General features: G+C 41.3%; 1 protein-coding gene across 1 annotated transcript; it reads right to left on the bottom strand.

Moving 5' to 3' along the window:
- Nucleotides 1-15,211: 15,211 nt before the first annotated feature.
- On the bottom strand, nucleotides 15,212-109,383 carry CD44 (CD44 molecule (Indian blood group)). The gene is made up of 18 exons (XM_056135462.1): nucleotides 109,199-109,383; nucleotides 72,925-73,090; nucleotides 68,352-68,485; nucleotides 60,770-60,838; nucleotides 57,580-57,810; nucleotides 50,453-50,581; nucleotides 48,759-48,884; nucleotides 46,181-46,294; nucleotides 45,587-45,703; nucleotides 42,720-42,845; nucleotides 41,168-41,299; nucleotides 39,540-39,641; nucleotides 37,655-37,744; nucleotides 36,574-36,780; nucleotides 33,546-33,620; nucleotides 29,479-29,550; nucleotides 26,387-26,465; nucleotides 15,212-16,132 (listed from the first exon to the last, which is right to left on the bottom strand). The coding sequence occupies exons 1-18, from the start codon at nucleotides 109,263-109,265 to the stop codon at nucleotides 15,928-15,930; spliced, it is 2,241 nt and encodes a 746-aa protein (XP_055991437.1). The 5' UTR covers nucleotides 109,266-109,383; the 3' UTR covers nucleotides 15,212-15,927.
- Nucleotides 109,384-144,179: the final 34,796 nt, after the last annotated feature.

Below are 144,179 nucleotides of genomic sequence, written 5' to 3' on the forward strand. Positions count from 1 at the left end.
CCGAAAGTGCAAAAAAGCAGAGTAGTAATGACATCTGCACCTTTACATTCATTGCAGCACTGTTCACAACAACCAGAATCTGGAAACAACTCGAGTGCCCGAGAACAGAGGACTGGTTAAAGAAAATTTGGTACATCTACACAATGGAATACTATGCAGCTGTTAGGAAAGATGAAGTCATAAAATTTGCTTATAAGTGGATCAACATGAAGAGTATCATGCTAAGTGAAATGAGTCAGAAAGAGAGGGAGAATGACTGCACTCATTTGTAGAATACAAAATAATTTGAGACTAACACTCAAGAAATGTAGAGACAAGGGCCAGGAAGATTACTCAATGGATTGAAACCTGCCTTATGAGCTGGGGGAGAAGGTAGCTAGGATAGAGAAGGGATCACTAAGTCAATGATGGTTAGAGGGATCTCTTGGGATGGGAGATGTACGCTGAAAGTAAAGGACCAAACATGATGGCCTCTCATTATCTGTATTGCAAACCATAATACCTAGAAGTAGAGAGAAAGAGAGAGAGTAAGAGGGAAATTATCTGCCATAGAGGCAGGGGGAGGGATATGAGAGGAGAGTGTAAGGATATTGGGGACATTGGTGGTGGAAAATGTATACTGGTGGAGGGATGGGTTTCGATCAGTGTATGACTGAAACTCAAACATGAAAGTTTTATAACAATAACTCACGATGATTCAATTTTAAAAAAAAAGGTGGTGACATTTTCTAACTTTAGCAGTTGCCATGAAATACCTATCAATAGGCAGTTGAATTTTTGCTTATGACTTGGATTATGACTAGATCCGATTCAATACATGGAAAACTTTCAAAACACAGCTCATTAAGAAAATCAATTAATGCCTGTCCCAAAATAAATAAGACCATACTCATCAGAGCTTATAGGCCACTAGGGTTATACCCATGGTGCTTGAGGGATCATCCATTGCTGACATCAGATTTACAATCTTGCACATGATATGTGCTCTACTACTTGAACTATCTCTCTCTCCTACCCTAGGTTCCATCATTATAGATGCATCTGATGTGTACCTTGCTGTTTCATTGGGGCATTTATCCAATACATATGGTTGAGCACCTACAGTTTTCAGGACTTCATATAGATTTCAGAGGACACTGAATATCAAACAAGTGTCCTCTGTCTGAAGGTTATGAGGGTTAAATTAAATAGCTACTAATTATTTTAAAATCTTGTATAATTGTGAGAATAAGGAGGGGAGAAGGAGAACAGGTAGTGTGGACTTGATGTTATCCATGAACCAGACAAGCTGGTGGTTTGTGTTTGTGTGTGAGGTCAGATGTTTCCTCAGAGTTATTTCAGCTCCCTATCATTTTTGTTTTATTTGGGATTAGGGTAGGGATCACTCCCATCATTCCCACTGATTATCAGCCAGTAAAACCATACAGTTGATACCCAAAGTCTGAGAACATCATGCTTCTTGTACGTATCTCCCTGGATCCTCCATAGCACTGTAGCACTGTCCTCCTGTTGTGTATTGGTTTGTTCGAGCCGGCACCAGTAACATCTCCATTGTGAGACTTGTTCCTGTTTTTGGCATATCGAACACACCACGGAGAGCTTGTCAGGCTCTGCTGTGTGGGCGGGATACTCTCGTTAGCTTTCTGGGCTCTCGGAGAGGAATGGAGGAATCCAACCCGGTTTCGCTGCGTGCAAGGCAAACGCCCGACCCGTTGTGCTATTGCTCGGTCCGGGTCCTCTATAACACCTTTTAATTGTTCTCCCTCACCTCTCATCTCTCCACTATAAACCACACTCATATCTAGTGTTTACCCATCCATCCTGGTTTTTCCCTAACATCTACCATTGTTTTTCCTCATATAAATAATCAAATCTCTGGGCCAATGCAATAGTACAGATGGTAGAAAGCCTGTCTTGCACTGTTGCTGACCTGGACTTTATCCTCTGTACCCCATATCCTGCCGGGGTGATTCCTGAGCACAGAGCCAGGAGTGAGTCCTGGGCACAATTGGGTGTGCCCCCCCCAAACAAAACAAAACACAAAAAAAATTAATTACATCTCTGTTCTTGTCAACTCTTTCTGCTTTTCTCAGCTTTCCCTTCTAGGTGTCAATTGCTTTATTCCTTCAATTGCTCAGCAGACAACTGTGGTTTCTTTGTCTTCTTGATTCCCCTGGGGTAAGCACTTATCTTGGGATCTGAAGGGTAGGAGGAAAACTGTTGAGAGACTGCTACCAGAGTGGTGGCTGGATTTCCCCTGAATACCTAAAGTCAATCTTATCACCACCTCCAGGGTTAATTTCTTCAGAAATCCCCTGTCCTGATCTAAATAACAAAAATAGTTTCTCCCCCCACCCCTTGCATCTTAATACTCCTCCTGGTAGAAAAAGTCCTGTATTGCTTTGCTGAAAAAGCATCACTTAACCCACTGCCTCTGAGATAACCTTTCTGTTAATAGCAGTAAAAGAGATCTTGTCCAAATCACATTTCCCTTAACCCTAGAGACAGAATGAGCCTTTCTTCATTCAATATGAAGTAAATTTGTGCCTGCAGTCAGGCTAGGGTGGTGGCTGTGATACTAGAGACAGTAGTGGAGGGAAGGTCATATGGATGGTGGGAGTGGTGTTGGAACATTTCATTTCTGAAACAACTGTATTATGAACGGTCACGGTCACGGTCATCCCGTTGTTCATCGATTTGCTTGAGCGGGCCCAGTAACGTCTCCATCATGAGACTTGTTACTGTGTTTGGCATATCGAATACATCACGGGTAGCTTGCTAGGCTTTGCCGTGCGGGCGAGATACTCTCAGTAGCTTGCCAGGCTCTCTGAGAGGGGTGGAGGAATCGAACCCAGCTCGGCTGGGTTGGCTGCGCGCAAAGCAAATGCCCTACCTCTGTGCTATCTCTTCAGCCCTGTATTATGAAAAACTTGGTAAATCATGGTTTATTGTAAAAATAGTTTTTGGAAAAAAGAACTTAACAGTAAAAATGGAAAATTTGGCCCCCCCACCAATCTCTCTTTTTTAGATATGTGCTTTCTTATCCTTGCCATGTTTGTTCTAACACAAGGGCAAATATCAAATATCAAAGCTTAGACCAATAAGAATCAATTTGTGATCATTGTTATATCTCACAATGGTGTTGCTAAATTATTGGTTGAGGATTTACAGAACTGCTGTTGCTAGTTAAGCCTTCTGTATTATTCTGTTTTATTGTTTAGGCTCACTGTGCTTGGTGGTCTTTTTTTTTTTGCAACTTTCTCATCAGATTTGCTGTGATCCTACTGAGCTGAAAGTACTATGAAATTTGGAAGTGTCATGGTCCAGGAGCTATGGAACTGGAGTTATCTGTTGGGTAGCTTGGCAGTTTGATGAGGTTTACTTGTGGGATTGGCCGGTTCTATATCAGATGATGTCACGTGTCATGTATGACTGTGGGTTGTGGGCTGCTGTGCCTTCAGGAAGAAAAGGGAATTTGCCTGTCCCTCTCCCATAAAGGCCCCAGATTTGTCAGCCTGGACCAATCTACCTGGGAAGATTCAGGCGACATCATAATGTTTTGTTTTGTTTTGTTTTGTTTTGTTTGAGATAAGTTGTGGAGCCAGGCAGTTTCTCTGTTGGCAAGATGGCGGGTGAATAAATTCCTTATAAAGGACAACACAAAACAAGCGATAAGAAATGTCTTCTTTGAGTAGCCTTAGGTTCTCTCAGTAAGTTCTTTTAGCCAAAAGAATAACTCTAAACCCAAATCAAGAGCCAACATTTGGTTCATGATTGAAACTTCCTCGGGCTCCAAATAGACAGTCATGTGTACTGCATTTAGTCCTAATAGGCATGCACTGTTTTAGAATCCCAGATGACTGTGGAACTCATTTAATAGTCATCAATGTTGACGCCAACCCTTTTTAGGAGCCATAATGGAAATGGTTCCTTCTAAGAGGTTTGGTATGTCTAGGCAGATGCTGAAGAGAAGAGTTGGAGAGAAGATCTTGGCTCTGGGTTTCTCAAATGTCCTCCTAGCTCTGCACTTACTGACTGTATTCCCCAGCTGTAAAACGGAGGTAGGAAGGTACTTTGTCTTACAAGGTGTTGGATCTTCAGTTTTCTTACTTTATGTTGTACTTGGTATCAGGCACTGTTCTAAGAGGTCCCAGATGTTAATTGATTTAGTCCTGGTAATCATAGAGGCTATGTTCTATTATCTATTTAACCACAGAGAGGTTGATACATTCAATACAGGCAGCAAATTGTGAATAGTGTCTCATAGAGAGTAAACACGCAGCTGATGTCAGCTTTCACAGATAGATACCCCCTGCAGGGACTAGGCTGCAATACTTTGTGTCCCTCAGACCAAGATGTGCAGCCTGATACATAGAACGGTGACCAGCACACAGCAGATACTTAGTATTATAATTAAAAGGCAACTAACTAATGTCTACTTCTTATAAATCCTTTTCAAAACACAAGGTAATTGGTTAAAAGGAAAACACAGACTATCAACTGTAGTCTGGTGATTTGTTCCACAATACAGGAAACCTACTCTCACCCCACATATAAGATTCAGGAGTTCAGTTTTACTCTTTCTAAGCATTTTGCCCACCCTCATTTTTCTAGTTTATTTGGAGGAATACACAATTGGATGGGGGTGATCTGACTCAATTTCCACAGGACTAGGGGGCATGTTCTGAAGTGTCCACTAGGGGGCGCATTCTCAATAGTTCAAAAAGTGCCAGTAAAATGGTTGGAATGAAACCATTTCTAAAAGGTGGTGAATCTAGCTAAGAAAATTTCCATCGCTGACTTGTCAGATGAACACTTCTCAAAAGAGGAAAACCTAAGAAGTGAAAACAATTCCTAAGAAATTGAGAGAAAGAATCCGGAGTTCCAACCTCCGTCGACAATCAAGAATCAGGGATGCTGTCTCGTTTGCCAAGGCATCGAAAATCAGATGGGCTAAACACGTAATGAGATTTGGAGATGACCACTGGACTAGAGCCATTACCTACTGGATTCCACGGATGTCAAAAGACTGCGTAGCCGCCCACCTACAAAATGGTCAGACTTCTTCGTCAAGACCCTGAACGATCAGTTTGAGGATCTTTGTTGCTAGAACGAACAGACGCCATTGGGCTATGCAACAGGGATGAATGGAGACGTTACTGGTGCCCACTTAAGCAAATCGATGATTAACGGGAACTCAAGTGATCAAGTGATCAAGAATTAAACTTTCATATGACCCAGCAATTCCAATTCTTGGCATGCGTTTATGTTAATATAAAGCTCTAAATTTCATTAATGGAGAAAGTGAGCCAAAGAGAGTCTTTTGATTATTGAGAGAAGTCCCAGCTTGGTGCTGACCTGTGAATCTGAAGGTGATGTTTACCATGGTACAGCAATGATAGTGTCAAAGGACAGAAGAGATGTCAGGTCCTTCTCTGGGGCTGGAGTGATAGTTCAGCGGGTAGGACATTGTACTTGTACTTGACCAACCCGGATTGTACGTGGCCAACCCAGATTTGATCCCTGGCATCCCACAGGGTCCCCTGAGCACCACCAGGAGTAATTCCTGCATGCACAGCCGGGAATAACCCCTCAGCATTTCTGTGTCTGATCCCAAAAGTCAATAAATAAATAAATACATAAATTTTTTATAAAGTGTGGTTCATTTAATGTTTCATGAAAGTACACCCACCCAGCCTGCTGCTGAATATTATGGGGAAAATAACATTCTTATTAAGACTCCATTGCAAGGGGCTACTTTCTGATTATGATTCACATGCCTGTTATATGCATCAAAGTTCTTAAATAATTACTAACTTCATTTCCATTGGAGCGGTTTTTCAAGTCTGATTCTTCTTTGCAATTCTCTAACATGTTTTGAAAAATCATTTTTCAAGAGGTTGTTGCTATTTTTTCTCTTTTAAAGAATAAAATAGAAGGTTTTCTATTTCTTCTTGGTTTGCAATGCTATAAGATTCAGGAGTGCAGCCTCACATCTTCTCTGTGTTTAAGTCTCACTGTCTCTAGCACTATAGTGTAGTGCCAGTTCACAGACATAAGACTCCTTTGTCCGTTTCTCCCACTTTCCTCTTTCCCCCTGGTAACACCTTATTTTTCACAGACTAAGACTTTCCTTCTTCCTTTTTTCCAATGAGAGCTCAAGAATCCAAGATGGAGAAGAAAGCAGAAAGTAAATGCCAGTAACCTCACCTGAAATTTGATTTGCCCTTAAGCCTTTAGTGCTGAAACCTGTCCCTCCACTTCTGCATGGGTGAGTTCCCAAGATGTGAGCCTGGTTATCTGGAACTGGGCCCCTGCGATTCCCATCTCCTTATCTCCTCACCCTGTGGGGAACCACCCTAAATCTTGACTCTGGCAGCATATGCATGGAGTAGGGTGTTGACAATAAGCCTGCATATGCCACCCTTCCAGAGAAAACTGGAGGGGACTGGGCGGTGCTCTTTTCTTTGCTGGTGGCTATTTTGGATAGCCAGGATGAAAAGATTTTGAGGGTCCCACTTAAGAAGGGGCTCATAATTTCTTGGAATACCTCTGACTCCCCTACATCATGGTTCAAATTCTAAGATCTCCCATTATGGAATCACAGAAGAAGGGACATGACTAAGTGATAACTGGATTTGATTTCTGGGGAAAGAAGGAAGGAAGGAAGGAAGGAAGGAAGGAAGGAAGGAAGGAAGGAAGGAAGGAAGGAAGGAAGGAAGGAGGGAGGGAGGGAAAAAGGGAGGAAGAGAGGGAGGAAAGAAGGGAGGAAGGGAGGAAGAAGGGAGGGAGGGAGGAGATGGGTATTACAGGGGCACGGATCCAGATAACCAAGAAGATAATTGATGATACAACTGTAGCACTATCCTCCCGTTGTTCATCGATTTGCTCAAGCGGGCCCAGTAACGTCTCCATTGTGGCACTTGTTGTTACTGTGTTTGGCGTATCAAATATGTCACAGGTAGCTTGCCAGACTTTGCCTTGAGGACGAAATACTCTCGATAGCTTGCCGGGCTTTCTGAGAGGGGTGGAGGAATCGAACTCAGGTCAGCCAAGTTGGCTGCATGCAAGGCAAATGCCCTACCTCTGTGCTATCGCTCCAGAAGATAATAATAGTTGACAAAAGATGATAATAGAAAGATAATAATAGATGACACAGGAGAGGGAGAGAAAAAGGAGAGAAAAGAAAGAGAAAGAATGAAAAGAGAGAAAGAGAAAAGGGAGTGAGAGGATGAGAAAGGAGAGAGATACAGGAGAGAGAGAAGGAGAAAGGAAAAAAGTGAGAAAGAGAGGGAAAAGGAGAGAGAAGTGGAAGAGGGCAGGACAGAGGAAGAAAAACCTAAAATAACCACTATCCTACGGGGTTTACAGACATTATTTTACTCAATCCCCAAACATCTTTCTGGTAGCAATTCCTATTTCATTTTACAAAAGAAGAGTTGAAGGCATATTTTAAAAATAACCCAGTAAGGTCAAACATGACTAAGTAGATGGGGTGGAATCCTAACTCATTCTTATTTTTAAGAGAGGGGGTGTCTCCCAGACAGTAGCAAGGCTTCCAGGGCCCCCCCGGGGGTGCTGGGATAGGGGTAGCTCATGTGCTGGGAATGGAACCTTTTGCATGGCTAGCCATGTGCTCAGCCCTTTGAGCGATCTCTTTATTTTAAAGAGCACCAACTTTTTCACTCAACTCCAGCAGTCTTTCCTGAGTTCTTGATATTCCTCTTTGGGGAGTGAGGGCTGAGGAAGTGGTTTGGATTCGATTTCTGGAAAACAGTGGTCATCCGAAGATGAGGCAAGCTGTCTGGAAGCCTGACGGGGTGGGACTGAGGAGACAATTGGCGGTGAAGCCTGATGGACAGACTGTTGGCGCGCAGACCCAGTGTCAGAGGAGACAAGAACAGCGGCCAGCAGCTGGGTGCTGTTATTGTAAAGAAGCCTATGACTCAGCAAAACTTCTCGATTGCCTGACCCCATGCTCCTGCACCTTGGCAATAACCCAACAAACCCAGGATCTGTGAGGCTGTGGTGGTTTCCTAAATTAATCCCATTATCTTTACAGCGTAAACATTGAGTGTATATTTGTTTACTCACTCCCCAAAAAGCCTTCCCTGTGGGGTCAGGGAGGCCCCACCTGATCTACCAAGCTCAAGGAATGCTGGTTTGTAGCGGTTAGAAAAATAGAAAGTTAATAATAGATGACACAAGAGAAGGAGAGAAAAAGGAGAGAAAGGAAAGAGAAAAAGAAAAGAGAGACCAAGAGAAAAGAGAGCGAGAGGAAGAAAAAGGAGAGAGAGAGATACAGGAGAGTGGCATTAACCTCAATCGCTTAACTTGAACAAATTCAAATTTAATAAACTTTTTTTTTTTTTGCTTTTTGGGTCACACCAGGCAATACTCAGGGGTTACTTGTGGCTTTGCACTTAGGAATCACTCCTGGCAGTGCTCAGGGGACCATATGGGAACCGAATCCAGGATGGCCACGTGCAAGGCAAACGCCCTACCTGCTGTGCAATTGCTCCAGCCCCTTAACAGACTTTTGACAACAGATGCCTTAAATCAAAGATTTTGAACACAAACAAGTTCCATTCCAGGTGTTAACTCCTGTAGCTTGGGGACCATGATTAACTTCTCCGTACCTCCTGGTGTATCATCTATTAAAAACAGAATAAGAATTCTTTTTTTATATATAAACCAAGGGCTGGAGCAATAGCACCATGGTAGGGCGTTTGCCTTGCATGCAGCCAGCATGGCTAACCCAAGTTCAATTCCTCCGCCCCTCTCGGAGAGCCTGGCAACTACCGAGAGTATCTCGCCCGCATGGCAAAGCCTGGGAAGCTTCCCGTGGCGTATTCGATATGCCAGACACAGTAACAAGTCTCACAATGGAGATGTTATTGGCCCCCTCGAGAAAATCAATGAACAATGGGAGGACAGTGATCAGTGATCAGTGATATAAACCAAAGAGATAGTACAGTGGGTAGGGCAATTGCCTTGCATACCTCAACAAGGCAGCTAAGGCTGCCAACTCCTAAGTCTTTCCAGACTTCTGCTACATAAATGTAGTTGTCTCCCAACTTTCCCCACTCCTGCCTTAGGTTCCAGCTTTGCTCAGAGGTTACCAACAAACTGTCTGCTTTCTGGATTTTTTCAGGGTTCAATCCCTGGCACCCAACATGGTCTCCTGAGCACCACCAAGAATGAACTGTAAAATGCAGAGCCAGGTGTAAATCCCAAGCACCACTAGGTGTGGCCCCCTCAAAAAAAATTCTCTTTTATGAATTATAGGGAAGACTCAGAGTGTAGACCTACCCAGGCGTCCGGTGGTGATGAGTAGGTGGTGACTTTGGAGGCTCTTACTGAGCTAGATCATGTGTTGGGCTGGAGATTATAGAGCTAAATCCTACTCTCAAGAGATTCACTGCATAGTGGAAGAGTCAGTCCATGGAAAATATAATGAAATAGCAGAGTTAGAGCTGCCTGAGTGACAGGTGAACAAGCTAAGAGGGGATGTTCAGAGGTGGGAGGATTTCAGCCTGGGTAGAGCTGTGGTAAGGCAACTTCCTGGAAGCTATGATAGTAGCCAGGGGAGAAGCCCCAACTTTAGTCTGCAACCGTAATAGCTGGAATGCCCAAGATTTTGCCAGTGGATGCTGTGTAAACAATTTCCTGAAACAATTTCAAGGCTCTTTAGCCTTGGTTTTTAAGCAACAGGCCTTTCTATGAAAATAAAAGTGCTTCCTCATAAGGAATCTTGGATGCTGAAACTGCTTCCAGTCACCCTGGGTTAAAATAGTCATACATTAAACACATTTAAAATCTGGTTAAAGTTTGAGAAACAGGGCAGGAGGGTGAAATTTAGTCTGTACTGTGTATGGGGAGAGGAATTAATATTTGAATAGGAATGACTATTTTCAAGCTCCTGAAATATGCCAGTTGCTAGTATGTACTTATTATTTCATTTAATCCTCTCTTTGCTTGTACCCTTTTGTACTGATGAGAAATTTAATATGTATATCTTAAATATTCTTAAATATTTTGTGGGCAGACTATCACAGTTATGAGCTAAATTAGTACAAACCAGACATGTCCTATTTTAAAGTTCATGCTGTCTTTCACCTGTACCATTCGTCTCTAACACATATATTTATGTAGGCTTCTGTTCCTTCCTTTTCCAAGAAAGCATGGAATTTAGAAAGTTGTTCATAGTGCTCTACATTCATGTTACTGCCAACATGGACAAAACGGTGCATGAATATGTCCTAAGCATAAACATGAGAGGTGCCCTTGAGGAGAAGAGTCTTTCAACACCACTGTCATGCACTGATTGCATTAATGGTCCCGATCAATGAACAATGGCCTCTTTATTGCCATTACCTTTTGCACAGCAACTCTACAGCTCCTCTCGTTACAAGGCTGAATCCATTTCCCTCTTTGACAGTGGGCCTACTCTTGTGACTGTCCCGTGGGATGACAGAAGGTAAGGGCGGGACATCTGCGGTCATGTGGAACACTGTCAGGCCTGGACGAGGGAGCTGGTGAAAGGGAGTCATCCCAGCCCTCTTAGATGATGCCACTGCAGATTCTAGCTATCCCGACGATCAGCCACAAGACGCTTAAATTCAGTTAACTCAAATGAGTCCTGCCCAGAAAGATCACATAGAAGCACCCAGATGATGCATGAACTCATGAGAAGGTGTGGTTGTAGTTTTAAGCTGTTACATTTTGGAGTGATTTCTAATGCAGCAGTAGTTAACTGTGAGAACCAAAAAACAAGTTACTTTTTAATTAGAAGCCAATAAATTCAAGTCTTCTGATGTTTCATCTTTAGTCAGTGCTCCAGTTTGGATTAATTGTTCCTGCTATACAGTCACCACCTCAGATTTCCCTCTATTGTCATTTTAGGAATTCCCTCTACTTGGTTTTCTGAATCTCATGACTTTCCCTTTCTTGGTAACTCCCTTGTTTTGATGGTGAACATCCTTTGGGAGTTGCCTGAAAATGATTGACTAGATTTAGAGACAACACGTATCCGGAATGTCTTCATTATACCCGTACACTTAATTTTGGTTTAACTCAATTAGAGTTCAGGCTTGGAAACACTTTCTTCAGAATTTTGGAGACACTCTTCCACGGGCTTCTCCCCTAGTATAGCTGTCGAGAATTCTGATTCTATTCTGATGCTTGATCCTGTATATATCAATTTTTCCTCTCTAGATGCTTATTGGTTCATCTTTTGCCCCGTTATCATGGACTTTTTTTATATGATATGCTTTACTATACTGGAAGTTGGGGGATCTGGGTGGAGGCCCCAGTCCCAATCCGAGCAGGCTTGGAGATCTACTCCCTGCGTCCTGCACGTCAGAGTCTGGCAAACTCCCCGTGGCATATTCAATATGCCAAAAACCAGTAACAATTATGGGTCTCATTCTCCTTACCCTGAAAGAACCTCAAATGTGACATTTTTTAAAATCTCAGGGCTAGGATGAGGGAGATGTTACTGGGGCCTGCTCGAGGCAATCGATGAACAACACTAAGACAGTGATGCTTTACTATGCATTTATTTTCATCCATTATTCTAGACACTGTTCTTTTAGTCAAACTATGCAGGTTTCCTCACTTCAGGGAATATTTCTTGATATTTTTTTCTTGAACGAATTCCTTGTCATTCTTTACCTATTTCTGAAACTCCTATTATTTGCAAGCTATATTTCCTAAAATGGTTCTCCATTTTTATTATGCTTGCATTTATTTAATTTGTGTTTAAATTTGGAAGGATTTTTTTCTTCTTTTTTTTTTTCAGGTGTTTTCTGAGCATAACTCTTTTTACATTGGCATGTGTTTCTTTTCAGATACTTAATCTTTCCTTATCACTGTAAGTTTATAAATAATCTTTTTTTCTCACAGGCTTTCTTCTGTGAGTTATCTCTGCTTTTCATGCGTAAGAACCACAGGAAATTAAGAAGCCTGAGTGCCAGTAGGGCTTGAGATGTGATCTTCACAGTAGAATGTTTTGCAGGACAAGCTCTTTGGGAACAATCATGTTAGTATCTTTAGGGTTTTTCTCTTGGGTTTATCCGGTTCCCCAGAAAGACTGAGCTTCTGCCTTGAGGATATATACTTGATCTTCTGGGAGCCATATTCGGAGAGAAGGTGAAAGAGTTTCAGCATTTCTCATGTGGTGGCACTTTTTAATATAGTATTTCTAATGTCAAGGGTATATTCTGAGCTATCCCACATCCAGACTATGCTTTCTCCAGGGAGCAAATTACTTTTTTTAAAAACTGAAATTGGGAAAAGAATAGTCAATTAGCTACTTTGAAAGGCAAAGAGATTTGGGGTTCTAATTGCTTCTTTCAATCTTTAAACCTATCTTCCAATTTTTGCATACCACAATAAGGTAGCGAATGCTGCCAACCCGTGTCTCTCCAGAATTCTGCTATATACATGTGGTTGCTTCCCAATGTTCACCCCCTCATGCTTAGGTTTCAGCTTTGCTCAGAGGTTACCAATTAACTGTTTACTTTCTGGCCTTCTGTCTGTTATACTTCTGCTATTGCCTTTGACCCCATTGGCTTTATTGAATGTCTTTATTTTTAGAGACAGACATGAGGGAATAGAGGTATGTTTACTCTACTCTCTTGAACAGAAGTTCAGGATTAGTACTTGGTCTTTAAAGAATTCACACTTCACAATACCATAGTTTGAAAGCTGTGAACCACACAAGTTCCATGGAAAGTGTAAGACTTTCCAAGGATGGAAACCCGTGATTCATCAGCTATCCCATAAATCTTTAACCCTGTGCTTTAAAATTATCCAGATGGCCAAACGACCTGGGTTCTGTCTTCTCCAATCTCCTGTCCTTCAAATTAGAGACACAAGTTCATTTCCCTTATCCTTTTAATATTTTCCAATAACTTCTCTCAACTGACAATATACATATCCATACATTCTGTATTATTATTACTAGTCCTTCAGTAAATATGTAAAAATCAGAGGGCACACTTTGAAAATAAAGCTAACAGTGGTTACTATACATGCACAAATAATAAATTATTATTGAAAAACTAATCATGTCAGTCACAAAAGGTCAAAGCTATGTCTAAAGGCAAATGGACTATGTTATTCTTACATTCATTTTACAATACTCAGAAGTTGAGATTTCCTTTCTCTTACACCTCTGTTGTACCAATATTGAATGAATGTTGCCTGTGAACTCTGTTTTTGACACTAAGATTTCACATTAATTTTTTTTGAGATTTTCTGTCAGAAAAAAGTCCATTCTTCCAGGAAAAAATCTATAAAAAAAAGTGATATTAAGGTGTCTTTTGACTAATTTTTCACTCAGTGCAAATTTAGAGATGCAAAAGATTTAATATCACAGAAAAATTACATTTTGGACTCTCAGATTGCTTTGCAAAAAAAAAAAGAGGTTGGTGGTCCCTTACTTTTACAAACAAGGCTCAGTTCAATGAGCTAGCCCAAGAAATGATAGAAATGTTCTGTAGTCAAGTTATACTTCTAGAGTTCTGCTACACAGCAAATGAGATATGATACAACTTTTTCCTTGAACTTCATGCAAAATTAGAGTGCATTTCTTGCAAGAGAAAAAAGCTAGTAATATAATTGCACCCCCCATTCCTATTTTGAGAACATAGAGATATAGCAAGAAGACAGCATCTATAAAATAAGACATAGTAATTAATTAATTCCCAAACAAAACCAGTCATTTATATCAGCATTTTTATTGGGACTATCTAGTAAGGATGGGAAACCACCTTAACTGTGAGAATATTCATGGTCCTGGTCACAAAGAGAATCTGGCTGATGGGAAGAGCCTGGTATAACTCGATTAAATCTGATCTCAAGGTGAATTGTTCCTTTTAGTTGCTTTTAGGTTAAAGGGCCTGAGTGTGTCTATCTGGATCTGTTGTAGAGCTAAGAAAATTCCTGGAAAACAGAAGATAACTTTGACACTAACCATAGTAATAACAGAGTGACCATGTGTTCATTTTCTTTTTTCTTTCAACTTGAAAATAAAACAAGATAGACGAATATAGACTTGACTGGCAATGTTGGCAGCAGAGGAAGGAAGTATTTAAAGACCATGGCAGGATGTGGGGTTGGATAGTGGAACGTAGAAATTGGAACTGAGGGCATAAAGTGTTCATTCTTCTTTAAAATCCTTCTTTATCAAGGGTTTATATAAGCTCATCCCAGACATATGTGGGAGCCTTTTTCTCACCTTCTCATCTTTTTCCTTTCTCTCTTTCTTTCTCTTCCTTCCTTCCTTCCTTCCTTCCTTCCTTCCTTCCTTCCTTCCTTTCTCTTTCTCTCTTCCCTCTTCTCTCTTCTCTCTCTCTCTCTCTCTCTCTCTCTCTCTCTCTCTGTCTTACAATTGCCAGTTAGGATTATCAGTTTAGGCAGCAGATGACCTTTAAGGGAGACTAAAAGAAGTTCTCATTCTAGTAGAGTCTTTTCTTTATGGATTAATCTCTTATAACTACTAATCATCTTTGGAGGTTCTATGACTAAAGGAGGGATTCTGGAGTTATGAATAAAGATCATAAAGGACTTGCCAAATGGGAACATAAAGCCATTATTCTCTTATTGACTGTATACCTGCCTATCCAATGATTTGACTCCAATGGCAGGAAGCCCTGTAAACTTTTTTTAAGATTCTGAGAAAATGAAACTATAACAGGAGGCAATTGGGTTGTTGAAGTATAAGCAAACAGAACCATGAATTGTTTGATCGGGGACTCTCCCTGCTCCACTCTCCTTGGCCAATCAGTTGGTTACTGACTTTTAATCTTTAATTACCACAGACTTCTTTTACTAAAAGATGTTAAAAGGCACTTCCATACTGTTTTTGGACATCACTGTCAATTCTCTGGAATAAAATCCCGTATGTGGCAGATCACACAAACATAATATAACTTTTCACAGACTTTGAAGACAGAGAATAAATGATCATTAAAATATTAAAGCAACAAAGCTCCTCCTTTCACAATTCTGTTTTTCAGAAACAAAAGACTTTTGAGTCTTAGAAAGAAAGCAGTCCTGTCTTTCCTGATCCTCAGTGAGATTTGGTTCAGTAGAGGCTTTGCAACCTGAAACTTTCAAGGAGAAACCTTTACACATCTTTCTGATGACCTACCAGGACTCAGCCATTGCTGATTAAGAAACTGAAGAATCACAGCCGCAAAGGTTTATGGTGGAAGAAATACAGATGTTTATTCTGAATGGGTTTAAATTCTTGTATGCCTCTGACAAGGCAACAAGAAATATCATAATTATAAAAATCTTCCAGGGTTTTATATTTCAAAAACACAGATAAATAGCTTACTACAGATAAATAGCTTTACCCTTTGGGTATCTCCCAGAAGCAACTGAAAAATTTTCAGGGGGGTCTGTAGAAGTGGTTGTGTAATCAGTACACCCCAACCCCTCATCACTGGAAAGTGATGTTCAGGGCTCAGGTTGCTGAAGAGACAATACGCACTCACTCATTCAAACTTCATCCCGGGGACTAACTGCTTTTAGTCCTGAGGAATGTTCTTAGCAAGCAGTTGGAATTCGGGAGGTGAAATGGAAGGAGAGTTGAGGATGAGAAAGGGGGAGATGTTTCTGTGGCTTTAGTTAGAAGCCATCCCATAGTGCACCCCAGGGTGAGAGGCTTCTAGGTGGGAACTGGAACTGCAAATTCCTGCCAATTATTAATTGGGCCTTCATTCCAGAAAGCAATGCTGTTTTTATAAAATGGACCTGACTTGAAAATATAAAAAAAAACAAAAAGGAGTAAAAAATTTATGCTAAAAAAAGATCCCCCAAATAATCAGTAGCACATTGCATCTGTGAAGTGTCCCAGCTCCCTGTAATGGTAATGTGTCTGACTGTCATTTGTTTCTAAGGTTATAGTGAAGGTTACACCCCAATCTTCATATCCACATTCTGCAGATTCCGTGTCTCATCGGCTGTCATAAACTGGTCTGGAGTCTCTGACGGTTCCTTGTTCACCAAGTGCACCATCTCTTGAGACTTGCTGGCTTCTCCATTGAGTCCACTTGGTTTCCTATCCTCCACGGCTCCGTTGCCATTGTTAATCACCAACTTCTTCTTTTGTCCACACCTGATAGTTAAAAAAAAAAATCAAATGAAAAGGAGGCATATGATTTCAACTATTTTTGCTGTCATCATCATCTTTCCTACAGTGGTCTGTAGTGGTCTTAGTTTCATGTTATCGAATCTTAATAATGTGTGCTTCTCAGCATAAAGTTCTGGAACCAGCAGTGAAATCATTAACTGTGAACATTTGTGAAATGCAAATTCTCAGCTTCACCCCAGACCTAACAGATCGGAGAACTCTAGGAGCAAGGACCCAGACCTGTGATTCATCAAGGCCTCAAGAAACCCAAGTTGCACCTTTGAGTTTAAGAATTGATGACAAAACTCTGGGAATCAGTATACTTATCATTTGTTGTTTCAGGTAGAGAAAATTTGTGGGGCTGGAGTGATAGCACAGCGGGTAGGGTGTTTGCCTTGCATGCAGCCAACCCGGGTTCGATCCCCAGCATCCCATATGGTCCCTCTGAGCACTGCCAGGAGTAATTTCTGAGTGCAAAGCCAGGAGTAATCCCTGAGCATTGACAAGTGTGACCCAAAAAGCAAATATATAAATAAATAAATAATAAAAATTTGTAATTCAGAAAATTTAATAATTTGCCCCAGGTAAAGGTAAAGGTAAAGGCCCTCCCATTGATCGTCGATTTGCTCGAGCGGGCCCAGTAACGTCTCCATTGGAGACTTTGTTGTTACTGTGTTTGGCATATCGAATACTCTCAGTAGCTTGCCAGGCTCTCCGAAAGGGGCGGAGGAATCGAACTCAGGTCGACCATGTTGGCCGCTTGTAAGGCGAACGCCCTACCGCTGTGCTATCGCTCCAGCCCTTTGAAAACAATATAATCAAGATCCAAAATTTGAGTGCCTGAATTCCAAGTTCTAATTTTCCTTCTACCATATTAGCTTATGGAAAACATCTGCTTCCTTTAAATACTCTGAGAGTTTCTGCAGATTTTAATAAATCATCAATATGATTATAAGCCTTTCTGATTCACGTATTCAAGAAAGTTCCATTACTTCCCCTCGCAGTCAACACTTTGTTGGCCCATCAGGATTATTACTACAGATACTAATTACAATGAAACATTTTTCTAGAAGTGCAAGGTTGTATTGTTTTTTGTTTGTTTTGTGGGAGTTTTGTTTTGCTTATTTGTTTGGGGCCACCTAGAGCTGTGCTCAGGGCTTACTCCTGGCTCTGTGCTAAGGGATCCCTCCCATCAGAGAGAGACCATACTGCATGCCAGGGATCAAACCTGGGTTAGCCATGTGCAAGGCAAGTGTCTTACCCACTGTATTATCTCTCTGGCCTCAAAGATATACTGGTTTTATTCCCAGCATTAGATTACGTCTATATAATCCTGGATATAGAAAGTAGAATGAAGATAGATCATTCACTTCTACTTCAAGGTTTGTTCTAGTAACTTAAGATTCAAATGCAGCAGATCTGGAATGGTGCGACAATGATCTAGTCCCTGCATCATAGCACTGTCATAATGTTGCCTTACTCCACCCAGCCTGATGCAATGCTCCCTCCTTCCTGTAAATATGATCTCTACCACTATATATCTAAAAGCCCAATCATTTTTAAAGGAAGCCAGATTGCACAGTCTTGTGCAAACTTGCAAACTCTTGGAGAAGAAGTAAACTGGACTAGAATTTATTCCTCAGTGCTAGGCACTTGCTCAACAGTTTCATGTGATTGCCACAACAATCTTACAAAGCAGTTATAATTCCCATTATACAGCAAAAGAAATCGAGATTTAGAAAGGCTTGAACAACTTGCTTGAAATCCTGCAGCTAATAAGATGGGCAGAGTCAGTGTTCAAATCTGGGTCTTTATGGCTCAACTCAATTAATGCTGCCAATCATCTGGAGATTTGGAAGTAGCATAAAGTCAGAATCATTCACTTTGCTGCTAGACATTTGTAGTTGTAAGGACAAAGCCTCTATTATTCATGATCAAGGGCCATTTCCTCTATGTCTGCCAAGGCCATAAACTTTAATCTCTTGTTTAGGGAAATGGAAATTATACAGCAGGAGGTAGATCCTGTATCCTCTAACATGATCTTTGGTGAGAGGTATAAGGACAGATTCTTGATTATAGACCTGGGAATATAGGTGCAATCCATATAGATAAGAATGGGGTCTTGCAAAAGGAGAGAGAGAGTAAAAGGGAAAGTGCCTACCACAGAGGGGGGGGGGGGCGGAATGAGGTGGTGGTGGGGGGGGGGGGATACTGGCAACATTGGTGGTGGAGAATGGACACTGGTGGAGGGATGGGTACCCAACCATTGTATGACTGAAACGTAATCACGAAAGTGTGTAAGTCTGTAATTGTATCTCATGGTGTTTCATTAAAAAAAAAAAAAGAATGGGGTCTTGGAAGCACTAGCCTTGAGTTCTTACCTTGGTGTGAGCTAGAGTCTGTTTCTTATCTGTAACGGCAGGCAACACAGAGTGCCAATCTCACAGAATAGTGGAAAGCCCCTGAAAGAGGGCCTGGCATTATATACTTTAGCCTGTTCTTGTGATTTGTTCCTAATCAAGATGAGGACAACCAGGACTGGAACAAGCACTTAGAACAGGATCTGGAACAGAATAAATGTTCCCTAAATGTTGATAGTAACTGTTCTATAACCGGAGAAATGGGCTTTGCTTGCTTCTCTGGCTTCCTCCCCCTGCCTTGTTATTTTCACTATGATGATGGAAGGTGAAACGCTATTTATATTATTTATTTATTTTATATTTATGTTATATTATTTTCCGTTTTCTAGTGATAGATTTTCTTTGGAGGAAAATTACCACACTAAAGTGATTTTTATTTTCCCACCCAAGGGTGCTTGAGAAGCTGCTGAAGGAAATATTGAAAAAGTGGTTTACAAAAAAACAGAAAGAGAGAGAGAGAGTGGTTTACATACATAAAAATTTAGTGCACAAGATGAGGTAGGTTTCATGTTGTTAATCTAAATGAAGCTGATTTTGAAAGTGGATAACATTCAAGCTGTATGATTTAGAAATATCGTGCCTGAGTTTTGTTCTGTCCCCATTTCTCCTTTGACTTATGTTTGTATTATCTATCTACCTGCACTTTTTCAAGAGGACACGATGGTTCTTGTAAATAACACCATTTAACATTTGGTGTTTCAGGCATTTAATAAGGTGTTTCAAAAGGCAAGTTCTAATTTTTTTCTTTCATTCTTTCTAACTAGAAGGAATATAAAAGAAACAGCATGGAGGAAGTTTTAGCATTCAACTTAACTTCATCATTGTGTAACCCAAAGACTGAGACAAGTCCTTCATTTCATCCAAACTTGCTTCACCGGTAATGGCAGCACCACACAGTACCTACAACTTAGGATTTCTGCATTCAGAGGTCAGAGTCTCTACCTAACTGCACTTTCTAGTGAACTGCATCTTCTCTTAAATTCAAGGCATTGGTCAAGAGTGACCACATCATGTAGAAGGAACCAAACTTGAACCTCACCCAGAAAGGGTGGGCAGATTGGGTGGGGTTCAGAAACCAGTTTACACACATTTAGTTAGGGCATGGGGAAATTCATCTTGAAAAACTTATGAGTATAAACTTAACAAGTGGTCTTATCTCTCCCCCACCCCACATATTTAAAGCTCTATTTTTTATTATGTTAAAATTGTCTTTCAGCATGGTAGACACTAACCACTTAAATTTTAACTTTATAAAAATCACACGAAATAAAAGTTTAATTTCTTAACTGAAACAAAACTGGCATATCTTGAGTGTTTGGTCATCAAAAGTGGACAGTGGTCATGTGTAAAACCCTGTAGCTGGACACTTATTTACTGAATGCTTGGATCTTAATGTAGAAAAAAAATTGACTAAGAACAAATAGTGCTTGTGCAGGTGAGAAGGAAGGTATTTCTAAATCCTAATGTTGAATGAAGAGGTCATAACAAGTAGAGAGGGTTGAGGACTGCCCACTGGGATATATAAAAAGAGGATCATTTGCATGAAGGTGGATTTGGCAAAGGTCTTTCCTGCCCAGAAATGTTCTGCAGAGTCACATAAGGTTTTGTGAAGCTTTTACTGGTAAAGGCTCATACTTTGTTCCTCTTTATACTGATAAGGTAAATCATTCCGAAGAAAGACACCTAACTTCTTGGACTGCGTGTTGTATCTAATACCCATTAGTTCCTAAAAAGAAAGCTCTTAGTTGTTTTTAAGGAGCATGAAATGTGGTCCTATTTCCACTGGAAAGCTACCAGGCTGGTTATATAAAGAGGTGCAAGGAAAGGGGACGTGGATTATGAGTTGATAGGCAAAGATGAATTACCATCTTTAAGATGACATGACTCCCAGATCACTGCCATGGAAGCTTTTGGTCAGTCTTTAGACCTCAACTTGGAATTCTTTCTTGGTCTTATTTTTAAATAATAACTCATCTATCAAATCTTATTATAGAGTATTATTCAATAAATATTAGCTGACCCAAATCTAACAAACCCATGCTACCAGTACGCTTTGGGATAGTTCTAGGGAAGAGCCAGCACCCTTTTTCTTTGTAATCCTTTCTTTCTCTTCACCACGGCTGAGAGAGGACTCCAACCATGTTTGCTGAATAAATTAATGTCTCTTATAGGTCCCTATTGTCAACCAAGCTTTCTTTTATGAAAATAGGATTCTGAATGCCTCTAAAAAGTAATGCTCAAAACAGAAAGGATCTTGCCTTCTAAGAGGATTAGAAATGGGCTGGAGGCTTTGGAGACACAGCAGCGCACAAGAAGGAACCTGTGCAGCCAGTAACCGCCCTTGAGCTGCGTGGCAAATCTGTTTTCCATTATCAAATCAGGACATAGTAATTTATGGCGTCTAAGCAGCTACTTTCCGGGTAAGAGTCTGTTTGCCTGGTTGCTAGGTGACCGCTGGCTGTGGGAAGAGGGGAGGGTGGCAAAGGGGCCCCTTTTTACTACTAACATGATGGGGACTGACATAAGAGTCTAACCAGCTATGCTGTATGGACTCCAGCTGCTCTCAGGGGACAGACAGCTGAGATACTTCTCCAATTTCTCTCTACATCACCAACAGTATCCAGGACAGCATTTCTATGGTGACATGCACAAAGCTTATGGGCTATGTATGAAAGCAGAGGGGTACCTTCTAGGACCTAATGCAAAGGAACTGATTACAAATAATAGAATACTTTTTATTTAATTGAGCCAAGTAATAAAGAGAAAAGGAAGAGACTGAGAGAAAGCATAAAGCTCTATGTAGGAGTTCCCTCAAGTCATATTATTTAAATTCAAACTCTCTGAGTGATAGCACAGTGGTAGGGCGTTTGCCTTGCATGCAGCCAACATGGCCGACCCGAGTTTGATTCCTCCGCCCCTCTTGGAGAGCCCGGCAAGCTACCAAGAGTATTCGATATGCCAGACACAGTAACAACAAAGTCTCCAATGGAGACGTTACTGGGCCCACTCGAGCAAATCGATGATCAACGGGAGGGCCTTTACTTTACTTTACTTACTCCTCCCCTCCAAATCACTTCCCAGTGAGTTGTCGAAGTATCTTAGGAGTTTCTTTAACTTTTAATTTCTAGTTTTTGTTCCTTAGATAATCTTCTATCACATCTCATCTTTTTCTTTTTTCATTATATTCTCAAATATATAGATAATAAAACAGCTTTTTTACTTACAGTATTCTTATTAATATTGGTGTAAATGGCATTTGTTCATCTCTCTCAAATAATTAGAGGAACTGCATGGGTTATGCACAGCAATAGAATTAACTATATGTTGCTTCACAAGAGCCAGCAGGAAAGATTCTACATATGTCTCTAGATCTCCTTACAAATTTAGAGGCTTTTTCTGTACTATCAGAGGATCTGGTGGTACATCCAAAGTGGCCCTGCTTAGAAATTTTGCCTGTTCAGAAGGAATCCTAGCAATATTTATAAAATTTTTTAATGTTCCTTGTGAATATGCTTGGAGAAAAAGAACACTTTCTTACTGGGAAAGTTAGATGTATGCTTTTGGATTGTTCCTATTTAAGTTTTGTTGCTAAAAATGATTTCCTTCACTTTAAGTAGCATTATTTCAGGAGTCTGGTCACAAATTCATCATATATATATATATATATACATATATATATATATACACACATATCATTTAAAAAAGATTCTCAAACAATAAAGCTGGTTAAGGGAAAGGGGTCTCTGGGAAATAAAAACAACCAACAAGCTAGTTCTAGGAAATTGACTATCTTTAGACTCTTTCAGGGAAAGCTTTTGATCACTGCAATGACCTCACCATTACTGTGGAAACAGGGATAGCAAACATGCAAAAGTAGACAACCAATTCGTAATTCTTTTACAGTGCTTTTGTGCCTGCCTTATTAATGCACTTTATAAATATCTGTGTATTAACACATATTTTGTAAATGCACTTAAAGATCTGTATTATTATGCCATTCAGGTGAGATATTTAACTTCTATCAGGTAGAGTCTCCATGAATTTAAACTGGCTCCCTCTCCCAAATTAAGACCTACAAAAGGTTCAACCATTATGTAAATGTGATATTCTAAATAATCAGTCTTTTTTCTCCAAAGAATGTGCCCAAGTAGGGCTTCCATTTTTTCCTTTTTTTCAATTGAATCAACGTGAGATATGCAGTCAGAAAATTTTTCATGATTGAGTTTCAGTTACAATGTTCAGTTTCAGAACATTGAGTTTCAATGTTCCAACACGGAGTATCACCTGTCGTCCTGTTGCTCATTGATTTGCTCAAGCAGGTGCCAGTAACGTCTCCATTCATCCCCATTGTGTGCTAGTGTAGCCCAATGGCATCTGCTCGCTCCAAGAACATGAAGAGCATCAAACCGTTCATTCAGGGTCTTGATGAAGAAGTCTGACCATCTTGTAGGTGGGCCGCCAGGTGTTCCTTTGATGTCCCGTGGAATCAAGTCAGGAAAGGCTCTAGTCCAGCGGTTGTCTCCAAATCACATTACGTATCAGGCCCATCTGATTTTTGACACTTTGGCAAACAAGACAGCATCCCTGATTCTCGATCATCCATAGAGGTTGGAATTCCGGATTTCTTCTCTCACTTGAGTGAAGCGTGATACTCTAAGCATAGCTCTTTCAATTCTTCTTTGGGAGGCCCAAATAGCATTCTCATCCTGTTTTAGTAGGGCCCAGGTCTATGAGGTGTATGTTAGTGCAGGAAGAACAGTGGAATTGAAAAGATGTGCCTGAAAAAAAAAATTAAAAAAAAAGAAAAGATGTGCCCAGAGCCGAAGGTTCTTTGTCCTCTTAATAACTTCTTCAATGCTCTTGAAGGCGTTCCACGTCTCTCTCTTGCTCCTGTGCAGTTCTGGTGCCAAGTTGTTTGTCATGTTGAGTTCTCGACCCAGGTACACATAAATGTTGCATTTGGAGATGTTCGTTCTGTTGAGAGCGAATGGAACGTCTGGAACTAGTTCATTTCTCATGAACACTGTCTTTATGAGATTCAGCTGTAGTCCAACCTTTCCACACTCATGGTTGAAGTCGGCCAGCATTCATGCCGCTTGGTTAATGTTTGGTGTTATTAGAACGATGTCATCAGTGAAGCCGCGGTGGTGTAGTTGCTGGACATCTATCTTCACTCCCATTTTTTCCCATTCCAGTTGTCGCATGACATTCTTGAGGGTGGCACTGAAGAGTTTCAGTGAAATGGTATCACCCTGCTAAACCCCTCTCTTTACATTAATGATCACTTCCTTGTAGAATGGTGAGGTCCTGGTAGTGAATCCGTAATACAGCTCACGGGGGATCCTGATGTACTGAGTTTGAACGCCCTGTTTGGCTAGGGCTTCAATGACCGCTTCAGTCTCAACAGAATCAAAGGCCTTCTTTAAATTAATGAACGTTAGACAGAGTGGCATCTTGAACTCTTGAAAAACCTCAATGAGCTTGGTCACCGTGTGGGTATGGTCAATCATGCTGAATCCTTTTTGGAATCCGGCTTGCTTGCATAGTTGTCCTTTGTCTAGTGTTCTGCCAATCCCACTCAGGATGACTTGAGTAAACAGCTTGCAGATGACAGACAACAGGCAAATTGGAAGATAGTTGCCAATGTCATGGAAGTCTCCCTTCTTGTACAACAGAATGGTCCTGCTGGTTCTCCACTGGGACAGAACCTTGCATTCAGACAGGTAGCACATGAAGAGCCAAGCCAGTGTATTGATGAGTACTGGTGGCAGATTCTTCAGGTGTTTGGGTCTGACGTTGCCTGGACCAAGTGCTGTTCACTTCTTTACCAACAAAATGGTGTGTTGGATTTCAGAGGGGAGAATGCTGGGAATGACATATCCATCCTGTGGAATTTGGTATGTGAGCAGGTGGATGTGGCTATCAAAGAGATCCAAGTAGAAGTCGTTGATAATCTTCTCCATTGCCCTTCTGGAAGATGTGATAGATCCATCAGGGCATCCGAGGGCAGTCATCTTGGTCTTGTAGTTGACGAACGATAGGCGGGCATTGCAAATGCTTTCCCTGGCTTCTGCCACGTCAGCCTACACTGCTGCTCTCCTCTCTCTGAGGTCTTCCTCTATAGCTTCTCTGCACTGCTTTGCAAGCTCAGATATTAGCTTGTGGTTGCCTGAGGCTCGCACCCAGCCACGTTGGCGAATGAGCTTCAGATTTTCTGAAGACAGGCATCTTTTTTGTGGCTTTCTCACTCTTGGCTTTTCTTGCACAATCATGGAGGTGATGAACCAGTCGATAGTATTCCTCGTCGATGCTGTCAATGACGGCATCTTCCCTATATAGCGCAATAGTGCCAAAGAGCACCCAGTTGGTGGTTGTTCTGGGAGTTCTTAAACTTTGCAGCCCTTACTCCCTGCTCTGTGAAGTAGAATTTTGCATGAAGGAGATGGTGGTCTGAACCCATTTAAAATTTTGGGACAACAGCGACATTGGTCAGGCAAAATGGTTGATAGAATATGATGTGGTCAATTTCATTGTGGAATTGTCCACTGGGAGACTCCCATGTCCAACGTTTAGATTCAGCCTTCTGGAACTGCGAGTTACCATGGATGGTCGTGGTTGACATGATGAACTCACATAGTCTCTCACCCTGTTTGTTCCATTGTAGGCCGTCGGTTCCGATGTGGAGTTCTTTGGACGACCTTCTCGGTCCTATCTTGGCATTAAAATCACCTTGTAGATGGTGTGCTTTTCTTAATAGAACTTCTCCAGCCCCATGTAGAACTTCTCAATTTCTTCTTTATCATAGTTGGATGTTGGTGTGTAGACGACAAAGATAGAAACTTCCAGAAATGAGCCACATCTATTCAAACATAGCACCTGACTTGGGTTGTCAGGCATTCGAATAATTCGATGCTCATGGCCAAGTTCATGTTGACGAGGATACCGACACCACCGACGCCAGTGTCGAAAACGGCGTGATGTAATTGATTCTTTCTCGTTCTGGTCAATCCAATGACATCGTATTTGATCTTCTGTGCTTGCACCATCAGGTCTTCAATGGATGCGTCCAGTGTCAGCGTACGTGCATTAAAAGTGCCTACAGTCATTTTAGTCCTTTGTTTTGGCAGCCTAGTTTGGCCCTGAGATTTTAGCAGCTTCTCCTTGTTCATCCTTCACAATGGTGCCATACTGGGGGCTCTTTCAGGGTCAGGAGAATGAGCCCATTATTATTACTGTTTTTGCATATCAAATATGCCACAGGTAGCTTGCCAAGTTCTGCCCTGGGATGGGATACCCTCGGTAGCTTGCCAGGCTCTCCGAGAGGAACAGAGGCTTTTGGGGTGGCCTCTAATCACCATTACAGGTGTTCTCAGTCTACTGAATGCAAGCTTTTGGTTGACTGGAATGTTGTAACGAACTGTACGCTGACAAACACGCCATACACCTTGTGCATTGATGTGCTGCTCACGTACAGAACGTACTAGCCAGATCGACACAGTTGGTGCAAGGAGTCCAGCTCTGCACCTGCCTGCATCGTGTTGGTTCACTCTTGGCCAGCTGACACCCTTGTCACCCACTGTCACGATGAGGTGGTGAACCATCAAGGAAAACCAACACAGAGTAGGGCTTCTTAACCTCTACTGTATACATAAATTTCTGTGAGCTTGTCTCAAAACCACCTGGGGCTTGAGATTCTGCATTTCTACCAGGATCTCAGAGTGCTGGTTTCAGGATATACAGCACAAGCATGTAGATTACAGAGCTTATGTTCAAATCATATGTTTTCAAAGTTATGGGCTCTAAAAAAGCATACCCTTACCTTCTTCGACTGTTGACAGCAATGCAAACTGCGAGAATCAAAGCCAGGGCCAAGAGGGATGCCAAGATTATCAGCCATTCTGGTGTGAGTGAACCGAAAGACATGTGTGAGGTTGGGAAATATGCTTTATAAAAACAAAACTGTATTTATACATTGACCTAGACCAAACAAGAACCAGTCAGTGTTATGAATGACTTCCACCAAAAGACCGAGACAATAGGCAGCGGATACTGAAAGGCTGATTTTGTCATAGGGTGTTTGTCCTACAGGTCTCTTGATTTAATCTCTTATCATCAGTCAGGATTTCCAAATCCCTCCAGAAGAAACATGTTCCCTACAAGAATAATATAATCTATTGAAAGTTATAGTTGCCTCTGGTTAAATATTAAATGAACTAAAGGGAATGGTTTCTTACCTTGAAATAAGCATTCTTTTCTTTGATAAAAGCATCCATCTTACATTTTTACTAGGGTACAAAGATGGAGATCACATACTAATGTGAAAAGGGGCATGTGGCAGACAAAGGACCAACTATTCCAGTTTTGTGGAGGGCTAAATTATGCACATTTGATGGGGGGAGAGATTCATTTGACCAAATATAAAAAAGTCTTCAAAAAATACATGCTTCTAGTACAGCAATTATGCTTTCAAGAACTTGCAGGTTCTAAACATTAGCTATAAAGATGTTCATTACTGAGTTCTTAACTCATTACTGAGTTCTTTATAATTCATGAGTTATAAATGACCTAATATACAACAGCCATGGATGATTGACTAAGTTATGGTTCATCCATTTCATAATGTGCGATATATTACAGGGAGAAAATATTTCATGATATTGGAAAGTTGTAGTCAACCAGTTGGGAATGGTGGTTTATTAAACTGCATCTATTTATATTATAATATTCTGTCTATGTTTTTTCTATAGGTTTGGTCTATAGGTTCTTACCATCAGAAGCGGTAAGAAAGGATCAGGGAAATGGCTCAAAGGGCTGGAGTATATGATTTTCATGAAGAAGTCCCAAATTCTAGCACCAGCAGGAGAGTTTCCTAAACACTGCCCCAGGAGTAGTCCCCTAAAACCACTGGGTATGAATCCCCCCGCAGAAAACTACAGGGAGACATATATAAAAATGATAATCAAAGTATTACTGACTGGTGAGGCAAATAACATTATTTTTCCATCATTTGTTTAGATATATTTTTAAAATTATTTTCTATAACTATATACCACTTGTAGTCCAATAAAGTATCATTTATATAGTTCAAAACAAGCCTTAATAGCATAGGAATATGAAAACCTGAAAGAAAAATTTCCCACTGGTTCATAGATCTGTGCAATGAATTAAGGAAGATGGGATGTCATTCCTTGCTATTCTTCTTTGGGGTCTTGGTTTTCCTTGATTTCTTGCTCAGATGCTTTTGTCTGATCTTTACATGGTTAGACGAGAGATGGTGGACAGGGGGGTACTATTTCTGCACCAGCCTGTCTCTACCTCTGAGATGCCCCATAGTCATGCTCACAAGAACTGGAAGAATCCTACTGCCTGATTATAGAAAATTACACTTGACTTTCCTTCCTCTTCCTCCCTGTCACCATCTTTCACCATCAAAGTTCACCATCTTTCCATGTGTTATGCCTTTAGGGGTGCTCAGGTTCACATCATACTCTTCCCTTCCCTGAAGGGAGGATCAGTTTGGAACCCACCTTTTGAAGAGAGGCAATCAAAAGGATAATTTGCAACCTTAAGAAAATCCTTCTTTTTTAAGGGGTAATCTCCCTTTTACAAATTTTCAATGGTGAGCCCAACCAAAAAAAAAAATGCCTCAGGCCTCATCTTAGTTGAACTGAGAGAGACAGCAACTGAAGTCATACAAATATCTTCTTGGTTCTCTCTCATGTATGTCAAAGAGCAAGTTTTAGAGACGCTTGCTAGAGACTAACTTATTCTCACTCTTCCTTGACCTTTGCCTTCTCGCCCATTCCTGAAATGTGCTTTCATGCCTTTATATTCTTCATGTTAAACCAGGTCCAGTTTTTTGAGCTGAGGAGCGAAGAGTAATCACCAGTCCTTCCCAAGAGACTCCTGAGGATTTTCCTGTTAGATCCTGGAGTTTTCTTATTGGACCTTAGACATTGTTTATGGACCTTATTTCACATTTGTGCTTGCCACAGATTGTCAGCACCCAGGGATTCATTCAACCACTGGCATCACCTGGACAAGACTCCCTTCTCCTTACCTACTACCCCTACCTTTCCTTCTACCATACTTTCCTGACTAGACCCTAGCCCTAAACTGAGAGTAAGATGAATGGCTTTGTGAGAATAAATCCACCATCTTCTCAGATTGCTAGCACTGAATAAACTTTTTTTTGCTCTTTTACATTAATTATGGTCACTAGCGTACCCATACTTGGGTTTGGTAGCAAATACACAAGAGAGGATACTGAACTTCTGTGCTTTTAAAATTAAAAATAATAATTTTACTCAAAATTCCTTAAATCTTGATGCTCAGAAGGTTCAAGGTTCTCAGATCCTTTGTTTCACATGTAATTCTCTCTGAAAAGTTGCTCTTGTCAGGATCAGTAAAAACCAGAATTTGTTCACTCTACACAACATGAGGGAAGGTCTTTTGCATTTACCTCCTCACTGTCTACAAAGTGAAATCACCCACTTCACCCCACACCCAAAGTAAAGGGGACTCAGACAGGAAGGATGTGGGTATGACCTGACATCACTTGGCGATCATTCACTTGGGAAGATAGCTTTAGTAACCAACATGACATTTCCTTGGCACAGATCAAGGATAAGTCAGGCAATCTAGAGGACCAGAAAAACAGAAGAATATTCTATCCTTTCTTCCCAAAGCACTGAATAACCATTGATTCTTTGACTTAAGAACTTAAGTAATGTTAGCTTTAAGGGGATAGGAAAATTTCTTTCTTTCTTTCTTTCTTTCTTTCTTTCTTTCTTTCTTTCTTTCTTTCTTTCTTTCCTTCTGTCTTTCTTTCTTTCCTGAGATATTTCAGAGGGACCAGCTGCTAGTTTTTCTGTTTTATTTATTTGTTTTTGCTTCATAGCTGGAACTCACCTGGAATTTGAGGCTTTCTCTTAGGACTTGAGGTTGGGTTTACATCACCTCCTTGACTCCCACTTGCATGTCCTAAGGGAAAACACAAGCTCTGTCATTCAAAGTTTAGAACAAATAACCAGAGTTTCTTACAACTCATAAGGCCAATTTCTACATTTGCATCACTGAGAAACAATTCACAGACATAAGCCACAGACAAGTATAAAAAGTTATAGAAAAGGCATTGCCACAGAAAAGGCCAGTTGGACTGGAGGTTATTTGGAAGTGTGGTGAGAATTCTTAATGGTAATAATGGTGTCATGTTGACAGCACTGGACTCCAGAACAGAACAATCTTGCATTTGAGTCGTCCCCTCCACTCTTGTTAAAAAGCAGAGAATGGGGGCCGGAGAGTCTAGAATAGGGGAGACCTTACTTGCCTTCTGTTTCACTTATCCCAGTTTGAATTCCGACCACATATGATCCCCCTGGATGCCAGCAGGGGTCACCCCTGAGAAGAGCTAACCTTGAGAACTGCCGGGTGTGGTTCCAGCCACCCAACCAGATGGAAGAATTATATTTATTGTTATTGTATAGACCATAAAAGAAGCACACAATAAGGTCACTGAAGCTTTTGTTATATTCCATTTTCAGTTTAGCTATTTATTACTAATAGTCTGGTCCCCTGAGCAGCAGCCAAGACTTCTACTAGAAGTTTACTAAGAATATAGAATCTCAAGCCTCACCCCACTCTACTGAATCTGAATCTTTATTCCTACAAAACCTCAAGAAATTCATATGCCTCAGAAAGTTCAAAACATATCTAAAAATCACAGCCAGGGTCTACTTAGAAACAAAAATACTTATTAAAAAGTGAGGGGTTTGGGAAAGGGATCATAATTCTTTAGTTGATGATAAAATCGTCCTAGTAGAATTCCAACCAACAAAAACAAAAAAGGCCTTTTAAGAAAGCAATGAACGTTTTCTACTGTATGCTAAAAAGACAAAATAAAGAAGCAAACAAAAACTTCACACTTGGTGAGGGACGGAGTGATAATATAAAGAGTAGGTTGCCTTGCACAAGGCCAAACCAAGTTCGAGCTCTGCACCCACTATAGCTCCCTGACCCCACTAGGAGTGATTCCTAAGTATAGAACCAGGATAAGCCTTGAGTACCACCAGGTGTGGTCCCCAAACAAACAAACAAACAAAAAACCAAAAAAAAAAAACCTTCCTTCAAAAATAACCCCCTCATATTTGAAGGCAACAACAAGCATCAAAGACAATACAAGTCACAAGCAGAGATTTGTCCATATTTTCAAAGCCTCACATCACAGTTTCAAAGATTCAACCCAGCAATGCTTTGGGTATCCTCCTCTTCTGTGCTTAAAAACAAAAATTTGAAAATTTTCTATTAAGACCAACTCTTTATTTCTCCCACTACCATAACAGAATAATGAATACTTCCAAAGAAAGAAAAATAAATAAATTAAAAGCTACCACAAAGGACTAGAGTGATTAAGGTGCTTGTCTGGCACATAGCTAACCCAAGTTCAATCCATGGCACCCCATACGGTCCCCCTGACCCCTGCCAGGAGTGACTACTGAGCACAGAGCCAGGAATAATCCCTGAACACAGCCAGGTGTGGCCTCCAAAGCAAAACCAAACAAAGAAACAGAAGAAAAAAGCAAAAAGAAACCTGCAAAAACAAGTTCTGCTGACCTACATGAAGATAACTGGGCTTACCTTTCAGAGTTAAACTTTACACTGCATGGACAACAGAAATTTTGATGACAGTGCTTATTTTGGACGAGGTAGCTCCTGTTTACGCCACTTGGTGTTTTAGTTAAATTCAAAATGGAGTAAACGAAATAAATCCTTACCAGACATCTGGCTGTTTCAACATACCCCTTCCTATTTTGACAGCGCTCTTTTGTTTTGGAAAATTCAGAAGTCCAAGGAACTTTCTCCAGTGGCCTCCCAGGGAGCTTGGTCATTGGCAAGTCTTCACCTGCACCCATTTGGGTATGTTTTGGGACTTTGGTCCTCTGAACTAGAGCTTTTGGCCATTAAAACCAACCATGACCCACAGTCACTCTCCTTGGTCTTTTTCTGACTCATTTAACTGCCTTTGATATTTGAAAAGGAGGCCACTAATAGATCTTAAGCTCTTTATTTTGCTCTCCATAAAAAGCGCTCCCAGCAAGGAAAGATCTGGGTGTGTGCAGAGCAAGATGAAACCTCTCTACTTGAACAATAGACACCTGCACAGAAGTCAAACAAAAGAGATCACTCCCGCCCACCTGATTCTCACTTCAAGCAAAAGTGAAGACCTGGATGGACGAGATATAGCAGGTCTCGCATTGCGCCCTAGAGGTCTGCAAACCCAGCTAGGCTTGGGCTGTCTGGGTAGGCAAGTTCCACAAAGAGGACCACTTGACACTGCAGTTGGGAAGTGAGATACAATCTAAGGTGGTGCCCAGAGATCATTAAACTGTGAGAAAAACAGTCTATGACAGTGGTTTCTCAAATTTTACTGAGATTATCAGTGCAAGGGAGAGATCTGGTGAAAATGCAGATCTTTCTTTTTTTTTGACTTTTGGGGGTCACACCTGGCAGTGCTGAGCTTACTACTGGCTCTGAGTTCCGGGATCACTCCCTGAGGGACTTGGAGTCTATTTGCAGTCTATTTCTCCAGCCTTTCAGGTGCATTTTTAAAAATGAACTCCGATATCTCTTAGGTGAAAGGTTACCCATGAAGACATGCTTTAAATAATCCATCTTTGGGGGCTTAGGTGATAGCACAGCGGGTAGGGCATTTTCCTTGTATGCAGCTGAACTGGGTTTGATTCTCAGAATCCCATATGGTCCCCCGGACACCTCCAGGAGTAATTCCTGAGTACAGAGCCAGGAGTAACCCCTGTGCATCACCAGGTGATACATCACCCAAAACAGAAAAAAAAAAAAAAAGAAGAAGAAAAGAAAAAAATCCATCTTTGGGTCTACAACGCTAGAGTGAACTGAGTACATGCTTTGCATGCAAAAGGGCGGGTTCAGTGCCTGGCATTTCCTGATGTGACCTCCTTTCCTGAACACTGTCAGGTGGAATCTGGGTGAGCTTTTAAGTTTAGAAGCAGCCCTAACCCTGATGTAGACAAGAAGGAGGAGGACCTGGTTTGCTTGGGAATCACCTGATTTGGAGACATTTGGGAGAGAACACCAACAGATCCTTTCCACAGTCCCAGAGCTAACAGTCGCAGGTAAATCTACCTCAAATCAGACTTTTGCTTTTCAGAGTAAGGCTTTTGCATTGCAATTTGAGCCTCAGTAAAATAATGATTAAATGAATTAATAATAAGTATTCCATAAGAGGTTATTGATTTTTGATGACCTATAAAAATGTCAGTTTCGGGTAACTCAACCAAAAACACTTGAAGTGTTAGGACAATGCTATTGTGCATTGCACACTCACAATAAATGCTATTATGTGCTGAGGATTAGACTAAATATATATATATATATATATAGTCATGTAATCTTTAAAACATGTCCTATAACAATGATTGTTATTTCCATTTTATTGGTTAGAAAATTGGGTTTCAGATCTTTGAAGCAATCTCCCCAGTTATTATGTGGAAGAACTGGGATTAAACCCAGTCTATTCTTACTCCAAAACTCATGTTCTTCATCACCCTGGTGTACTGCAATGCCAAATTAGCACCTGGCTTGAATTCTTCCTGATTCTTTCAGATGGAAAATTTTCTCCAAAAGAGTAGATCTCAAAGTGTTCTTCCCATTCCCATCAGCGTCATAAGACAATTTATTTGAAGTATAAATGCTCTGATTCTACCCCAGAGGAGTCATAAGACAATTTATTTGAAGTATAGATGTTCAGACTCTACCCCAGAGGAGTCAGAAAACTGAATGAAATATGGGATTCAGCAATGTATTTATTAAATCCTCTCCATGACTGACATATATACCCAGAAAGTCTGCCAACTTTTTGAGGTATATGACTCTTCACTATAAACTATTGAGTTTGACAATGATGATGCTAATAATGTATGAGTAAGACATCTCAAACTCACCAGCTGACTGAGATCCATCAGTAGTGTGGGACTTGCCATGGGAGTCATAGTCAGAGGATGAGTCGTCATGATCCCCTGGAAGGAATAACCAAGGAAAGTTTAGTTTCATGTCGTGGTTGGGTTACCATAGGCATTTCCTGGTGTTTGCCTTTTTTACATAAGTCATCACAATATTTAATCTTTTAAGGGTAACCAAAAAATGGTGGTAGAAGAATCTTGAATAAGAACCACAAAATCGATTACTACTCACTGCTTAATCCACTGAGTGGATTAAATTAAGGAAATTGAGATACCAAGGATAACCAGAGAAAGAGTTCACCTTTGGGAGAAGTTCAGTCATTGCAATAAAAATATTACGATCACTTCACATGTCTGAGTTGACATTTGGTACTGCATCTTTGAAATGATCATATTCTTTGAATTGTGACAAAGTGATCACTGGATGTGTACTCTGTGATTTAGAATATTTTAAAAGATTTTTCTAAGGCAAAGGATAACACAAAAATATCTTTGTTGCTTGGAGCTGAATTATATAAATATTTAAAAATTAATTGCTTGTTTAGAGAAAACAATATATTTTTATCAGAGAATAATTCAAGTAACATTTCTCAAAAATTGAATCAGTATTTTCAACACCCAAAGTGACTATTATCTTACTACATGGCCTTAGATTGAGATTGGTTCTTAAATTGCTAAATCTGGATCTACATACCAAATGTTAGACTCAGCATATAGAAGTTCCTACTCTTCACTCTCTTCTCCACATGTTTTCCGAAACTATCTCTAATCTTAAAAGAAAATCACAGGCTGGGCTAGAGAGATTGCTCAAAGGGCTGAGCAAACAGTTTGCATGCAGGCCTTAATTTCATTCCCAGCACTCCATGGTCTACAAACTTCAGGGAGTGACCCCCAAACACAGAGCTGGGAGTAGCCCTCAAGCACTGGCAGGTGTGGGCCACACCCTGTTCCTGTGGGGGTGTGGTCTTATAAAATGGTTTATAAAATGCCATAATCACCCACTATGAAGGTACCTATATGGGATGTGCAATGGCAGGCTAGTATAGCTTCCTAAATTAAAGAAAACAGAGATAGATAACCTCTCATGCAATTGTTTAGAAGAAGTAGATTGCTTTGTTCCTTGGTTGATGATTAGAAAAAGCGAAAAAGTAATTTTCTGAGATACCAACACCAATATCAACACCACTCCACCATTACCACCACCACCGCCACCACCACCACCACAATTACAAACATTGTAACTTTTACACAGTGCATAAAAAATTAAAATATATAGGAATAATAACTCTTATTTGAGAGTTTTGGAAGAAAGAAAGGGATGAGAGTCACCTGAGTTAGTAACCACTTAATCCACAGCAAATCATGGAAAATCTGTACCTTAGAATCTGTAGAACTTTTAAAATTTTAAAAAGCATTCTATTTATTAACAACTCTACTGTATAATACTTCTAGAATATTGAAACGATTAAAATTTCCATTTTCATTAAAGTTCTTTAAATTAAAAAATTGCTCTAGCTTTAATCACAGAGAGAGAGAGAGAGAGAGAGAGAGAGAGAGAGAGAATCAGTGTATGTGTGTACGTGTGTAGCCAGAGATCAAACCCAGGACTCACGTATACAAGGCACAGCATGCATTTAAGTGCTGAGCTGCATCTTCAGTCCCAAAGCCCCAATTTTGTGAAAATAAACTAGGCATTATTCTAATATCTATCTCTCTAGAATGATACAGACATGCTACCTGGATTTTTAGTATCTGAGAGTAGACCAATGCTATAAAGGACCAAAGGGTGTAAGATTTCAAACTCTATTTTCTGGAAGACTTGCAATGGGTCCCGGAGGAAAGAGATGAAATACTGATGTCTAGATTTTCCATCCCCATAACACTGAAAGTTTCACAGTTGTCTTCTACTTTATTTACTGTATGAAGATTTCTCTTTGGGGCGGGGGCACAGAGGGATGAGGAGGTAGCTGAATGGCTAAAAGAGCTTAGATGTAAATTTAGATATAGGAACATATGAGTGACTTAAGATATATATTTTATTTTGTCTTTCATATGCTTTAGTAGTTGGATGGTAAGAAATGCTTAAATCACAAGAACTAAAGAGAAGAATATTTTCTTCACCAGGGTATTTCCCAGTCACCATTTTTTTAAAATATAAGTTTCTAGTGCAAATGAAGAAACCAAGAAAAGCAGAATTAGAGAAATCTGCTTATCTGAAAAGACTTATTCTAGGTCCATGTCAAACTTGAGCAACTAAGTCATCTTCAGTCATTCTTCTGCTGTTACATTAAGAGAAAAGGTTCTTGCATGGACAGATTAAAGCATAGAGTTTTAAGGGTGCACAATTAGAAGAGATATATCCACAAGCCCACCACCAAAACTAAAACTCACCAATCCATCACCAATGAAAGAGTAAAGTGTTTTTCAATACATAGAAAAATATTCATAAAAAACCTTACAAATATGACAGGATAAATTAGTTTAATCAAGTGAAATTATTGTTAATACTTAGCTTAATACTTTGAACAAAAAATATTGATCTTATATGGTTCAATTTAGTATGTCATAAGCCCAGGAACAAAGAAGAAATTCTGTCATAACAACCAAGTCACAAAAATAAATAGTTGACAGAATTAAGCTTACTATGGCAGGAAGATGGCAGTGAAAAGAGGGAAGTTTCAGAAAAGAACTCCTAGACAATTGCAGAGGGACTCTATCAACTCTGGTGGTGGGTATAAGTTTGGAACACTGTATACAAGGAACCCTTTCCTTCATAGTATTGTAAACCAAGGTCACTAAAATAAATTTTAATACATAAATAAATATTATACTGACAAATGAAAATATCATTTACCTAGATTTAAGTTCGTTTACTCTAGGACAAACAGAGAAAGTCATTTACCAATCATTCTAACCACAATCCACACCCAAAATGCACCTTGCTATATAGGGATTGCATTTTCCTCCCCTACATAGAGAAAGCAAACCAGATAATAAATGACCAAGTTACCTGATACAGAACCATCAACATTAGAGTTGACATCTCCAACAATACTAACTTCAGTCACTTCAGGGGCCACAGTCTCAGCACGGCTCACTGGGACAAGGGTCCCGTGTTCCTTTGTGTCTGAGGAATGAGACGTGTAACCTTCCAGAGAAGTAGTTGAATCTTGAGGATGATTTTCACCTTCCCATCTATCTTTACCATCATTATTAGCTGTGTGGAGGTGGAGTTAATGATAAACTCGCATTTATAAGACCACTATCCATTATATGTTTATTTTCAGAATATGTAATCATTGTATTATTTGTGAATGTGGAGCAAAAGACAGTGTGATTTGCTATGCTACAGAAATTTATATTTTGTCATTGCATCACCTGGACATCACTCAACAGAATAGATTTTGGTGATCCTTAATACCCAAAAGAGACATTTGTTCATCTGTTGCAACATCTGCCTGGGTTATTAACATAAAGTCTGTACCATTTCAATTATACCCAAGTCAACTCACATACTAGATAATCTCAAATTCTCAGCTGGCCCCATCTTTAATGAAATGGAGGAAACACAACACTGAATTAAATGGTAACATTATTCTGCCTACAATTGGGATAACAAATGCAAGATTTAAAAGACCTCCTGAGGCTTTGATTATTCTTTCTTTTGTCAGAAAGGCAGTATTTAAGTCACTACCACTGTGATTTATGGTCCAGAGGATAAATGACAAAATAATATTATCAATGCAAGGGTAAAAGAAAAGAGTTACGCAATTCAGATTTTTACCCCAATTATAATTTATATATAAGCAAATTTCAAAATTTTAAGCCAACTCACCAACTCTAGAGCTTAGAGAAAATGAAGATTAAGTAGTATATGGGAAAAAAAGATTGTTTTAATGTACAGTGAGTTCTATGAGGTGTACAAAAGAGAAAAAGCAGAACACCACCACCAGCTATACCTTCTGTTCTGAAGCAATAGCAAAAAGCAGCTGACTGATTTACCTCCACCTGAGACATCACAAAAACACCCCAAACATATTGATTTTTATTAATAGCTAAAGCCACCACCAACTAGGCTTTACAATTCTTACTGCTAAATGTTGGAGCAGAAGTCACTTGATAGTCTTTATCTTCTTCCAAGACACTATGTGATGTGGAGAAGCTCTGAGCAGGATTCTGCTCTGTTTCAATGGGGAATGAAGTCATCGTTAATATGAATCCATGAAATAAATATTCAAGTTATTTGTTGACATGACAGAAATAACTAGTGGAGTGTCAAGAAAATAGATGCACAGAACACTAAGGCTTGCATATTCTCCTCTGACTGAAATACACAAAATACTTCTATTTGATTCCTAAGCCCTTATAAAAAAGTTTAATCAACAAAATACCATGGTGAAACCTGGGCCAGATTTTTGTCACAGAGACAGGAAAAAAAAAAGAAAAGTTTGACTCCCAGAGTCTTTACTAACAACCAAGAGCCCACAGTGTGATGAAGAAAAATAAACACCAAGATAGCATATCTGTAGCCACATAGAAGGAAGAGGCTCATCTAGACTCACAAGCTCAGGTAACTCAGATCAAAGTTTTATGAAGAAATTAGTCCCTTTCAAGAACATTAAATTAAATTACTATTTTACTCTTTTATTAGTTTTTTGGTCTTGAATGTGGATTAAAGATTCTCTCATTATGCTGAAATGCCAGAAGTACTTGCCTGGGCAAATACAGGCCTATCACAGATATACGTCCAGTTGAGTCTGAACCATCATTTGAAATCACTTTAAATGTTTTAGTTAATTTCTATTGTGTTCTTCTAAGATAGGTACTGACCTCTGAGTTACAGGTACAAGGACTCCAGATAGCAAGCCCAGGAGCCATATCCATCACCAAGTACACAGAACAGCCAGAAGACAGATAGTTACCAATTCTCAATCCTAACTTCAGAGCATAAGTCAACAGGGACATAAAATAGCACAAGATCCTCTGCAGAACATTCTTATGCTTATCTCCTTTGATGTTTAATGTTGTGGTATTACAATGCTAATAAACAACACAAGCTTACTGCCCCCCCCGCCCCCCCACACAGACTCCCTTTGGTCTTAAAGGGCTCACTATGATCATCAAGAAATAAAATGATGTCCTCTTAATTCTAAATTTATCTTATATTCTGTCAATAAAATAAAAAATGATCTTTGTTCTCTAAGATTACTCGGTGATTTTTAGGGTAGATATTAACTCTGTTAGAAGCTTAGCATTGCTTCCACCATATACTTAGTTTAAAAGATATTAGCAAGAGTTCCTTTTTCTTTCCTGGGTCCTATAATCTTGTAGATTGTTAACACGACTTTTCCATCTTCTATGGACTAACATGAATTTCCTACTTTCTATGATTAGCTATTTTAAAATGTCACTTTATAACTATTAGACCACCATACTTCTAATATGCCTTAGCAAAAAGTTAAAAATTAAAAGAGATGCTCTTTTAAAACATAGGAAAACCACTTTACTAACCATGGTCTTAGGTTGTGATAAAACTGCTTTAAAAAGGAAAACCAAACTGAATGGAATAACATTTAGTTATTTGTTTGCTGGCGATGCTGAGTGGTTACTTCTAGCTTTGCACTCAGGAATCAATCCTGGTGGTTCTCAGGGGACCATATGAGGTGTCAGGGATCAAATCCTGGTCGTCTGCTTTCAAAGCAAGTGCCTTACCCCCTGTACTGTCTCTTGGCCCTTACATCCTAATTTTTTAAGCATAAATTCATTGGATCTGGAAAACAGCAAAAAAGAAGTAAAATCAGATTTTAAGAACCCCATCATGAAAATGAAGATAACAAAGAGAGACTTTATACTCTGGGATGAGTCACATAGCACCAAGAACACCATTCCATCACCAAGCTCTGCACAGGCACAGTATAAACAAGAAATGAAGAAGGAACGCAAGTCAAAGAAATGCCTGAGAGTCATTATCCTTACGAGTTGTGATGGAAAGTGTTTCTTTCCTGTTTAAATCTTCCACCAAATTTACATTTGGATCTGCAGAAGGTTGAAGCGTTGTACTATGACTGGAGTCCATATCTGAGGGAATTAAATCAGTGTTATTGCTTGATTTTGCTTGATGGTTTAGGGTTTATAGACAAATTATTTTTATATTCAACCCTGGGTAAGGGAGAAGGAAGAAAATGCTGACTCGTGTCTTTAGAATTGGAATACATGATCACTTTTTCAAAAGAAAGAAATAACTTTCATTTATGGATTAAGTTAGATGAAAATCATGATTTTCATTTGTGTTTGCTAAATCTGAATAGGGTCAAAATAAGCATGTGACAGTCTCCCAAACTTTACAGAGATGTAACCCATGTGCTTTCTTAGAGATATATGTGACCTGATACAAAGAGGAAAGAAATGGTTTAGATACTATTTTGTCATATTTCCCTTACTCAACAGCCCCCCCTCCCTTTTATTTTTTTTAACAATTCTTTTCCCTTAACTAGTTTCCTTTTTTGCATCACAAAGTGAATGCGCAAACAGAACATGGAGCTATAATAAAAGATGGAGGCTATCAGAATAATTCAGGAGCAAGAAATAAGACGAGGATATAAGTGCATCATTTTCCCTATAAACAAGAATGAGGAAACTTTGCAATTAACATAAAAACTTTTAAGTGGTATAGATATTTCACTGAAATATATATAAATATTGCTTCTAATAACTATTAAAAGTTGATTCTGCCGAAGTAACAAATCCTGAGTGAAGTAGAGACTGAACAATTCATAGTCATCATCACTGATAGGTTTCCATTAGAAAGTCCAACCCTTTTACTGCTTGTGAAGAGACTCAATCAGTTCAAGATCAAGCTAGAAAACACTGAAATGCTGAGAAATACTGAGAAATACTGGGAATACTGAGAAATACTGGGCATCCATATATATAGTGGCCATCCATATATATATATACTATATATGTATATATGTATAAATATGTATAATATTGCAGCCTTTTTACCTTTAAATGTGGCAAGAGTAAATAAGAAAAGTTTTTGTTTTTGTTTTGAAATTTGGGTCACACTTGGCAATGCACAGGGGTTACTTCTGGCTCATGCACATAGGAATTACTCCTGGAGGTGCTTGCGGGACCATATGGGATGCTGAGAATTGAACCCAGGTCGGCCGCATGCAAGGCAAATGCCCTACCCGCTATTCTATTGCTCCAGCCCCAAATAAGAAAGTTGGACAGTGACAATCTAGTGACAGTGGAAATAGTCACTAGATCCATCACTTCACTCTTTTGAACATGTACTTAAAAGTGGTAAAAAAAAAAAAGCAGTCTACAGACTGCTGTTTTTTTTTTAAAAGAAATTATTTCCACTCCCATCATATAAGGATTAATAATTCCTCTTTAATCCCTTTTTTGCCAAATTCTTTATGTCAGACCAGGAGTTCCTATTCAGATAAATGATCATGTTAATTCCATCTCACAGAAATTCCAGTTCCTTAGAAAAGTAGACAGGTGTACAATCAGGGACCTATTTCTAAGGAATCTAGCCATTCAGTGGCTATATTTCAAAATAATATCACAGAACAAAAAATCTCAGAGGCTATTACCCATGCTGTTTTCAGTTTGATGACCTTGTCCCATTGGATGTGAGATTGGGTCGAAGAAATCTGTCCAGGAACTATCCTCTGGATTCTGTGTTGTCATTCTTTGATCTGGGTGGTTGTCATGGGCTGAGGCTGCTGTGACCATGTAGTTCAAGCAATTATCAAAGCATTAGTTGACATTTGGTCAGAGACATGCTGATTTGAAGTTTTTATTCTCTATACAACATAACCATCTTCCTGTGTAGGGCCAGGAAGTTGCATAAGTGCAGAATGCTTTAAAAGATGTGGATTTATTCCCATTCTTATCATCAGCATGTGAACTGGAGTACACAAAATCATCAGTACCTTCACCAGTGGATAGTGGATGAGTTACAGACACCAAGTAAAGAAAAAAGAGAAGTAGTTCTTGGCCCCTGCCATACCGCCACCAGTCCAAGCATATGTCATTCTGAAACAACCACATCCCAGTGAAATGCATATTAGGTCAGTGGTGATTTAGAGAAAGAATCAGATGACAGTTTCCAAAGAGGTAAGTATAAAACTAAAGACCATTCACCTCAAAAGGATAAATGGAATCCATTGGAAGAATTGCTTTCTAACAAAGAGATTTATGATGTAGATGGCATATAAAGAATGTTAACCATGTCTTTAGCTTCATTCTGAGCTAATGGAGAAGTACAGGTAGAAGAAATTACAGCATAGCACCTTAGCAACATCTACATTACAGAGTCAATCACTGAAACCACTGCTTTGCCAAAAATGCATTCAGCAATGCTATGCACTAGAAGGACATTATGCATCATGTTCTATTTGCAAATAAAAAGGTGGTAATATTTCTCATCGATACTAAATCAAAAGATGAAATTTGTGTTTCATTTCAATGCAGAATGTACTTCAATGCTTCTCTTAGGCAAACAATAGAACATGCAAAGAAGTTTGCAGAGCCAAGTTAAATGTCATTACTCAGAAATGATGACAAGAACTTGAATTCAATTTCCACAAACCCACAATTTAAGGATAAAGAAAGTGCCCTTTTTGGGGTAGAACCAAGAGACAAAACATTGTATATTCCAGGGAGAAACCAGCAAGCAGACCTGACAAAAGGGTCAAAGGACATCAAACAAGAATCATTTTCTCAAAATGCCTGGCTCTATTTCTTCAAATACTGGGGTTCTGACCGAACACTTATTTTCTGACAAGCCCAGTATTTCAGAGAAGTATACTGTAAAGCTTGGACACACATCATAGAGTCTTTTTCTTTATAAAATAAAAGGGAGTATTTCAGAAGATTAAAGTCTCTGCTATAATATTACTGGGGATGCTCAAAACTAAATCTGAAAATGACATATTCAAGGACACAGTCCCTTTGGTCTCCTTTATGTGCTTCAGGTGATTTGTCATGTACAGTTTAGAACTGCCTCCATGTTAACCACATATGAACTATTGGTGAAACATAGTATTTTATGACAATTCTGTCTTTTTGTTCAGAGTCCTCAATACCAGGTGTTTCACCAAAGAAGTTTCCACCCAGTTTGCATGTAAAATCATTCATTACCAGTTGTCCCTGGTGTTGAGTGAGAGTCTTCTTTTGGCATCTGGGGATACTCCCCGGGCCATCCATTCTCAAACTGCTCTGTGTGGGTAGCTGTTTCCTCCGTAGCACTACTAGGGGTTTCTTGGGCTGTGAGAAGAATGCCAGTTGTGAGCTATTATTGTTCAATTTCCTCACCAATAAGCCTTCCTGTTTTAAGGTTACAGATACACAGGATAGAAGGTAATAAAGGAAATCAGTCAGATCACTGAAATTTGAAAGACATATTAGAAATCAAACGGTTAGTCCTTCTGTTTTGCATATGGAAAACTGGCACCCAGAGGAAATTTTGGTTCTCTGAAAATCAAGCCATAGTGGGGACTAGAGCACGGCCTACTACTTACCAGTATTAGTTTATATTTTTAGAGATATGCTGAGAGAATTGTTTGTTCAAAGAGTTAACCTGTTTGCTCCAGTAATTTGGAGGAAAGTAATATAATATATAACAATGGACTATAAGAGGGAAGTCACAGGAAATCTTCTAGAATGGTCACATCTCCATGATTGCAGTACTTAAACAGCAGGCACAATGAAAGATAGTGGACTTTCTGAAATGCTCCTCCACTGACATTTTAAAAGACTGAGTTTTTGTGGTATCGAAATTGCCCAAACTAGTTTTTTTAAAAAACAAAATCAATTCAATGGGAGAAAAACCATTCCAATCAGTGTTTGGGACCATGTAAACAACAGCAGTGTGAAAGGCTTAACATTCCTACCAGACAATGCAACTGTCCAGCTTTTATAAGAACAAAATTGATGGAATAAAAATCTATTAGGATGCTTTAGGAAAAAAAAATCAGAAAGTCGTTGTCATATTCATTAGTTTCAACTCACAGGAAATTGTTAGTTCATCAAGAAAATGAGTCTTTTAACTTGCCATGCTGTTTTTGCTACTTGTAGACTGTATTTTATTATCCTAGAAAATTGATATGTATGATTTAATAATAACAGATATTTTTAAAAGCAAGCTTCTTGTTTGGAATTTGCCCTTATATTGGCCAACATTGCTGCGGGTAACTTGTTATCAAGAGAAATGGAGAAAAAGTTCAAATATTAAGCTTTATTATCTACTGACTAAATTACTATCTCCTGACAAATAATAAAATTACAAAACCACTGAGTATAATTTCAAAAAACATAAATTAATCCAAATGAATTGTATTACTATTACTCTTGCTACTGCTGTAGCTAGTATTACTGCTGCTATTACTCGAACTTCTACCACTTCTATTACTCCTGCTATTGTTGCTGCAACTGCTGCTATTATAGCTACTATTACTACTGCCATTATTACTATTACAACTACTTCTAATACTACAACTCTTTCTCCTCCTCTATACTTCTTCTAGCAATACCTTCATAAACACAATGATTCCCTAAATACCCCCTCTGCCCACCAAAATACAGGATATGGGTTTGCAAAGTTTAGAACTTTCCGGTGAAATTTTCATATTGATTCTATTCTGTGAATCATACCATTCTTTTGGTAAAGTTCAGAGGTCTCCAGCCAAAACCTCCTTCTACTTGGCAGGTACTGGTCGCAGAATTACTGCTGCTTTTCCTCTGCTAAGTTTTATTATGTTCAGGATTTCAACTACCTTCCTGTCTCACCCTCCCACCTCCCACCTTTGACAGTAGGTTCAAGAAATCCAAATCTCTCCAGTAGTTTTCTGCCTCTTATGCACCAACTATCCAATAATTTCTAAGATATATTCAAATCTTTCTTTGAGTTAGGACTCAAAGGAAATTGGTACAGAATCTCATCCTCAAGAGACATAGGCTTCTTATTCCTTTTATCTGAAAACACTTCTTAACTCAACCATAGTCCTCATGCTGTTTGAAGTCTACTGGGGGTGAGAGGGGGTAATAATGACATGTAGATTCACATGTATTCAGTATTTAGTACAAGGCTCAGGATTATTAACTTAAGTCTTGACTGATGTCTGAGGCATTTTCTAGACATGGACTTCCAAAACCTTTTAACTTCTGTCTCTTGCACTCTCCCTTTAGAAGTAGTCATGGCTATAAGAACGATGACTGGGCCATAGTATTAAAAATGTCACAAGATGTTGTCCTAAATTAAAACTTCTTTTATTTCAAGTGCAATGGCATCTCTCTGAGAGACAGATGAAAACAAGAATGTGTGCTTATTACTTTGGAGGGGGTATAATTCTCAAAGTTCAGAAGTGAGAATTAAGATTGTCATACGGAAAACCTGGGGTGCTTGCACATAAAGAAATAATAGCATCAGTCTTCCCAAGTCATACTAAGCATAAAAACAGAAAAAGGCACAGAATTCAAATATAGAGCATATTAGCTATTGAATTTTCTCCAAACTCTGTAAGAGATGCCTTTCTACTCTGTAGTGAAAAAGAAGCTGAATTATTCAGGTATCTTCACTGAAAATAGGAATTCCAAAGATTATTGTATTTGTCAAGTTTTTTTCCAATTTTCACTACTGAGCAACAAAAGAACACTCTACCATATATTTCCATAAACACACATATCACCCAAATGGAATTTGGCAGATTTACCAAAAATTGCTAGAGATTGTTGACACAAAATCTGTATTCATCTTTTAAAACACATTAGCTTAAAATAAAGCCACTTTAAAACATTGCAAAAATGTTGACCTTTTGGGAAAGCAGATAATTTAATACTTTTCTTCCAAGTTCTAAAAATTATGCACAGTTTGGTATCATTTTATGGTCTGGGAATAGAGGAAATTACGATGTGAAAATAGATGTGATCAGTATCAAATGTCTCCACTATTCTTTGGAATGACTTCACTAACTCGTCTAAATGAGAACTTCTGATGCCATCCTTCTTACTTGTGCTTGTAGAATGCTGGGTATCCTCTTCATCATGATGCTCATGGTGAATGAGAGGTGGATGTGTTTCCTGGGTCCAGTTTTCTCCAGAAGCACTGGTACCACTTCTGTTAACATCTGTCATGATGATGGTTATATACACATTGTGACTTTTTAATCAATCAACTTTTGATGATTCTGTTCTTCCATTAAAGTACATGATATTTAATGTATTAAATACCTAAATAGTACCTAAATTGAGTTTCAACCTCAATACTTTTGGATGACTTCACTAATCTGTCCTAAAAAAAAACCCCATGAGCATGGAATTCCTTATCTATTATTTGTTATTCCATTAAAATCACTTTTCAAGGAAGGGACCATGAAATATTTTAACATAATCATTTTTATATTGAAGCAATGTGAAATATCTTGTGGTTAGATGGTATAATTGGTAAATAAACTCCTGAGTCAAACTGAATATGCTCATGAAAGCTCGCCAGGAATTATTATGAGATATTAGCTAAGTTTCCTTCTGACTCCTGATGATTGAGTATCAGCAGCATCATAAACTTTGAGAGAAAAAAATCTTTACATATATACATAATCCATTACCATTCATCCTTGTGGTTGTCTGAGGTAATACATCTGAATTTGATTGATCTGGGTTCCAGTGAGTCCAATCTGGTTTCTGATTTGGGTAGTTAAAAAGCCGTGTTGTGGTTGAAACTGTGATAACGATGATTGAAGTGATTAGAAAAAAATATTATTTCTTGAGCCTTCACCATCTCTTTTGCATAATTTGTCCTTCTTTAGTCTATATAGCGAGTCATCTATACCAAGTTGTATAGATAGTTGAGAGGAAATGGAATGAGAGCAAAGTATCTTCACTTGATTCAGCTATGTTGTTATTATATCTCAGTGCCCTTTGTATTGTCACCAAATATATTAGGGTCAGAGCATGAGATCTGGAGAAAGCAGTTGAAGAAGCTGAGGAAGGAGGAATAACAACTTTGAAAACACCAGTCCTCCACCAACAAAAACAAAGATGTCAGAGATCCGCACCCAACACAGACTGTAACAGCCCTCTACATTTGAAAGCCCATGATACTGAGATCATTCGTAAGTGTACTATATCCTCAAGCTGAAAAGACAGACATCTGAAAGTTACACCATCTCATGACATATCACTTCATGTCATTAGCAGTTCTGATGGGAGAGAAACATCTTGAGTTGTCAGAGCTTTCCAATAGGTGATATTAAGAAAAATATCTACCTATATAAGAGCCATAGTATTTAGTTCTACATTTCTAATATCCAGCAAGTGCCTATGTTATTTATTCTCATCACATACAAAGCATTTCATGAGTATGTGATTCACAGCCAGCAAAAGAAAATTAAAGCTTTATATATACATTCAGTAGAAAGACACCAGAGGTAACCAACCACCATCCCAACAGCTCATAGGAAATAAAAGTCACACATCCACCAGTATTCTAATGCTGTCAGCCAGAAAAACAGGGATGGAACAGCAGATGCATCTGACAGAAGGATCAAGACAAAACCAGAACCAATTCATGTTTTGAAATCCATTCAAATTCACTAAAGTTTGTGTTTGATACTAAAGTAATAGAAAATCTATTGGAGAAATTAGTACTACCAGCTCTATTTCACAGAGAAGAAAATCAAGTCTAGAATCATGAACCACACTCTCAGTGAGAATGAAAAATGATAGTTATCGTACCCCTAAGAAAAAGAGCATCCTACTGAATTTTATGCACAGTGACCAGGAAGATGAATGGAAGTAAGAGAAAAAATCACAGAAATGAAAAATGCCAAGATCAGTTTTTCCCTGAAATTTGAAGTTTGATTGTATAGATTAGTTCCTGATTGATCTGTTTAGTTTTCCAGTCAAGAAAATTTAAATACTCAATTATCAAGAATACATCTTTATTGGTGGAGAGAGTATAGTAATGTAGATCTAGTTTTTGGGATATTTTATTTTCTTTATAAAATTATTAAAAATATCTTGCATAATATATACACTGATCTCTGAAATAGGGGTATCCAGACTAAGTAGTAGACTACTTAAAAATAAAAAATTAGATCATCTAGATTATCTTGAGCTCTATTAATGCCATAAACTAGGATGTTTCAAGACCTAACTACATATTGAACTTTTTACTTCTTGAGTTTTATCCCTCTGAAGATGAGTTACAAGTTCTAATAGCAGCAAAGGAACTTCAGTAACCTAAGACAGCTCATGCAGTTTCTCTAAGATACATCTCCTCTAAGGAAAAGCAGAACTTCAGTGAAGTTAGGTCCAAGATTCATTTTCATCTTGGCTCAGTAATATCTTAGGTCAGTATGAGAAATTCAGACATCTGGCAAAATATTAGCCCAGTCTTTGTATTTTAAGGATATTTTACAGATCTGATTCCAGTTCTGCTTTCCCAAAAGTTTTATAAATTGTCATGAAATCAGATACTATTGTGCAATGGTATCACTGTTGGTTTTTAGTAGCTGCATTATTTTTGTCCTTCTATTAAGTGTCTTTTTGTTATACTGATGCCCTATTTGCTTGTTAAAACTTTGGATTTGTTCTTTAGACTCAAATAGCTATTATCTAAGACAGTTCTTGAATCCTGATTCCTATCATTTAAGCCCTACTAGAGATTTTTTAAGCCTTTCTTAGCCTTTAATTTAGAATCATCTACACCAATTAATATCTTTCTAATGATATTTTTCAAGTTTACTGTTTCTATAGGACATAAGTTCCATGAAGACAGGAGTTTCGTTTTTTTTTAAATTTTGTTCTAAAATGTTTGTGTTCCCTAAAAATAATAGGTAGGAATACAGTGAATATTTTTTAAGTATTTCACTATGTTGTCACTGACAAGCCTCAATAATTCACACTGTATCTGTAGTAGAAGACTATATAAACAAGCAGAAAAGCAAGAACATGAGGTATTAGGAATTTTAGAGAGATCTTTCTCATTTCTCTTTTAAATGATTTTGCATTAAACAAATCTATTTCTTCTTTTATAATCTCATTAAAGTACTATTAAAAGTCTGATCACACAATCATACTCATTTTCATATTATCTATTTTCCAACAGAATTACTATTGTGTGTCACTCAGATTAATTGGTAAGTCTTGCATAAATGGTTCTACTATAATTGATTATCTTACTGGTACTGGAGACAAAATCTTCATCATCATCAATGCCTGATCCGGAATAACTGGGGTGTTTATCTCTTTCATCTTCATTTTCTTCAATGGGGTCCCGGCCTGCTAGGGTGATATTTGAATTTGCACCTGTTGTGGTGACTTGCATTAGTGCCTGAGTAGGAGGCTAATGCAACCCATTTGACAAAGGAAAAAAGTCAGGCACAAATTGTGTAATAGAATTCCCAAAGTCATAAGAAATTGAGAGATTTGACTAGAAGTTGAATATCACAAATTCATATATGCGGAAGTCTGTCTATAGACCACAACATAATTGGCTGTTATCTTTATGGCTGAACTTTTCTCTTTAGCTGAGCAAAAATAATATACATAGACATAACCCTGCCAAAGAGGAGAAACAAGGCTAATAAATACTGCCCCATGATTTCAGGTGCATTTACTATAATGTAAGCATATTCCTCTAATGGAATATAATAAAATTTCACATGTGTCTATTTGCTCTGTAAGACAGCCTTAAAGAAACTCTTGAAACTTAACCCCTGTCAACAATTTCTATAATTCCGTAATTGCAGTCACAATTTTCCAATTCATTTTTTATCCTCTTTAATGTCAGATTGCTGTAGCTCTGAATGTAAATGGAGACTACAGATTAATTCCCAGAAATACCTACTACAGAGGAAAAAACAATCAAACATCACACCAGGAACTTATTAATCAACCAAAAAAGTTCACCATAATGGACTGTGTCCAAGACTTGGAGAAAGTCTCACTTTTTCCTTTTGAATACACAACAGACAGGAGGAGATGGAAAGATATTCTACCATTTCTCAATGGTTGTGGCAAAATATTTATCTTTACTGCTAAGTGGTTTCCTACATTTCGAATGAGATTCATGCCATTTTCTAAAATGGTTATCTGTCTTTTTTTAATACTATTTGTATTTAACCCAAGAAGAATTGCACTGATGGAAGCTTGCTATACTAACACTAGCTATGCCATTTATTCTGTCATGAAAATTCAAGAACTTTATATGAATTTGGTCATTTTAGACTACATTCTAGAGTCAAAATTGTATTGCCATTAAGAAAATCCTGGCCTCTTTGCAGTATTCTTACTCTCTAAGGCTATGCTAATTCCATAGAGAGAAGAAATACCTTTACTAGAACCAAACACATACATCTCAAATCTTAGTTTTTAAAAAATACTTGCGAAATCCAAGGACTGTTTATATTTTTAAAATTTTTTTGCCTTTATTCACACCAAGCAATGCTCAGGGTTTACTTCTGGTTCTGTCCTCAGGAATCACTCCTGGCGGTGCTTGGGGAATGATAGTGGATGCTAAGGATAGAACTCGGATTGACTATGTGCAAGGCAAATGCACTACCCACTGGACTAGCACTTCAGACCTCCCAAAGGACAATTTTCTTTTTTTTTTTTGCATCACACCCGATGATGAACACGGGTTATTCCTGGCTTTGCACTCAGGAATCAATCCTGGTGGTGTTCAGGGGACCACATGGGATGCTGGGAATCGAACCCAGGTTTGCCGCACGCAAGGCACACGCCCTACCCGCTGTGCTATTGCTACAGTCCCCTCACAAAGGATTTTAGACTTTAACAAAAATTCCAGAGATCAGTGAGAATTCCTTAAAATTGTCAAGAAAATTTATGAAATGAGGATAACCAGAACTTATTACCAGCCATATTTGTTGTTGTGTGAAGATGATTCCTGTCCTCTGTGGGCTGAAACCACCAAGAAAACCAATCTTGGGCGCCTTGTCTCTTGGCTGTTGTTTTGGAAGTTGAATCACTAGTGCCCATCAAAGCTGTTGTAACCATAATTGAATTGATTGTTGAAAAGTTAATTACCAGTTCCAAGGAAATTGCATTGCTTATACTCTCTCTTTTATTACTCAAGAAAATCATCTATACTTGATATAGATAGTGTAAAGAAATATAAAAAGCACATTATATTTCTTTCAGAGGCCCAGACTAGAGTTCATAGAGTATCAGAGATAAAGGACTTTAAATATCATAGTTCATATTCCTCTTCTTGAAGATTAAAAAAATTGTGTTGAAAAACTTTGGCTTGTCTGAATAAGAAAGCCTAAACAACAGAGTTCCTGAGGACAGAATGAAAGATAGCTTTTGAATTTTGAAACACCATAATATAAAAGAGGGATTAAATTTTGATCTGTCCTTCCAAACGGTGAAACTATGACCTGTGGTAAGAATTTCAGTGAGATGACTATTCTTCCATGTTGGATTTAGAAAGTAATAAACCAAACAATACAACAATGGGCTTCTTTATATAGTATTATGTTATCCACCATCAGAAAGATTATTTAACAACAAAACTGTGTGTGAGATAAAATGATTAAAACTGTTGATTGAATGAGATTATTTAAAATCCTCTTCAAATCTGAGAGTCTTTCTCTAAAATTTAGCTCTTTGGAGTCCTAGCTCTTGATCTGCTAACATTTTATCTTGGCAATCCAATATTATTATCTGAAAATTTATATTGTATTTCTGCCAGAAATCCCAATCACAGGGAATAATGAACATAAAGTAGAAGTTTTTAAAAAAGATGCCTTCACTTTTCTTCATTTAGAAAAAAAATTCTCTAGCAACTTTGCATTGATCACTTTTTTATATTAGCACTATATTTTGTAAGGTAGAACAGAATATTTTGAGTCCATTTTAAAAAAGAGAAGACAGAGATGAAGCAATCCAAGGATCTCACTAAGTAGGCCAGAGAGATAGTTCAGTGGCCTGGAGAGGATGCATTGTAAGTACAATACCCAGGTTCAATGTCTGGTACTGCATGATCCCCAGGGCACTGCTGGAAGTAACCCCCAAGGACAGAGCCAGAAATGGCCCCCAAGAACTGCCAACTGTGTCCCACAAACCAAAGTAAAGCAAGTCTAAAAGACCAGAAGCAAGAACCCTAATGAGGATTTCCAAAGTTTCATTTCTGCAACCATTATATTTATCCAAAGAATATAAGATTACAGTCGACAAAAATTGAAAAAGGTTCAAGTGAAGAGATCAAAACCAACATGAATCTCCAAATATGAAGGTAATATGCACCATTTTCTCAGCTCTGAAGAAAACCAAAAAAGACCAAAGATAAATTAATGAGAAGCGCTTTAGTTAGAAAAGAATTTTTCCTTCACAATATTGTTCAGATATTGCAAAGTTTTTTTCATTTCATTTCATTTCATCATCCTGTTATTCGTCGATTGCCTCGAGCAGGCCTCAGTAACGTCTCTTTCATCCTAGCCCTGAGATTATATTCAAGGCTCTTTAGGAGAATGAGACCCATCATTGTTACTGGTATTTGGCATATTTGGTACGCCACGGGGAGTTTGCCAGACTCTGCCCTGTGGGCAGTCTACATTCGATAACCTGCAAGTTTGTCCAAAGTAGGAATGAGATAATAAGATGTCATAAAAAGATGTCCTGATAAGATGTCGCGCAAGTTTAAAAAATAAAATATAATTTATCTTTCAATATTTCTCTCACTCATTCTCTGGCTTTTTCTCCAGCACTCTAGCATTATTTTAATCATCTTAATATGTAAACATATCGAAAATATTTTCTTTACATTGATCTTTGTCAAAATTGATTATTCAATATATTATAAACTAAGCAAATAAAAATAAGCATTTCTTAATCTCCTATAGAAAGAATTCTAGTTATTCTTAATTGTGCTCATATTCTTCTCTCATGATGAGGGATTTTTGGGTTTTTTTGTTTGTTTCTTTGGCCTTTTGGGTCACCACAACAATGGTCAGACATTACTACTGGCTCTGCACTCAAGAATTACTCCTGGCAGTGCTTGGGGGACCATATGTGTTGCTGGGGATTGAACCCTGGTTGGCTGTACTTTTGCTCTGGCCTCTAATATGAGTTTGTAATAATTATATATACTTGCAATATCCCATTATTACAGAGTTTAACTCTTTTCTCCACAAAACCTCTCAAGTCAAAATAATACATTTCAAGAATTGATAAATAAAAGTAAAAAATTCCAGGTATGTTTTTAGGGGTCTAGATTATGACATAAACCATAATCTAGCATATCACATTCCCATCCACTTATCATTGAGGTTTTAGGTACAGAACAAATTGTCTATAGTTTCCAGTCAAAAACAAGTATTTCTTTCTACTATTATTAACTGTGATAATTACATTAACAGAAAGTAGACTTATTTCTACTATTTCTAAGGGGAGAACTTGTTTCTATTATTTATAGAGGAAATGTTCTGAATAAACTTTCCAACGATTGAAACTCTGAGGCAAAAAAAAAAAAAAAGAAAACAAAAAACAAAAATACTTGATGCTATGCATGTTGCCAAAAGGAAAACAGGTGGGGTTTCTAGGAGGTCTTCATACCCATAAATGAAATGTATACCCCGATGTCCCTAAGGTTGGTAAAGGAGCAGTGTAGAAATTTTGGCATGACAATGGATGCCCCTTTCCTTAACACTCAAAGACGTGGTGTTCAGGACCACAGACACGTATAAAACGTAAGAATTTACCTGTTGTTGTGTTCTCTGATACTGAATCTTAGTCTGTAAATTACCCAGTCAGAAAAAAAATTTAATTAATGTGTTCCTGAGATGTTGTATGGATGTTTGAATGCACAGTTGAAGTAACAATCAATTGTGACAATAAATTTTGTGAACTCATTCAATAAAATTTTAACTCTTAGTTTGGTCAATGTACATTGTATTCACTATATAATGCAAACTAGAAGAGGAAAAGATGGCTAGGTTTATCTTTCTAATCTCTTAGATTCATAGAACAACAGAAATGAAAATCTGCACGGGTATCAATTAAAAGCTACTCACTCAAACTGAACCCCTTGAACACAGACTCAGAGCAAAACCCAGTAGCAACCTAATAATCTTTGATGAAAAGATATAAAGTTTGTATTTATTTGATTGGATGACCTGGCTATGAACTCAATACAGATCCTTGAGACAGCATTTCATGAAGTTGTTTTAATTAATTTGGCCAATATCTTTAGAGGGATTTACCTCTATATTTCTGTTATATCATTTTACTTCAGTAGTTTAAAGCTCTCTTCACACATGTTAAACTTTCTAAGTTTTATACTTGAATAGGAACTTGCAAAGAGTATTTTTTAAGTCTTGAAATCAGAGAAAGTTTTCTCAAGTATCCATCTATCATTTTTTATCACCTTTACTTTTACTTATAAATGTTTCTAGAAAAACAAAACTTGCCAAATTGGAGAAATTCTCAATTCTAGTCAAGTTAGATAATCAGTAATATTTTACAATCTGAACTATTTCATTTGACTCTCAAATTGGACCTGAGCCCAGGATGTTTCCCTTGTAGAAGAATGGAAAAGATCATTAAGATAAACATCTAAGATTTTAAAAAGAATTATGAGTTATATATCCTTTTGGAAATACTATGCAAGATAAGACTTCTAATCACAAATAAAGTAATCTTATATATGTATACTCTAAAGTTTTTCACATTATTTCAGGTATCTCTTAAATTCCTTATGTCCTTTCACTAAAGCAATTGGAAAACAATAATTCCAGGCTAGAAACATTGACTCCGTACACACCAAACATCAGCATGTTACTTAATACATTCTGTACTACAAAGGACATATTTGCTCAGAAGAGAGAGTAGAGAGGAAGGTGCTAATTTCACAAGTGATGCCCAAATAAAGTTGAGCAAACCTCTGGAGGGACCCCATTCTCAGCTTAGAAATTTCACTAAAGGTGCAGGGTTTCTGTCACCCACACCCTATAATCCAATAGGAAGTCACCCTACAAGAATGACATTGAAATAGGCATTATTTTTCCTTTTGAAAAAAGTGAGATTTGGGGAAAATTAAAGTGCTACTAACTCGCCCGCAGTTTCCAACTGTCTCCACCCAAGTAAGCCATGCCAGACTGAAAAGAAGCTATTTGTTTGACACCCAGAAGACAAGAAAATAGAGTGTTCCCAGGCAGTAATCTGCTTCCTGAATTAGTTTAGGTTTTTGATTCCAAAGAATTCCAGATCACCAATTAAAAAGAGGCTGATGACACCCCGCTAGAAAGAGTCTTCCAAAAATAACATTTTTAATAAAAATTCTTCTGGAAATCAAAACCTACCAGATGGCCATTCAAGGCTTTTCCTACTGCAACCCACTAAGGACTCTCAAGGAAGGAATGAATGAGCAAAGTCACAGACTTGTGCTCCCATGTACTCGGCCAGCCCTCCTCTTGACCTCTGCCCCCCTGCTTGCTCTAGGACAGAATCGGTCCCTCCCATCAAATCCCAATTCTCATTCCAACATTCATAAGGTTTTGGGAGCCTCCTCCCTGGACTGAGAAAATGTCCTTTATTCAAGGACTTTTTCTAGTACACCATGTACCGCTTTTAAATTTCCATAATTTCATTTTGGTAATTTTTTTGCATGAATCAATTTATTTGGAAGTTCTGATGGTCTTATCAAATTCTATAGTACTTTAATGTTTTTCATATTCTCCTTGAACTTACACTGGTGGATAAATGAGGTGCTCTCATTCCAACCTACTAAAAAAAACCTAAGCAATCAAAATTTTCCAAGAAAACACAGTGTGTTTCTCAACACCGATCCTGAATCCTGAACCCATTTTCCTCAATTTCTGTTCACTATAAAGGCTCCAATATTTGTAGCAATATCTGGCAGAAAGATGACCTCAAATAAAGGTTGAATGAACAATTTTCTTTTAAATCTTTTACTTTTCCTCAGTATTACTTTCTAATATTGCTTATTTATGAATCCCAAGCCTTAGAATAGACCTTCTATATAAAAAAATTTTTCAGCATATGTTTATTGACTGACTCAGGCTGAAAGGTATTTGCCTTGAAAGATGACATAATTATAGGCGCCCGAACCATAGAACCAAGGTAGGGTGTTTGCCTTGGACATGACTGACCTAGGTATATCCCAACACCCTTTGCTCTCCCCTCCCAAAGATGCAATATAAACATCATAAAAAATACGATTGCCTTGTATAAAGCACATGTAAACGTATCTTAATAATTTGAATAACTTGAAAGTACCTTGATAACTTGAAGGCTAACTCCATATAATAATTCCACAGATATATTTTGTCAAGATTTTTGACTTTGGTGGAAAATGGTTCTTTGGGGTAGACTGGACCTACTGTCTGCTGAGATCAAGCATTCTGCTAAGACATGTGACAAAATCACATGCCTTGATAAAAAGCATCTTAAAAATGCTTACTTTCAAAAGGAAGGAAACTCAAGAGGCAACCAGTAAGCAGTAACACTGCCTGTCTGGACAGTAGAAGTTTCTCTCAAGAAGGGTTGTTCTGGGGTCAGAGAACAAGTACGGAGTCTGCCTTGCAAACAGACAACTTGATTGGACCCCCGGTATCCCATATGGTCAAGCACCGCCAGAAGTGAATCCTGAGTGCAGAGCCAGGAGAAACTCCTGAATATCATTAGGTGTAGCCCCCAAACAATGAATAAACAAAAATAGCGTTGTCCCAAAGACCACAAAAAAAAAATCACACAATGTCCAGAATCTCAATAATCTGGGAAAGCAAGGTAGTTTATTTTGTTTTTGTTTGGGGACCCACACCTAACTGTGCTCAGGGTTTGCTCCTGGTTATGTGCTCAGGAATCACTCCTGGTGGTGCTAGGGACCCATAAGCAATGCTGGACAGTGAACCCGTGTCAGTTGCATACAACTGACAACTGCTCTAGTCTATCTCCCCACTTCTACCAGGGCACTTTTAATACAGCTGCTCTGTGAAATATTTTATGGACTAAAATATTTTATCATGTAGAGAATGACCAGAATTCTAATGCTATCTGTCTCACCAAATTGGCAAGTCGCTTAGGGAAATCTGAAACACTACTGAGGAGTAACTACATGAAATTAATATTGTGACGATTTCCCTGGTTTCTGAGTGATGAGGGATAGAAAAGAACCCATTGTACATATTCACAAACTAGTCACTCTCTGCCATACACTTTGGAGACCAGAACCACAGCCAGAAAATGAAAAAATTCAAACCATATAAGGAAATTCACTCAAGAAGTCATTGCCTTATTTGAATTTGAATAATCTTCCACAGAAAGAATGCAGCCAATCCAGAAACCTGTTTTAAAACAAACCGTAGGAAAAATGCGAAGAGAGAAGCACAGGAAAAAAGAGGGAGATGGAAATTCTTTCCCACGATAGTGCAGCACCAGAGGCAAAACCCCCAAGAAATCTAATGCAATGTTTACATGTTCCCAGACTTTTTGTACCAAAGCAAAAAATTACTACCATACACTGACAAATATTAAAAACCTTCCCTACAGGCTAAAATATAAAACTCGTAAGAAGATTTAATTTGATCAAGTGACTCTTTCGGCTATGTTTCTTTCGAGTTTAACAATGGGATTGTTTAGTAAATCATGGCTGATGATGAGGACTGAATGTAACACGGAAGATGGAATTGTACTCATACATAGAACCGCCTCATCAGCTGGTAGATAAGGACAAGTAGGAATAATTGCAAAAGTGAAAACATTTATCTCTCAGATTTGAATTGTCACCAGATCCCTGAGACAAGAAACAAGGGAATTCTTTAAAAGCTTTCGATATGGCATGTAATCTAAAGATAAAAAAATTATATAAGTCAATTCATATCAAGCACTACAATATCCAATCTTCCTAAGTGATATTATCATTTTTTCAAGATAAGACCATCAAGAGTGTAGATCATTAGGAAGGTCAGATATTTTTGCCAAAGAATGGTTATTGGAAGGTATAGTGATTCATTCTCCTTACTCATAGCCTGGGTGTTCTCTGGGTAATGAGACACCCAGGGTCCGTCTTGGTCTTGAGTTGGGTGTGTAGTTGGCAGCTGGGTGTGGAATATGTAACCTCCTGAAGTGCTTCTTTCGCTGGAGGAGCCACTGCTTATGTCTTCATCAGGAGCACTGCTGGGGTTGATGTCATTAGGGTTAGTTCTATATTCTCCTTTCTGCATATAGCGGGTGCCATCACGGTTTACAATAGCTGGGAGAGAAAAAAAAAGGAACTTTCAGAACTAGACAGTTGACATGTTCTGAGTATAGAACAGACTTGATTAACATATAAATCTGTCCCTTCACAGTCTTTTATTTTTCACTAAGAAAAATAACACTTAACTATCTTCTAGTGGTGATGGTAGGGAGAGAAGGAAGTGGATAGCTAAGAAAGTGCAGCATTCCCTACAATGTTTTGGAAATGAGAAGAGACCTGTTGGGTGTCTGTCTGACAATCCTTTCTTCCACTCTGCCACTGGATCCAGCTTCATATGACTCTAGACAAAGTAACTCTATATGTCTCAGCTCCATCATTTGTAAAGTGAGGATAACTCTACCTTGTATTATGAGCATAGTCTGATACCTTGCAAAGTACTTAGCATGGTATTCAAAATGTCTCTGGTTTTCTTTCTGAAGTATGTGTAAAATTAGTAGCTGTTAATTCCATCGATTTATAAAAGAGTTGTAAAATAGAAAACAAAATAGTAGAGAAGAAATAATGGAAAATATGTAAAGTAGATTTTCTTCCTAAGGAAAATATTTAGATTCCTAACTACTGATAGACTTCTGGCATCCTCTAAGAAATTCAGAGTTGGGGGGTATGGTGCCACCAGCAAGTCAATGTGTACCTGTGAGGCAAGTGCATCAGCAGCCTGATGGCACCTTCAGACTTCCAGATAACCCCAAATTCCTGCTGTGCTCTTGGACAGACCCCAAAAAATTGGAGCAAAGTTTACCAAGAAAGTAAACGGCCAAAAGTTAGATATGTGAGAGACACACCCACAAACCACCTCTTGCTCAGCTATAAATGGAGGCATGGCCTCTCTGGTTCCTGATCGAACTGCTTAACGGCCACGATCCTAGAGACTCAGAAACAATTCTCAAAATCCAACGACTTTTAGCAGAAATGCATCAGGTCCCTGCAGTAAGTTACCGGTTCTCGGCCACCCCAGGTGGGAATAAGTTTCGTGCCTTGGCCTGTTCCCCCTGGCGGCCTGGTGGCCGTCATCCTCCAGAGGCCACTGGACAGTCAGGTTTGGGTCCCCGGTGATGAGACACGTGGGGCCTCACAGGATGGGAATGGATCCGGCCCTTTCCTCCCCATCCCAACAAGATCCCGTGTCACCGCCCACGAACGACCTCTCTGGCTCCTGATCAAGCTGCTTAAGGGCTATGATCACAGAGAGAGACTCAGGAACAAATCTCGGAACCCAGCAGGTTTGGGCAAGAAATCCCTCCAGATTTTATTTTTAAAATTTTGTAATTTCAAAGTTGCACGGCCACCACTGCAGCCACGTAACATCATATGTCATTCTTAACCAGCAACAGAAAACAAATTGTCTACTGTTGACTTTTCGGCAGATCTGAGTGTTAGAGTAAAATCCAAAATAATAATGGTGGGTCTAGTGTCAAAATATTGAATGTAATCAATGCAATCAAAGTAGAGAGAGAGTAATTTGGAAATCATCTGCCCTATAGGTAGGGGGAGGGTGTGGAATGGGGATATACTGGGGTTTTTGGTACTGGAGAATGGGCACTGGTGAAGGTATGGGTATTTCATCTTATGACCGAGACTTAAACCCGAAAGCTTTGTAACTGCTCTCACGGTGATTCAATAAATAAAATTATAAAAAATGGAGAAAAAAAAGTAAGGTGGAATTCGTGCACAATACAGTCAGTCTAATCACTGGTTAAATACTGAATAAGTAGCAGTACTCCTAGTTGTTGCTTTCAATTATGGGTTACTCTTAAACAAGAGTGCATCTAACTTTTATTTTCCACTACATTTCACTGGTGAAACAATTCCTTTCATCCACCTACACAGCTTGTCCAAGAAGAGATGCAAATAAAACTATTTGAAATCATCCAACATCTCAATCGCCCTCAGTCTCCACAGACATGGGTCTGAAAAGGAAATATATACTATAAGGTAATGTGCATTAGACATGCTTTTTTCTTAGTTGTCATGACAATTCTTGTTTATTCATTACATATAAGAAAAGACCAAAGTTTAGAAAGAATAAGTCATTTCTCTAACATTACCCTGATAGAAAGACTCTAGGAGTTAAAACCTTGCTGAGTGAAACAGCACAGCTTACACTGCCGACCTCTTCTTTCTCTGGGAAGACACAAGCTAAGGCTGAATCTGCACATAATTGAGAGATAGTATGGTAGAAAGGCTGTTGGATTTGTGGGATTCAGAAATGGTTTCATATTTATGCCAAGTATCATTCCCAAGCACCTTGAATGGTATGGTGGGCAGGAGGCCAAATCAGGCCTCCTTAACTTTCTGATATTTCTCAAAGAAATCAAGCTTGAGATAACAATAATTATGAGCAAATCATTATAAATAACTGAAAGTTTACAATTAATATGTTGGCATATTTGAAAATTGGAGTTATTCTATTTTATACAGAGTTTTAGATGCCTACTTTTGGTGACAAGATGACTTTAAGTAGAAATGGCACAGCTGTTCTAAAACATATCAGGAAGTTTATGCTCTTTGTTTTTATTGTTCAAGACTTCAGTGAAATTGTACACAATTCTAGAAGAATCCTGGAATGTTGAAGGGGCTCTAGGGTTTTAACTCTTATTAATTTTTCTTTATGAGGGAGAACATGAGTGAGATTTAGATCTTTCCACTGCTAGAATATAAGAAAATAAACTAAAAATTTTAAATCAAACAAATGGCAGTACTGTGTATATATAGATATGCCAAATATAAAGAAGTGGAATAATTTTCCAAATGACAGAAGTTTGAAGAACAATGCATTAGGCAGAACCAAAGTGGAGTTTCAAGCCATCACAAGGAAAGAGGAAGGGAGACTGATTCATAGTTGAAGGTCCTGGTCTTAGTAAAGTGACTATCATTCTATTTACTCAGAAAACTTAAAAATGCATCTGACCCTTTACACAAAATAAGGAAAAGGAAAATTAAAAAGGACACTTACTTATGGAGACTTGTCCTTCAAAGGCATTCGTCAAGTTTGTGACTGAAGCACAATCTTCTCCAACTGGAGCTATGGAGTTAAAAAAGAAAAATAAAAGCATGAGAAATATAAATAATATGAGCAAAATCTACTCTATTTCTATGAGTTAGAATAAAACCTGTTAGAACCTGTTATATACAACGTTTTATCTGAAACATGGTTAAGTTTTAGAAGAAATTTTCAGATGTTTGTGATACATTTTGCATTTTTATTTAGATTCATACACTTCTGGAAATTTACTTCTTCCCAGTCCTGGTCATTTATTTATTAGCATATACATAATTTCTATATCAAACTCTGTCGAAGTCTGGGTTACAATGATAAAGACAGACATAATCATTCTCTAATGAAGCACACATTATAAATTAGTTTTGAATTTATTACAAGTTAATATAAAAACATTGAAAAATATCTTTTTTTTTTATTAGTGAAACACCATGAGGTACAGTTGTAGATTTACAATTTTTTGTGCTTGGGTTTCGATTATACAATGATCAGATACCCATCCCTCCACCAGTGCCCATTTTCCACCACCATGGATAATATCCCCCCATCCCCATCCCCCCATCCCCCCCTGCCTCTGTGGCAGGGCAATCCCCTGTGTTCTCTCTCTCCTTTTGGGTGTTGTGGTCTGCAAAAGAGGCATTGAGTGGCAAACATGTTCAGTCCATAGTCTACTTTCGACATGCATCTCCCCTCCTGGGAGGATCCTCCAAACACCCTTTATTTGGTGCTCCCTTCTCTATCTGAACTGCCCTTTCCTCTAGGATACCCGGCTGGCCTCTAAGTTATGGAGTAATGCTCCTGGTGCTGATCTCAGCTATTCTTGGGTATTAATCTCATATTTTGTTACTTTATATTCCCCAGATGAATGCAATCTTTCTATGTCTATCCCTCTCTTTCTGACTCATTTCGCTTAGCATGATACTTACATTGAAAAATATCTTAAGATAAATGCATGAGCTATGAGAAAAATCACAAAAAATCTCAATATTCTACAGAAATAATAAAAAACAATAAATATAGATATGCCACCCATTTATCAACATAAATTGCATAGATTTCTGAAGATTAAAACAAAATACTTCAATTGATAAATATTGAAGAACAAATTAATCCTTTTTTACTAATGTATTAATTATTCATCTAAATATTCACTCTAAGTGCCTACTCTATATTTTTTCTCAATTTGTAGTTTCTGAGGTTGCATACATTTGTTCTATTTGAATATTTCTTCCTGAAACTACTAACTTGATGCAACTCTGAGGTCTTCTTTTGTTTCTCATCTCTCTTCTGTCCCTCCTGCCCCCACCTCTCTTCTCCAGAAATAAGTGTTTGAAACCAATCCTTACGATTGCCTGAGCACGTACAGAAGTAACCTACACCTACAAAAGACACCTACTAGTTCTCCTCTGAGCCACATTTTGGAAAGAGCTCTGAAAAAAGAATCTAAAAAGCTTCAACCACATCCTTTGAGTCCTAAATGAAAACTGTAGAGTGTCCTAACAAATTATTATACTCTTGTCTAACAGGGTGATGTGGCCAGCAAATTTTCTGTTGAACTCTTAAAATCTCTGTATAATAGAAATGTATAATATATGTATAAATGTATAATAGAAAGTTGGACCCATCTGCGGATTATAGTCTCTATACTTTCTCTTTTATATTTGTGTATGTGTGTGTGTGAGTGAGTGAGAGAGAGAGAGACAGAGAGACAGAGAGAGAATGTATTTTTTTTTCTTTTTTGGGGTCACAACTGGCGATGCACAGGGGTTGTTACTCCTGACTTTGCACTCTGAAATTACTCCTGGAGATGCTCAGAGGACTATATGGGATGCTGGGGATTGAACCTGGGTCGGCTGCGTGCAAGGCAAACACCCTACCCGCTGTGCTATCGCTCCAATCCCGAAAATATGTGTCTTCACATAAAATTTCACTTTGTTAGGTTGATTTATTTAGAGTTATTTCTGGATAAAGAGAAAGGAAAAAATGTATGTATGTATGTATGTATGTATGGAGAGAGGCAACCAGATTTCTGTCAGAAAGAAAAGGTAAAAGGCAAAGGTAAAGGCCCTCCCGTTGATTGTCGATTTGCTCGAGCGGGCCCAGTAACGTCTCCATTGGAGACTTTGTTGTTACTGTGTCTGGCATATCGAATACTCTCGGTAGCTTGCTGGGCTCTCTGAGAGGGGCGGAGGAATCGAACTCGGGTCGGCCATGTTGGCCGCTTGTAAGGCGAACGCCCTACCCGCTGTGCTATCAGAAAGAAAACATGTCAAATATCCTGCCATAAATCACTGAATATTCTAATACTGGACAAAAATATAAGTGGGTATCAATTGCTTTCCAATTCAAAGAAGCATTTTATCCCACAGAAAAGGCAGGGGAGTACCCCTTATTTGCTAATTTCTTTGGCTTTATAGTAAAATTAACTGGCAGCTTCCTGAAAAATGCCTTTCCTACTAGTTAAGAGCATTTTTAAGGAAAAATAACAAGCACTGTCAGGGTGTCTTAAAAGATTTCTCAAAATTGAAACCAAAGCACAAAAAATTGTAAATCTACAACTTTAAAAAAAAATAAAATAAAATAAAGGGGAAAAAAAAAAGATTTCTCAAAAGAGATTCTTAGGGTAGAGAAGTAGCACAGGAGCTAAGTTAGGTGCTTCTCACGTGGCTCACCCAGTGTGAATCCCCAGCACCATATATGATCTCCTGAGTGACCAGGGATCATGCCAGAGCTCAGAACCAGGAATAGTCTCTCAGCACAATAATCAAAAAATAAAAATGAATAGTCTCTTCACTGAGGAAAGCCGTCTCCTTGATTAGTCATCCCTCATAGTCCAATCTAAATCCTCCTCTTCCTCATCCCCACACCCTTCACTATCACACATTTTACCCCTTTAACTTCTTCTCAGACTCCCCTTCACCCCCCTCTAATGGATCATTAATTTACCTGAGAGTTCATGGCATAGTTCCCAACCTCTACCCTGCCTCCCTCCGGCCCCTTCACCATTATAGGAATATGTAAATCTCACAAGATGAGCAGTGTCCTTATCTTGGTCATAAAATCTACATGTGATGGAGACAGAGAGGCACTTTTGTAAATACTGTTAATTATACGAAAAAGGAGAAAGAATCAAGGGAAGACTGTCCCAAGGGAAGACTTCATCCATCCAATTAGCACACCCATGACAATAATTCCTAAAGTGGCTGCCATGAAAGCAAGCCACGATGCATTTAGATAAATAAGCCTGCAAGCAGCATTAGAGAAATCACTAAAGACAGAAACAGATATATTAGTTCATGTACTTATTTTAAGAATGAACTTAACATACATGCCACATTACCGAATAAAAAAGGAGAAAAAGACAAATGTGTTCCTGTTCCTGCTTTTAAGAAACCCACATGTGACTGGGGTTAATGATAATATCTTTTTTAATATATTAAGTTTTTCCCGCTTAAAAATTTTTTTCATTTGAAAATTCAGTGTATCAACAACCCTTTTGTCTTGGGACCACCACCAAAAGTTGGCCTGACCTGTGAGATACTTCTGATGCTCAGGTCCAGAAGCAGACCTTGGGGTACAGCATCTTACAGCCAAGGATGAAATAAAGTATAAGCAACAGTAGTGCACCGGAAGTTTCAGGTGCTAGATTATAATAGAATGGGGCATCTTTTCAAAACAGGTTTTGTTTTTATTTTTTTTTATAGCACAGCAGGTAAGGCATTTGCCTTGCATGCGGTCGACTTGGCCGACCTAGGTTCGATTCCTCCACCCCTCTGGGAGAGCCCGGCAAGCTACCGAGAGTATCTTGCCTGTACAGCAAAGCCTGGCAAGCTATCCGTGATGTACTCAATATTCCAAACACAGTTAACAAGTGTCACAATGGAGACGTTCCTGGGCCCGCTCGAGCAAATCGATGAACAACAGGAGGACAGTGATGGTGACAGTGACAGTGACAGTGATTAGCACATTTGTTCAAATAGACCCTTTTCATGCTCTAATTCATCTTAACTTTTATAAAGAACATAAACTCTGGAAAGCCTTCTAAAACAGAGGGTGACCCAAATGTGCAGTATGCTCATGCTCCCATGTCTGAGAACACAACCTCATTAGCCAGCCTTCCATTCCATTTAATGAGCATCACATTGCTGGAAGAAACGGGTGGGTGAGGTTTTTCGAAATCCCAGGATTTGCTAGAAAGATTCTGAGGGACACTTCTGTCTCAGGAATCCTGGCCCTCCTTCAGCCAAGTAGCCAAAGAAAAATCAACTTTCAGACTGGCACATCACCTGTTCCCAGAAAGACCCCTTCATTCATTTTGAGTTTTCAATAAATAATTAGTGAAAGAATAAGTGAAGAAAATGAATATTATTTTCATTTTTTCACTCCAGTTTTTTTTGTGTGACACCTGGCAAGCTCAGGGGTTATTCCTGGTTCTGCATTCAGTAATTCCTCCTGGGAGTGCTCAGGGGACCATATGGGGAGCCAGAGATTGAACCCAGGTTGGTTGCATGCAAGGCAAACACTCTACCAGCTATATTATCTTTCCAGTCTAGAAAATTAATATAGATTATACTCCTAAATTTTGCCTTCAAAAAAAAGGACAAGCTTTTTGTGGAAAGCGACTTTTTTTTTGTTCAATTTTTTTAATTTGGGGGCTACATTTGGCAATGTTCAGGGATTACTCCTTGCTCTACACTTAGGATTCACTTCTGGCATACTTAAGGGTGGCCAGGATAGAACCCTGGTAAGCCAAGCTCAAAGAAAGTGTCTTACCCACTGTACTATATCTCTGGACCCTGAAAGCAAATTTTAAGAATGGATGAATTGAAGTCATTCTCTGTGTTACTACCACAGAGTCAGCAGGGTAGGTCTTATTAATGAATTAAAGTTGCAAAGCTTTTCAGGGCCTGTCTTATGTTCATTTGTAAACACAAGCCAAATACTTAACAATACTTTTGCTGAAAGAAAAGTATGAAGTAAGCACGAAGGAAATAACTGGTAAGATTGAGTTAGTTATATTCCCCATAGGCAGTTTATAGGTGGAAATCACCTGACTGGTTCCCAACCACTTACTTCTAGTTTTCAGATGAGGTTGAATTCAAAGATCTTTCCAGAAAGATCCTTTTCATGGAGCAGAAAGTGACCAAGATCTGTAGTTGTTTGAACACTCTTATCACCTAACTTGAGACCAGGACATTTATAAAATAGTATGGATTAATTAAGTATAAAGTGTGGGTCCTTTGACAATTATTCTGTTTCCTTTATTCATGTACTAATCAATTAATTTTGGTCTCATTGTTTCAGCAATATTGCTAACTACCAAGACAAGAAATACGGCGTTAGGTTCTCATTCACTCTACCTCACAATACTAAGCACAAATATCTAATCACTAAATATTCTTTTTAAAATTTAAATAAAAACAAACAGAACTTAAAAATTTCTTAATGCATATAACCCACAATGAGTAGATTTGGATAGAAAACAGAAAACACATTACTTTTAACTTCACTACCATCATACAGCTATTTTGGCAAGCAATATACCCCCAGATTTACTAAAAATTTTAAACTGAACTAACCTCCCAAAGGAAAGAAAAACTATTCAACTTGTCAAAAGTGGCTTCAATGCCAAGCAATAAAAACTGAGTGAGCTTCTGCCACTTGGGGTTCAATTTCTTAAGGTAAAGTGATACTAACTTGTAAAAAAAAAGTGAGACAATGTAGATGCACAGTAATATAATTTATTGCATTTACTAACTTAACATGATAAACTACAGACACTGCAGACAGCACCCTGTGACTCTTAAGGGCATACAATGTGATTCGTACTCTTAGTAACAATGTGACTAACTCCCTCCTCTGAAGTACACCCTTCCCAGAGTCTTCCTCTGACTCCTGACATAAAGATAAACTAGAGAGACCCCGTGTTGCTCTATGTCTATTTCTTATTTATTTATAGTCATTTACACTCTAATGTCATTAGAATGGGATTCTGATTTTGAGCATGGAAACAGGCTGCATTCTTTTTGCTTTAGTTGGATGGACACCCTTCCTTTTGGTCAGACTATTTTTACTCTTTACCCGTCTGCCATGGAGAAAAAAACACTGTGACTTCCTTTTCTTTGTTTCCTGTGTCACTCCATAGGTTTGGTGACTTACATATAATGAACCTTACTTACTACTAGCTTCACAGGTTCAATTTTAACTAACAGCTCTGGATACTTTCTCTTTCTCCTAAATTCTAGTTTTCCCAGCTGAATAACCACTCTGATCCCCAATGCTCAGGCAACAACAGTGGGTGGTGTAGCCTAAAGCTATTGATGTAATCTCATGTCTTTGATGTCCCTCCTGTAGTTTAAAAATCCATGCAGATTCTATACTCTGCTGCCATATATAATACCTGTGTTTGTCTCACACAAAAAAATTCTGCAACTCATCATATAATAATAGATGTGCTTGTCTCATACAGATAATGTCTTAAGTTACTTTCCAGCTAATGTAATCCCTTTTCCATCCTCAAGGAAACTGCCAAGAAGACATATTAAGTTTAATTTGTGGCTTGTCTTTCCCTTCACACAATCACAAACCTTTAGGAGGAATTAAAGGCTCAGTTTGAGAACTAAGACATTTGATTGTTGACTTTACAGAATTTGGCACTTATGTGTAGATACTCCGCAAAAGACCCTGAAAATTCCTGATGCGTAGAATTCTTTAACTTTGCAGGGGGCCTGAATGAGACTTGCAAACAAGAGTTTGAAAGCACTTAGATGAGAGAAGGATTGGCTGTCTAGCAGTGAAGCCTGCGTATTTTAATTTGGTTTTCTTATTCTTTAGTCTCTAGGCTCTCAATTTTTGGGTAAGGACAGTCAATGAAACCAAAGATCTTACCATCTAGCCTGTCAAGATCCTCTTCAGCCAAACATATAATTCATGCCTTTAAACCAAGTATTTGACTTTTACTCCAGTGTTATTGTTAGGCTCAAGTCCATCCAAAACCTTGCAATGACTTCCCATTACAGTCAGAATAAATCAAAACCTTTATTATGACCTCTAAGACTGCCTGAATATTCCCCACTAACCTCTCTGTTTTACCTCTTGGCATTCCCCAGTTTGATCACAAGACTTTAGCCCCCGTGGCTTTGCTGCTTTTCTCCAAACAGCCACATTATACTATCACATGCCTGGCTTGGCCCTAACTGTCCAAACTTCCCCTAGCCTGATCTTCAACTTACATTTTCTCTGACATGTGCTTCCTTTAAGACACTTTCCTTATAGCTTTTTCAGAAAAAGGTTTCCCCAGCATCCTTTAGCCTCTTACTCTGCGTTCTGTTTTCTTTATACACTCATCATGTGCATACATGGTATTTAATATTTATTTGTCTGATTGACCTCTCTAGCACAGAGTAGGGAAACTTCTTTTTGCCTTAGAGCTAGTCAATAAACACCTTCTAGGTGACTGAAAGTAACATGAATTCCTACTAAGATAGAACAGCTGCCAGAGGCGACTCCAAATGCAAACATTCCACCTAGAACCAACCTGAAGCATTGTAGCAATATGTGTCATACTGGGAGGTATTGGATGTGAGGATGTACACTCCTGTGTTGTTGGCAGCACAGATGGAGTTGGGGTGAATCCGGGGAATCACTACATGCCCTTGTATGAACCCGTACCTGTGGGGGGGAAAAAAACAGAGGTAAACTACCAGCGTGGAGGTGACAAGGACATCACAACAATCCCTCAAATGGCAATGCTCTCCATTCAATTTGCCCTAGAGATTCTGGAGGTTTCAATAACAGAGTGATCTCCAATTAAAATGACAGACTAGGCAATGGGACCCACAAGGCTTATAGAAGCAAAGAGATTTCCGTGAGAGCTATATAAAAATTTTTCCTTAAAAACTACATTCAGCAAAGAAAAAGTAGTCTCAAATAAAAAAATGTGGACTGCACTGTCAAATTGGTTGGAATAGAAAGAAATGTCTGGGTCACCAAGGAGAGAAGGGTGACCACTTTAAAGCACGAGCTCCACTCAGCATACATTCAGTTGCCTTCAAAGTTTCCAGAAACAACAAAATGTGATCAGATCCCAACAGAGAGAACAAGGTGGCTCTATACTCCTGTCCACCAATGTCTGAAGGGTTTCAGTGCCCAGGCCCTAGACTCTAGCTACAACTTTGTCTGCAAATTCCCATACTTTGGACTACACCTGGCTAGGGATATGGTTCAGCACCAAGGGACCAGACTTGCATATTTGAGACCTTGAATTCAATCTTTGGCACCACACATACACACAATCATTAGGGGTGGTGGGGTTATGGTTCAGCAGCAGAACATATGTTATGCATAGGTAAAATCTTGTATTCAATCCTTGGCATAGTTTAAACAAAAAAGGAAAAGAGAAAGGAAAGCAGAATTCATGAAAACATGCAGTCTTGTTACTATTTTATACATAGTGCATTTTGCCTCATGAGCATAACTTCATTGTCCCTCAAACTGGCCAACACTAAAATGAGAAGGGACAGTGATGCAGTGACTAGAGAGCAGTGTCACATTTGTTTCAAGACTTTTCCAAAAGCTGCATAGTTAGAGAAGTTAATTCCATACTCTGCCCCAACAAAGGTGCTTCTCAAGGCAGGTTAGAACTGGACACCCCTTCAGATGCAGTTGACAGCACCCCACCTCTTCCTTTAATATTGTGATGGCTACCTAATACTTCTCCCAAATACAGGATACCTCAAAAAAAATGATGAAAGCTGAGAAAATATCATTTGCACTGAAGGAAGTGTTAGCGGGGGAAAGTTGGAGAGAGAAAAGCTCAATTCATCAAGTTTCTGAAAATGCAGCCTGGCTCTAAAGCTCAGTAGATCCTGTTAATCTTTTCTACCAGAGGCATCAGAACATACTGCATCATCCTGCAAGACCCATGGAAATGGCTGGGAGTTTAACATTTCTAAGCACACAGAACTCATTATGTCTATGTTGCAACTCTAGCTTGCATGACTAATTCCTCATCTGAATAGAAAGACTGGTTTCCCCAAAGAAGCCCTTAGCTTGCTATGGGGGCAGTGCAATTAAATATTAATAAGTTTCTATATATCTGAGAATTGCCACTAATCAGGGTGGGGCAGATGGAAGAAAATAGCTAAGGGTTTATCCTCATCTATGAGGCTCTGCCATCTGTCCCATGACTGATCTTGATTTATAGTTACCTGAGTGAAATTAGGGAAATGAGTTCTGCAATTCCTAATACCTAGCTATAATGGAAAGCTAGAGTTTGTGACACTTTTTTTTTGGGGGGGGGAGAAGCTAACCTAGCAACCTAGCAGTGCTCAGGGATCCATCACTTCCAGACCAATTGGGGAACCAGGTGAGGTGCTGGAAATCAAATCCGGAACAGCAGCATGTAAGGCAAGCATCGTACCCACTGTGCTATTGTTCTGAACCGTCTTCCTCTTCTTAAAAATAATAATGTTCTATGCCCAAAGGCAATAGAAACAAACAGCACGAGAACTGGTCATCAGTAGGAAGCCAGGACAATCACGGAGGGGAAATGTGCCTGCCACAGAGGCAGGTTGGGGGACTGGAGAGAAACCGGGAACATTGGTGGAGGATAGTGAGTGGGCAGTGGTTAAGGGATTAGAGTTGGGAAAATATATGCCCAAAATTCAATCATAAATATCTTTGTAACTTTGTAATTCACAGTGAGTCAATAAAAAATATATTAATTAAAAAAAATAATGTTCGTCAGCAGACTTACTGCTCCTCCTTCCTCCATCTCACAAGACAATCTAGAATCTGCATTTCCTTTGTTAGTTATTCCTGTATTTCTGTTACTCGTGTCAGGTTGATCGGTTTTATGTGGTATGTGCATGATTTGAAGATAGTAAAATTTACATGTGTGTGTTGCACATGTAAGTTGTGTACAACTCAGAGGGGAGAAACCCATGCAGCACAAGCTTCCTTCTCTTTTTGACTCTCAGTTCTTCAGTGAACTTGGTGCCCAAAATCTTGTTCTGAGTTCATTAGAAGTACAAATCCTCACACAGGATCTGTGGCCCACGGCAAACTGAAAACCATCACCAAGACTTGGGGGTTTCATTCATAGAAAGGGGTCATATAATCAAACCATGGTGCAGTGTGAGGGTTAGGGGAGAAACTTGAGCTTGTAAAGGCTGAGCTCAGACTATGTGCCTGGCAATTAGCCAATGGAGTGATATGAACTTCCCTTGAATTTGAGATATGAGGATGTTTAGTATTTTGTAAGTAGTCTTGGTCTGCATTTCACAATCAAAATGCAGTATTCTATCTCCATTTTCTTAGGACTATAGCCTAGTCCAGGTCACGTTTAAACAATTAGCCCTGGAAATAGAATAAAGAGATCTAATAATGGCAGCCTATAGCAGGGGCTCAGCAGTCAGCAGAGCCCTCTCTCTCTCTCTCTCTCTCTCTCTCTCTCCCTCTCTCTCTCTCCAACTTTTATATTCTCCCAGCTCTGAACACACAAAAATGTCTACCAATGCATTTCCTGTGTTTTACAGCAGTGCTGCCGAATAGGACTTTCTGTGATTATAAAGTTTCCCAAACTGTTGGCCAGTCCAGATGTTACTAGCTGTCTATGGCTCATGGAACACTTGAAATGTACCCAGTGCCACTAAGGAATTAAATTTACCATTTTATCATGTAGGGCTGAAGCGATAGCACAGCGGTAGGGCATTTGCTTTGCGTGCAGCCAGCCCGGCCAAGCCAGGTTCGATTCCTCTGCCCCTTTCGGAGAGCCTGGCAAACTACCAAGAGTATTTCACCCCCACGGCAAAGCCTGGCAAGCTACCCTTGACGTATACAATATGCCAAACACAGTAACAACAAGTTCCAAAAATGGAGACGTTACTGGGCCCGCTCCAGCAAATTGATGAACAACGGGAGGACAGTGTTTGTTTGTGTTATCATGTGAATTTAGTGTAATTAGCCAGCCACATGAGACTACTAGACAGTAAAATTTTAGAGTAAAGGTTTTCCTTTACCCATTCAGTAATCTCTGCTAGGGATCATAATGGGACCAACTGACTTTGTAACAAAGAATAGGAGTAGATGTATAGAACTTATATTTCACGTTTTTTTTTTTTTTTGGAAAGAGTTTATCTACCCGACTTCAAAAGGCAGTATGTCTTATGTGCCTGTTTTGACGAGAAAAGAGAAGGGGAACCTGGTTTCCTCATGTCACTGCATTGCAAAAGCGCAGGCTGCAGTGGAAACTTTGCTGTTAGTTTTACCCAGAACTCGTCAGTGAAAACAAACCAAGCTAAACGCTGCACCGCAGCCCTCACCACTGCTCACTTTTAATGTGAACCACTTCACCACTTTCCATAGAGCAACTGGAACTTTAAAACAAAACAAACCAAGAACAAACCAAAACATCCATTGCCTGTTGTGATTAGTCTGAAACAGAAGGGACCAGGAAGGCATCATGGAGCACAGTGAGCCCTGCTAGAAGACTCCTGTGGGTCCCTCTTGTCTGCTTCTCCATCACATGTCAAAATATAACTTCTAGGGTCCTTTATTTACACTTGTAAACCAGGGAGACACAGAGCGAGGGGAGGTTTTTTTTTTTTTTCATTTTGTTTTGTTTTGCTTTAAAAAGAGTTGTTTGCAATGTCTGCTCTAAGCCATGTTTGCAGGGCCGAGATCCTACCGGGCACATACTTATTTTGCACACTGTTATTTGGTTTAGTCTTCTTGTGGTTCCGACAATGATATTGCGCACTCCTTCAAAGCTTGAAGAAAGCTGAGGACGCACTTTTGGCAAGAGGAGTCCAGCCTGTGACCCCTACTGACCTCCCCTGAGCAGCCCCTAGTGATTCCTAAAAGCGTCTTCAATTCCAGCCCATCCCACAGTTCCCAGACTGACCGGACCAAGGTAATGGGTGGGGTTGACCTTCCAGGCAATCATCTTTAGTTCCCAGACTGACCGGACCAAGGTAATGGGTGGACCCTCTCTAGCCAAAATCCCCGCCCCTGACCCCTCCGCCTGCCAGCAAGGAGACTTTCAGCCAGAAACCCCGCCTCCCGTTCCAGACAACAGATCCAGGCAGTGGCAAACGCCGGTCTCTTACCTGCAGGTCTCAAACCCGACTTTCAGGGCTTGCTCCATCTGGGCCATCGTGGGCAGGGTGCTGTTGAAAGCCGTGCAGAGGTCAGCAGCCTCGGTCCGCGAGATGCTGTAGCGCCCATTCTTCTCCACGTGGAATACGCCTGAATACCGGCAGGTGACGTTCAGTTCTGTGGAATAAAGCAGAAGATTTAAATTTTTTTTTGCATAAATCACCCCGGAAGAGTAAAAAGTGTGATTTGGATTCTCTCAAAAGAGCAAAACAGACTTCTCGGCTTGGCCAGAGCTATCCACCTCCACTCCAGCATTCCAGAGCCTCCCAAATCTGAGATAAGCCACTGAGAAGTAGCATCACTCTTCTTCACCTTCTCGGCATTGACTGAAACCACAACAAAGCTTTTCTTTTCTTTTAGCCTGTGATTTATTTCTTATATCTAAGGTAATAATAGTTTGTGGGAAACTCACAAAAACATTCATGAAGGAAAAACAAGTCTACCAGGGACTGGAGTGATAGTACAGCGGGTAGGGCGTTTGCTTTGCATGAGGCCCATCCAGGTTCGATTCCCAGCATCCCATATGGTCCCCAGAAAACGGAGCACGGCCAGGAGTAATTCCTGAGTAAGCCAGGAGTAACCCCTGTGTATCGGTGGGTGTGACCCCAAAAGCAAAAAAACAAAAAAAAATAACAACAACAAAAACAAGTCTACCTCTATGAGAATTAGAGCAAAATTCTGAAACTTTCTGATGCTTCTTTCTGTGCATGTACAAGCGCATGCATGTGTGTGTGTGTGTGTGTGTGTGTGTGTGTATGAATGAAATACATAGGTAAATAGCCTTGCATAGTTGAAATGGTTTAAATATACAGTTTAGGATGTGGGAATTTTTTCCCACAAGCACATGGCCAATCCCATGCCTACCTCCCTTATAATCTTGAATGATATCTAGCTGCATCCAGAACAAGTTTTCTTATCATAGCTGATAAGACCTAACTGATCTGGCCACAATCTCCCTCTCCAACCTGTAAGTCAGGCAGGAAGTCTACTGCAGGAACAAAGCTTTCACTAGTCTTTCTGACCATCATTCCTACTTTTTAACATTTATAGCTGCAATGTCCTGTCCTCAGATCTCCACATTTTTGTCTTTTGTCTCCACCTCACCTCACCAGAACAATCTTATCTACCCTCCAGAGTGTCTTTCAGTTCGGCCAGCTCTTTGTGTCCCATGGTAATTGCTGATTTATATGGGAATTTGATCACTATTCATTTTCCTGTCTCTGATTCAGCTCTAAGAAACCAAGTCTCCACCACAACCAAATATATATATATATATAGAAAACCCCTCTACTTATTTATGGTTATTTTTTTAACACCATAGCTCACAGAGATCAATGCTTGATGAATGAATTAATGATTCATTGAAATTCCCTGGAAAACATATTTATTATCGTGACAGAGCCTAGATCTGTTGTTTGCTCCCAAGAGCCCTTGGTACTCAAAAATGAAGCTTAACTGTAATCAACTGGTTAAAGAATAATTCCAAGAACATTTGCAGACACTAATCTGAAATCTCAATAAGAAGTTAAAAAATTATCTGGTTCTACCTGCTCTTGTGTGACAATCTAAAAAGACTTCAAAGCTCTTAGCTGAAGACTCATTATTCATCTGGGACTGCATCATCTTTGGTTTGCACTTGAGTTAAATTCCAGCACGTAGTCATTGATACTATCTTGGAGAAGTGGGAAGTTCTCCTCAATGCTTCCTTGAGCCTCAAAGGCAGTCTTTCAAGGGACATACCAACACTAACTCTGGGATCAGGGGCATGCAGTGACCAGTATGTTACCATGCAAGGCATCAGTCAATGAGGAGTCAGGGCTGGATTCAGACAGAACAGGCTTAACCCATACTGTATCTCTCCCTTAGGCAGATCTGCAGATAGTTAAGGAGATTCTGTTTCTTCGCAGTGAGAAAACTAAGGCAAGAAGAGGTGCATTATCAGAAGAAGTAGGAAATTTCTGTCCAGAGATTCTTGACTCCTTCCAAAATCTGTGGTATTTTGTTCTACTTTTCTTTCTTTTTTTCTTCTTCCTTCCTTCCTTCCTTCCTTCCTTCCTTCCTTCCTTCCTTCCTTCCTTCCTTTCCTTCCTTCTTTTTTCAAAAATATTTTTAGGCCGTGCCCAGGAGTGATCAAGGTTTACTCTTGGCTCTGCACTCAAGATCCTGGCAGGGCTTAGGGAGAAACCACATGAGGTGCTGTGGATCGAACTAGTGTCAGTCATGTGCAAGGCAAGTACCCTACCTGCTGAACTATTGCTCTGGCCCCTGTTCTATTATTTTTTTTCCAAGCTCACAGCAATGGGGGAGGGAGAACTAAATGCTGCAGTCTTCCGAGGATGTCAGCATCTCTGGGGTTCTGTGCTATATAATTTTTTATGAATCCCGAGAGGTGAGTTTGAAGTCTGCATGCCCTTATTTTTAGATCATTGTCAGGGAATCTTTTTCTGGCCAAGGGCCCCTTGGATATTTACAATACTATTTGCAGGTCAGACAATTTAGGCAAATGGGTCACTGGTGGCTGATGAGAAGCATCCCTGTTTGTCCGGTCAGGTACCAGGACCAGACCACATGATTTCACAGGCTTTATATGGCCCAGAGACTAGATGTTCCACACCCCTGTTCTAGATGAAGATACTAAAACTCAGAAAAATTAATCACTCTTCAAAGTCATCCAGCTATTAAATCACAGAAGAGAAATTCTATTTCATTCGATCTTACCCACCCCCATACTCCAAACCACATTTCCTTCGTGCCCAGCAATCATTTAATTACATTAGAGCAAGTCTTTCCTCTAAACAATATTGGAATAATGACAAAGATAGAGTTGGTATTATTGAACTGCAGGGCAACAAAAGCTTCCTTCTTTCCCAACAGGAAGTAGTTCCCACCCACTAGAAAACAGTTAATGACAAATGTCAAATGAGATGGTAAAAGAACTATTCAAAATCTGAGTGACTTTTGACTTGGAAAATAGTAAAGGAACAAGAAATGGAGATTTGAAAGGACATAAGACAATACTGAAGACTTCCTTTTGTGTGGGTTTGTATCATTAACATGTAGGTGCTTTTTACAAAATAATTAAAAGTAGATAAGAGGCAATAACCTGTTTGTATGCAGTTAATTTGCTTTGGGTCAGATGTGGTCCCACTTGAAACATTAACATTGACATAACTCTTGGTTGAAAAGGCCAAGACCAAGGGAACTGAGAAGAGAGATGCACAAGATCCTTTTGAAATGATATTTGAATTTTTTTTTAAAGGAATTGGATATTTTTCAAATAGTGCTCAGAAGACCAAGGGACTATTTCCAGCAATTCTCAGGCAATCAGATGGTCAGTTCAGTGCTAAGGCCTGATGATTTGGTCCTGCCTGGGCTCTGTGGTATGAGGATGATCTGGACCACACCCCAAACAGTGTTTGAGAGTCTCCAGGGCCACACAAGTGATACTCAGGCACCACCAGGATTGCATCCTACAAATGCTTGGGGGACCAAGTGATACTGGGGGATCAAACTGGGATGTGATATATGCAAACACCTGACTTAACCCCTATATAATCTCTCTGGTCCCTAAAAAAAAAGGATTTTTAATGCTTTTCAGCTTTAGCTTCTGATGGGCAATTTTTGCAAAGAGAGACTGTCACTCTAGATAGCTCTACTGGGGACTTTCCTTGCCAAGAATGCAAAAGAAACACAGAACCTCCTAGTGAACTTTTCAGAGGTGAGGCTGAGAAGGGAGACTTAAGCAGATGCCAGAAAAGATGAACTGCCTGTCAGTGCTTAGCCAGGTGGTTACTGTCACTCCCAGGTTAAAAATAAACTCTGAGGCATGGACTGTGGTTTGGAGCAGAATGGCAGTTTCTGTTTTATTAAAATGAATTCTTCTTTGCCACCTGGCACACAGAATATGCAAATGCAAAGGGAACCAATTCAGGCTAAGAGTTTTGTGTGCAGCAGAAACATAACTTAGCAGACAATACACACGAGTCCTGTGTGAAGTGTCTGCGTGTGTGTACACACAAACCTGTCTCATACAATTTTGTGTGCTGTGATTGGGTGGAGACAGCCTGAACCAGAATAACTGAATCATCATCCTTCCTAGACCAAGAAGCTTAACCATGGCCTGATATGGAGCCGATATCAGCAAAGAGTTCTCACATGAAAGAAGAAATTCTACCCAAGGTGAAAATCCTATATTTATTTTAATCTCAGAAAAAGTTTCAACTCCTATCCAAGTAGCATTTAGCCAACTAAGAATTGCAAAAATGGTGCCAAAATCTTCATTTCTCCTCAACTCTTCCCTTGAATACTCACACCATTACCTGTTGGGGTCCCTCTTATCTTAGGAGAGCCAATTCTTTGAGATTGTGTGTTTTGTTATTTTCTGTTGTTTTTTGTGGGCCACACCTAGACGTGCTCTAGGGCTTATTACTGGCACGGTACTCAAGTATCCCTCCTGGTATGCTTGGGGGGACCATATGGGGGTGCCACAGATGAAACTTAAGTTGGCCACATGCAAGGCAAGCACCTTACTTGCTGTACTATTACTCTATCCCTGACTGTGTGCTTCTTACATCCTAATACCTTGTGAAAACTTTTTATCAGTCTTCCTTAACACTTATGTAACCCCCATATATCAATAATAATATACTGTATATACATACATAGATACTGTGCATGTATATGTACATATATACATGTACAGTATATACATATACATGTATATGCATATATAGATACTGTACATGTATATGTACACATATTATACATACATATGCATACATGTGTGTATTTATATGCATATACATAGTTATACTGTAAGGTAAGGTAAAAGGTAAAGGCCCTCCCGTTGATCGTCGATTTGCTCGAGCGGGCCCAGTAACGTCTCCATTGGAGACTTTGTTGTTACTGTGTCTGGCATATCGAATACTCTCGGTAGCTTGCCGGGCTCTCCGAGAGGGGCGGAGGAATCGAACTCGGGTCGGCCATGTTGGCCGCTTGTAAGGCGAACGCCCTACCTGCTGTGCTATTGCTCCAGTTATACTGTATATATACATATATGTGTATACTTTCTAAGCATTTTATGAACACTAGCTCATTTTTATTTATTTATTTATTTATTTACTTTTGCTTTTTGGGTCACACCTGGCGATGCACAGGGGTTACTCCTGGTTCATGAACTCAGGAATTACTCCTGGCAGTGCTCAAGATGCTGGGAATTGAACCTGGGTTGGCTGATAGCACACCCTACCTTCTGTGCTATCGCTCCAGCCCCCATTTTATATTTTAAAAAATTCTACAAGGTAAGTAATTCACTGTTCCCACTCCCCACACCTAGAAATTGAGATCCCAGAGAGAGAAAGAAATAAATTCAGGATCTCAGAAATAGTGAATGGTAGAACTAGAATTCAAATCCACCCAATCTGGACACCAAGTCTGAGTGTCAACCACTAGACTACTCATCCTGAATTAAGTAACTTCTGGAGAATTTATAACCTCCACCACTTGTAGCCCAAGGTGCCCACTGAGTTAGAGTAAGGCTGAGGGATAAGTAATAATGGAACACAGATCACTAAATAGGGTTTCAGGGTCCATGGACATGGCCTTTGCCACACCATGAGAGAGACAGGACTCCCCAAACTTACCTCCCCCAACTCCAGACATCTGTGCTTAATTTCTGAGAAGCAGACCTCTGTGATTATGGTTAGCTGAGACTCAGGAGACTAACATTCAATGGCATACTACATCTTTCTAAAAAGCCTTCCTAACTGGAAATAAATCAAGAACATTTTCTGTTGAACCCTCTGGTCTCCATAAATTTCTTGTATTGTGTAATAAGTAAATGTTCCCTCTGGTGATGCTTGAGCTTCTGAGAGGAGACTCTCTGGAGGGAGAATGCCACCCAGATGGGAGACTGCAAGCCACTCTATAATTTTCAGGAACACAGAAGGGTCTTAGATCCCAGATCCCTGTATTCTTGCCCACCTAGCTGGGTGGGTCTACCAGGGACCTGACATGGAGAATAGGAAAGTGCTCCAAGAGCCCTGGATAAAGAAATTATGGTACTTATACATAATGGAATACTACTCAGTCTTAAGAAAATTTAAAGTCATGCAACTTGCTGCAATGTGGATGGGTCTGGAAAGATGTTGAGTGAAATCAGTCAGAGGAAGAGGAACATATTCAATGATCTTTCTCAAATGTGTGAAACCTCATAGGGGAATATCAAATACCCAACAGCAATACAAATAAAGAGTAGGAAAACTGGTCTTAAGTAGGGAGCTTGGCACTGGGGCAGGGGTGAGGGGAATAAATCAGGAAAGTAAACACTAAGACAATGGGGGAGGAAAAAAACACCTGCCACAGAGACAGGCTGGCAAGGTGGGATTGAAGGGAAACTGGGGATATTAGTGGAAGGTAATAGATACTGGCGAAGGAATTGGTGTTGGAACAACATATGCCTTTGACTCAATCATCAATATCTTTGTAATTTTGTAAGTCAGTGATTAAATCAAATTTTTAAAAGCGAGGATGTCCTTATTGTCTAACCTATTCTCAACGCACATGAAGCTTAATAAATCAGTTTAGTTCCAGTCCACCTAAAGGTGAGTTCAAATCCTAGCTCTGCAGCTTGTTCTAGGTCACACAACTGGTTAGCAACTTAACCTTACTGACACTCAGCCTTCTCCTGCATCAGATATTATCAACCTTTCAGAATTTTCAGGACTAGCAAACGAGATGAGGTATGGTAAATATTTGGTATAGTGCTTGACCTGAAATCAGAGCCAATTGGTAATGCGCACTATTAGGTGACATATAAATTTCACCTACTTTACTTCTCACACACACAAAAATAGTATGTGGCAGGTGCTGTCACCAATTTTAGTACCTATTTTAGAGACAAGGAAAGTGATACACAAGTTAAGTAATCTATTCAGAATCATCTAAGGACGAGAGCAATGTCCTAACCTCTGTGTAGGCTGCCACTGATGCAGGGCTCTAGGTCTTACTTGGATAAACTACAGCTCCATAACACCAGCAGTCTTACCTTCATTTCCCATTAATCATCAGACCACAGAAAATTCTTCTCCCTAGTAAAGTCAATCCAGTGAATTTTAAACCTTTGCCTAGGTTAGAAAGCCTGAAAAGAATATCTCATGGTTTCCTCCAATCATTTCTCAAGTGAAAGAAATTATAACACAATTTCAAGGAGAAGAGATCTGTGTAATTTTCACCCAACTTGCATCTCTATATCGTCACATGCTTTCATACAAGATGAGTAGGGGTGGGTGGGAGTGGGGGGTCACACAACTGGTGAGCAATGAAACCGGGGGGGGGGGCGGGGGGAGGACAGATTTTCAACCTGTAATCCACATGTTGATCTTTAGGGAGCTCATAAACTTTGAGCGATTGACTGAGTAAATATTCTCTTTCTCCTTAACAGGACCAGTACGCAGGATGGATGTAAAAAGACTTTTCTCTAGTCCATTTTCCACATTCTCTGAAGAACTACCAGCTGGGCTTTGTTGAAAATTCCCTATTGGAATGTTAAAAAAATCTTCAGTCCCCATAATTTGCTCCTCAGAACCTTCACTCTTTTCCCTCAAATCAAATGTTTCAAAGACCAGCTTTCAGTCATGTAACTGGCTTTTTCTCTCTGAACTGTGACGCTCTCATCTTGGCCATAAGCATTCCTATAGGGACATTTCTAAGGTCAGATCTGCTAGAGAAGTCAGGAGACACTGTGTCCCTGAGAAAAACTACCATAGAATGATTGACTATCATACTGTGCCCAGAAACTCTGAGCTCTCCAAAGCAAATTTTTCCAGATGTTTCAAAATGAATTAACTTTCTAACAGCCACCCAGATATGCCTGGTCCCTATATGTCACCTCCTTAAGGAGGAATAAGGCAGAATTATATGTTTCTACTGATTTGGGCTGGAGCGATAGCACAGCGGTAGGGCGTTTGCCTTGCACACAGCCAACATGGCCAACCCGAGTTCGATTCCTCCACCCTTCTTGGAGAGCCCGGCAAGCTACCGAGAGTATCTTGCCCGCACGGCAGAGCCTGGCAAGCTACCCATGACGTATTCGATATGCCAAACACAGTAACAATAAAGTCTCCAATGGAGACGTTACTGGGCCAGCTCAAGCAAATTGATGAACAACAGGAGGACTGTGACCATGACCATGACTGATTTGGTGCCAGGATAGATGATGTACCTGGGAAGCTGCTTATTTTTTGCATATGGGAATAAGGCCCGTTCCTGCTCAATGGCTTGTGTAATCTCCACAGCCGTGAAGACAACTAATTGTGAACAATCTAAATGGGCCATACAAGGCTTCCATTTATGCCTAAGAATTCTCTCAATAATTCTATGTGACACACACTTTAATTATCCCCATTTTAATGAAGGAGTCACCGATGCATTAAAAGCATAGGTTAGTAACCAATGGATCAGCTTTTAGATTGGACATTTGACTAGTCAGATTATATCCAGGAAAGATACAAGAGATTAAAAAAAATTCGGAGAGGAGGTCATCCAAAAATTTTCTTGACAATTATATCAATTCCACACCATAATATTAAGTGATAAGTCTATTCCCCAAGAGCCTGGCGGGAAAAATTTCACTCATGGGAACTGCGCCATTTCCCCCAGAAGATGACTGAGCATGGGTGTTCACTGTTTTTCTAAACAGTAGGCTGACTTCCTGTCTCTGATTCTACCTTTGCTTTTGATGAGCTCCTCAAAATTGAGAATCCAGCATTAACTATAGTCTGTGACCTCCTCTACCCTTTACAGCCTCTATATTCTATCTACTGTCAAGAAGGATGAATGAAGAGAGGCCGCCAGATCCATCTAGCTGGGGCATTGCTCTAGTATGGCTAAAACTATCTAGCTGGGGCATGGCTCTAGTATGAGAGCATCTAATTGAATCAAACTCCTGAGAGTCACTCACATGCATGCATCTGGGGTAGTGACCATCTAAAGCATTGGTGAATTGGTGAGTGCTTAACATTTTATACAGATATTTAATTTTATTTTATAGTTTTATATAAATATATGGGCTGGAGTGATATCACAGCAGGTTGGGCATTTGCCTTGCACATGGCCGAGCCGGGTTCGATTCCTTTGTCCCTCTCTGAGAGCCCAGCAAGCTACCGAGAGTATCCTGCCCGCATGGTGGAGCCTGACAAACTCCCCGTAGTGTATTCGATATGCCAAAAACAGTAACAACAAGTCTCACAATGGAGACGTTACTGATGCCCGCTCGAGCAAATCGATGAAGAATGGGAGGACAGTGCTCCAGTGCCATATAAATATATATGGTTTCATTTTACAGAAAAAGCTAGCATTCTATTTCTGTCTTTTGACTTTGTTAAGCATAAAGGCCCTCCCGTTGATCGTCGATTTGTTCGAGCGGGCCCAGTAACGTCTCCATTGGAGACTTTGTTGTTATTGTGTTTGGCATATCGAATACTCTCGGTAGCTTGCCGGGCTCTCCAAGAGGGGCGGAGGAATCAAACTCGGGTCAGCCATGTTGGCCGCTTGTAAGGCGAACGCCCTACCCGCTGTGCTATCGCTCCAGCCCTTGTTAAGCATATTGTCTGAAAAAATTTTATGCAACTCACAACCCCCCACTCAAGTTGTTCTGACTAGAAGTAGGAACAGAAAAGTCTACTTATTTTATTTTTTAAAAAGCATTCTTATTAACTGAATCATCTGTGTTTCAAGCCAGGAAGGACCACAGATAGCTTCTAACCCAGTGCTTTTTCAGCCCAAGAGAAAATAAAATCCAGAATCACTACCAAAGAAGATTCCCCAGAAATTTTGAGAAAGCAGTATCTCGGGGTCCTAATTCAGTCCTCTTGTTTCTGAATTGCCCTTTTAGAGGTGATATGAGCAAGTCATTTCCCAAGAAATCCCTATTATACTAACTTAACAAGATAGGAAGTTATTCTGTTCTTCATTGGATTGCTTGGTGTCTTCAAAACCCAGAAGTTTCCATCTGGGAGTCTTTCTAGCTATTATAGTCCCTGCTGCCACCCAGAAGACTGGCAGCCTTCCTGCTCCCCCCCCCACCCTCATCACTACCCCCATCCCCTGACACCCATGTGATGAGTGCCTGGTGAAAGGGTCTATTGTTCAGCATTCATTTCCGAATGAGGCCAAAATCACAGTCGGTGGCCCAATCGCCTTTGGCTGCTCACTGCAGACCATGAGTCTTGAGTGACTCAGTCTCTCCCGGAATTGGGAATTGCCCCAGAGGCGGGTGAGAGTTAATGAGCAGAGAAAACAGTCATACACTATCATACCCAGAGAATTTCCTTCCAAATGTGTTCTGTGTGGATTTCAACTGGACTATTCATCCCAAGGCAGTTAAAACAGAAATGCACCCCAACTTCTCAGCTCTTGGATAGGTCCCTGACCTCTAAGTCTGTGGACCACAGAGCATAGAGACTGTCATGGAAGCCAACATTGAACCAACAGGGACTATCACCTTCACTCGCTCAGAGAAGAATCCCAAGGATTTTCTCTGTTAAAACTCTGGGCCTTCAGTCATGGCCTTCAAATGATCAACCCAACAGAGCTCTTGTGTAGTTTTCACTTTCTAATGAGAGATTCCAACTCTGCTCCTAGTAGGGTTGGTAGAAATAGGACCCGGTTCCAATTCTGGGTCTCCAAGGAGTCTTTCCATCAGAGTGTATGTCCCGGAACTATCACCTCAGAAAACAATTCTGTTAGGTCAGTGGTCTTCAGTGAGAGAGTTCCAGGAAGAGAAACCACAGTGTATACCCCTGCATGTTGCCATGGAGATCAATCAGGAAGTGCTCTGCATGGTCTTTGTAATCTTTGCTTTCTTCTTCTTTGGACTGGATTGGTTTAACAGATTGACTAGCACAAACCCAGGATGTGGTAATTGAAATGCACAAGAAAGCATGCCAGGGGCCCATGTGGGGGTTTTCCTGTGGCAAGTAGAAAAAAAATAAGGCGTGGGGCTTCCAGTTTGTTGTATAAAGTGGATTTGGGGAAGAGTAGTTACAGATACGGTGACATCTAATTTATGTTCAGGCTTTGCATAAGTTTGTCTGTCGCCAGCACTTTTGAGGAACTGGCTGATGCTAGTTTGAGGCAAGTGCTTTGCACGGGTCTAGTAAGTCATGGGGAATGTCTGCATTTTGGATGGTTTAGCAGGTCACTGACACTCGGATGAAGAGTGGCTCCCACCTGTGAGAGGGATTAACCAGTTTTGACCTAGATCCTGTTAATTATAAGGCAAATGAGCTAGAATATTTCCTCTTTTTCCTCTTTTTCCCTGTTTTTTACTGAGCCTTCCCACACCCTAGAACAAAATGAAGAGTGAGAAGATGCAAATAACTTGTGGAATAAGGGGATGGAGTGTGTGTGTGTGTGTGTGTGTGTGTATGTTGTGTGTTGGATGAAAGGGTGAGTGATAGCGCCCCAAGCCCCCAAGCACAATGCTAAAATCTCAGAAAACTTCTCCAAAACCCAATATTTAAAGAACACATAATTAGGCTCCAAGCTCTACAGAACAGATGTATCAGAAAATAGTTGTGCTCAGTAACCTTTTCATTGGAGAAAGTTTTCTTGTCTATTTATGTACCACTTCCACATCTTAAAGCAGCTCTGAGACCCACCAGAAGGCCCCATGGAATTCTCTTATGGATGAAGGAGCAGACTTAATCTTATAGAACTTGAAGAAAACCCAGTTCGCCACTCAGATTTTTGAAGGTCCTTGATTTTCCCATTACCCATGCTCTAAGGATTGGTGGCTGTCTTTTCTATCTTAGTCACCAATAACTCAGAGAGACCAGCGAGTCTTTATACTTTTTTCTCCTCCTTTTCCCCCCTCACCTCCACTGCTATATATCTTAGGAAGAACCACCATATTTAAGGCAGCCATAAATAGTGGGCATTGGAGGAGGAGGGGACTGAACCCCTGACCCTCCGTCCACTACCTGCTCATTCTTGCCCAAGCCCCACCCCACCTAGGTAGATGCCACTATGTTCGAGGAAGCTCTGAGGAATACTGGAAAGCACTGCAGTTGGAGCCAATCACAGCAATGACAACACCCACTTTGCCAGGCCTGCAATGTGCCAGGGGCTCCAAAGCATTTAGAGCCCTAAGAGGGTTAGCCACCCACGTGACAGCTGTGGAAACAGAGGGTCAGGCATTGAATAATTAGCACAGAGATCTGCAGTGCAAAGGCTGCTGCAACAAAATGATGAAGCACATGCTATAAAAATACTTGGCAAGGGACAGAGGCCCAGCTTTCTTGTTTTTGTGTCTTTCTTCTCAGTCTCAAGCAAATAAATACTTCACAATGTAAAGTGCTCCATAAACATTGTTCCTTGTCCAACTTAGAGAAGAGAGTGGAGTCTGAAAGTCCAATACTTCGGGGACTGTCTTTGGATAGGGTGGGCTGCAAATGACTGATCAGTTGAGAAACTGAAGCAAAGTAGTTATCCTTCAAAAACCCAAGCCATCCTTATGAAAGGGTACAGAGGTTCCCAACAACTGCCATGAGCCCAACCTCATCATACACTCCAGAGTATCTCCAACTTTGCTTTACTTTCTTCTGTCTGTCTCTTTTAGCTTCTTCCCAGATGAGACTGAAAAGATGCTGGGATTTAGCATCTTTTGTGTGTTGGGTTTGAGGTGCCAGGATCCTTCAAAAGATCTACCATGCTCCACCTTATGTTGCAGATAAAATAAGAGCAGTTCAGAGCACAATTCACCTGTCAGCCCACTGTGAGTCAGGAGTCAAACCCTGCAAAGAGACTTGCCTGATCTCTAACAGAAGTTGTCCAGCCTCGGTTTAGCCCAGCCACACCCATCTACCTGAAGCATGTAGAATCTTGCATGAGGGACTTGAAAGACAAGAGCACTGTGGGGCGAAGGGTGTGGTTGGGACACTCAAGCTCCTACAGATCCTACTGCTGAGCCTTTGGACTTCTTAGCAACATCAATACTCATCCAGTACCTTTGAGGTGCAGGGATCTGCGCTACTTATTTCATATTGACTATTTTATTTAATCTCCACAATAGTTGCATGAGAGATAAGTGCTATTATGAGCATCAAACCTTTTTATAGGTAAAAAATCCAAGGCTTAGAGAGGCTAAGAAACTAAAGTTGCACTGTTAGGAGATCAGGCTGTCCAGCCCTTTTCTTAACCACCACCCCTAAGTACATTTCTCATTGCTTAACTTTAGGAGATTCTGGGCAAGATAGAAAAATAACATGCTTGATGCATAGTTTGATGGATAGTTCCATTGGCTTAATATTTGCAATTACCCTGCATATATAGCTGATAGGCATACACTGATTATTGCCCTCTTCTCAAAGAAAATAGTGAATAGATCATATGCTATAAAGAGAGCTTTACAGAAAAATAATTTCTATGCTAGAATCTAAGAGCTCTGTGACCTAAACAAAGTTGAAAATCTCAAGATTGTGGTCAGAGGAAAAGCTTTAAGAATGGACTGTATATCCACCCCACTCTAATTATAGATCACTACTAATATCTCCCATGATCTTTAATACCTGGTTTGGTCAGTTGTTAGAATGATAGTTTTTCCCCCATCCCCTACCCTCCAGTTCCCTTCAGTTCATAAGAATGACATGCTAGTCATATTCTGAAGGGCACCAGAATGTCTTTCCCTATCAATCAAAATATCAATGCGAGCAAGTGTGCAAACTCTCTAGCCATGAAATCTGTTCAGTTTTTAAGAAAAAAAGAGTCATTCATAAGCCTAACATTTGGTTGCCAGTAGGTGTGTCTTTACAATTCGCCTTTATCCAGTCCTCACCTATAGGTGGATCTGAGACAAAAGAGCCCTGCCTTTACATTACCCTCTTCTTCCAGTACATCAGCAGCACCGTGATGTAGTTGCAAACATATTATTTATAACGAGTATTAACTATAAGTAAGCAATGTTCTCAATTACCACAGATTCTGAATTTAGAAACCATCTGGTTACATTTTAACAGTGAAATCTCTCTCATTTCGGGACCAGAGAGATAATACAATGGGTAGGGCACTCGCCTCATATTAAATTATCCTGGGTTTGATCCCTAGCAACCCAAAGAGTCCCCTGAGCCCTCTAACACTGACCACTGAGCACAGAACCAGAAGTAAGCCTTGGACCCTGCCATGTGTGGCCCCCTAACAAAAACAAACAAGTCTCTGGAACTTTCTCTTTTCTCTCTCTCCATTGTCTTACTCTCTCTCTCTCTCTCTGCATATCTGTCCAGTGAATCAGTGTCTTCTCCATCCCAGTGCAAGAATCCTACCTCTATACATTCTACAGGTGTATCACAGATATTTCAAAGCAAAATCCCCATTGAGAGAGAGGCTGGGTTGTGGGGATAATTAAAAAAAAAGAAAGAAAATGGGCCAAAAGATTTCCAGGATCAGGACTGGACTGTTTCAGTTACCCTGTTAATAGCTTGTAATTCACACCTCTTCCTGAACTTTCAATCAATGTGAAATCTCATCTGTCACAACAGATGCCAGTCTCAAATGCCAGCCTCCAAAAGAACTCATTTATGACAAGCTCCTAAATCCAACTCAGGCCCCAGGATTTGCACCAAAATCTTTACCATTTTACTTTCAACCACAAGTAGGTCAAACACAACTTCCTGCGTTTAAGGAACATGGCCCACGTGTAGATTCAGGGGGGGAATGGAGGAAATTAACAAATGCTCCTTCTGTAAAGTTGTCAAAGAAAATAAAGGTCTTAATTTTTCTTTACATAAATGGTAATCATATCTGGCAAAATCCCAGACCTGGGGAAGCCTCAACGACTTTCCTGTGGACTTTGGAGAGGAGCTCCAGAGACATTAGAGTGAGGACAGGGGCCTCTTCTAATAAGAGTACAGTACATCTGTAGCACAGTGAGTGCCTCCTGAGTCACTGTCAAGATCTCTCAAGCATAACTCAGGGTGTCAACTCAAAGTACTTTCTAGAAAATACAAGTAGAATAATTCAGACATTGGATGGGGGATATGCAGACATGCAGGTCTTACTTTTCAATACTTTATGATAATATGTCTTATTCCTCTTTCCAGCCCCAGTGTGTGACATGACACGGTGCCAATAGACTTTATTATGGTTTAGTGGTAAAAGCATCAGGCTAAGAATCTAGGGACTAGATATAAAGTTCCAGATTTCTCACTAATAAATTGCCATGGCTGGAGAGACATGAACAGACTTATCTGCCAAATGTGAGGAGACAGGCAGTAAATGACAAATATCAAGGTCCTTTCACGTTCTGACAAGTGCTTCACAGAAAACAAAAGAAGCAGATACCACAGAGAGAGGCAGCCAAGGCTTGGTCAAGGCTGTCTGTGTTTGACACTTTTCCATAAACTTAATGGCATCTTTTACTTATTTATTTATCATACAATTTACATTGGTATCAGATACCAGGCCACAGAAATATACTTTCCCTGCCCTCTCACCTAACACACTCCCAATACAAACACAACATACAGATGAAATCAGATTTGGACTTTATTTTTCTTTGCCCTCCAAAATCCATAGGAAATGTGCCTAGAATTTACACTCAGTCAGAAGGGAGACTTGGAAGGCAATGGCCAGAGCAACTGAATAATCCTGCCTTGGGGTTGAATTCCATTTATGCCATAAGCTGACGAGAGAGAGAGAGAGAGAGAGAGAGAGAGAGAGAGAGAGAGAGAGAGAGAAGAGAGGTTTCCATCATAGCTCATTGAAGATTTACAAGCCAAGCTCGTAGCATTTTATATCAAACATATGGGTCTAAATCACTGCCCAGACATTTGTAGAATGCAAGGTATGGCATGCTTTCTTAATTCAAAGTCTCTGTTTCTTCATTAGCAATGTGAAGGCACTCACAGGGTAGCTGTAAGGACTGAAGGAGAGAAAATGCTCCTAAAACATTTAATACCTAACACTTAGCAAGCTATCTGTTATTTGAATGTTGGCATTAGCCAATCAATTCAAAGATTAAAGTGTATTTAAAACAGCCTAAATATAAAGTGTCTCACTCTGATTTAATTCTTGATTAATTGCTTAGTAACTCACAGTATTTTACAAATTAGAACCTCTAGCAATTAGGACCGAAAGGACTAATTATCCAGATACATAGACTCTGCATCACATATTTTTTAGATAAATGAATATACAATAGAGAGTTACAATATGAAACACTGTAGGAAGGAGCCTACCTCAGGTGATACTAGTCAATATGATCAAAGTTGATTCCACTTGGATCATACGGTATTATTCTTTCTATTTCTAGTGCCTGATATATTATACGGTGTCCAATATATGTTTCTTTGGTTTGGAGAAAAAGAATTAGTCAAGAATCTGGTGACCTGGAACAGATTTCTTGCTTATAAACTGTCAAATTGGAACAGATACTCCCTAGGCCTCTCTTTAGAGAGAAATAAATTGAGTTTGATGATCTCTAGGTCCTCAACAAATACAGCCCATTGCCTCTAGAAGTCATTGCTACTTTCCAACAAACTCTCCCTTGCTCTCTGCTTCTAGAACCTGAGTAACTGCCTCTTGACTGCTGGGCTGTGGCAATTTACTTTGGGATCAATGCTGCGGTGTGATGAATGCATTAGGCCAACAAGAAGGAACAATAGACAAAACAAGGAAGAGAGTGTTGCCAGCATCCTGCTCTCAGATTACACCAATAAATGCCATTCAGCACACAGAGAGCAGAGAGAGCAGAAACAATAGCATTGAAGCTGGATGGAATGAATGGTTTTAATTAAGAGAAACAGCTGATTTCCTTAGAGACACTCCTCCTAAATTACTGCAAATGGCCCCCAATGCACCCTGCAGTGAGTTTCAGCATCATGGGCCAATTCAAACCATTCTTCAGTTGTGAGGCAATCCTCAGAAGAGATGCCATTAGGCAGCACACACACCCCTGCACTGCATAATGCCAGCAAAGACTCCACTCACAAGCCTTCTTGATCTTTGGTGGTCTTGGAGGCCCGGTTGGCCCCCAAAAGAGCTGCCAGAGGGAAGTTCCCACCAGCTCTTTTCCAAAAAAAATACCTCCCACTAGTTGGAAATTGTTCCAAGATCCTTACTTCAAGGAAGTAGAGTAGTTCAGATACTTAGGAGTAACAAATGCCTCAGATGTTCAAGGTCTCTAGCTCTAGGATGGAAGAACAGGATTAACCTCATAAAGTTGGCTGGGAACTCATGGAGTAATGTTACAAGGGAGAAGACAGCTCTGAATTGAATTCCAGTCCCACCACATAAGAGCTGAACCATCTTAGGTCAGACATCTCACCTTTATGAGCCTCAGTTTCTCAGCCTGTAAAATGTCTCTGATGAAATTCAGATTCACTTCTTCGATGGGTATTTGCTACACACCTCAAAGAGAACTATATTGGAGTCAGGTACCTACCTAAATCTCCAGTTTGCAGCCTAGTTCAGAATAGGGGTTTAGTAAAAAAAAAAACCTAGAACAATTGGCCACGGTTCTCTCCAGTACCACGGAACCCCCTAAATTCTGATTTCTTTTGTTTTTGCACCATGCTAAATCTTTGCTCATCTTCCATGTCAGCCAGAATGATCCACATTCTCATGGAATTAAAAAACAAAATGAAAACCTGACACAATGCAAACACTACTATTAAGAGGTATAAAAGCCTTACTCACTTCTGAGGTGGGGCTGGGAGTGGTCAGATCTTCCTTTCTCTAGAGGAGAGCAGAACTAAGTAGATAGAGACAATGAAAGATATTTTGGGCGATGAGAGAATTGAACACCCCAAGGACGACGAATGCACAGGCGCTTTATTCACTCAAAGGCCAATCTTCCTTCCCTAATTCTAAGCTTAGGAAATTCTAAGCTTAGGTTTCTGGGGAGAAATTGGGGATCTGGGAAATTCCAAATGTTCCAAAGTAGCAGGCTACTCTACTCTCAGGCTGGGGAACAGCCCTGTAATGAAACACTTCTACTGGAGAGGCAGAAAATACTGTCTTCTCTTTTGGCCTCACTTCTAACCACCCAAAGCAGGAAGAGGCTGATCCTGCTGAGACAAGCACCCTAGGAGGTTGACTGTCATTTTGCAAGTGAAGACAGGATCTAGAGTGCGTTTGTCCATTTGCTTTCACCTGCTGCTCCAGTCACCGAAGTTCCTGGAACATGCCTTAATGCTTTCCCTGCTTAGCAGCAGTTGTTCCCGTAAGCACACTTGGGTGTCGGCCCTCTGGTGCTCCCTCCCTGCCAAATTAAATGCGATCTCATTGGCTAATGTTTTGCCTTGAAATGGAATTCAAATCTCCCAGAGACAACTTGGATTCAAGTACAACAGGAACAAAGTTAGAACCAAAGAATGAAGGGAAAGGCCCAGGTCTAACAGGAGCTGTAATCCCCATGATTATGTTGAGTGCCTCCTTCAGAGCAGTGCTTCTATCAAGTATTTCCTGGATCTATTATGATCACATTAGTCTTTACAAGTTCTACAGAGAAGGATTGCTATCTATTTTAAAGTTGAAGAAACTGAAGCTGAGACAGTAAGTAACTTGCTTGCAATCACATAATTGAAGTGTGTCAGGCTGGGGCCCAGACCTAACTCTCAGACCCATTCTGCTTTCTGAATGTCCAGGAAACCAAATTCAAAGCCCTCCTAGTGAATCCCTAGTGACAGTCTGCATTTGGTGCAGATTGAATTATGTAGGGTATTGTCAGAATCGTTCTCAAATCTTTCCTGGAGAAGAAGAAAGGAAGCCTGACTTTGAGAGACACTGTTTCACGCTGGTGTATCTGTAGTTTCTGTCTTCCAGAGGGTCCTGGGAAGCTCATTAGGAAGAGAAACAAAGTGAGTTTTCCAAAGTTTCCACAACCCCACAAACAATGCAGAATACATATGTGGCTATTGATTTTCCTCTTCCAAACAATGTAAAGAACAGGAAACCCTAACAGATAATAGGGTATTGCTCCCAACCCCTGAGAAACAGTCCTTAAGGAAGCCCAGGGATTATCTGTGATGCCCGTTTGAAAATAGAGGGAGCTGCCCCAAGGAGCCCCACCCTCTGCCCCCAGCAAGAGGACTCAGCAAAAGCCCTGGCTAACTTCCCCAACCTTTGGACCATCTTTCCTATTCCTCCAGGGAAAACACTTCCTCCTTGTCTTTCAAGTCCATCCTGGGTGGTCAAACATAGTACCCATTCAGCTTCCCTTGGGTACCCTGGCAGGAAACTGCGAAGACTGTTTCTTAGATGATACCAGTGAAGGAAGGAGATGTGGGAATTAGAGTGGTGCACAACCATAAAAAGGAAGGGAGTGAGAGAATATGCAGACCAGGCTGACTTGTCTTTGATCCTAAAGCATCTGTCCCTTATTTCAGTAGAAATATTTGTGTATAGCACAGTAGGTAGGGCGTTTGCCTTGCACGTGGCCGACCCTGGTTCAATTCCTCCATCCCTCTATCCTGCCCGCATGGCAGAGCCTGGCAAGTTCCCCGTGGAGTATTAGATATGCCAAAAACAGTAACAAGTCTCACAATGGAGAAGTTACTGGTGCCCGCTTGAGCAAATCGATGAACGGGAGGACGGTGCTACAGTGCTACAGTGTGTATGTACCTGCATGCATGTGTGCATATGTGTGTGTGTGAGAGAGACAGAAAGACAGAGACAGAGACAGACACACACACAGAGAGATAGAGAGATAGAGAGAGAGAGAGAGAGAGAGAGAGAGAGAGAGAGTGTGTTTTCATTTGGAGCTCACAACATAATCACCATGGTTAAGCCACAATTCCACCAAAACCACCCCAGTGTTAAAGTAGATTCAAGCCTTAAAATACTCCCAATCCGAATTCCATTATTTCAGCAAAGTCTCATTCCCTCTACTCCTGGCATGGGACCAGGGCACTGAATAAGGGAGGCAAAGTCACTGTCCCAGTGAACGTTAGAGCCCAGGGAAGATCAATGTTCAACAGCTTAATAATACAGCAGGATAAATATTGTAGAAGACAGAGTAGAAGTTTAGTCTAGAAAAACATCTTTTCTCCCCGAGGTCTTTGTTGCTCTCCTTGGATGCATCCATTAAAAACAAAACAAAAAAAAAGTCATTTTAGCTGAGAAGTGAAGGATGGATTGGGCTCTAGCAGTCTAATGCTCAGCCAGTCTCAAGGTCGGGAAGTTTGAACTCAAAATAAACTATGAATTGTTTTTGGCGCAAGTGACTCCATTTCTTTTCCATCTCTCATTCTTAGAGAGCAAAATGAAGCAGCCCTCTTTCTGTATGAGAAATAGTCACATCCCTGAAGTCTGCGTTAAATATCCCTCAAGCTTTTCTTTCCTTCAAAGCAGTCATCATAAGTCTTGGTATCTGGTGAACCTTGAATCAGGGTATTGGCTCAGAAAACCTGTCTCTTCTTGTCTTTAAACTTATTAAAATGTTAAGATATTGGATTCTTGAGCTTTGGACTCAAGAAAGCATTTTTTCTGCCTATGAAGGCGAAACTATCAATGAAAAATTAAAGTCATTTCCAGAGTCCTTGAAAGTCAGGTCCATAGGGAGCCACCATGGAAAAATGACATGGACCTTGGGAGCAGAAAACAGGGCTTAAATCCTGACTCTGCACCAATTATCTATAGGACCTTGGGAAAGTCATTAACTTCTCTTCTATATAGGAAGCGAAGAATACTAACTATAAAGTTAATACTAGTTAACTTTGGATGAGATAATGGATCAGATAATGGAGTTGAAAACACTTCATATCCTTTAAGACACTCCAATAGTGTAGTCATAGAAAATTTCTATTTCTATGGCTATTTCTTCTCAGGAGAGGGTCATCATCTCATAATTTACAGGAAGAGATATTCATCCAGTGCTATGGTAATTCCTTTGTAATGGATCATTACAGAATAGTGGTTCTCACGTTCAGTGTGAATCCAGCAGCGCTAAGTAATGAGTTTCTAATAATAAGTGCTCAAAGTGTATGAAAAAAAATAGACTTTCTTGTAAATTTTAATAGATTCCAACTCATTCCCTGATTGGCTTTGTTTGGGAGACAAAAGGATGAAGTGATAGCTATTATGATTGCATTTAAGTGATGAGCCACTTAAGCTGCAAACTGTACTACCCAGGTGAACTCTATCCCGGAGTATCTTCTCAAGAAAAGGTCAAAGTCTAAACAACAACAAGAAGTTAGTTGTTGTAACATCCCTATCTTTGATACCCAAATAAGTATCAGTGAAAGAGCAATTATGGTCATCATGAAGGGATTGAATTAGTTCTCATTTACAAGTCACACTTGGTCACTTTGTTTGCTCTTTTTTGAGCCACACCTGCTGATACTCAGGTACTACTCCCTGCTTGGTGCTGAGAAGGTGCTCCTGCCGGCACACAGGAGAATAAATTTGGGCTTCGACCCACCCACCATATTGTCCTGTTCCAAGAGCTTGAGATGGAGCTGGAGTGATAGTACAGTCAGTACGGTGCTTTGCTTATAAGCAGTCAATCTGGGTTTAATACCTTCAAAATCCCATATGGTCACCCAAGCGCCACCAGAAGTAATTCCTAAGGGCAGGGGCAGGAGTAACCCCTGGGCATGCCTGATGTGGCCCAAACCTCTCCCGGTCCAATCCCCAAAACAGAGCAGGAGATACTGAGAGGTCCAACAAACAGCCCCCAAGGAATTGTGGAGATGCCACAAGCATAGTTATTGTTATGCATCCTGATTATTGAAAAGCAGTCTCTAATGGTCTACATTGTTATCTTCCCCATTACAAATTCTCAAAGATCCTGGGCTGGAGCGATAGCACAGCGGGTAGGGCGTTTGCCTTGCACGCAGCCAACATGGCCGACCCGAGTTCGATTCCTCCGCCCCTCTCCGATAGCCCAGCAAGCTACCGAGAGTATTTGATATGCCAGACACAGTAACAACAAAGTCTCCAATGGAGACGTTACTGGGCCCGCTCGAACAATTAAGGGCGGAGCGATAGCACAGCGAGTAGGGCGTTCGCCTTACAAGCGGCCAACATGGCCGACCCGAGTTCGATTCCTCCGCCCCTCTCCGAGAGCCCGGCAAGCTACCGAGAGTATTCGATATACACGGTAACAACAAAGTCTCCAATGGAGACGTTACTGGGCCGCTCGAGCAAATCGATGATCAACGGGAGGGCCTTTACTTTACTTACTTACTTATTGTATTCCTAAGTGTCTGAAAAAATGCTTGGCCCAGAGTGATACTTAATCAATGTGTTGAGTGAATAAAGACATCAATTAAAAAACAGTCCTGGTTGTATCAACTGCCAAAATTGCTCAGAGAAACTGAACAAAAGCTAAGTCAGGCCGAGAAACTGAACCTTCTAGTTTCCAAATGCTCATTATGTCAAAAAGGATGAAAATGGAGACTAAATATGGATAGACGTGTGGGATACTGATCAGGAAGCCTGGTCTGAATACAATGAAAGTTCCTGTGGAGCAAAAACCCCTGCACCGCTTACCATTGTGCCATTTAAAAGTAAATAGTTCCTCTTTGCTTTCCTCTCTTTGTCCCTCTAAGTTTTCTTGCCCTGGTTGACCCAGGTCCTTTGCTCCATCATTCCAAAGGTTTAAATGGAAAGGGTACTATGGACTGGGAATCAGAAAACTAGAGTTTTACTCTAACTAGTGGCATGGCCTCTGGGCAGGTCACTGAAAGTCTTTGTAATATCTCAATTCTTATCTGTCCAGTTGAACCAGTAGACTTCTAATGCCCAGCACCTGTTCCCATATGTCATCCTCAGGACTTTTGTCACCAGTACACAATCAGTTCTCACTTAGGGCTCTTTCTCCCTTTCTCTTCTTTCTCTTTTCCATCCACATTTCAATGCTCTGCTAAGTCTGCACTAGCTAAGTCCTAGCCAAGAAAACCCAGCAAACCCTCCCATTGCTGTCTCTCGCAGTCTTCCTGAGTTATTCCACAAAAGGCTTTCTGATTTGCTTTGGCAGGGCATCTCAGCACCTTTCCTGCCTGGAGAATGTTATAACTAAGAAGACTGAGCCCACATCCAGGTCTTTCTGGATAAGCACTGTCCAGGAAGAGATGGAACTCCAAGGAGAGAGGACATCAGGGAGCATTCTGAAGAATACAATTTCAATGACTAGGATCAACTAGCGGAGGAAAAGAGATAAAGGTGGAAGTTACCTTGGGTAATAATAAGATCTTGAAGCTATTTTATCACGTAGCTCTGCCTACCCACACAAAACACTTTCACACTACCAGGGAGAGGTGGAGAGGTTTAGAGGAGGGAGAAGGATTATTATTCCCTATTCCCGGGTGGTTCACACAGTGTACTGAAGCTTTTAAACAGATAAACCCAATAGCCCAAGGTCACACAATTAGGCTTTGACAGGGTGGGAATTAGAGCAGAGTGTCCTAATCTTACCTGGAGGCTATTTCGAGTAGACTCTAGATGCAGCCTTTTGTTTATACCTTGGTACTATCTTATCTCACCTGTACTGGTAGTGAGTTGGCTTTTTCTCTTGGGGATAAGTGAGTAGGAAATTTGAGCTGCCCAAAGTGGGCTGGCTAGCCGGAGTTCAGAATCCAGCCTTCTTGGACTTGGGTGCTAGGAGCAGGACCAGTGGGACAGGCCGTGGAATGCAGCTCCTGTTTGCATTTGGGAAGCACAGGACAGCCTGGAGTGGCAGCTGAGAATGCAGAGGCTCCAGGGCTGATAAAAGTTGTAATTACCATGTTCATACTACCCTTTCATCTTCAAAGGCTTTCCTTACATTAGTTAGTTATTCCTCCTATCACCCCCCATGGGTGAGGCATCATTTTTGTCTTCTCAGGTTGCAGATGGAGAAGTTGATGTAGAGAGAGACCCTTTGCCAGGAAGTCTGGCCCTTGTTCAAACAGAGGAAATTCCTGGCTCCCAGCATCTAACCTCACTTGGGTTGATGGGAAAACAGAAAGAGAAGTCTAAAACAACTAATCTCGTTCGTGGCAAAAAGCACATATATCTATATAGTGTGTGCTAGAAGAGGGTGGCATTTACATGTACATGTATGTACATACATATATAATTAGCTAATTGACTAGATTGCCAGAGGTCTCCACAACGTTCAGGTAAACGAGAAAAGCCTGCTCTACAGTGATCTTTATGTGCTCCAGAGGGAAAGAATCCTCCATCCTATGCCTGAGGCAGACATAACGAATAGATCACAGCCCTTTCTGTGGCTGAGCCAAGATTTGGTTTCTTTAGAACAGGTTCCCAAGCAGCCTCTAAGTAATCAATGGGAAAAGGTACATGACTAGAAATCTGTTTGCTCTTGCTCCTCTAGGGCTTGTCAGGAGTTCTCTTAAACTGCTACCAGCCAAACTCAGGTCAAGGTTGCCAAAGTCCCATCTCAATCAATATGGTAGCTGAATTCATTCTGAATTCTGGTTTTACGAGTTCTTTCTTTCCTTGTTTCTCTTTCCTTTATTCATTCATTCTTTCTTAGAAAAACTTTTTTTGCTTTCATAAAATAAATAAATAAATAAATAAATAAATAAGGTATCTGAAAGGTTTTCAACAGAAGCGGCTAAAGGACCTGGCTTGCTCAGTGCCTCAGTGTACATCTTCCTGGGTATGTATATATGCACCCACCCATCCACTCATTCATCCCTTCTCCTACTTCTATATCCTTTTGTTTTGATTTAAAAAAAATCAGAACCCATGGGTATCCTAATAATTTTCCATAGGATTCTAGAGCTCTAATATCTGCTTTGACTGAATATTAAGTCTCGTTTTTGTACCCCCCTGTTACATAGTCCTCATTAGGAGATATCTAAAGTGTTCACAGATTTGAGAAAGAACACAATTTATTCTCCTCTTGGGCACTTGACTTTTCAGCCTCTTGAAGCAATGCTTTCTGAAGCACAATTTAAAATGAAGAACGTTATAATCAGACCATGCAGGTAATACCCGGACAGGTTTCTAGTTATTCTAGCTGTATGACTGAAGCTTATTTCTGAGTTCTTCATACCTCTCCATCTGCCATGCCAGTGGCTAAGAGAACTTGGGGGAACTCTCTAAGCAGAGTACCTTTTCTTTAAGAGTTACTCTTGTCCTTTGGGCTTTAGTGTAAGTGGGTCTGTGTGCTTATTTCTCTCAGAAATGTTCCTTTCTGGCAGTTAGAACAAAGTAAATATCCCTTAATACGGGCAGTGCATTTGAGTCATGTTACTCTTTTAAGTTTTATGAGAGAGGTGTCCATGGACACACAGAGTGGTGAATTTATATAACAATGAATCTGGAAAGGATTTTACCAGTCAAGTAGAATTCCATGTTCCCATTTACACATGGAAGACCAGAGGCAAACTAGGATGAGATGATTTTCTCAGAATCGCACAATAAATTGGTAATAGAAAATAATTGAAATGCAATTTTAAAAGCATTTGAAGCAGATTTTAAAATCACTACCTAAAGCGGATAGAAAAAAAAATTAGGTTTCTATTGGTCAGAAAGCAGAAAAGTTAGAATTTTTTTCAGACTTATAAAAATTATAAAGCATGAAAGTGGTAAAGATGACTTTGTTAGCCAAATCTAGAAATTTCATTAATCCAGCCTATCTTCAAATATTTATTGAACCTTCTCTTTCTATATGGTGAAACGGGCTGACAGCTGGAGACTACTGTGGAATTATAATATACATAAATCAGGAGCTTGTACGCTCCCCAGCCAAAGAATGGAGTGAAAAGTAAAGTACGGTAACATCACTGAACTTTACAGACATGCTGGTGGGGTTTTTATGAACTCTCAGGGAGAAATAGGGAAAACAATAGGGGAAAGTGAAAGTGACTCAGAAGTGTAGAGGGATGTACCTGACCTTCAGGCAAACCCCAAGAAGATAACTGATCTCACCACAGAGCTCCACAGTGAAGACAAACCCTGGCTAGGATACGCTTAGGGCAATGTCACTATCCTTTCCCAAGGCATCTGCATCTGGGCCACCAGCACCACACCAGAGGTACCTGCACTCTTGCAGGAAGATTCAGTCCCTGCTTCTGGACTGACTTGATTACTTCAAATGGCCTCTAGAGGCTGTCTCGTGGTGCTCAGATTTGCAGGACTTGGATTCTCCTGTTGCTCATGCTCAGCATTGAAAAATGTGTGACTGCAAAGCATCAGATACTCTAGTAACACTTGGGAGTGTATGAGGACAGGACAAGAGCCAGGGGCTTCTAGGACAAAGGCAGAAGTCCAGGCACTGGGGCTACTGGTTTTCCCAGGGCCTCTCCATTTGCATCACGCTGCCTGTCGGAGAAGGGACTCCACAGCCATTGCTAATACCGTGCAGCTTCTCCTTAAGAAAGGAAGTAGCAAAAGACGCTGTCTTGATTTGTGACTTGTGTGTGGCTTCTTCTCGAAGGCAATACCAACTTGCTCAAGAGTCAAGAGATGCACTTATATGGAAAGAGATGTGAAATCAAGTGTGGCGTCTCTGCCCACAGGTCATGGCCCAAGTCCCTTCTTCAGACAGAATCGTATGTCCTCAGGAGGCTTTGTCTCCTCCCTTCCTGGGGGGAAGGGGTTGAGGGGGCCGGATTCTGAACCAGAACTTAGAGGAAATGCTTCCCACCTCCCATGACTTCCCAAGCAAGGGCTTCCTGCTGAACCAAACAAGCTAGGCCATCTGGTTTGGACTGGGACTGGGAAGAGAGTCTTCAGGACACTTCTAGCATTTTCTCAGTACCTTGTGCTCTGGGAGAACATAGGCTGACGATTTTTTTGCTTTTTGCTTTTTTGGGTCACATCCAGCGATGCACAGGCGTTACTCCTGGCTCATAAACTCAGGAATTACTCCTGGCATATGTGATGCTGGAAATCAAACCAGGGTTGGCCGCGTGCAAAGCAAATGCCCTACTCGCTGTGCTATCACTCCAGCCCCATAGGCTAATTCTTGACAACTTGTTTTCATTGTTAATAACCTCCTTCTCTCATCTATTTTCATTGGTCCAGAGAAGATCCTAGCACCAAGACCTCAATGCTAAGGGGCATGCCATTTACTGTTATTCAATTGTTATTTCACTTCCCACCTTTGTACAATCCTGATTCAAAGTCCTCAAAGATGGAGAAAGTTCAGTGTCAAATATCCCCTTTTCTCCAGGTGACCAGTCATGGAGTGCTAACGAATAAACAGTTCAACTCCTCACCAGTTTTAGTCCTGCCTTCTCCCCAGCATCCCATCATACCATCATACAGATGAGAATGCGGCTCTTACCTAGGGAGGGGAATGAATGAGCCATTCAGAGCCAGATGGGAAGAAGTTACCACTCCTACTTCTTTCTCCTTCATATTTGCAATCCTAGTGCCCTCCTCTGACATCATCATCAAAAGGAAGAGTACAACCAGCTCTGTGGATGTTCTAATCCTTTGCATGACTGCAAATGAGTTTATAAAAACAACCAGAGTACAAGTAGACATGAGCACTTAGGGTTCTGCAGGTGCCCTGCCATCATGTAACCTAAAAAAAGTCTAGCAGTACAATTACTTAGAAGATGAACCTAGTAGCTAGACCACAGGATTTGAAGCCCAACCCCATCAATTATCAGCTTTGGAGAAAGTTAAATTCTCCATGCCTCAGTTTTCTCACTAGAAAGGAAAAATAAAAACATCCCTTCATATGCAGTTGTTGAATTGATTAGATGAGTCAACATACAAGAAACAAGAAGAAAGATGTGACAGGCTAGAGCAATAGTACAGAAAGTAAGATAGTTGCCTTGCATGAAACTGACCTGGGTTCAAGCCCCTGCACTTCTCCAACCGCCCCCATGTTCTCCCTTGCCCCACCATGAGTGATCCCTGAGCACAGAGCCAGGAATAAGCCTGAATACTCCCAGGTGTGGTCCCCAAATTGAAAAGAAGACAGAGAAGGTGAAAGAGAAGGAGAGGGAGAAAAAGGAGAAGAAGGAAAAGAAAGAGGAGGAGGAGGAAGAGGAAGAGAAAGAAGAGGAGGAGGAGAAGGGGGGAAGAAAGGGGGAAGAGGAGGAGGAGGAAAACGGGGAGAAGGAGGAGAAGGGGGGAAGAAGAGGAGGAGAAGGGGAAGGGAAGGAGGATAAGGGGTAGGAAGAGGAGAAGGAAGTGGAGGAGGTGGAGGAGGAGGAGGAGGAGAAGAAGAAGAAGAAGGAGAAGAAGGAGAAGGAGAAGGAGGAGGAGGAGGAGGAGGAGAAGGAGAAGGAGGAGAAGGAGGAGAAGGAGGAGAAAGAGGAGAAGGAGGAGAAGGAGGAGAAGGAGGAGAAGGAGAAGGAGAAGGAGAAGAAGAAGAAGAAGAAGAAGAAGAAGAAGAAGAAGAAGAAGAAGAAGAAGAAGAAGAAGAAGAAGAAGAAGAAGAAGAAGAAATCGTTAGAACTCTATTAGTAGGGGTGACTGTGTTTTAAACATGAACAACTAGTGAGTGGAAACAAATTTGAAAGGTACAAAAAAGCTACAAAGTTACAAGAAAATTCAAGAGAGATTATGGGGTAGAAAGATGGAACTTTCAGGCATGGCCCAAAAAAAGACTTGCTCTAACACCATCGCAAACGCTCAAAATTACTGTCTAGGCAAATAACTGCTCTCCCCCTGGAGTTTTGCAATTAACCTTTACTCTCAAAGGTGAAGATTCAAGGAAGATTGGGGGGCCTGAGTTTTGTAAATCCTCTCCTTGGTGAGTCAGCACCTCCCCACCCACTGAGGACCTGTCTGCCCACACTTGCACTAAGGAAACACTTGCCTCAGGAGGACACACCCAGGTTGCCCATGTACCTCAGACTCAGGGAGACAGGCTTTGTGAGGGTGAGGCTCCCCGTTCTCTAGCCCCTCATTATGTATTTGCCTCCTTGACCCTGAGACTCACTGGGCAGACGATCTATAGGGTAGACAGGACTTGCTCCTCTACTCTGGGCAGATTCAGACTTGGCAAGCTGACAGGAGAGGAGACAAGCTTTGCTAGTGCCCACCTGACTCCCTTTCAAAGATCTCTTTCACAGCTGAGGAGACCCCCAGAGAGAGCAAAACTCTTCAGATAATTGTCACCACTTTATTCCTAGTCCCCTTCACCTTCCAGGAAGTGAGCACATAGAAGGGGTCAGGATGTGTCAAACACAGTCAGCATTACCAAAACAGTCAGAGCTCCTCCAAGTCAGCAGTTGCAAGGGTGTTCTATTTCCAGGCTGAAATTTGGGGAGGTTGGTGTCATTGGCCTGCCTAGTTATCACTCCCTTTTGGGTCCAAGACTCCAGGAACCCTGTATTTAAACAAACAGTCTGAGCTACAGTAAGCATCTCCCCAAGTTGTTTCCCAGTTTGGCAAACCAAACATGAACTTTGGGTTTGCAAACCACAGCACCCAAAAGGAGAGAGAGAACAAAAGGGAATGCCCTGCCACGGGGGGGGGGGGGGGGGGGGGGGCGGAGAGGATGGGGGACGAGAGAGATACTGGGATCAGTGGTGGTGGAGAATGGGCAGTGGTGGAGGGATTGGTACTCGATCATTGTATAACTGAAACCCAAGCACAAAAATTTGTAAGTCTTCAACTGTACCTCGATCATTGTATAACTGAAACCCAAGCACAAAAATTTGTAAGTCTTCAACTGTACCTCATGGTGTTTCACTAATAAAAATTTTTAAAAAATGAACCTTGGGGATGGGAGGGCAATTGGCCAGTCAAGCACCTTTCTGAGTCCCACCCTGAGCAAGATAGCCATCACCACAGTTAGATACACATGAACGTGTTTACCTCTCGAACCTGCTGTTCAGCATGCTTCTACATAGAGGGATTGAGTCATTTCTGTATCTGAGACATTCATTTTAGCATGACAGTTACTGGTAACAGCTAGAACATCTCTGGGAATCTGGGACCGTGGAAGAAAACATGATACAATCCCAATGTCGGGGTCTTGAAAGCTGCTGCAGACAGATAAAAGAAAACACATGGGGTTTGGGGGTTTTCCCCTTTGTGAAAGTCATCAGCACCTCTTGGCCGCAATAGATAAAAAGCTCTCCTAGCATATATGCAGCCCATGTGTGCTGCCTGTATCTATGTATTGTTGCTAAGCACATGTGGTGACCAAGCAAACGTGTTACCCACATCTCCCCTCCTAAAATGTGTGAGATATTTTCAAATCTAATGCTGAGATCTGTACTGAAGCTCCTCCACTCTGGAGAAGTCTATATTCTCTCTTGAGCATGTTCTCTCTCTCTCTCTCTCTCTCTCTCTCTCTCTCATTTCTCAAAACTTCAAAATAAAATCCATTTTAACTCAACAAAATTAAAAAGCTCTCCTGCATAGTAATTTCTTTGCAACCTTAAGCCCTCCTAACAGATAACACACTGCCATAGTAAGGCTCTGGGAATGACCACAACCCCTTATACCTGGGCTGTCCAACTTGTGGGTACTTAAGTCTCCTCTCCATTTGGGACACCATTTGGGTTGTCACAGTTAAAAATGTAGCACAGCGAGTAGGGCGTTTGCCTTCCACGTGGCCGACCCAGGTTCAATTCCTCCGTCCTTCTCGGAGAGCCCAGCAAGCTACCGAGAGTATCCCGCCGGGCCGGCAAAGCCTGGCAAGCTCCCCGTGGCGTATTCAATATGCCAAAAACAGTAACAAGTCTCACAATGGCGTCGTTACTGGTGCCCGCTCGAGCAAATCGATGAACAACAGGATGACAGTGCTATAGTGCTACTTCCTAAATCTAGTAGGTAGAAGCCAACTAGACTACATAGTCATCCACTACCAAGAAACTCTAAAAAAGATCTTGGGTGACTCCCAACTGTCTGGCATCTACTTGGTTCACTGAGTAGGCATTGCCTAACAGTTATTGACTATGTTGTCTAGTTAATAAATTTATTTAAGAATGGTCAGTTAGTAACAGGGCAACAGTTACACACATCCCTTTCTCATTTCCTCTTCATATTTTCAAATCCTGTATTTCCTGTATTACTACCTCCTCCCTTTATTGATTCCTCTAGACCTCCTTTCCAGGTTTCTGTTTAACAATGCTTTTATCTGTAAGCCTAAATTGGCCAACTACTAAAAAACTGCAACATGTTAGGCAAACAGAATATTCTTGGATATAAGATTTACACATCATTCATTTAATTACCCTGTGTTCCCCAACACAGATCCCCACAGAAGTCACCTTAGAGATACTTAATGGTTGCCCAGCAATATCCAAATTGTGTGGAGACTCATACGTTCAGATTATGTCACGAAGGCACATCCCCACAAAAAATGTAAATGTCCAAGTAAAAACCAAATGAGAAGCGTCTCCTGGCATTTCATAATTTGATGTGATTAATAAATGGAAGATGGAATAGTATTAAATATTTCTTACCAAGATACAAACATTTTGACAATTTATTTATTCAATTTGTTATTTATGGGGGCATGGGCCACACTTAGCAGTGCTCAGACAGTCCTACTGGCTCTATATTCAGAGGTCACTCCCATTCATGCCTAAAGATGATGCGGAATGCTGAAGATTGAGCCTAGGTCAGCAGTATGCAAGGGAAGCATCTTAATCCATCCGCACTATCCCTCTAGGCCCTCAATATCAATTTAATCAACCAATAGATAATCCAAGATGTGAAAGTTATTCCTGCAAAAATTTCTTATCAAGTTTGGACTTTGAATCACATGCATTTGTTTACAGTAAAATACATAAAGATTAGTCAAATCATACACTGTGAATTAATTAGTGCATATGTATGTTCAAAATTCTGATTCTGTTGGAAAATCTAGAAGGTGCATCATTGCCACCATGCTAAACTTTGCAATACAAATTTTAGAAAGCACCCCATTTGGGGGAGAGTGTACTCTTTAAGAAAAATTTCAAGTAGTTAAATGAGTGAAAAGTAGGGTTGAAATTTGAAGTAGGCACTACTAGACTTTCTTGGTCTTAAGAACACTTGTGTACTTCCCTTCCCAACAGGGGCACAAAGGAAATTGACTCATCCACTTCTCACCATGAAACAACCCACAGAATTTCTTTCCATGACAGAAGAGATCCCCTTTGAGAAGGAGTCTTTGCCTAACATCTGTCACCTGCTTCTTCGACAAGGGACATTTCCCTTTGAAACTCATATGAGGTAGTTAGCTAACATGGAGGTGACAAGAAACACTGCACCCACAACTCAGCTCCCACCCCAGTGCAGAAGGACCTTGGGGAATCTCAGCTTACAATCACCCCAACTCCAGTCAATCAGGGAAGCCCATGTGACACAACTGGCAGATCTAAAAAAAAATCACTGAAGTGGGGGGGAGTCACAGATCACCATGAGTTCCATGCTGGCTTTGAGTTCAAGATCCTTGACTTTCAAGGAACCATGTTTGTTCCCCATGTGGAATCCCCCCAGTCTTTTCCCTCCCTGGGCGCAGACAAGCTGCTAAGCACTGAGGGCGCCCTTTGAGGCGGAGAGGAGCGAAATGCATCGATGCCTCTCGCGGGCTTGCAGGTCAGTCTCCGAGCCTGGGCAGGCAGTGGGCATTGCCCTAACTTGTCTCTGCTGAGAAACAACCTCTCCCTTTTCGCCCCAGCCTGCAAATGAGAGCATGTCTAGAAGGGTAGCTGGACTCCGATAAGGGAAATGACTTATTTTAGGAACAAATAACTAGGTTGACTGCTCTTGACAGCTGGAGCTGAGTCTGGGGAGAGACAGGCCAGGTCAGGGCAGAGTGGGGTGGCTTCGAGTCCACAGTCTGCCAGGCCAGAGGAGCCCTTCGGGTCCGGCTTTGTGGTTGCTGCCCACACATAATTTTCCAAGTTCTCCAGAGGCGAAAGAACAAAGGAGCACAGACTTTGGAGTCTAATGTGGGAGAATGCTCAACAATGGACCACCCTGACTTCACCACTGCCTATTTGTGTGAAGTCGGGAAAGATCTACCATCTGCCCAGTTTCCACTTCTTTGCTGAAACAGGGATTGAAGCAGGAGCTAAGTGTCTAGAGGTATTTGGAGGCTTCTATAAGCTAGCGGGGCCTAAACCCTCACTGCCTTTTTCGGTGTCTGGGCTAGCTTTTCTTTTTTTTTTTTTTTTTTTTGCTTTTTGGGTAACACCCGGCGATGCTCAGGGGTTACTCCTGGCTCTGCACTCAGGAATTACTCCTGGCGGCGCTCAGGGGACCATATGGGATGCTGGGAATCGAACTCAGGTCAGCCTCATGCAAGGCATACGCCCTACCCACTGTGCTATTGCTCCAGCCCCCTGGGCTGGCTCTAAGGTACTTAAATCCACGATACTTTGGGTTTTCTTGTTTTTGTTTTTGTTGTTGTTGTTGTTGTTGTTGTTTTGGGGGGTGGGGTTTGGGACACACACAGGTGAGCTCAGGGTTCACTCCTGTCAGTGCTCATGGGGTGCTGAGCATCAATCCTGAGTTGGCAGCATCAAGGCAAGCACCTTACCAGCTACACTACTTCCCCAGCCCCACTGTAGTTTTGCTTGTTTCTTTCTTTTTTTTTTTTTTTTGTTAAGGAGCCCCACCTGGCAGTGCTTAGAGCTTATTCCTGGTGCTGTGCCAGGAATCACTCCTGGTAGGGTTTGGGGGACCAAGTGGGGTGGTGGGGATTGAACCTAAGTTGGTAGTAGTCTAGGTTAGAACTCGGGTTGATTAGCATACAAGGCTCTACCTGGCTTTACTATTGCTCTGATCCTCCCACTGCAGTTTTTTGAGGCATGAAGCAAATACGGTGGCCCAGAGTGAGCACTCCATCCCCACCCAGTATCCATTGGACTGTCTCTCCCCAGATCTTTCCCAACTTCACACAACTATGCACTGGTGAAGTCAGTATCCATTGGTACAGGGGGAATCCATTGCTCACCTTGTGGGGTACAGCAAAGCCCTGCAGGCTGGAAGTGCCACCCCTTAATAACCTCCCTTTCTTTCAGGGTTTGTTTCCTTGGAGAAGGTGGGATGAGCCTCCACCCCCACCTCATCCCACCCAGCCAAGAAGAGGCTTTTTTTTCTAAACAATCCCCACATCTGAGTTTGTGACAATGAATCAAGTAGTGCTTCCTGTATGAATGGAAAAGGATCTGTCCTCAGTGAAGAATGTCAAACTGCTTAACTTTACATGGCTGTGGGGCGTTTGGGGAAGGAAATGGAACCATTTCCTTCTGGCTATCAGCCTCAAATACACCTCTTTGGCCCTGAGCCTTGGAAGGAAGGGGAAGCCCCAATTATATCCGGGGAGTAACTGAATTAACTGATCTAGTCTTAGAATCTGCAATGGGGTTTTGCTTCCTGCTTCTTCAAGAGGCAAGTCATTCCCAAGCCTGCAGATCTCTCAAAATTTTTTCAACACCAAAGATGCAATTTTCTAACAAAGACCTCTCAGCTCCAGGGCTTATCCCACAAGTTTTCCAGCCCTCCCCCCCCCCCCCTTCCCCCTAACACCTAGACTGATGTATTTCTACAAAGCCAGGGGTGTGTGCATAGTGGGGGGGGGGGGGGGGTTCTCTTGACTACCTCTGGCTTTCTTTACATTTTGCTTTCCTATCCCTAGAGGGGGCCCTTTGTTCCTGCTCCCAAGCATTACCCCCTGGAGCCCACCACTGTCCAGCAGGGCACAACCAAGGCCCTTTCCTCCCTGCCTCTCTTGCTCCTTCCCCCCAGGTCCGCCCAGTCCGTGTCTTCTTTCCAAGTCTCAGTTCCTTCCAAACAACTTTACAAGCACATGAAAGCTGCCCAGGCTTTGATTTCTACCGGTACTTTTCTGGGCTTCCTCCACAGCAACCAGGAAAGCTCAGGAGGCAGGAGTGAGCTTGCCTATCAGTCCCGGGAAGAACCTCAAGGTCAGGACCAGCCAAGGCCTGAGGGCGGGCCAGAGCCATCCCAGAAACTGTTCCGGAGGTGTTGGGAGATTGGAAGCAAAGCAGAAGGTCCTGGGGGAATAGACTTCCGTGGATGCCACAGGGCAAATCCACTTCTCCAGAGTCCAGACCCAGGGAAGGCCTTTCTTTCCATTCCTTTCTACTCCTCTTCCACCCTGAGCACTTCTCCTTTTCCAGAGCAGTCCCTTCCAGTCCTTTTTGACCACCCCCGGGAGCGGGGAGGGCAGCTCTGAACCCTTTCTGCCTCTCCTTCCCGGATATCCCTTCCCACATGGTCCAGGCCTTTCACACAGACTCACTCACTTACTCTGACAAAGCCCAGGCCCTGTGTGGGAGCAACATGGGAAATATTGAATTGTTTCATTGACTTTCTTGGGACCCCTGGAGCCAAGTTCCGTAAATACTTTGTGGAGTGGAACTAACCATAGGCTGAGCTGTCTTAATGACCCAGCTGGCACTTCTTGAAAGAAAAATTAATTTTTGTCAGCGATAAGCAAATGGGCCGTGTAATTATCTGTACATAGAGAGACAAAGAAAAGGAAGGAAGGCTCGGAGTTTAGCTCTCCCGGAACACCTCAACACACTTAGGTTTGGATGGAGTACGGGCTGCCTGGACACCAGGTTCCCTTATACCACCCTGGTGTTGAGGCGCCTCTGCAGCTCCCGGAACCACCTTCCTCCTCCCCTCGCCCCTACACACTCTTAGGCTGCCAGGCAGGGAATAAGAGCCACCTTGCTGTTTGGATCTCCCCTAACTGATTGGCAGAAGCAGGAGGGTTTTTTTAAAAAAAGATTGCGCTGCTGCCCGGTCATTGCCTTTCCAGCTCACTGTCCCGGCGGTACCTCGTGGACACCAGAATGTGGTTCAAATTCCACAGGCGCTAAGGTAGGCTGTGAGTGGAGCCAACTGTAAGGGGGCGCTTTGGACCAGGAGCTGTTTGGACCGGGTGGGTGGGAGCACAGGAATTCCTTCCACAAGCCCCCACTGGCACGGGGCACTTGCAGCCCCTGCCCTGTGCCCAGTCGGGACCCAGCCCCAGGGCTCCGGAGTAGCACACCAAGAACCCTGGAGTAGCGTTCCTTTCTGCCCTGGATTCTGGATTCTGGCCACTTGGCCCCCGAACGGCTGCCTGCCTCGACAACTTTCTTCTTTTTGCTTTTCTCACTCCAAAGCCGCTTCCCACTAAGCAACTCTCCGAGCGTGGAGCGCAAATCCTACGCCGCCGGTTCTCCGGAACAAATTCGAGCCGCGGGCTGGCCGCTGGGCTCGTTCCCCAAGTCAGCGGGATCTGGCAGCCAAGCCTTCCGGGGCGCCCGGCTGGTGCGGCTGCCCGCGGCCACTCCAGTTACCCCTCCCGCTGTCCCGCCGGCGGCGGCGGCGGCGGCGGCGGGCACTCACCGATCTGTGCCAGGCTCAGATGCACGAGGCAGAGTCCCCACGCGGCGCGCCACCAAAACTGGTCCATGGTCTGGAGCGGGAACCGAAGCGAACTGAGCGGAGTGGAGCCAAGTGCAGCTTGGAGGGGTCGCGGGTCGGGATGCGTTGGGCAGAGGACGAAGTGGCTGGGGGGATGCTGGTGGTACAGAGGGTGGGGCGAGGAGGACGACCCGAACCTGTCAGAGGCAGGGGTCCGGCCGGCAATGAGAGCGCCTCGGAAGTTGGCGGCAGTTTTTATTCGAGGGCTGAAAGAGTGACCTAAGAGAGGGAGGGAGGGAGGGAGGGAGGGAGGGAGCCGAGCGAGGGAAAGACACACCCAAGCAAGGGGGCTGTGACTAAGCAAGCGGCAGAGGTTTAAAGACGTACCAGCCCTCCCGGCTCTTCCCCCTCCTCTAGCCCCCGCCCCGTTCATCACCGGGTTGGTAAATCCGGGCTAGCCCGGGGGTAGGAGGGGGGCGGGGAAGGGGGAGAGCCCTGAGGGGAGAGTGACTGGCTCCTGAAACCTCACCCCTTGGGATCAGCCTCGGGAATCTCCCCTCTGCTAAAGGGCCTCTCTGCTGGGCTAAGATTCTCTTGGTTTCACGGGCAACTGGGTCCTTCCTTGGCAGGTCCTGTCTCAGGGGAAGGCGCCTGGTGGGAAGGAGGAGTATTTGTGGTTCTTCCCCAGGCATCCAGGATGAGCTCTTTGGTCCCTTGAAAGAGAAGGCAGCAGGCAGGAGTCCACCAAAGCTCAGGTGGAAAGCTCACCGGTGGACATGTGCTTACTCTCAGCACTGTCACAGGAAGTTAATGACAAATACCAGTCCGTGGGCTGGTATTTGAGTCCACCAATCCGTAAGTCATCCTCCAGTAATCTCACAGTTTATTTATCTTATCCACCTATTCTTTTTTTGAGGGGAGGGGGGATTTAGGGTTGGGCCATACCCATCCACTGATGCTCAATAGTAATTTCTGGCTTTGCGCTCAAGAATTACTCCTGGTGGTGATCAGGGGACCATATGGGATCCCAAGGATCTAGCCCAGGTTGGCAGTGTGCAAGGCAAATGCCCTCCCTGCTTTTTCCCCTACCCTCCCATTCTTCCTTCTGCTTATCCACACTTCCCCATCCTTTCAAACACATTGCAATCCACTCAAACACTGAGCCATCATCAATCCTCTCAAGACTCACAAATCTGTCTTCTTGTTCATTCATCAAGCACTAATATTGATCCAACCACATCCTTTCATCTATCATCTATCCAGCTACATATTCTTCCAACCACCCTCCCCTAAACTTCTCATCCATCTTTCCATACATCCGTTTCCACAAATTATTACAAACCCACATCCATCTGTCCAATCGCCTCTTCTCCATCTGCCCACCTGCATATTTTGTATAATGTACACATCCATACAATGATCAATGTACCATCCTTTGTCCATCTATCCAATACCAGTCCAGTCTGCTCATCTATCCCCTTATCCATGCACACATCCATCCACTTTTCATTTATACTTCTCATCTATGTAAACATTATTCCATTTCACCTATCTATCCTATCCAATCAGTCTAAGCAATTAAAAGATATAGTCATTTTCTCAAGGGAAGCACTTTGAGTTTGAAAAATCAGAATTTTCATTCTAATTTTATATCTCAAATATACTATGATTTCATAGCTAAAAACTGTAAGCAATTATTTATTTTTAATGTGGACCATTGAAAGTAAATTAGAATGGACTTGTTGCATATACACAGAGGATATTAGTTGCGATTATTAGTTGTAGCAAGACTTGAACAGTTATACCAGATGTTCTGAAAGAAGGTAAGATTTTGTTATTTGTTGATAAATTAAGAGAAAATACAACTAGCCATTCCTTCATTTATCACAAACAAGAGTGGGTAACCAAGATTATCAGACAAGTAAGACCTGCTCTGTCTTCTTGAGTCTTACCTGTTAGTAAAGAATTGGACTCACAAATAGGTTATAACCACACAATTTGAAATACATTGCAAAATATGGGAGTGCATGCAGAGTACTACTGAGCCTAAAAGAGAGTGACACCTTTTCCTAAAGAGGAACTTGTGGCTTCACAATGGAGATATTCAGCCAGGTTTTAAAGGGAAAGAGGAACTCAGTGGAAGATGCCACAGGCCATGTTTTATTTAGTAGCCAGTATTAGTGAGGAACAATACCAGGATTCACACCTTGCCTTATCCAACCTTACTAGTGTGACTTTGAACAAGTTAATTTCTTTGCCTCAATTTCCTCAACTATGAAGTTAATAGTAGCATCTATATCATAGAGTTGGTAAGAATTGAAAGACTCAACAGTCTTGCAGATATATGTGCATATATGCAGATGCACTGCCTTCAAATGTTATTACTAACAAAAGCAAAATTATCAGTGAGAATAGAAAAGCAAAATTAGTTGGCTTGTTAAGCAATGAAGAGAAGTTTGGAATGACTAGGAAATTGAATCAGATAAAGGGGTTGGGACAAGAAGACTTGATAAACAAGATATAATCAGGGGGCCAAACCATATACTATTCAGGAAGTTTACTATTTGGGGGAGGGGGTAAGGCCTTACTTGATGGCTACTCCCAGCTCTGTGCTTAAAAGTAATTCTTAGTGGTGCTCAGGGGACCTTGAGGATAGAGCCTGGACCTCCCGCATGCAAAGCATGTGCTCACTTGTTGAACTAGCTCTCTGGTTCTCTCCTTGGATGTTTATTTTTATGTGTGTGTGGTGGTAGCGGTGGAGTTTGGACAAAATCCAGCAGTACTCAGCACTTAATCCTGGCTCTGCACTACGGGATAATTCCTGGTGGGCTAAAGGAAACATATGGGTGCCGGGTATCAAACCTGACCAGCTGCATACAAGACAAGCACTCTAGCTTCTGTACTATCACTCCAGCCCTCTCCCAGGAAGCTTAAACTTGATCTTTAGGAAAGAGGGAAACATAGAGAGCTGGTCAGTTACCACTACTGTCATTGTGTTAAAATACACATAACATCAAGTGCACAATTTCTACCATTCTGTAGCATAAAGCATATTCACAAAATTATCCAACTATGGCTGGAGCGATAGCACAGCAGTAGGGCATTTGCCTTACAAGCGGCCAACATGGCCGGCCCGAGTTCGATTCCTCCGCCCCTCTCGGAGAGCCCGGCAAGCTACCGAGAGTATCTCGCCCTCACGGCAGAGCCTGGCAAGCTACCCGTGACGTATTCGATATGCCAAGCACAGTAACAACAAGTCTCATGCTGGAGACGTTACTGGGCCCCACTCGAGCAAATCGATGAACTGCAGGAGGACAGTGACCGTGATCCAACTATTTACACTGTCTCATTTTAAGTTTAATTAGGACTATACCACAATACATAGACTGGGTGTGTTAAATATAAATTTATTTCTCGCTGTTGAGGAGGCTGGGAAGTCAGATATCTGTGCTATTAAAGTGAGGTTCTGATGAGATATTGATATATTTCTCTAAGTTTACAAATGAGCATCTTTTCCTGACTTTACTTGATGGGGTGGAGGGTCAAGCCTGTGTGTGTCTTTCTTTAAAGACACAAATGCTATTGATGAGAGTTCCACAGTCATGACCTAGTTACCTCCTGAAGGTCTTATCTGCTAATACACTTACATGGGGGTAGGATTACAAGCTATAAATCATAGGAGAGGAGCACAGACATGAAGCCTAGGAAAAACATTATTTTTTAAAAAAAGAAATTATTGATTGAGATACTGTGGTTCACAATACCACTAATAATGGCTTTTCATGCACATACTTCCAACACCACACCCACACCAATGAACCCACCTCCCTTTCCTAAGGATACCAACCCCACTTCCTTTGAAACCCTCCCCTACCCCAAAACTCGGTTGTGTGGATCAGTTTTCCCATTATGTTGCATCTGGATCTTTGTTGCTACCTTGCTGCTTACCTTTTAAATCTCACACATGAGAGAGATCATTCTGTGTCTATCCCTATCCTGTTGACTGACTTCACTCAGCCTACTATCCTCTAGTTCCATCCATGCTGCTGCAAATGCCTAATTTTTCAGAGCAACCATTATTGAGTTTAATGAAAGCAATTGAGTTAGTGAGTGCTGCCATGAATATAGACTGATATCCCTGCATTTTCAGAAAGAGAATTTAGGGCTGCAATTTCATATGATCTTTTCTTAACCACTCAGCGGCAGGTACTGCCTGAGTCTAGGAGTATTTTTATTTTAACTAAAATAATGACAGTGCCTCTAAACTCTGAGTTGCAGGCACCTCAGAAAATGTTTCTGTAGTAGCTGAGTTGACCCCATTGCTGTTCACAATGGAGATGACACTTTCTTGAAACATTGGGTGGGGGAGGTTGCAAACAGACTCTTAGGTAGATTTTCAAGCTCTTGGAACCTGAGAAATCAGCTGATGGGAAAACTGCCTAAAAAATGGTCCTGAGCATCTCCTATTAGCTGCAGGGAATTCTGCTTTTCTATTCCACTGCAGGAGGGTAAAGTCGAGAAGTAACCATGTCTGTCTTTCTATACTTCCTGCAACTTGGTTCTTTGGAGATGCCTCAGACAGAAAGCAAAGACATAGAAAGCAAAGATTTAAAAATGGTCTGCCCTTCCTTGCTTTGAAGTTCCATTCACAAAAAATCATCACATAAACAATTAAACTGCATTGTCAGGTTTCATTTTGATCAAAGATTTTACTTAAAATATATATAATATATGTAGCACTGTCATCCCACTGTTTATCAATTTGCTCGAGAGGGCACCAGTAACATCTCCATTGTGAGACTTGTTACTGTTTTTGGCATATTGAATATGCCATGGGGAGCTTGCCAGGCTCTGCCATGTGAGTAGGATACTCTCAGTAGCTTGCCAGACTCTCAGAGAGGGACGGAGGAATCGAATCCTGGTCAGTGTGTGCAAGGCAAAACGCCCTACCTACTGTGCTATGCATTCTCTCTCTACATATGTGTGTGTGTGTGTGTGTGTGTGTGTGTGTGTGTGTGTGTGTGTTTATGCTACTACCTAGTGCTGTGGGAGTAGCTCAGTGGTAGAGAGAAAGATTGTAATCAGAATTCTTCTCCCAGGGGGAAATATTTTACTTTTCTTTGCCCCAATAGCTCAGGTTGTTTTTTTCCCCCATACCACAAATGACTTATTTCCCATAACTGACCTGGTGACTTACTGAGTCAGAACTAGCCACTGGGGATTCCTGGATCACCTCTGCACTCCTCGTATCTATACTCCACTCCCAACAACCAGTCCCACACACTTCACAGGGTCTTGCCCATGTACTTCTTTGAGCCTCAGTTACTAATTTTAGATGCTTGATATCTGTTGTGTTCTGTACCAAATATCTGTCTAAGCCAAACCATGAGATGTGGGAAATAGAAACAGGGGGAGCTTGAATTGATCTGAGTTGACATGAGCTCATGCTCTCTGGAAAGAATCCAGGAAGTAGTCAGCAGCTTTGGACTGAGAAAACAGCAAGGCTGAGCCTTCGCTTTCCCTTTATCAGCCAAGTCATGTTCGTCATGTCACCTGACCTCTGGGAATTTTGATGATCCGGTTCATAAAATGAAGTTAAAAAGATCTTTCCCATAGAGTTTCTTATGAGGAGTCACTGAAGAAAGGCATCAAGGATACATGAAGGGTGTCCACCCTGGTCATGGGACTCAGTGACCACCTGATGACAGGGACGTGCGTGTTTTAGACATGAGCACATATTCAACTCTCAGCACGTAGCAGTTTCCTGTCCCTAACAGCTGAATTGTGCATAATAAATTGATGTAGCATGAATGTATGAATGACTGTTGTCATTTTTCCTCCATCAGGCTCTATAGATGACCTCAGGAATCCCATGAACCAGTAGGTTGAAACATGAAGCAACTTAACACTTTGTAGATAAATGCCGGCACCAGTGCCATATCTGGGCGTCCGCTTTTAGAAGATCTCAAGAAGCCAGATCATGGTTCATTCTGAAAAACAGAGCTTGTTTGTTTGTTTTTCTTCTAAAGCATTGGGGTCTGCTTGCTTCTGACTATTCACAAATCTTATTTCTTTCAAGCAGAGAAAAGCCCAATCTAAACCAAATGTGAGGAGCAGTGTGTAGAACAAGGCTGAGTGACCTGGATCTGAGTCATGGGATTTGAGGATTAGAAATACAGAAGGCCACTTGGGCAGCTTGAAAAGAATAACATTCAGTTCCTGCAGAAAGCTGCATCCCAGGACAGGAGTTACCTGCCAAGGTGAAGATAAATTTTCCGTTCTGTTTAACTCCCCCAAATTATACCTTTTTCTTCCTTACTATATCAATACTGCACATGCAAATGAGCAGTAGTAAAATAAACAATAAACGTTAGTGCAATCTAAGTAAACTAGCAATTTGGAAAACAATGCTCATGATAAATAAATAACATTGAAGGACAAATTGGTCTCAAGTTAACGAAGCCCAATTATAGAACTCAGCCTTTAGGCTTTCAAATGATGGCAAGTAGTGTGACTACCACATCCTGGAAATGCTAAGGGTAAGTTGCATTAAGATTCTAAATACATCCATATCAGCTGTAAAATGGGCTTCACACAGACCTTTGCAATTTAAGAAAGTGTGCTGAACAGGGAGAAAATAACTCTCATTCATTGTTGGTGGGTAAGCCAGCTGGTACAAACTTTTTGGAAAACAATATGGAATTCCTCAAAAAAGTAGAAATTGAGATCCACTTGACTCAGCAATATCACTTCTGGGAATATACCCTGGCAGTCCAAAAACATACAGCAGAAACACCATCTGCACATCTATGTTCATTGCAGTACCACTCACAATAGCCAGAAACTGGAAACAACCCAACTGCCCAAGAACAGGCGACTAGATAGAGGAACAATGGTACATTTACACAAGGGAATACTATGCAGCTGTTAGGAATAGTGAAGTCATGAAATTTGCTTATAAATGGATGAACATGGAGAATATCATGCTGAGTGAAATGAGTCAGAAGGAGAGAACAGGCAAAGAATGACTGTACTTATTTGTGGGCTATAAAAAAAAATAGTATGAGACTAATGTCCAAGGCCATGAAAAACAGGGGTCAGAAGGACTGGTCAATGGTTGGAAGCTTGCCACTAGTGTGTGTGTGTGTGGGAGGAGGAGGTCGAGGGGAGGGCGGTGAAGGGTAGTTAGGATAGAGAAAGGACCAGTATGACAATAATTGTTAGAAATGATCACTCTCGGCAAAAACTGAGTGTTGAAACTAGGTTACATGATAACCTTTCCGTATCTATATTGCAAACCATAATGCCCCAAAGGGAAGGGGGGATAGAGAGAGAGAGAGAGAGAGAGAGAGAGAAAGAGTGAGAGTGAGAGAGAGAAAGAGAGAGAGAGAAAGAGGAGAGGGAGGGAGAGAGAAGTGCCTATCATAGAGCATAGAGACAGAAGCAGGGCAGGTGGGCAGTCGTGGGAGGGTTGGGGGAGAGGGGAAAGGGAAACTGAGGACATTAGTGGTAGGAAATGTACACAGGTGAAGGGACAGGTGTTGGAACATTGTATGACTGAAACCGAAAAAAAAAAGTATGCAGAAAAGAATAAAATCTGATAATTGCATGGTAATTTAAAAGTCTAAATTTTTAGAGATTGATTTTTATACATTCTGTGTGACTTTTTTATGAAAAAAATATTTTTATTATATAACTTTTGTTTTTGTGAATGGCTCTCCCCCAAGCCCCAGTGGCGGGGAGCACACAAATCCTGCATAGAGCTGAGGCAGCTTACTGTGGCCGAGCCTCCAGCAGAAACTCTCACAGATCACAGATCACAGATCATCCTGTTATTCGTCGATTGCCTCGAGCAGGCCCCAGTAACGTCTCCTTCATCCTAGCCCTGAGATTATATTCAAGGCTCTTTAGGAGAATGAGACCATCATTGTTACTGGTATTTGGCATATTGGGTACGCCACGGGGAGTTTGCCAGACTCTGCCGTGTGGGCAGGCTACATTCGGTAGCCTGCCAGGTTGTCAAAGTAGGAATGAGATGTCATAATAAGATGTCGCGGGGCCGCGAATGCGGCGACGTGGTTCCGGGAGCTGGTTTTTATAGTCTCTGAGTCTTGGCCGCTGATGGGATTACACGGCGCCAGGGGGCCAGTTGGTGGGTGTGACCCCCGCCTACTGGAATTTGGAGGATCTGGGTGGAAGATGCTCGACTCCAATCCGAGTAGGCTTGGAGATCTCGGCCCCGGAACTCACGTGGCTTTGTCCCTCTGCCGGTACCTTCATGTGTGCGGAGAGTGGTCTCAGCATGGTGGTGGCTGGTCCTGGAGGTCTTCGGCTGCCGGGGCCCTGGTCAGGACGGGGAGGAAAGCTCAACCTGCTCCCCTCCAAGGGGCCCCGGCGAGGAATAGCCAGGCGCGGGGGCAAGAGACTGCACTGTTCTCCCTCCGGGAGCAGAAACTCCCAGGGCTGATTATAGAAGGCAGATGTCAACCGACTTCACACAATCAATAAGGTGAAAATCAAATACATGAGTAACTTAAACATTGGTCTGATGACTCAACCCAAGGCTAATGAAAGGAGTGTGTGCGAACAAAAAGAAATCCAAAGCCGGAAATCTTTAGGAAGCGACCATGTGCCTAAGAACATGGAAAGATCCATAAAAGTCCTTTCTCTGTTCAAATTGTTACACAAAGGATGTATGACATCCATCATCACACATCTGTTTCAAAAATAGCATGTTTCCAATATTCGATGTTTCTTTACAGATAAACATAATATTAATGACTGAATGAGAAACTATCAGAAAAAGTTCTCCAAAATGGCAGCTAATTCGCTCAAGGCATCCCTAAACTGGATTGCAAGGCTCCCATTTCAATCTTGAGGTTTTAAGAACATTTTCTTGGTTTTAACTGGTTTTGCATCTCCATTTTCATCTTCTTCATAATTGGCCTAGTCTCTCTTCTTGGCAAATTTCTTCCCAATTGTCCCCACCAAGGCTGGAGTGATAGAACGGTGGTAGGGCGTTTGCCTTACAAGTGGCCAACATGGCCGACCCGAGTTCGATTCCTCCACCCCTCTCGGAGAGCCCGGCAAGCTACCGAGAGTATCTTGCCCGCGCGGCAGAGCCTGGCAAGCTACCCGTGACGTATTCAATATGCCAAACACAGTAACAACAAAGTCTCCAATGGAGATGTTACTGGGCCAGCTCGAGCAAAATCAATGAACAACGGGAGGACCATGACCATGACCTTCCCCACCAAGGTCTCGTACCTTCTAGCCATTTCCTCATCAGACACATCAAGTTCCACCATTTCATCTTCAACTTCTTCTTTGTTCTTAGAGTTCATCTGAAGCATTAATTTCTGGAAAATACCAGGGCTGACTCAACTTCAGGATTAAATCCTCGGAATGACATTCTTCCATAGAGAAGATCTTCACATAGTTAAAAAAAACTCTGCTCTTCCATTACGAAACTCTCTTTCTCTTTAAGCTCTGGCAAATCCAGGTACCAGTGCTCTTCCCTGATTCTTTTCTTTTCTTCTTCTTCTAGTTGTTTCTTGGTTTCTGAGTCCAATCCCCTTTGCATGAACTTCATGCGCAGCAGGTTCTTGGACAGCTTGGTCTTGTACTCGACCGCCAAGTTGCCTCCAGCCCCCCTGTGTGACTTTTTGTAGCAAGATAAATGCGAAGAAGATGAATGATAGAGAACATTGCATGAATGTTTTAAAAATAATTTTCTGGAGAGCAATAGTGCAGCTGGTAGAGTCCTTGCCTTGCGTGCAGATGACCTGGGTTCAGTTTTCAGTATTCCATATGGCCCCCTGAGCACCACCAGTAATTCCTGAGCACAGAGCCAGGAGAAACCCCTGAGCATAACTGGGTGTGGTTCCAAACCAAAAATAATAATAATTTTTGTTTTGTTTTCATTTTTATTTGTTTGGAGGACATAACCAAACAATTTCTCAGGGTTTACTGGCTCTGCACTCAGAGATCATTCATGACAGGTTCAAGGAACCATATGGGGTTCTGAGGATTGAACCTCAACTTTCTGTGTGCAAAGCAGTCACCCTTGCTGTTGTATTATTTTTCTGGTCCTTAAAATAAATTTAAGAATTTTAAATATAATTGTAATTATTTCCCTTTTAGATACATGTTAAGAGTAAAATTTTTCCGGGGCTGGAGAGATAGCACAGCGGGTAGGGCGTTTGTCTTGCACGCGGCCGACCTGGGTTCTATTCCCAGCATCCCATATGGTCTCCTGAGCACTGCGAGGAGTAACTCCTGAGTGCAGAACCAGGAGTAACCCCTGTGCATTACCTCACCAGGTGTGACCCAAAAAGAAAAAAAAAGAGTAAAATTTTTCCTTATTCGACTTCTTTCCACCTCTTGAATTTATCAATCACACATGTTGGAAGGCTTTAAGTTAACTGCATTAATGAACATTTCATCATGATTTTTTTTGATCAACCCATGGTAGGTATATAATGATGACGAATATATTTGTGGTGGTCTGCATTTGTTTTGTGACCAACAGACACTAAAAATATTTAGATATTTTCTGTTTTGTCAGAATGAATCATTACCCCTACTATAAATCATCACCACCACCACCACCACCACCACACTATTGCCATTACCATACCATCACTACCACCATAACTACCACCACCACCATTACCACATTATCACTGCCACCATTACTACCACTGCCATCATCCCTATAATTATTACTACTATCACCACCACCACAACAACCACCACCCACCACCATTACCACAACATCATTGCCACCATTACTGCCACTGCCATCATCCCTATATTCACCAACATCATACCACCACTACCACAATCACCACAATGTAGTAATTATAGTCATTTTTTTCTGAGTATTATATTCAGATGATCAAAGGTACCCCCCAACAGCCATCACTAAAATCACCGATATTGTCTCCATAATAACAAGTTATTTTTTAGTACACACCAAAACTAATGTCCGAATCTAATTGCCACCGTCCAATGAAAATCTCATTCTTATTCTACAAATAAGGAAACAAAGACTAAGAAAGATTAGATGATTAGACCAATCATCTAATTTGAAAGATTAGACTTCCAAAGTCACATCCTCATTTCGCTTAAATAAAACCTTTCATGCAATTAAGATATGTAAATACAGAAGAGTTTTGTCTCTTTCTGATTTTTTTTTCTGGTGTCAGAAACCAACCTAGGTTTCGTAGATGCAAAATATGCACGTGCCACTGAGTCATAATTAGTTTCCATTAAATTTTGTTCCAATCAGCTTCTTTTATAAATTTTATCTTTTGGAAAATTTTGTTGAAGTTAGGGAAAAGAGAAGATTACTGAGGTAAAGAGTGAAGAACGTCTGTTTTCACAGTTCTCTGAAGAATTAGTGTCCTATAATAAGGCAACTTTAAGTTAATTGTTTCATACCTGGAGTACATTCATTCATTCATCATCCTGTTATTCGTCGATTGCCTCGAGCAGGCCCCAGTAACGTCTCTTTCATCCTAGCCCTGAGATTATATTCAAGGCTCTTTAGGAGAATGAGACCCATCATTGTTACTGGTATTTGGCATATTTGGTACGCCACAGGGAGTTTGCCAGACTCTGCCCTGTGGGCAGGCTACATTTGATAGCCTGCAAGTTTGTCCAAAGTAGGAATGAGATAATAAAATGTCATAAAAAGATGTTCTGATAAGATGTCAAGCAGCCGTGAATGCGGCCGCGCGTTCCGGGAGCTGGATTTTATAGTCTCTGAGTCTTGGCCGTTGATGGGATTACACGGCGCCAGGGGGCCAGTTGGTGGGTGTGACCCCCGCCTACTGGAATTCGGAGGATCTGGGTGGAGGATGCTCGACTCTAATCCGAGTAGGCTTGGAGATCTCGGCCCCGGAACCCGCGTGGATTTGTCCCTTTGCCAGTACCTTCATGTGTGCCTGGAGTACCTACTACATAATAATAGTTTTGTATAGGGACTATGTCTTTATTTCATATTGTTTCACTGAGGTATCTGTGAGTTTATTCAGTTTTTACACCCCTCATAAGGCATATTTTGAAATGTTGGTCCAATGTAGTAATTATAGTCATTTTTTCTGAGTATTATATTCAGATGGTCAAAGGTACCCCCCAACAGCCATAATTTTACTATTGACCTCTTCTATGCCTGTGACTAATTGCTCCCAATGCAAAAAATTTTAGGCAAATCAGGTCTAGCAGAGTCTCTGTTCTAGAAATTTGAGATTTGTGTGTATCTTAAGACAGAAACTTGGAAACTGCAGGTAGCTATACACCTCATGGATGGAGAAGCAGAAGAAAGAAAAATAAGGGGAAAAAACCTCAACTAAATGCAAATTAAAATCAATTCTGACACTCTTTGGGTTCCTTGTTTTAGTCCATTCTTGAAATGTAACTGCATTATTGTCCATGACTTCTGTGAGGCACTCTGGTATCCTTATAATAAAATGTCTTTTGACTTTCTTTGTATTCACTTGGGCTTCCTTCTGTTCCAATAAAAAGACTTGATCAATGGAAAAGGGTTATTGCACAAATGAGTAAAGAAAGGCTTAAAATAGTGTCTTCTCCAGGGGCTGGAGTGATAGTACAGTGGGTAGGGCATTTGCTTTGTACGCGGCCAACCCGGATTCGATTCCCAGAATCCCATATGGTGCCCTGAGCACCACCAAGAGTAATTCCTGGGTGCAAAGCCAGGAGTAACCCTTTTACATTGCGGGGTGTGACCCAAAAAGCAAAATAAAATAAAATAAATAGTTTCTTTATTGGGGTTGAATTAATGACGCTTGACCTTAGTCTCAGGTTTCTAAGCTCCACGCTCTTTTCACTACCAGGTCTCCTATGCACTCTCTCCCTCCATATCATCCAGTTATTCTCAAAGAAAGCAATTATTTCCCCAGCACAGTTAGAAACACTAGACCTCCCTGATGACTTGCTCACAGTTTCATGGCAAACCAGATGAGTGGCAGGTCTTCTGCATCTTGTCTTCCCAGGCCTTCTCCAGAAAGCCCCTTTCTGTCTGAACATGCCTTATAGTCTGTTTCAAAGGCAAAACCTTTCAACTGGCAAATGGTAACAGCTGCTTGTCTTCAAAATACCCAAAGGGTAAAACTTCTAGGCTCCAAAGTACAGGCATAAGGCTCTAGCCAAGTCTGGATGAGGCTCAGTGTCAGCTCCTGAGGAGAAGGGAATACGTGCTGAACTTGAATGGGAGAACAGGTCCAAACTTATAATATTGCTGCCTACTGGGCTCCCCTACAGCAGACTGCTGCTTTAGGAGGCATTGTGTAGATGAGAGAGACAAAAATAGTTTAACTGGGAGAGCTCTGGCGACAGAGGGAAAAGGAGAGGAGCTATGAGCATATAAGAGATGAAGAAGAGGCCAGGGTAAGGCACTTGCCTTGCGTGCAGCAGATGTTTGTTCAATCCCTGGCATCACATATAATCCCCCAAGCATAGCCAGGAGTCACTCCTATATGTAAATCCAGGAATAATCCATGAGCACTTATGATACATAAGCACCACCACACCCCCACCCGGCCCCGTCAAAAAGGCATTGATATGAATATACAAGGATATGAATATTCCAGAAATAAAAGTCTCCAAAGTCTCTTAAGCTCCAATCAGCAGTTTAATGGACCCTCCACTTGCATTCACTTCGTGGACTGAGTACTGAACTGGGTCTTCCCTCTCTTTCCTAAAAGGATCTAGATCAGGATTGGTATGCCAGTTGCCTCCGTGGATCCCAGGTAAGCATCTCTATATGTTGGCATTACTCCTAGAACTAGGAACTCAATGGCAGAGTGCCAGTTTGGGTTTTGTGATCACTGAGGAGGTGGGTGGAGGGTGCAAAGGTTTTTACAGTAAGAAATACAAGGAAGTCTGCTAAAAAAGTAACACTTGAGGCAAACTTGCAAAAATTTGGAGAAAAGTTTTTATTTATTTATTTTTCTTGGAGAGGGGTGGGTTGAGTTTCCCTCCCTGCCCCTAGCAGAGCCCCAACAGCTGAAGACCTCTGGGACCAGCCACAGCCATGCTTAAGACCACTCTCCACATGCTCCGATGAACCTCACGCATGAAGGAACCAACAAGAGGAACCCAGGTGTGCAGGACCTGGGGCTGAGATCTCCAAGCCTGCTCTGATCAGGACTGGGCCTCCTCCATCCACATCCCCCATCTTCCAGTAGCTAGGTATTACACCCACCAACTGCCCCCGGCACCATGTAATCCCATCAATGGCCAAGATCCAGAGACTATAAAACCAAGCTCCCAGAAGTGCGACCTCATTCGCAGCTGTGCGACCTCTTACTGTCTAGTTCTTGCTCTCGGAGAACCCGGCAGGCTACCAAAAGTATCCTGCCCACACCGCAGAGTCTACCAAGCTCCCCATGGCGTATTTGATATGCCAAAACCCAGTTACAATGATGGGTCTCATTCCCCTGACCCTGAAAGAGCCTCCAATGTGGCACTTGCTAAAATTTCAGGGTTAGGATAGATGGAGACGTTACTGGTGCCTGCTCGAGGAAATAAATGAGCAACAGGATGACAGTGATACAGTTTTTTTTTTATTAAATTAATATTGCTTTTAAAATAGTGTGGCTATTTTCTGCTTTGGGGGAGCAATGTTTCGATCCCAGTTTTGTTTGCAGTTCACTGAGAACTTTCAGCCAACTTCTTCTGTCCAACTTGGAAACCTCATTTCTGTGGTTGGAGTCTTGTTTGTTTCACTGGACAATGTTTATTTCTTGCTTTGTTTCTTTATATACCATGTATCCATGAGATAATGTGTATTTGTGAAATACAATAGTTTTGATGAGCAAAGATAGTAATGATAAGGAAAGTAGGCTTGGTGGGATGGGAGAAAGGGAGAAGAGGAGAAGAAGGGAAGGGAGAAGAGAGGAGGTAAGAGGAGGAGAAGAGGGAAGTCAAGAGAATGGGAGGAGAGAGAAGAGAAAGGGAGAGAAGTAGAGAGGAGGAGACCAACCTGGAGGCAAGAGAAGGGGTGGGAAGGGATAGAGAAGAGGGAATTGTAGGAAAGGAGAGAACAGAGAAAAGGAATGGAGAAGAGAGAAGAGAGAAGTGGAGAGGGGAGGAATGAGAAGGAAAAAATGGGTAAGGGAGTGAAGAAGGCAAGAACAGGATAAAGAGAAAAAGTAAGATATGGAGGAAAATGGAGAGGAGAGAAAAGGGAAGGAGAGGAGAAGAGAAAAGAGGACAGAGAGGGAGAGAGGAAAAGATAACAGAATAGAGACTAGGGGTTTTTTTTTGTTTGTTTGTTTGCTTGCTTTTTGGGTCACACCCAGTGATGCTCAGGGGTTACTCCTGGCTCTGCACTCAGGAAATACTCCTGGTGGTGCTCAGTGGACCATATGGGATGCTGGGAATTGAACCCAAGTTGGCCACGTGCAAGCAAACGCCCTACCCACTGTACTATCATCCAGCCCCGAGAGACTAGTTTTATGCATTTATAAAATACTCTGAGATCATTCCCCCAAATACCAATTCCAAGGAGTGTTATGATTTTTTTTTATTTAAAAAAGGTGTGTATAGAAAAATACCTTTGGGAAACGATAGATCAGGGTAACAGGAGACTTTGTTTCCCCCATCACTTTTTGAAGAACCAGGCCAAAAGTGCTCTGGGTCCATGTGGCTCTGAAGTGACTTTAGACTCCTATTCTCTGGCAGAGAAGAATCCAGTGCTTATAATTGTTGTCATTTTCCAAGGGGATCATGGAATGCAGATTTTTCCAAATTTATTTGGCCATTGATTTATTTATTATTTTTATTGATTAAATTTATTTAGGGACTCTGTGTCAGGCTTTTTCACTCAGGGCGCCCCAGAGGAGGCAGGTGAGTGCCCTCCCTGCCCCAAGGGTCCCAGCCCCAGCAACCGACCTCCATTACCCATCCACCGCCATGCTCCAGGCCACTTTCCTGAAGCTCTGGCCAAGCCTCACGCAGGAGTAAAGTCCCATGGAACCCAGGTGATGCACAACTTTGTGACCTTGGACTCTGGACTCAAAGGGACCCAGGATCAGAGATCCTCTGCCTGCTTCCCCCAGTCTCCGGTGACCCAAAAGTCACACCCATAAGCCACACCCTGCCAGCACCAGATAATCTCCTCATTGGTCACCCTCCAGAACTTCTAGGCCACAAGACATATCAGAAGACACTTCCTACCAATTTTCCATAATTATCACACCATCTTTGTTGGAGTTCAGACAGTAGGCAACAAATCATAGAAAAAAAATATATATATATATATTGGAGAGCCCGGACAGCTACTGAGAGTATCCCACACTCCTGGGCAGAGCCTGGCAAGCTCCCCGTGGTGTATTTAATATACCAAAAAAAAAAAAACCCAGTAACTATAACAGGCCTCATTCCCCTGACCCTGAAAGTCTCCAATCATTGGGAAAGATGAGTAAGGAGAGGCTGCTAAAATCTGAGGGTTGGGACAAATACAGACGTCACTGTCGCCCACTCGAGTAAATTGACGAACAGAATGAAGGTGATACAGTGGTACGGTGAAATTTATTTATTTATTTCACAAATTTATTTGCTACATTTAAAAGAGAAATTCCTCAAGAAGTTAGTGTAAAGTATACTTTTAAAACTCTTGAAATGAGTGTTTGGCGTATTTATGTTGGTTCAATAAATAAAAGTTTCAAGACAATGTTGTTATATTGATCATGATTTCTATCTTTATCTAAATATAGAAAGAGAACTGAAAGAATGTGGGGTTAGATTACTAATAAATAGTGAGTGAAAGCAAGAGGGAAAGAATGAGAGAATGAAAGAGAGTGAAAGAATGAGAGAGTGAGAGAGGAGAGAGAGAGAATAGAAAATCCCAGTGAATTCCCACATCGCCATCACTCAGTTTCAACAATTACCAACTCATGATTCATTTAATCTATCTGTATCTCCTACTTCCTTCTGCACCACTGGATTATTATGAAACAAATTCCAGACTTTAATCTGCACAGATTTCAAATTGTATTTTAAAAAATTAAGACTCTTTAAAATTATACAACCATGGCAATATTCTATGATTGATGATTTAAAATTCTCTCTGCTAAAAGTTTCTATGTGTGTTATTAATACATGCATGCTTATCTAATTATTTTCTACTCAACAAAAATCTTAAAATAGAGTGCACACACATGCTCAGCCGCTCCGATACTACCTCTAAGGACATGCCCTTGTCTTGAGGACAAATCTGCCTCGTGCTGGGCAAAGTCCTTTTACATGCACTAAACTAGAAAGGAAGCCCGGACATTCCCAGCCCAGCCCCATGGGAGGTGGGAAGACGGGAAATATGACCCAGCTAGACAAGAGCTGTGAGCGATCCAGTCAGGTGACTTGTGCAACATGACGCAGGGAGTTCTGGGCAGCAAGAGAGAGGGTCATGCAGAAACCTAAGAGAAAGTCTGTCATGGTAACACATTTTTCACCAGCCCTCTGGTGCTCTAACAAGCACCATCCAAACCATTTTCTTTCTTTTCATCAACAAGTTTGGCCCGGGGCTGGTAGCTCTGGATGAGGGCCTGAGAATTCTGAGTACTCAGGAAAAAACAGCAAGAAAACTCAAAGAGAGAGGATGTTTCCGAGATGGATTTGGCTCTTGTTCCAACTGTAATTACTCTGATCTTCTCAGAAGAAACCACTGTGCCCTGTTTCAGTGGGACTGGGACAGGGCCAACCACGGCTGACACTGTTCAAATCATTGCTCGCCCTTGCTCAAGGATGAACAACTTTCTTTGTTCTGGCCTAGCATTTAGGGTAAGGGGGGATCCCTAGAACAGAGGGACACATATCTTCACGGCCAAATCAACCACCCATGGCCCTTCCATAGTCCTGTCTCAAGGAAAAAGGTTCAGGGAGTCAGTGTCCAACCCAACAACCTTGTATTCACAACATGCCAATGCTGGGCAAGGATGGATGGCGTCTGAGGTGGGGGAAGGGATGGGATTTCTACTGATGGCTCACTTTTCATCTTTCATAGTTCTCCCCAGCTCTTGCCATAATCTTTGAGCTTCCGCTTTACTCCTGAAACGCCTTCCTTACTTTTCTCCCTTCCTCTCCTCCACACCTCCATAGCCTGTCCTTATTTCCTTCCTGTCTCTTGACTGTCTTCCCTTCCTACCAGTCACATGTATACTTCACTCTCTCCCACCACCTCCGCAGTCTGGGTTTGTCCCTTTCTCTTTCCCCACCCACGGAGTCTCGGCCCCTGATTCAGCTTGTCGTGTCTTTCCATTCCCATCACACGCAACCTGGAAACTCACCTTCAGAGCAGAATGAAGACTTAGAAGAAAGAGCTGCTTTAGGCCAACCCCACCTCGCCTTTGACCACTCCTTTGCCTCAGGAAAGTGGGATGGGTTTCTCTGGTCTTTTGCTGGCAAGAAGATGGCATGGTGGTGAGTTGTGCCGTGGATACACAGAGAGGGCACAGGAAATGCTTTGCTGTCTTGGGGGTTACAGAGAAACTGTCCCTAATCCTCATGTTCCCCCACCCCACCCCCGCACCCACACACCTACACCTACACACATGCACAGGGAGAGAAACGAGGACAAGGAAAGCACCGTTTGTGTTTTCAGGAAGGAATGGGGGAAAGGGCTGCCTCTGCATATGTTGCTTAATTTTGTTTCCTAGGAATGGCTTTCACTCCTCAGAGAATGAGTTTCAGAGAGATGAAGTGACTGGCCCAGAACCACACAGCCAGGAAGCAGTGAAGTTAGCAATGGAACCTAATTTCGGGTCAAAGATATTTTGTTCATTTCATAACTAAGAGGGACTCTTTGGACTGAGGAAATCTGAATGTGTTCTACCATTTGAGTGTCTGAATTTTACCTTTTGTTTCCTTCTTTCCCTCCCTTTGCTTATTTGCATCTCATTTCCCCCTAGAAACCCTTTATGGTGTATCCATTTTCACCTCCTTCTTGGCCCTGCCCAATGCTCTGCAGTGCCCACAACTCAGTGATGTCACCAGCCCTTTGGGCAAGTTTCAGGAAACTCGCACACATCTGCAGCTTCAGAACAATCTGCTTCGGGTCAGGTTCACTTCAACAGACCAGGAGTCATGCAGGAAAAGCTGAATTCCTGAGTTCAGGCTGCTTCAAGTTCAGAGAAGACCAGCAGTCTGAGGGGAGCATAGCCTGAGTGCAGCCTGCGCCTGCCCCATCAAGGGAGTGAAGGGAAGATGGCAGCTGCATTGCACGCCCCTCCCATACGCCCATGGATGGCTCTTCTCCAGTGCCCTAGCTGTTGCAGGAATCCTTAGTCCTACCTACAGTGCCCCCTTGCAGATTTGGGCTGCTTTAAAATTGACAATGCTGGGCCCTGGAATGCTGAAAGTACCTTCAGTTAAAAAATAAATAAATAAATGGGTGCTGGAGCAATAGCACAGTGGGTAAGGCATTTGCATTGCATGCCGTCAACCTGGGTTTGATTCCCGGCATCCCATGTGGTCCCCCCAAAATCGCCAGGAGTAATTCCTGAATGCATGAACCAAGAGTAACCCCTGGTAACACCAGATGTCACCCAAATAATAATAATAATAACATGGCCGACCCGAGTTCGATTCCTCCGCCCCTCTCGGAGAGCCCGGCAAGCTACCGAGAGTATTCGATATGCCAAACACAGTAACAACAAAGTCTCCAATGGAGACGTTACTGGGCCCGCTCGAGCAAATCGACGATCAACGGGAGGGCCTTTATCTTTAATAATAATAATAATAATATAATTAATAAATTCACGTATTCTTCCTTTGTTATTAAAGGTTGCTTTTGATTCTGCATGTTATCCTTGAAATTTGATGGCACACAAACAAACTCTTTTTATGAAGTTGCCATCAGTGTGTTCAGACCACGTTCTTTTCTGCTTTGTTCCCTTGGCCCTGGAGTCCCAAGTCCTCATTTTCACTTAATAAAATTATTTATTTATTGGGGGAAAACACACCTGGTGGGTGGTACTCAGAGCTTATTCCTGGTGACCATCTGTGGTACCGGGGATGGAACCCTGGTTTGATTTTTGTGGTCACCTTGATAACTTGGTGACAGTTGTATTAATGTTTGTGGTTGTGATGCACAAATATTTCACTACCACTGAAGTGCAGAAGACTCTCTACCACTGTCCTTGTGTCACTTATAGTTACCCTCTTTGCTCCTCACCCGGCACAATTTGCTAATCTCTTTTGTAATCAAAGTCCAGGAGTTTGTCATTATTTCATACTATTTCCTTTTCTGTTTGTTCATTTGTTGGCTTGGGCTAAGGGACTCCTAAGCAGTGCTCTGGAAGAGCCACTTCCAGCAAGATTCTGTCCAGGTGCCAGGTCATTCTTTATGTTGAGTTCTCGACCTAGGTACACATAACTGCTGCATTTGTAGATGTTTATTCTGTTGAGAGCAAATGGAACATCAGGAACGAATCCATTTCTCATAAACATTGTCTTGATGAGATTCAACTGCAGTCTGACCTTTCCACATTCATGGTCAAAGTCGGCCATCATTTGTGCCGCTTGGCTAATGTTTGGTATCATTAGAATGATGTCATCAAAGAAGCAGGGGTGGTGTAGTTGCCAACCATCTATCTTCACTCCCATTCCTTCCCATTCCAGTCATCACATGACATTCTCGAAGGTGGTACTGAAGAGTTTCGGTGAAATGGTATCACCCTGCCGAACCTCTCTCTTTACGTTGATGATCATTTCCTCATAGAATGGTGAGATCCTGGTGGTGAATCCGTAATACAGCTCACGGAGCATCCTGATGTATTGAGTTTGAACGCCTTATTTAACTAGGGCTTTGATGACCACTTCAGTCTCAACAGAATCAAATACCTTCTTTATATTATTAATGAACATTAGACAGTGGCATCTTGAACTCCTGAGAAACCTCAATGAGCTTGGTTACTGTGTGGATATGGTCGATCATGCTGAATCCTTTTCGGAACCTGGCCTGCTCTCATGATTGTCCTTCATCTAGTGTTCTGCCAATCCTGTCAGGATGACTCGAGTGAACAGCTTGTAGACGACGAGCAACAGGCAGATCGGGCAATAGTTGACAATGTTGTGGATGTCTCTCTTCTTATGCAGTAGAACGGTCCTGCTGGTTTTCCATTGGGACAGAATCTCACATTCAGACAGGTAGCGTGTAAAGAAATGAGCCAGTGTATTGATGAGTACTGGTGGCAGATTCTTCAGGTGTTCAGGTCTGACTCCCACTACCTCCACTACCCAGCCACCACCACACTCCAGGCCACATTCCAGACCACTTGGGCCGAGCCTCACACATGAGTGAAGCCCCACAGAACCAGGTAAAGCAACACTTTGTGACCTTGGACTCCAGACTCAACGGGACCCGGAAACAAAGATCCTCTGCCTACTTCCACCAATCTCCAGCAACCCAGGGATCACACCCAGAAGATTCACCTTGCCGGAGCCAGATAAATACCTCATTGGTCGACCTCCACTTAATCCAGATCACAAAGTAAAATAAGTGTTTAATTTTATTCAGCATCTAATTTTTTTTTACTTTTCCTATATGGTTAACCCTGGAGACCCCGGACCACAACTGGGTGACCCGGATAATTCCTTGGGATCACCAAACCTAAATAATGCTGCACTAACGCTGAGTTGTGCAGGAAGAAGAGAGTGACATGAAATGCTTTCAAGAAATAGCTAAGAGGACGAAGAACATCTGGCTCTGGGCACATCTCTTCAATTCCACCATTTTTCCTGCATTAACATATGCCTCAGAGTCCTGGGCCCTACAAAAACAGGATGAGAACACTATTCGGATCTCCCAAAGAGGAATCAAAAGAGCTATTCTTGGAGTATCATGCTTCACTCAAGTGAGAGTAGGAATCCGGAGTTCTGACTTCCGTCGACCATCAAGAATCAGGGATGCTGTCTGGTTTGCCAAGGAGTCGAAAATCAGATGTGCTGGACATGTAAAAGTCCAAACCGTAATGTGATTTGGAGATGGCCACTGGACTAGAGCCATTACTAACTGGATTCCACAGGACATCAAAAGATCACATGGCCGCCCACCTACGAGATGGTCAGATTTCTTCATTAAGACCCTGAACAAATGGTTTGAGGCTCTTTGTGTTCCTGGAGTGAGCAGACGCCATTGGGATACACTAGCATGCAACACGGATGAGTGGAGATGTTACTAGGTGCCCGCTCGAGCAAATCGATGAGTAATGGGATGTCAAGTGATCAAGTGATTTGGATTAAGAATTAAAGATTCAATTAAAGATTTAATTTTTATTCATCTCAACAATAACAACAATAGAGTCAAATAAGAAATATATCCATGGGGCTGGAGTGATAGCACAGTGGGTAGGGTGTTTGCCTTGCACTCAGCCAACCCGAGTTCAATTCCCAGCATCCCATAAGGTCCCCCAAGCACTGCCAGGAGTAATTCCTGAGTGCATGAGCCAGGAGTGACCTCTGTGCATTGCTGGGTGTGACCCAAAAACCAAAAAAAAAAAGAAAAAGAAATATATCCATAAATCAGATCAATGGAGATCAGGATATCAGTTTTTCTACTTAAAAACAGCCAGAGGAAAGAAATTTGGCTAAATACATAGCCACACGGGGCTTTCTAATCCTGCTCTTCTACAAGAAATTTAAAACATCCCTTTAAATAAATTGATGCCCCAACACTTTCCAAAGAGTGGGAGAGCCAAAACAGACTCTTGCAACAAGTAGGTAAGTCTGAAGAAAGAGGAGAAAAATGGAGAAAGTTCAATTTTTCTCCAAATTCACTATCAGAAAAGAGGAGGCCAAGGATGATCAGAGAGGCAGTGGTGTGTTTGATAACAATTCCTAATGTGAGAATATCAGACCTGGGAATGACGGGTTTCTTTTTAGACCCCTGTTGTATCCTATGCTGACCTGCTGGACACGATCACCGCACATTCAGACTCTTGATTCGGATCATTAGTTCCGTCTCATGGTCACTGTGAGACCCACTATCTCTTTATTTCTCTCCTCCCACTTCCTATCACCCCCTGTCACCTCCTCCCACTTCCTGTCACCCCCTGTCACTCCCTATTCCCAGGACAGTGTTGATAGTGCTGGAGTGGGTGATCGAGTATGGGGAGGCAGTCCTAACATTAACAGCCCTCAAATCATATTTCACACTACTCTCCTATCAATTCGTAATTCATCCATCAATATAATAGGATCACATTAATAGCAAGCAAGTAAAAGAAAAAGTCCAATTCAAATTGGCCCAAGTAATAAGGAAATTTATTGTTTCCCATATTGTGACATTATCAAAGACTTTGATAATTAACCAGATTCTATCTGCCTAGCTGTCCACTGCCCCTTAGTTTCATCCTGGTATGGGATGGTCCTGTTTGTGGTCTTAGGATAGATGTAATTCTAGGCACCCCATCTAGGAGCTACATCATCCACGAAAGGTAAGGGTCCATGCTATCTCTGTTTTGCCTTTTTTTAAAGTAAGGTAAAATCCCACTTACACTTTATTGGCTATCCTACATTTTGGATAGGCAAGGGGATGGAACCACTATTTTATTTAGAGTTATGAAAACATAGGTTGTCACCCTAATAAAACTGGGACTCTGACAAAATACAAAGGGGTGAACAGATATTGGAAAACAGCTACATGCCTGTTATATATTAGTCAGTATCTGCTTCTCTGAGTTATGATTTTTAAAAAAACTCCTTTTTTTTAATCTCATGTTCCATCTGAACCTCAATTTCCTCACCCGCCTTGGTGCCTTGCAAGGCTGCATGAAGATCAAATTAGATAACTCGTGTAACTACAAAGTGTTATATAAACCTTGCATCAGATTAACACGGTGATAAAAACATGGCTTTTCTACCACCTCAGATGTGCACACACTTCACTTTAGGCTTGAGTGATAGTACGGAAAGTGAGGTAGCCCTGGTGAGACTGGCAAATGAGAACATCTCATCATTGATGTAAAAGTTCCTCTTCGACCTTCATGTACAATGAAAGACTATAAAATTAAAGCTAGCATATAAATGGGCTGGAGCGATAGCACAGCAGGTAGGGTATTTTCCTTGCACATGGCCTGCCCAGGTTCGATTCCTCCATCCCTCTTGCAAAGCCCAGCAAGCTACCAAGAATATCCCACCCGCACAGCAGAGCCTGGCAAGCTCCCCGTGGCATATTCCATATGCCAAAAACAGTAACAAGTCTCACAATGGAGACGTTACTGGTGCCCACTTGAGCAATTCAATGAACAATGGTAGGACAGTGCTACAGTGCTAAGCATATAAAACTAAATCACAAAAATCACTAATCACTGGGGGCTTGCAAATCAAAGCAACAATGAGCTGTCCTTTCTTTGTACCCATTAGAACAGATTCTAAGTAAGTGTTGGTGAGGAGGTGGACAAAATTGGAACTCTCGTGCACTGTTAATGGAAGATCAAAATGATGGCGACCCTTATGGAAAAATATATGACGTGTCCTCAAGTTTTTCAGACTGGAGTTACCCTATGAAATAGCATTCTACTGCTGGGTGGCTGCACGGCAATGCATATGAACTTAGGGTTCCTGAACTGCACAGTTAAAAATAGCTAGAGTAAAATATATATTAGAGAGAGGGAGAGATGGGGGGGAACAAAAGTGCCTGCCATATTGGCAGGCAATGAGATGGGGTTTGGGGGGCAGAAGGGAAACTAGAACCATTAGTGGTGGGAAAAGTATACTGGTAGAGGGATAGATGTTGGAACATTATATGACTGAAATCTAATTATGATCAACTTTGTAAATTTGTATATCACTATGATTCAATTAATAAATTAATCACTGTCACTGTCCTCCCATTGTTCATCGATTTGCTCGAGCGGGCCCAGTAACATCTCCATTGTGACAATTGTTACTGTGTTTGGCATATTGAATACGCCACTGGTAGCTTGCTAGGCTTTGCCTTACGGGCGATATACTCTTGGTAGCTTGCTGGGCTCTCCGAGAGGAGCGGAGGAATTGAACTCGGGTTGGCCATGTTGGCTGCTTGCAAGGCAAACACCTTACCCGCTGTGCTATTGCTCCAGTCCAATAAATTAATATATGGGGAAAATAAAATAAAAATTTTTAAATTGTATTATAGGGCTGGAGAGATAGTATAGTTGGGAGGGCACTTACCTTGCACATGGCCAGTCCAGATTTGATCCCCAGCATCCCACACAGACCTGAATACCACTAGAAGTAATTCCAGACTACAGAGTCAGGAGTAACCCCTGAGCATTGCTGGATGTGGCCTTAAAACCAAAAACAAAATGTGTTATTATGTGTATTGCCATACATACAAGCAAATGTATTCTTTGTATTCTAAAGAATACAACAAATGTATTATTTTAATTAAAACAGACTAATAGTTAAAATTTGATAATACATGGGCTGCATAGTAAATAGAGAAATAATCACTCACTCACCCCTATACCACAAATAAAGGTTGGAAGTTTAAATGGGATTGTATTTTTGTGGATAGTGCTATGGGATTATTAAAACTAAAAGCAGAAGAAAGAGAATTGGGGACATGACTAGGAGGAGGTCTGTGGGAACTAAAAGAAGGACAACGTAATAAGATCATATAGGAATCCAAGAGTACAAGAGCAATCAGTAGCTAGAGGATTCCTAGTTTTCACTTAATAAGTACCATTTGCAACCAACATTAGGAAACTAAACAAACCATCCCTTAACAGTTGAATGAACTCTGAATCTTTCTAACTGGACTTCATATGGACATTTCATATCTGCCACATGCTGCTCGACATGTTAGAATTTGCCATCTACCTAAGCCCTGGGTTTTGCTAAGCCATACCTTTATCATTCATATTAAGCATAGTAGTCTGACTAGCAAATAACCTTAACATTTAAATGATATAACACAATAGAACTCTCGTTGGGAAGTGGTTGTGGGTTGTGCCACACCCAATGATACCAAGGTCTTAGTCCTTGCTCTGTGCTCAGAGATCAGTTCTGGTGATATTTGGGGGGAACCATGTAGGTACGAGGGACTTAACCCAGGGAAGCTATGTGCCAGGCAAACACTCTACCCACTGTGCTATCTCTCCAACCTCTCCATTTCTTTCTTATATAAGATTTAGTGCAGATGTTTCTGGTTGAATAGTATTCTGGGCAGTCTTCTTCAAGAAATGACTCAGGGATCCAGATTTATGCTATTTGTTGACTTTTTTTTTCACATCTCTTCTTGAGACTGCTGTTGACGCTTCTTCATTCAGCCAAACAGCAAGCCAAGAGAGAGTGTGAGGGAAATGTTATGAGACATATGAGGGGTCAGGCTGGGAAGCAACTTACATCATTATCATACTCTTTCCACTGACAAGAGCTAGTCAACACTCGAACATGACAACGTTTGGATACAAGAGGTCCAAGAAATGGATTCATGTGACCATGAAGGAAATGAGATCATTCATAAATGCATACCAACGTGTCTGTCATTGTATATTATGTGAACAACCCCCATTATAATAGCCTAGAACATTAAAGTTCCTTGACACAGAGTATTAATATTCTTAACCAACACTGGTTTGCTTTCTCTAGCCTACTCTTGGTTAGATTTAAGGAGAACCATCTTACTCTCCTACTCTACTTTTACACTCCTACTCTACTCCCAATTGCTACTTCTGAATACTAATTTTAAAATAACAGAGGGGATATAAAAGTATCATTTTGACTTGAACAAAATACTTTGCCCCTCTTCCACTTCCAGAATCTAATTATTGAGATAACATCTCCCCATAAGTTACAGATAGTGGAGTTCATACCCAATTCAATCAGCCAAACCAATGGCTGAATAAATAGCAATACTTCTACATAAAAAAGGCTACAGATAGTCTCTCAAACATGCTTCAGGGGCTAGAAGAATTGATAAATAAAGCCCTTACCCTGCATGAATTTTCCTAATACTCATATATCTGAATTCTACTCCTCTACTGAGAACTTATCTCAAGACTAAGAATCCTTTCTCACTGCTTTATCCTCCTATCCTTCTCTGTCTTGCAGAACAGTGATTATTTTTACTACTATCATTTCATAATTATCACTTGCTACTATCACTTGATTATTATTTGTCTTGAATTTCACATCTCAGTGCAACAAATATTCACTATGTCTAGCTTATTCCAGACTACAAAATTCAACTATGATCAAAGAAAAATAGCTCCATGGAAATTGCCATCCAGGGAAGGAAGAAAATGAGCATAGTATGAAGCTGAATGTTTTGATGTTATCAGGAAGATACAAAACATCTTGGGGATTCAGGAGGCAAGAGAGTCTGAAGGAGGTAGAGGTAGGTGTTATTGAATCTGGACTGTGAAGAGTGCAAAAGATCTTAATGAATAGAGTCTGGAGAGAACATTCCAGGAGAAGATAAGAATGAGCACAATCGCCAAGGAATGTGTAGGAAATTTCAGACCAGGCAAGTCTTCGGTGAAGGAAATTTCAGACCAGGCAAGTCTTCGGTGACTGAAGATAAAGATGGAACAGTGGGGTGTATCTGTTAGGAATCTTTGAACTGTACGGAAAGAATGTCTCAAACAGGCTTAGGCAGTAAGGAAATGTATGTGACACATGAGTAGATCAGAGGAAGGGGAACTCTCCGGGAAGAAAGATAGGGTTCCATGTCTCTCTAGGCGTCCCTTGCTTGGTTCTCCTCTGCTCTGTGTTGACACTGTCCTCAAGGTGGCCATCATTATACTCACAGGATTGCTGCCAGCTGCATTTAGAGCATATAAAAGCTTTTCAAAAGCAAGAAGAGAGAAAACAAAGTTTCTTTCCCAGAAACCCTGAACAAATGTCTCAGAATCCTTGATTCAAATTGACTTAATACTATCCATTCCAGTTCCCATTAACGGCTGAAGAACTGCCATAAGTAGTTTGAGTCAAACTATGGAAAATCTTACTTCTCAGCCTCAAGAATTTATCTGTAGAACAAAAAGCACAGGGAGCCATAGATTGTTTTTCAACAGGCGAATGAACAAAATTGGGTTTGAGACATAATTATTTGGAGGTTCTGATCAGAAGTAACCAAATAGACGGTGTTGCAGAATTCTCAGCAAGGGGAAGAGACAAAGACTCTTTGGAGGAACAAGGAAAAACCCAACTTACTCAGCACCCTACAGGCCCTATAGAATTGCCTCCAAAGACTGCCCAGGGTTCAGGTTTCAACTCCCTGGGGCCTGTGAGTGGTTTGCACCTGTAGCTGGAAGGAAGAGGGCAAGGGCAGGGCTACACCTAACAAGATGATAAAACACACATCTTTGGTAAAAGAAGGACTCAGAGTTAGGCTCCCCCCGACAGTGGTCATGAGCAAAGAGCCAGAACAAGAACCAAAAGTAGAAATAGGCAACAGACTTCCCTTCCCAAAGAGAGCGAATATGGAAGAACCATGTGGCAATCCACCGCTATGCTGCTTCTCCTGCCCACATCAAAAATGGCTCTCAGGAAAGGAGCTCCTAGACTCCTTCAATGAGATATAAATAACTAAAAGGGTAGGACACCAGTGGGGACGGAAAAGAGAGTTTACTGAAAGAAACATACCAGGTAGAACTGGTAGAATAGTTGTGTATGGGGAAAGAAAAAATTGTCAGGATCCAGAAACTTTGTATTTTGATGATTTCATCATATCACACCAAGAATAGAACTCAGACATCTAGGAGAGTCAGGGAAGTGATTTAGAGTCTAGAAATCAGATGACTAATAGTCATGATAATGATGATAAAAGTCTGCTAAAATGAAATAATAAAAATTATACCAAATTTAGAATAGATTGACTGGTCAATATACATATATATACATATGTATAAATGCACATATATTATGTGCACTATTATCCCCATTTTGTGAAGGAGGAAATGGAAGCATGGAAAGATAATGGCAAACAATGCAATGACTCAGACAAGAAAGAGCTCAATGAAGTGAGCACCCCTTAGGCATGCAGGGTTTGATTCCTACCACTGCATGTGCCCCATCCAGCTACCCTGCATCATTGTTGAACCAGGAGCCCAGGAGCTAGCATATGGCCCTAATCACCAGGAGTCACACCAGATCATTGAGTCAGGTATAGCCCCTGAACTCTAGTGGGTGTGACCCCAAACTCTTTCTCCCATGCCATTCCCCCCAAATGCAATACCCCATAGCTAGCGAGTGTAAAAGTGATATTGCACCTGGGTCTCTAACTCAGAACCCTATTATTCTTTTAATCATTTTAACAGTGGTTAGCAGTTGATAAGCAACTACCGTGTGACCTTACTTGTTATACATTCTCTTTAATCTTTATACATTCTCTTTAATCTTTTAGCCAATATAAAACATGGGAAGTATTATAGGTAGTTTATAGATAAAAAACCTGAGGCACAGGAAGGGAAAGAAACTTTAGAGCCACACAACATAAAATGGCCAAGATACAAATGCAGTCAGCAAAGCTCTGAAACATGACTTTTCTTGATGCCTAAAAAATGAGAAAAGCACCCTTAAAACACTATGTTGATACCCCTGGTCTCCAGTAAATTTTAAACCTCTAGCTTCAAAACCTCTAGTTTCAAAGGTGGAGCGATAGCACAGTGGGTAGGGCATTTCCCATGCACACGGCCGACCTGGGTTTGATTCCTCCGCCCCTCTTCGAGAGCCTGGCAAGCTACCCAGAGTATCTCGCCCATGTGGCAGAGCCAGTCAAGCTCCCCGTGGCGTATTTGATATGCCAAAAACAGTAACAACAAGTCTCAGAATGGAGACGTTACTGGTGCCCACTCGAGCAAATCGATGAACAATGGGAGCACAGTGCAGTGCTCAGTAACAGTTTCAAGACTAGGCCTTCTATAGGTGGGGTACATACTTGGTACATGCAGAACTTGACATTGATACATGCAACTAACAGAACTGGGAAGTCTCTGGAAGCACTCGCATATGAGAAAAAGTGAAGGTGGGAGTTTTCTGACCTGCTATGATCAAAGCAGGCAGCTTCGAGGAGGTAGCAGGGTGCAGTGGTTGAGAAAACACGTTTGGGGTCAGATAGTTCTGAGACAATAGCAGTTTTGCAATTCATTAACTTTGAATCCTTGAGCAAATGGCTTCACCTCTGAACGTCAATGTCCTCATCCGTAAAATGGGGGTAATAATAGCAGGACCTCCTTCTGGGTGCATGTATAATGAGAATTGAGTGAGGTGAAGCAAGTGTAGCATTTGGCTCACTGCCTAGCATAAAGCAAGTGCTTATTCCATGCTGCAATTGCTGCTGCTTTTATTATTTCTGTAAATGAATATGGAAGGACAATGGTCCAAGCTTCTGGGAGAGGGATTCCACTGCTTCTTTTCTACCGTGCCTTTTTGAAGTCCCCTATAAATAGCACATGCCTGGACCTCCAACTTTCACTGTCAGGTCTCTTCAAGCCAGATTCCAAGAGGCAAGTGCTGTGTGTGTGGGGGGGGGGCGGGCATAGGAGGAAGGGGAGACAAGGGAGATGATAGATGAAGGATGGAGGAGAAGGCTGCCCATTTTTGGTATCTCCTTTCCAGATCTGGCCATCTTCCCAGGGTAGCTCAAGCCAAGAGTTCTGAGTCGTCGGGTGGTTTGCATCTGGCACTGTAACTGCAGCTGGTGTTTGCTGCTTCCGGTCATTAATACTGTGACCAACCGGACCAACTGAGAATCCGTGAAGGGGTGAGGTCAGTGTTAGCTCTGAAGGAGCTGCTTCGTTCTCCACAGGAGAGGAGGGTGGACAGGGACCCCACAGGCAGCTCTGGGACACCTTCCAGGGGGCACTGGCAGCGTCATAGGGGCTTTTCAAAAGGAGACTCCTGCCCCCACTGGGCTCCATTAGTCTTTAGTCACACTCTATCTTACTCAGGGAGGAGAAATTGTTTCCTCTCAGCAGCAAACAGTTCCCAGCGGCTTCTGGAATCCAGTGAGTCTCCAAGTGCTTAGTCATGGGACATTAGAGCTGGCAAAGCCCTTAAGCCAACCATCCCGTTTCATGTGCAAAGAAACTGAGGCCCAGAGGGGTAAGATGACTTGCTTAAGAAGGTCCCATAGGTCAGGGTGGGGCTGTGGCAGGAACTGGGGTGGCAAACAACCAGCCTGGGACTTTTCCATTACTCAAAGCTGAAGAGCCAGACCAACACCCTGACCCCAAAAAGGCTGGGCCCTGACATTCATCCAGCAGGAACGTGTGCTCCATCCCAGGCCGTATACCTTTGAAAAAGAATGCCAAATACTCAGTGGGCACAGATGATGGTAAAGGAGGCAGGAACAACAACTCCCAAAGATGGAGCATAAACAAATCATGTTCTCCCCAACACTGCACCTCCAGGGAGAGACCCAGTGACACCCACCCAACGTTCCTGGGTCTAAGCAGCAGGAAACTGCTGGGCATGAGTATCAAACTGTCACACTTTCAGAGCTGGATCAAGTATCACTGGAAGTGGCCCTGGGGTTCCTGAACCTTGCTTGGGAGCCACCTCCCTCCCAAATTAAAAAAAATATCAGAAAGATAGCAAGGAGAAATGCATTTTGACAGGAAACTTGTTTATACCCACGGTATGAAATGAAGGTGACATAGATCCCCCAGGCAAGATTGATTCAATGATTCCACTGAGTGAAGAAATACCTCATGCGTGTGTGCACATGCGCACGCGTGCGCACGCACACACACACACACACACACACACACACACACACACACATGCTCACACACACTCACACAGGACACAGAATGGAAAAGTAAAACAGAGTTCTTGGAGGCAAAATTATGGTTGGTTTTCCTTTGTTTCTTTTTTGGGGTCTTATTCATACTTTCTGAATGTTCTACTTGGGCAGTGTTTATTTCTGTAACAACCATTTTAAAAGGATACACATAAACAGACGTATCCCAGGGTCCCCCGGTTTTCCCTCTTAGGTTCTAAGCTTCCTGCAAAAGATAGATCCCATTGCAATGAGCCTGGTGTTTACCTTTCCAGTGAAGCCTAAACAATCTCAGACCTGATGGCAGACAGCCAGGGCCATAGTCTGGAAGCAATAGGCCCTGCTTCAGGAACGACTAGGTCCTCAGGGGCCACCAGGAGGAAGGTCAGACACTAGAACCCAGTGTCAGTTGAGTATTTGCCAGAGCAGAGGCCAATCTGAGCACAGAGGAGAGAAGAGAAGAGGAGGGAAGCGGAGGAAAGGAAACAGGAGGGGAGGGGTGAGTAAGGGAGGGGAGGGGAGGGGAGGAGAGGAGAGGGGAAAGGAGGGGTGGGGAGGAGAGGAGAGGGGAGGGAAAGGGAAAAGTAGGAAGGGGAGGGGTGGGGAGGAGAGGGGAGTGGAGGGGAGAAGAGTGGATAGGAGGGGAGGAGAGAAGTTGGGAGGCGGGGTGGAGAGGAGAGGAGGGGATAGGAGGGGAGGGGATGGGAGGGCAGTGGAGGAGAGAAGAGAGGAAGGAAAAAGTAAGGAGGAGAGGGGAGTGGAGGAGAGAAGAGGAGAGGGGAGGGGAGTGGAGGGGAGAAGAGAAGAGGGGATGGGAAGGGAGAAGTAGGGAGGGGAGGGGAGGAGAGGAGAACCAGATGCTCTCTCAGGAGCATTCCACTCCCAGCGATCCTCCAAGAAACTTCCTGGCCCAGTTTTATCTTTCAGCCATATATCTATTCCACTCACATTCTGTTGACATTTCCCAACAATGATGCCAATGTCTTTGAGATCAAGTCATCTTTCTGAGTGTTCCCTCGAGGGCTATCTGCCAGCTAGGACCAGTGAACCTTCTTGTTGGGTATAGCCTGGGGAATGGTGAATCTTATCACCAAGGCCACAGAGCTCAGAATCTGTTTAGAAAAAACCACGTCACAGAGCAAGAGAAACTATGGTATCTGTCATCCTGACTGGGACCGTCTTGGAGCATCATATCCTAAGTCTCAGTAGTTTGATGCTGTTTCTTGAAAGGACTCAAGTATTTGAAATGTCATTGCCTGAATGGCCACCTTGAGTAGGTCATCTTCTGTTCTTAAAGATGTGTCATCAGACACTAATGACAAACACAGAAGCGATGTGGGAAACCAGATCCCAGGACCTCAAGGAGCACATTAGCAGAGCAGAGGAATTGGGTTCCAGCCACTAGCCCAGGTTCTTGGACTGATGATGGGGTAGACTTCCATTTCCTCAGATATAAAGTAAGTGGCCAATGGACTGAAGAATTTATTGCATCAGAACTTTGATGTCTGGGCTCAGTCAGCAAACTAGCACCCTCTAAAGTTGGAATGTGGCTTTGTTAATCTATGACCCTTGAGTTAAGAATTTTTTTTTTTTACGTAAAAGTTTGTAAGTCTGTAACTGTACCAAACATGATTGTCACTCAATGCCTCTCTTGCAAACCACATGACTCAAAAGGAGAGAGAGAGAACAAGGGGGAATTCCCTGCCACAGAGGCAGGGTGGGTAGGGGGGATGGGGGGTGGGAGGGATGCTGGGACCCATGGTGGTGGAGGATGGGCGCTGGTGGAGGGATGGGTACTTGATCATTGTGTGACTGAAACCCAAGCACAAAAATTTGTAAGTCTATAACTGTACCTCATGGTGTTTCACTAATAAAAAAATTTTAAAAAATAGTAACTGAAAAAAAAAAGATACCTTTAGCTTCAATGTCATGGAGGGTTTTGCCAACTTTTTCTTCAATGTGCATAATAGATTCTGGTCTGATGTTGAGGTCTTTAATCCATTTTGATCTGACTTTTGTACATGGTGTTAGATAGAGATCTGAGTCCATTTTTTGAATGTAGATGTTCAGTTTTGCCAGCACCATTTGTTAAGGAGGCTCTCCTTGTTCCAGTTCACATTTCTTGCTCCCTTATTGAAGATTATATTATTATATGTTTGAGGGTGTGTGTCAGGATATTCCACTCTGTTCCATTGATCTGCGGCTCTGCCTTTGTTCTAGTACCAATCAGTTTTAATTATTATCACATTATAGTACAGTTTGAGGTTGGGGAAGGTGATGTCTCCCATCTTCTTTTTCCCAAGGATTGCTTTACCTATTCGTGGGGGCTTATTGTTCATATGAATTTCAGGAGTGTTTGATCCATTTCTTTGAAGAATGTCAAGGGTATCCTTATAGGGATTGCATTGAATCTGTACAATGCTTTGGGAAATATTGCCAATTTGACAATGTTAATTCTCCCAATCCATGAGCAAGGGATATCTTTCCATTTCTTCATGTCCTCTTTTATTTGGAGAAGTAGAGTTTTGTATTTTTCTTTGTACAGGTCCTTTATCTCCTTAGTTAAGCTGATTCTGAGGTACTTAATTTTCTGAGGCATGATTGTGAATGGAATTTCTTTTTTTCATGTCACTTTCTTCTCTCTCATTATTTGCATATAGGAAAGCCATGGACTTTTGTACATTGATTGTATAGCCTGCAACTTTACTATACAAGTCTATTATTTCTAGGAGTTTCTTGGTAGAGGCTTTAGGGTTCTCTAAATATAATATCATATCATTTGTGAATAGTGAGAGATTGATTTCTTCCTTTCCTACTTGAATTCCCTTAATATCTTTTTCTTGCCTAACTGCTATTGCAAGTACTTCCAATATTATATGGAACAGAAGTGGTGAGAGTGGACATCCTTGTCTCGTCCCTGACCTTAGAGGGAAGGCTCTTAGTTTTTCCTCATTGAGGATGATGCTTGCCACAGGCTTGTGATAGATGACTTTGACAATATTGAGGAAGGTTCCTTCAAAACCCATTTTGGTGAGAGTATTCATCATAAAAAGATGCTGAATCTTGTCAAAAGTTTTCTCTGAATCTATTGACAAATGGGACTGTTTTAAACTAAGAAGCTTCTGCATCTCAAAAGAAACAAGGAATAAAATACAAAGACAGTCTACAGAATGGGAAAGGATGGTCACCCAACACCCATCTGACAAGGGGTTGATACCAAGGATA

The sequence above is a fragment of the Sorex fumeus genome, unplaced genomic scaffold, assembly GCF_029834395.1.
Source record: "Sorex fumeus unplaced genomic scaffold, SorFum_2.1 ptg000007l, whole genome shotgun sequence".
Taxonomy (NCBI): Eukaryota; Metazoa; Chordata; class Mammalia; order Eulipotyphla; family Soricidae; genus Sorex; species Sorex fumeus.

Coding starts and splice junctions, on each gene's coding strand:
- CD44 (XM_056135462.1), bottom strand. CDS start 109,265: ATGGACCAGTTTTGGTGGCGCGCCGCGTGGGGACTCTGCCTCGTGCAT. Junction 50,582..57,579: donor AGAGAACACCCAGGCTATGA/GTAAGGAGAATG, acceptor TGGTTACAACAG/CTTTGATGGGCACTAGTGAT. Junction 39,642..41,167: donor TCAAACTGAAAACAGCATGG/GTAATAGCCTCT, acceptor TAATTCCCTCAG/ATATGGACTCCAGTCATAGT.